At 39.4% G+C, this 109830-nt stretch overlaps 4 protein-coding genes, 1 non-coding gene and 1 pseudogene across 7 annotated transcripts; 3 read left to right on the top strand and 3 right to left on the bottom strand.

Annotated features, from left to right (window-relative positions):
- Positions 1–5309: 5309 nt before the first annotated feature.
- On the bottom strand, positions 5310–16025 carry rfx6 (regulatory factor X, 6). The gene is made up of 19 exons (XM_017721752.2): positions 15644–16025; positions 15014–15167; positions 14210–14333; positions 14043–14104; positions 13842–13919; positions 13572–13599; positions 13246–13353; positions 13081–13158; positions 12884–12997; positions 12748–12797; positions 11948–12107; positions 11708–11846; positions 11493–11602; positions 11293–11410; positions 10325–10447; positions 10037–10243; positions 8406–8891; positions 7766–7975; positions 5310–6451 (listed from the first exon to the last, which is right to left on the bottom strand). Exons 1-19 carry the CDS (start codon positions 15840–15842, stop codon positions 6267–6269), a joined length of 2733 nt encoding a protein of 910 aa, XP_017577241.2. The 5' UTR covers positions 15843–16025; the 3' UTR covers positions 5310–6266.
- Positions 16026–23860: 7835 nt separating this feature from the next.
- tdrd15 (tudor domain containing 15) lies at positions 23861–42358 on the top strand. 3 transcript variants are annotated; one of them, XR_001858995.2, is made up of 6 exons: positions 23861–23992; positions 26946–27076; positions 33933–39484; positions 40333–40361; positions 41392–41564; positions 41847–42358. XR_001858995.2 is itself a non-coding variant. In XM_017721710.2 (5 exons), the coding sequence occupies exons 2-4, from the start codon at positions 27054–27056 to the stop codon at positions 40344–40346; spliced, it is 5589 nt and encodes a 1862-aa protein (XP_017577199.1). In that variant the 5' UTR covers positions 23861–23992; positions 26946–27053; the 3' UTR covers positions 40347–40361; positions 41847–42358. The 3 variants fall into 3 exon arrangements, 2 of the variants coding, with proteins under 2 accessions (XP_017577199.1, XP_017577198.1); XM_017721710.2 differs by lacking the exon at positions 41392–41564; XM_017721709.2 differs by having other exon boundaries at positions 41392–42358.
- On the bottom strand, positions 32036–39054 carry LOC119263264 (zinc finger BED domain-containing protein 4-like). Its single transcript, XM_037538087.1, has 2 exons — positions 38989–39054; positions 32036–32336 (listed from the first exon to the last, which is right to left on the bottom strand). Exons 1-2 carry the CDS (start codon positions 38996–38998, stop codon positions 32056–32058), a joined length of 291 nt encoding a protein of 96 aa, XP_037393984.1. The 5' UTR covers positions 38999–39054; the 3' UTR covers positions 32036–32055.
- A 63-nt stretch (positions 42359–42421) lies between the features above and the next one.
- Positions 42422–42504, bottom strand: trnal-cag. The gene has a single exon. It is a non-coding gene; the product is annotated as a tRNA-Leu (tRNA).
- A 2797-nt stretch (positions 42505–45301) lies between these two features.
- On the top strand, positions 45302–94195 carry igf2r (insulin-like growth factor 2 receptor). Its single transcript, XM_017721711.2, has 48 exons — positions 45302–45521; positions 46432–46571; positions 50851–50969; positions 52736–52834; positions 53947–54079; positions 54974–55085; positions 55629–55728; positions 56092–56245; positions 56794–56980; positions 58729–58832; positions 59443–59595; positions 60801–60956; positions 61063–61350; positions 62223–62373; positions 62461–62638; positions 62914–63029; positions 63747–63906; positions 65210–65386; positions 67092–67202; positions 68755–68856; positions 68955–69129; positions 70869–71042; positions 71242–71385; positions 72148–72326; positions 72545–72632; positions 73023–73226; positions 73314–73444; positions 73565–73668; positions 74410–74543; positions 76569–76765; positions 77027–77153; positions 77984–78115; positions 78813–79075; positions 81666–81878; positions 82151–82201; positions 82360–82458; positions 82917–83075; positions 83629–83827; positions 84142–84294; positions 84461–84701; positions 85656–85792; positions 87031–87148; positions 87594–87740; positions 88657–88841; positions 89416–89602; positions 89945–90091; positions 90614–90683; positions 91540–94195. Exons 1-48 carry the CDS (start codon positions 45397–45399, stop codon positions 91921–91923), a joined length of 7407 nt encoding a protein of 2468 aa, XP_017577200.1. The 5' UTR covers positions 45302–45396; the 3' UTR covers positions 91924–94195.
- Positions 94196–98895: 4700 nt separating this feature from the next.
- On the top strand, positions 98896–104654 carry LOC108441949 (annotated as a pseudogene).
- The last annotated feature ends 5176 nt before the right edge of the window (positions 104655–109830 follow it).

The following is a 109830-nucleotide window of genomic DNA, read 5'->3' as shown; positions in this document are numbered from 1 at the left end:
TGTCATCTTCAGTCTAATGTTGATTTTGCATTTGAGACCTAAAGTTCAAGCTGGACCTTCTTTTAGAGCCTGTGCATGTCACCTTTAAACATAAAGATGTATGTTGTGGTCTGACAAACTCTGGTGATATCTGATCCGACTCCTCTGACTTTTAAATGATTATTTCAAGGCTTACAGGGGGACTCACAGCGACACACACCATATCTTAGTGTTTTTTTATCCTGACTAAGCAATGCTACTTTTTTTCTTCAACTTCTTCTTCTTCTTCTTCTTTCGGCTGCTCCTTTTAGGGGTTGCCACAGCAGATCATCTGCCTCCATCTTGCCCTATCCACTGCCTCCTCTACTTTTACACCAACCATCTCCATGTCCACCTTCACTACATCCATAAACCTTCTCTGAGGTCTACCTCTTCTCCTTCTACCCGGCAGCTCCATCTCCAACATTCTTTGACCAATATATCCACTATTCCTCCTCAACACATGTCCAAACCATCTCAACCTGGCCTCTCTGGCTTTATCTCCAAACTGCTCCACCTTCACTGTCCCTCTGATCTGCTCATTTCTAATCTTGTCCATCCTTGTCACTCCCAACGAAAATCTCAGCATCTTCATCTCCGCCACCTCCAGCTCAGCCTCCTGTCTTTTAGACAGAGCCACAGTCTCCAAACCATGCATCATAGCAGGGCCTTTCACTCTTGCTGCTATCCTTCTGTCACACATCAGTACTATATATCGTCGCTGTCCAATAAAAAACAAGTATCTTTAAAATAGTAACTTTACAGGAGAGGCCAAAAACATTCAATTTTACATTTTCAATGTAAAGTAATGTAAAGGGATTTTGTTCCAAGTGATTTTAGAGCATTTCTGTTGGTCCATGCATCATGACATTTTTACACAACATAAAGGACAACTGGTGTGTTGAAATGGTGTAGAAAACTATACATACATATATATATATATATATATATATATATATATAATATCTCATAAAAATGTATAAGTTTTACTTAATGGCTGATCTGACAAGAAATGTAATAAATGAAGAGTTTCTGATGCTGATATTAAGGTATATGTCATGAAATGTTTTTACCTATCTTGACCAAAGGTGCCAATAACTACAGGTGCTAACTGCATGTGATAGGGAAAATAATTAATCACCGGTGGCTGCCATTCACTGACCACCCATTAGCCAAGGTGCTGCTGATAGCCTGCTTTTTATATGCTGACAAACTTCTCACATACAGGTGTTGCTACAGATGAAGAACTCCTTTACCTCTCAACTCGGCCATCTCGAGTGGACGGGAAACACTTCTCCTGTTGATGCAGTGATACATTTGCTAACGTTTCCCATTCAGAAACGAATCTATGCGATTGTGTGTACCCTTTTATTGACGATTGTTCTGTCTCTGAGTCGGAGAGGGCAATGAGAGAAGATAAAACTGCCTCTGACATTGCTGACAGGAGGGGAAACTGCACACAGCAATTACATTTCAGAAAGTGCTGAATTAAGAATGGTGTTTTTCATTTTTTGCAAAAACTGCTTTTGGTCACAGTTTACAGTACTGTTATTTGTGTAAAAAAAAAGCAGAGAAGTATTCAGTCTTTAAGGACATCTGTTAATAGATATAAACACTATAGTCCAAATTAAAGGGGACTTCCTGACTCAGATTACTTGGTAACACTTTACTGTAGGGTACTGCTCAAAAGGATACATGACTCTTACATAAGCTTGTCATTACAACTCCAATAACCCTACATAAATATAAATGCTTATTCCAATAGGTGTCATCATGCCTTCTGACTTTTTATATATAATCTTGATAATAGTAAAGAAAAGTAGCAAAAAAAGCAGAAGAAAGGACTGTTTTGCACTATTAATCACTAGGTAGTATGTAATTATATCTCTATTTAAAAATCCCATGTCCTACATTATTCTTGTATTTTATGTTTTTCTTTAACACTTGTGTTGTTCAATGTACAGTCATAACTCATTTTTACATGATCATTTTCCAACCTCTTTTTATCACTTAAAATTATACAGGCTGATTTGTTACTGTGTCTTTAAGACTGATAATTGTAAATGACCTGTGTTCTGATTGGCTACCCTGCAGTCCAGGCTGAAACATTCTATATAGTTTCAGTGTGATTGGACAGGTCTAAACTGCTGTAGACTGATTTGTTGGATATTTATAAAAGTGATGGTTTACATGAACAGTGAATTCAAAATGGGCTGTTTTCACAGCTTAGCTTCCATATATGGACTGAGGAGTGAACAGTATGTTTCAAAATTTTTAGCAGTGTTTGCCTTCTATATCAAACTCTTTTACTTTTATCAAATAAATGATATGGGCTCTTTATAAGCCCTATAGAGTTTCATTGAAACGTTTATGCCCTGTTTTTTTACAAAGCTATTAACACCTTTTACTGCAGATTTTGGTTGTTATGTTTGGTTGTTTTTCTACATTATGGAATGTGACACTAAATTAAAGAGATTATCAGGATTTTACTGTTGAGGTTTCTAGCGATGTGGTGATGTGTGACAGGTCAGAACTACTGAGGAGAACCGCAGGCATTGGTACCGCGCCCAAGAGCAATGAATCTCGTACACCCCAAGCTGACCCACAAGCTCCATTCCCAGAGCGAGACAGTGTCTCATCTCACTGAAACTCATCTTGAAGAATAGTGGAGACAATTGAAAATACAGTTATTATACATTCCAACCAAGAGGGCATCTGTACAGTCTGAGGACAAAGAAACAGAGGCTGAAGTCTATGTGTGTACATGCCTGCTGCAAGAATGGATTAAAAAAAAAAACCTTCAAAACTATTATAAAACAACATCTCAGGCATCAGGAGAGCAAATTATAGCCATTTAATGTAAGAGCTTTCTGTAAGGAAGCTATCAGAGGCATTAATCTCTTCAAACGTCTGGTTCCTATTAACACCATTGTGAACAATTCTGACTCTGTAAGTTTCTAATAGAGTGATTCACACCCAGAAACTTTGAATGACTCTGTTTATGTCTCAGTAATAGTATCATGCAGATGTTTTGAAAAATCAGTAGCATTCCCTTTTAAATGCTTCAGACATCCAGTTCCACTCACCACCATTGTGAATACTTATGACATTCTGGAATGGAGTATTTCACAACAAACCACAGTGAATAACTTAATGATTTAGCCATGCAGAACAAATGAGAAAACCAGTGGAGTTCTCATTTAAAATGAAAGCATTGAAGTAAAATTGATTGATGCTGCCTGGAAAGTTAGCTTCCCCTTTAATGAGCACAGATTTGTTTTTGTACACTGTGTCTCACAAAGCATAAAAAGGAGTAATGACAGAACTCACTGATACTAATACTGTCAGCACACTATGTTGAAACTGAACCGTTTATAAGGCTGTGGATCTAAATAAGAGAATGACTCATGTTTTCCAGGCTAACTGGAGCTGGAGGTGAGTAAATGTGACAGTGACTGAGCGCAGGGCCTCAGTGCGGCACTAAAGCCCTCTCCGTCAGGGTGATGGTTAGAAGGTGCTGCGTAATTGCACCGGATCTGTTGATCTTTGGTCTGGCTGTGGTACATATGGAGGCTGCCTGCCTAATGCAAAGTTCTGGTTAAACATTGCCCCAAAGTTTGCGTTCCGCCTTCTGTTGTTTTTACACTACAGGCCTGGCAATTGTTGGGGGCATTATTGACTTTGTAATTAAACTATTTTAACGTCGGGATTTTGTAATCATTACATTTCAAGCCATCTGTTCCAGTCCGAGGGCTGAAATAGATTTTCCCTTCAAGTAGATAAAAGACAGCACAATGCAGTCTGTATTATCATTAATTCCCTGTTCTTTATACACAGTACGGACAAATGCTGAAATCATCGTCGAATCCGTAGCGAGCATGTATCAGCACCGTATATTCAAATACAGCATGCAGCTTTGAGATGATATCATTTCTGTACACAAATGCAGCGCCCAATCTAATGTTACTGATTATGGTTTTATTAGCTTCCATCTGCTGAAAGACTAACAAAGCTCAATTTGGAGAACACAGGGATGAATAAAGCACCCTTTTCCCTTCTGAGGGTCACAATGTATAAACAGCTTGTGGCCTTAAATGCCTCTATTGGTTCTGGTTTGGGTCAACACCTTTATCAGGGCGTATCTTAACCCATTGTACAATGGAGAAATCAACTAATCTCTCCCAGCGCAGATAACACCTGACTTTGATCCACGGCTTCTTCAGGTGGGTTTCCTGCCTGTAATCTCTAACTGGACCACAGAGAGTCTAGTTTCCTATTAAAGCCTCATGTATTCTCACAGTGTTGGCACACTGGTGTTAAGTGTAAAGATAAGGATGAATATGCCAAACAGCCTGTAATAGGCCCCGAACTCTGTATCCAAACTCCATATGCTAGCACATTATTTCATATCATACAGTGAGGTTCTGCTTATTCTCTAATATTGTCTTGGAGCTACGCAGTTGTAGGACACATATTTCATTTGAAAATCATTTAGCCTTAACAATTACTGGAGCTAATCTTTATATTTACACATTGCTGGGTGACAAAATTTACCCTCCAGAAACAAAGAAGACCACAGAGCAGTTGCATAAATATGACAAATATATACCCAACATCTACTTTATTAGAAACGCTGACCACACACACTACTGTGCAAAACTCAGAGTCCCTTCATTTATATAATTTCTAGTCGACACTGCCATTAAGTACAAGTCCGGCAAAAACAGAAAACATACATTTAACAGAAAACTACACTAAATATAATATCACATTCATTGCCTTTATTACAGCTGCCATGTTGTTTAGGAGACTTGCTTTCAGTTTTTTCACACCTCCAAAGTTTAGTCTTGGAAGTTAGTTGTGTGTTTACTTCTTACAATCCATGTGATTTTTTTTACACATTTAAACTCATAAGCCCAAGCCTTAACCCACATATCAAATGCCCAGTTTAGGTTTTTTAGTGTGAATTTCCTTTGTTCACTAACAGCTCCTTAAAAGCTGTGGATTTTTACTGAATTTTTAAGTACTGTTTATTTGATGGGGACAGTTTTGGTGATCTACCAGGTCTTCCACAGTTTTTAAGAGGCCCTTTTTCACTATATTTTTAATCATTTTCAGATGTTTCTGTGTTTTGGAAAGTCTTGTTTTTCAGTTATTTTTCTTTGACTTTCCTCTTCTCATCCAAGTGCATTATCTTATATCTAATTTTCTCAGAAATATGTACAACTTGTACTTAATAGCTGTTTTGACTGGAAATTAAATGCAAGGTGGTCTCTGGCCTTTTGCACAGGACAGAGTATTTTCACTCACTGGCCACTTTATGAGTTCCTTCCTTGTAGATTCACTATACAGGTTCATGGTTACAGACAGTAGGCCATCTGTTGCTGCACAATTTACAAGCCACCCCCAAGACCACTTTCATCAGTGGTCAGTTTCTGACCACAAGACTGCTTTTGACCATATATTGTTTGTGACAATGACATGGTGGTGAGTGATCCCATCAATGTCACTGCAAAGTTGAGAGTGGTCCACCACCCAAAAATATCCAGCCAAGAGTGACTCTGTCAGGAACAGACCACTGATGAAGGGCTAAAGGATGATGTACACAAACTGTGGATTATCAGATGGGCAGCGGTGTGTAATTATATACCAGCAAAGTCAAGCTACAGAGAAGGGGTTTCCAATAAAGCGGCCAGTGGGTATATATGATAAATGCTAATGATGCTGAAGCTTGTTTCGTTTTAAATATTTACATTGCCATTCAGATGATGATGCACTTATAAACAGCACTTATAAACAACCACCAGCATCGCAAATCATGCACATAAAAGCACATAAAGGTAAGCTGTGCTGACTTTGGTGTTACAGTGATTTTACTGTGGACTGATTAATCTTCACCATTGATGGCCAATCAGAAAGCTGCACTTAGAAAGAGAAAGTGATGTAATATGCTTTACTTCATTCAAATTTGTACATCATTTCCACACAAATAAAATATGTTATATAAAAATGTCTTTCAGTTTGGCAATAACTATGCTGATGTAATATTTTATTACAGTAGAAATGGCATATACTTGAATCAAGTAAATTCCACCAATCACTTTTTTCAGTGTCTGATATTTTAAGTAATGTTTTATGATGTTCTAAAAGAACTCTAAATAACTATTTATACCAAAGACTTGCTGCTTCTGCTTTAGTCACACAGGCCAGAATGAAGAATCAATAATCCAGGGTTATCTGAGCAACAGTCAGGGTGGTCCTCCAGTTGACCCCATGAAGACAGTGTTGATGGGGGGCAGGGAGGACACCATGTCCCGCACCTCCACACCGCTCTGGTGAGGCAGCAGGGATTCTTGGGAATTATGATATTGAGCAGCAGAGCCATACATACATGGAGAAATAGAGCAGGGGGTGGGAGGGGCTGCTGAAGACCCTGCAATGCACAAAAAGACAAAAAACAACCGAAGGAACAGTTTAGTTCAAAAACAGCCACATTGATCTATTCAGTCAGCCCAAGAAATGCTAAAACTGAGGTAAGGAGAGAAGAGAATTGAAGAGAATTGTTCAGAAAATAAACCAGACTGAAATTTAATCATCACCACCCCAGATCTGGACAGAGTAAAGGATGGCAGGAGCTACTAAAAGACATATAGACCCAGGGACTACAGTTGAAAATTAGCCATATTGGCTAAACTGGAACATTTACCGAAATGATTATTAGTGTGCATTGGTCCTGTAAATCTAAATCAAATAAACTAAATCAAACCTAAAAACAAAAAAAGCTAACAACATTAAACAGAAAAACAGTTTTTTTCAAGAATAGCTACTGGTGTTCATTTTCAATTCAGTTAGAACAAGAAATATAGGCAAACAGGCCAAAGACAACCCTTCAGAACAGCAGATAAACAGTAAGTTCAGGAAGTGTTAGGGGAAAAACAGAAAACAGATACAGAATATTACACAGACACCTCAACAACTAAATAGCCAATTTTGTCAATGTTTTGTGTGTCTATTCGTTGCCTTTATTACAGCTTCCATTGTTTTCAGGAGACTCACTTTCAGTTTTTTAAAGAAATCTGCAGGGATGTCTGCTTCTCATGATCCAAATAATTCCAAACACATTCACTGATGTTTAGGTCTGGACTTTGAGGTGCTCAGTCCACTGTTCTGAGACCACCAGCAGCTTCTTTGTTGGATTTTTCATCTTTTTTAAAACTATTTTTCTTTTCTCATTGAGGGCTTCTTGTCAGCTACACATCCTTTCAGACTCACCGTGTTAAGTTGTCTTCTCACAGTGGAAGGATGGACAGAAGCACCTGTGGTAAAAGTGTGGCACCTGTGGTGTCTCTCAACGATGAAAGCCTCAGGTGCTGTTAATCTGATGGGGGTTTGGTGTCTACCAGTTCTGGCAGGCAGTTGTTAGGAGTCCAATTTTCTCTGATTGTTTAATCATTTATTGAAGGCCAGATTTGGAAACTTCTCTGTTTTCCTCTCATCTACCTTTGACCTTCTCCTTATGCTAGTGGATTATTTTACATCTAATCCCCTCAGAAATATCCCCTCAAAAATAAATAACTTGGCTGTTTTTTAAATGAAATTTGAAAAATTTAAATTAAATGAAAAGTGAGCTCTCACTTATGCACAATACTGAACACAATCATTTTTCAAGAAATTAGTGAAACATTTTTTGTGACCTAGAAACAGCAAAATTAAATCAGCATTGCAAATGTTTTTTTCTTTCCCTCACCAACTGTGCGTGTAATTAAAGAAGGCTGTTCAGGGTAGTAAGGACCTGCTGCCTTCCTGCCCGCGTCATTCAGAATGTTGAGAGGATCATGAACGTCAGTGTACGCAGGAAGGGAGCGAATAGAGCTCACACTACTGATCACAGACACATGCTGGTCAATCAGGGAGCCCATCCTCTGACTGTCCACATAGCCGCTGTTTCCGTAGTAGCCTGCCAGTCACAGAGAAATAAAACAGTAAGACGTTCCAAAAAATAAATAAATAATTTAAAATGCAACACATTTTTGTCTAAAAGGAAGAGAATTTTTATTTTTTTTAATTGAAACTTTTGTTGTGGTGCATTGTGTCCAATTAAAATTGTTAGAAAACAAATATTATGATACATGTTGTGCATTGTGCGAATGTCTTCAGCTAATGAGTTGCTACAATTTCTTGCCATATTGCCCACCCTTAGACATTACAGTGACCAGAACCAATGCTTTGATTTGGACTTTTTCTTCCACATGAACCCATGACATAATAACTGAATAAAACAAATCAGTACATTTCAACTAGAAATGACCATCCACTAGCACTGTACTAATCACTTGGGCTTTGTGAACAGTAATGGAAATTTCTCACCACACATTTTTCATTCTCACCACTATGTGCTGTGCTGGTGTACACTGGGCCTGAACATCCTCCTCCAACAAAGCTGTAACCCGACGTGTCCAGTAGCTGAACTCCTTGTGCCTCCACAGTGGGGTCAGTAGTGGCTGAGTAGCTAGCTGATGATATTCTGGAGCTGTAGGGTACAGCACTGCAACTGCTGCTAAAGCAGTCCTTGGCCAGGTGCTGCCCACTGAAGGATGCGTATCGTCCGCCCTCATTGTGAGCTTGATAGGTTGAAGGAAGGCTGGCAGGCTGGTAAGTGGAGGAGCTGGGGTAGTAGCTGGAGGTGGAGTTAGACAGATTTTGGCACATGGTGTCAGGGAATGCCTGGCAGGGCACATGTGACTGGATGGGGCAGCTGCTCTGCGACCTCACAGCCATCGGGCCTTGGTTTATCACACTGCCTCGGTTGGCCATGGCGGGAGATATCGGAGGAGTAATCAGTGGGCCACTGTTCTGGGTGTAGTCTAGTTGTCCTTGATTAATGGCATGGCACGTTGAATAGATAGAGAGATAGAATGTGCATTAACACCAAAGGAACATGCTTGGTCACAGAAGTAAAAAAGGACTGTGCAAATGTACATGTAGTACTAGTGCAAAAGTCAGAGAGCACACAATGGCACAACAACCATTAAGCATGGTGACAGTTAAAAAAAAAAGTAGCAAAAAGGCCTTTCCAAAGCTGGAGCTCAAAAATGATTAAAAGATACAGAGAAAATGGGGCTCCTAACAACCAAACAACCCAAAATGTCCCCATCAGACAAACAGCACTCAATGCTTCCATCTCTGAGAGAGAGGAGAAAAACAAGCGCCACTCTTGTTTCATGAATCTGAAAACATCTACATTTCTGTCCATCCTTCCACTGTGAGAAGACAACTCAGACTTACTATGAGTCTGAAAGAATGAGTAGCTGTCAAGAAGCCCTGACTGAGAAACAAAATAGACAAAAACTGGGAAAATTTGCAAATCAAGGAAAATCTAAGAAGCTGTTGGTGTTCCCTGAACAACGATCAAAGGCAGAGTTCAGATCTTAATATCATTGACTGTTTTAAGATTACAACTTCTTAAAAGATTACGACTGAACTTTAGAGGTGGAAACATATCCCTGTAAGTTTCCTTGAAAAACTCAAAGCATGTGGAATCCTGAAAAGAATGAAAGCTGTAATAAAGGCAGTATGCATTTTCAGTAAACAATTATATTAAATTGTTAAATTATTAGATTGAAATGGTCAAATATATGTCTTATGCCTATTTTCCTGACACTGAAAAATTAATAACTTATGCTTAATGCCCATGTGGATGGCAAATGAAATAAATGATGGGTGGCCTCTGACTTTTGCTCAGTACTATTAGGAAAAAAAACAATTTGACAGAATCTAGTAAACATACAATAGACTTAAACACTGTGGGTTTAAAATGTATATTTACATTCCTTATAATTAGTTTTGAAAATTAGAACACAAAAGCACTGTTATGTCTTTTAAGATTAAATTTAACTGCACCAGTGTTTGATATGTTGTATAATTTGCACAGAATTTGTTTGCAATGTATTGATCATCAGTGAACATACAGCACATAGTGATGAGATATGATTTGACCTTTATATCATTACTTAAATACCAGATAGAGTAAAGCCGTCTGGCTCCGTCCCTTGGTACACCACCATATTGGCTCCTAGCCCGTGCTGATTGCCTGGCACAGATAAATATGCATACTCTGGGTGCGTCTCATTCTTAACGGAGGAATCACTGGCCACCATCCCTGCTTTACTACGATTGGCCAGGAAACATGAACTCGGGGAAGCAGTGAATGTTGCTTTACTGGCATCTGGAATGATCAAAATATGATGGTTAACTCAGCTCAAATAACTGGTTAGAGTTATTTATGGACATTAAATAGTCATAGTACCTGCATTTCTCATATATTTGTCCAGGAGGTTCTGGAGGTCTTGCTCTTTGTCGTTATTGAACTGTGTTTCAATGGCCAGCAAGATATATTCATCCAATAGCATCCTAATGAGGTGGAAGGAGCCTGAAGGAGACATTCATGATATGTTGTACCTTGGGATCCTTTTATGGGAGCACTATAAAAGATGCTAACAAAGTCAACACAGATGAGCCTTTTTTTGTTGGGCTTGAGAAAAGATACTGATTAAAATGGGACCAACTGTACTGATAAGGAGTGTTTGGGTGGCCTGGTGGGAAAGAAGCTTTCCCCTCTCAGCAGAAATGACCCGACCTGCCCTCTGCTTACATCCCTGATGTTTCTTTTTAAAAATAGCATTCACTTCTTGTTCATGCAAGACTAGGACTCTTAAAATCTTTGCAAGCAAAAAAGAAGAAAACTTCTCTAAATGCACAAGGCTAAATGTGAAAGAGTCACTACTGGTGGCATTTAAAAGCTGCTGAAAGCAGAGGTGAAAGGGAACACTTTTTATTAACTTTATTTGAAAGTGTCAGAGGTTAAAAACTGTATGTTCTGCAGGGCTTTTGGGGCTTTTTAAATTCGTTCGCTAAAAGCTCCCATCTCTGCCTGGTGGCTGAACAGTAAGGTCATGTGATGGCCTCTCCAAGTGAAGCTGTTTGGCTTTGTGTGTCCACAGGGCCATCAAAAGCTAAAATGACTAGAACAGGCTCTTCCTAATCAGTGCACACGTGTCCAAGAGATAAAGGGCTGTTTATTTTGGACGGGTCACTACATTTTACAGCACATTGTGGATTTGTAGCCAAACTGGAGGGAAGGTTTACGCTGTGGGAAAAGCAAAACCTGAAACTGCAACTAGAGCATTTCTCAGAAGAAGCTTTAATGTTGATCCAGAGGAGGGAGGGGTCAGTTCTCAAGAAAAGGATGACAAAAGAAACCCTTTGGTGACTTACCAAAGCTTGTGGCATTGTTTAAGGTGAGGGTGTGCATCACTCGGGCACCGAAAAAGCTCCATTTGAGTAAAAAATCCTGGGCTCGCTTCTTAACCGAACGGCCATTCTGTTTACTGGGCTGAAGAAAAAGAAAATGAAACAGTGTTTATTCTCAGCCAAGGCTACTGTGGATGTGCTGATTGTAATTAGTTTCAACCAACCTTAATAACTTTTTGTTCCACTACAGAGTCTAGCCACTCAATAAAAGACTCTACAGTGGCATTTTTCCTCAGGAGGTCCTTCAACTCCTGAAACGCTGAAAAAGAGTCATCTGCAAGATGAGAAAAAGAACCAGAATGTTTTCAGGCAAAATGTGAGAGAGTGCACTATTAACATATTTCCAGGAATGTTATAAAAGGGTGGAACTCTGACTCACATTCAGAGTAGAAGTCCAAATCATGGTCACCGGTGTTGGAAAGAAGTGCCTGGGACCCTATGCTGTTTAAATCTACTTTATCGATGTCATTCACCATGGAAGTCACAACGTTTTGGTCAAAAAGTGCTGGTCTTGCAATCTACAATAAAAAAAAACAAAAAACAAAAAAAAAAAAATGGCCATTCTGGTGCGCCACAGAAGCTCTTCAATTTGCAGTAGATAGAGCTGTGAAATGCTGACCTGCGCGAGGTGTAGGAAGGAAGTCTGTCGCTTTAAAGAGGACACAAAGCGACGAGCTATGGGCAGCTTCTTTTCTGAGAGGACTTCTGGGAGATTTTCCAAAGAAGACACCATCCAGTGTTCCCAGTGCTTTGCAAAATTTCGAATATCTGCCAAAAGGCTAGACATATTGTAAATTATTAGAATTATTACAGTTACAGAGTAGAATACTTGTTTGATATTAAACTATCCATCAGAATACTAAGCCATTTAGGGTGTCATGATTACTTGAAAACAACTTACGATAAAAAAAAAAAAAAGATTAAAATCCTTGATTGACATCCTTGATGAATTACATTAGTGATTAGCTTTGAATGAAACACAGGGTATCAACTTGTTATTACAACACTGTAAAGAGTCTCCACGAGAGGGAACTATAAGCACTTAAATCTCTTTTGTGTGCATCATTGAAAAAGCAAAAACCCACACCAGCAGGATCTCACAACAGCATTTACATTTGTAGTAGCAAATTTCACATATTGAATTAAATTGTTTCCTGTTATAAACTGAATCTATATGAAGTAAATGAAGTAAATGTGTATATAAAGTAATAGGTTTTGTTTAACTAGGTTTTTGGGAACAGCTCAACAGACAGCTGACAGGCTATGGTTCATGGATAGACTACAGATTACTTGATTATTCATCTAAAACTCCGTAGATTTACACAAATACGCCTATAATTGACATTAACAGCCATATAAGCAGAATGACTGATGATTTTCTTTTCCTTACACATTGTGTAAGACTGGAATAAAACAAACCTTTCGGGCATATCCTGCATTGTAGCAGGAATGAGAACATCAGTCAGTACCTGAGGAAAAACAAACAGTTTCTCATGAGCACTTTCTCCAAATCGTTTCATGATCATATCCCAACACACAGATACACTGCACTTACCTTGTAAAGTATAGAGTCACACACACAGAAGATGTCCACGATTACTGGATTCTCCAGCAGAGGCAATAGATGGCCAGGCATCCCTTGCCAGAAATGAAGCAAGAAGTTCTGGATCTGCAATATATTTATTATAAGACCTTTAAGCTCTTTTCATATTATATTCAGGATAGCTACGCTTCTGGATGGTAAAATAGTACCTCTTCAAAGTTGACACTGATAGCGTTGTCAAGAATGCACTGACAATGAGTTTTGTACATCATTATCAGCGTGTCAACCTAAACGAAGAATGCATCAGTGAAGAAAGTGGGACATATTTAGAGTAGGAAACACAAACCTGTTAACTTGAATTACAGTGAACAAACCTTTTCCTTGGAAATGGAATCATCAAGTACTAAATGCTGTGCACTTGGGAATTCTGGGAGCAATGTTCCTGTTTTAGAACTAAGTGAATATTTCCGTGTGAAGCCTCCCTGTGAATTACAAATGAAAGACACAAACTGAAGCATACAGTGCGATGTATTCCTTCATTTTATTTTGGTAGGAATTATAAACTGTGTATATCAGTGCAGCATAATGCTGTAGCATGCCTTAATGCTGTAGGTCATGTTCAAATGTTAATATAAAAATGATAAATAAAAATGTTAAATAAATAAATGATAAATAAAAATGCTCATATGATAATGCTAACCTCATTTTTGAGTTTGCTCCCAGAGAATCTGTAAAAGTAAAAAAAAAAAAAAAAAAAAAATTAAACTTTTCTGCAAATGTTTTCATCACATTCAACTTCCCTATTAATTCACGTCTTCAATTCTGTCACCATTTTCCCCAGATATCATCATCAGCAATCATCATTATCATTTTTAACCACTTAATCCAGATATGGTCCAGATATCATACTTTAACCAAAAATAAATGAATGAACAGATGATTCATTGTTGTTTAGAGCACTTAAGTTTACCTTGTTAGACCTTTTCCTGAGTACACTGAATGATAGTAAGCGCTGCTCTCCTTAATCCCTATACCGTAATAGTGATACCTGGAACACATGGAAAACTGGTAAAAAGCACTAAAAGGTTCAGAAATTCCAGAGAAAAGATGTTTGACTGGTGAATGAATTATTAATTGCTGTACAACGTTATGCAATCTGAATTTGTCTTACTTTGAATGGCCTCTGGTGCCAAGCCTCCGGGTTGTGAGGAGAGGAAATTTTTGCCGTATGGTCTATGATCACACAGAAAGTACAGATTTAACATATAATGACTGTTTCATATTAAAACGGTTCAATAATAATAATATACATCAAAAACAGACAGCAATGCTGATCACCTTGCCGAAAGTGGCAGCACAAGCAGGATCTAACTTCTCCTTCCGACAGAAGTCCAGGTAATGAGCATAGAGGATGCATCGAGGCAAGCAAACTCCTTCACAAACTATATAGTTTTCCTCAAGCCTAATTGATACATGTCAAAAAATTTTTAAAAATCATTTCAACAAATTTTACATCTTGCATGACTAAATGGTTAGGATGTAAACGAAGTCATTCAGAGTGGTATGATGTGAAATGCTCTGAGTCAGAACGGTTCACAGTGGTATTGATAGGAACCATATGTCTGAAGAGTTCAACACCTCTTAAAGCTCCCTCACAGAAGGTGTTTTGTGGTGAAATAAAAAGGTTATGATTACTACATTGCATGATGTCGATTGCACGATGAGGCATTTTTTAACAAAAGTTTTACAAAATATTTTGGCCTAAAGCATTTTTTACATACATTATACATTAATGGCAGAGAAGTACACACAGGGCATTGAAAAATAGTCTCCAAAGAACATTTAGATCAAAAAAACTTTTAAAAGTTAAAAAAAGACTCATGTAGTGAAAAATAAAATAAGAAAATAAGTATTTGAAATATTTACTCTGGTTCCTATCACCACCACTGTTAAGAAATCTGAGCCGGTACTTTACTTTCTTTCAGCATGAAGCCTTTCAGTTCATATTGTACATCTCAGTGACTGAATTATGTGGGTTTTTTATTTTTTATTAAGTGGTATTCTCTTTAAAAATATGACAGGTAATCTTACTGTAATATTACTCAGTTACAGCTTGACAAAATTAGATAATGAAATAAATACCACTGTAGTGTTAGCTGAGTCTGTTTCTTCTTGTCTTTGATGATTTGACTGATGCTTTTCTTTGCGACAGTTTGCTCGAGAGCAAAGTTCTTTGAATATTCAAGGTGGTGTGAGTCATCTTCAGAAGATAAGGTTCCATTGCTTTCCTCAGCCTCTGTCAGATAAAATAACACTCATTTTAAACTCTCATTTCTTTGTCTCATTCGTATATGAGTCACTGACGGATATATATATATATATATATATATATATATATATATATATATATATATATATACACACACACACACACACACACACACACACACACACACACACACACACACACACATATATATATATATATATATATATATATATATATATATATATATATAATTTTTTAATTTTTAATTTTTTTTTTACAGAATTTGGAAATGCTAGCTGCTCTTTACAGTGTGTTAAAACTGATTACTGGAACAGTAGAAATGTTCCAAATATATTGTTCCATTTACTTGCATTCAAATTTAAGAATATTTTTCCTTCTCCTGTAAAATGACCATTTTGGATACAGTATACTTGTTCTGCTGTGTGGTCCTGGTTATATGCTTAATGTCTGCAAAACAGAAATCAAAGCCAAACTCCACTCACCTGATTTAATTCCTGAATCTTCCTCTTCCTCTTCAAATGTGTCTTTGAAAAACATGTTTCTTGTCAGATCTTGCTGGTCACCGGTGTTAGTTGGGTGGAGATCATCAGCACCACTGTAAGTCCTCTTTGGCTGCAGTGGCTGAAGCTGATGAAATGTGTTGTTCCCCACAGGGCTTCCACTATTCATTTTCATGGGCATATTACAGGGATAATTAAAAGTAGTGTGCTGGAACTAAATCACAGACCAATATACACCTCGAAAATAATACCCTCTCATCCAAAATTTGGGTCCAGTTTGATGCACGGATCCAGTCCCAAAATGATGAACATTTCAGGTTCTTTATGAAAAACACTGAGGAGAAATCGAAATAACATATACACTTTCTTCTTTTTGCTAAGATTCAAACAAAAACTCTCAAAGATCCATGTCCAAACATGAATCCGTCGAAAGAGGCAAAACCTTCCCGTCTTAATTAAAGCTGTGCTGCGTCTGAAACAGTACGTCACAGGGGTGAGTGCCTTGGGGCCATTTATCTTATTTACAGAAGACTGGCAGTAGGTTCTGTGCATTAATGATTAACCTGAGGGGCCATCATTTCCTTCAAACCTGGTGCTGTGGCCTTTCAACTGGACTATAGCCCCATCCAGAGCCTTCCTTTTGCAGTACCTGCTTTTAACAGGACTGGGCCTGCTGAATTATACAAATTCTCAAGCTGTGATTTTGAACTCTGACAGCAAATAATATCATATGATCCATTTGTTAGGCTTGCCAAGATCGTACAGCTGGTAAACTGGCCTTGAGACAACCAAGGAGATGCCAGTTTATTAGATAAACCTACTTTATGAGTATATTCATTGGCAATTTTTTCAGAAAAACTGCAGTAACTGTGGTCTAGTATGTCAGTGCTGAGAATGGTCCACCATCCAAATAATGGGGTGGGGGCAGGGGGGGTCCTGACCATTGATAAACAGAAGTAAGGGGCGGATAACAAATGATGCAGAGAAACAGATGGACAAGCTGTAATTGTATAACTACAAAGTTCCCATTAGGAAACCATCAAATACATCTGAAATAAGTCCCAGAACACATGTTAGGCCACAGGTAGTCCTTTTCACTGAGAAATTAAACCATCAGGGAAAATGTAAAAGACCATCTTATTAGACTGTTGGACACCATCAAGAAGCAGCAGAAACTTTTATTGGTCTGCAAGATTTTTTTCAGCAGGATAACCATTTTACCAGATTTAAAGTTAAACATCATCATTTACTTAATCATATTTATTCGTAACTTTTATTTTTGTGTTAGTTCTTTATCTCTTTTTTATTTATTTATTTATTTCCTCTCATTTTATTTTTAAGTTTTTTTATCACTACTTTTTTAATTTGCGATACTGTGTTATTACCTTACTAATTTCTTATCTACTTTTGATCTTAATTTCTTATCATTTAAATCTCAAGTTCTTTTATCTTTTATTCACTGTTATTTTAAATTTTCTTTTCATTTAAAATGATTAAATGTAGTTATTATTTTCTTTCTCATGTCAATCCCTGTTTTTATAAATGCTCGGCTACATTGAAAATGAGGGTTGCCCTCAATGTACTTCCGAGTCAAAATAAAGGTTGATTGACTGATTGATCTTCAGTCTCTCTTTTCACGAGGCTGAATATGGCTTCTTACCCGAATGTTCTTTTACACCTTAAATGATGCAGCAGTCACTAGGCTGCAGTGGAAAATGATGGACAAGTAATTATGGTTAGTGACTGGCTTAATAAAAAGTGATTGATAACACAATTATGGTACTAGATTGGCTACAATGTCTATTTTCTCGCTGAATTAATTGTTTTTATTTTAGGGTTAATGTTGTGGACGTGTCCTCATTCAACAGCCCTGAGTTTAGCTAATGTGAGCTGCCTAGATAAATGGTTGCTGTCTCTATAGCGTTTGAGAGCAGTCAGGTTTTAGTGATCTGGTCTCCGGCTTTTCACTGTAGTTCTTCGTACAAGAGATGGAGGATCAATTCTGAAGAATCGCTACTTCTCTTTGAGAAACGATTCTTTGATGAAAATATCAACTAAAAGTCTTTTCTTTAAGCAGTAAATTGAATGTATTTCTATGAAACTGAAAGATGCTGATGTTTGTACTGTAATAAAGAGTGGTGGTTTCTGTTCTCTCTGTTCATCTGCCAAATTTACATACTAATATATAATTAACAATGACTGAGAGGCATATTTACTGGTTTCACTGTGGAAATCATAAAGTCATTTTATGAGCACAAGAAGAATAAAAATATCCGTGTCAGCACTGCTGTTGCGATATTAGCCTTTGGATTAGGGAAATCTGTGGTTTCGTGTGCAGGGTTATTTGGGAATAAACTGAAGGAAAATGGAAATAATTGTAACTATAATTTTACAACTTGAATGTTTATAATGTGATAATTACTTTCATGTTGTTAGATAAAGATTTTATGCACAGATGGCACTGGAGTCCTGCAAGTTCCTGGGCACAACAATTACCAGGGAAGGAAGTTCAACTTGCATCAGGAGCTGATGGTGCAGTTCTACACAGCCATCATAGAGTCTGTCATCACCACGTCCATCACAGTGTGGGGCAGCTCAGCTACCAAGCATGACCTCCACAGACTGCAGCGCATCATCAGGTCTGCAGAGAGGACAATTGGGGTTAAGTTGCTTCCAATGCTGGAACTGCATGCCTGTAGAACCAGGAAGCCTGCAGAAAAGATCTCCATAGAACCCTCTCACCCCGGACACCACCTGTTCCAGCTCCTTCCCTCAGGCCGGTGCTTCTGCCAGATGAGGATCAGGACATCCAGGCTACAAAGAAGCTTCTTCCCACAAGCCCTCACTCTCTTGAACAGTTAAAATATTACACAAAACAATATTCCAGCTTCAAACTGCACTTCTACATATACTGGTATATAGTATCAAGTTCAACTCCATCCTCTGGAACTGCCGTCTCAAACCAGTGGTTGTTCTAGCATCTTACTCACCTGCCATATTACCCCACCTATCTGCCTGTCATCTTGTTGATCCCTTTCTCTGCCCCAATACACCCTTTAACTGCTGCTTCACTCAGCACTTTACTTTAGACTCATACTTTGCACATTGTAAGGTTTACAGGTATGACTGTGTGTGTGTGTGTCTGAGTGAGTGATGGTAGGGATGCAGGGATGGTTTTATTTTATTTTATTTTGTTATATTTTGTATTTATTTTATCTTATTCCCTGCATGTAAATGCCTGTCTGATACTGTCCACTGTGAGCTCCTGTAACCAAAACCAAATTCCATACCTGGCCAATAAAGCTTGACTCTGATTCTGATTCTGCACAAAGCACAGTTTCTGAGCATTCATAAACTCTCATTTTCTGTTTCTCTTAAGTGCAAGAAAAAGAAAAATGCAAAATCATTATTTAAAGTGTAGAGTAAATGACTAACATTCTTTTCCCTTTATTGTTTTTGAGTTTATTGTTGTTGTTGTATATTTTGGTGTTGTCTGTTTACAAAAGTTTATATATATATATATATATATATATATATATATATATATATAAATATATTGCAAGTATAGTAAACACAGTGATTCAGATAAATAAATAAAGAAGCTTTAGACCGCATGTGTACCGATGTGGGCGGGGCCTCTGACTCGTCACGTCATAGGGAGAGCGTGTATGTGTGTGTGTGTGTGTGTGTGTGTGTGTGTGAGAGAGAGAGAGAGAGAGAGAGAGAGAGAGAGAGAGAGAGAGAGAGAGAGAGCGAGAGAGAGAGCGAGCGGGTGTTTCTATCGGAGCGTCATTCTGCGGAGTGTCCGGATCACAGAACACAGAACAGGTGAGTGACTGTGAACTTTGTGACCTTTTTCTGCTGTAACAGCAGGAGAAAAGAACCGGCAGCTGTTCGCGCTGACTCGCAAACCGAATCCCTCGAACCGCTCGAGCAGAACGAATCATTCGCTCCGGCCTGATTCCAACTCCGTTATCGCGCGTACTGTGACGTCACACACGGTCGGCGGTATCAGGACTCCGTACCCTGTGTTTTTGGGATAATGTGGCGACGCCAGGGAGGAACACGTGAACGTATGTAACAGTAAAATACAATATTCACATTTTCTGAGCAAAAGTCAGAGGTTACCTTTAGGCCATATTTATTAAAGCAATAAGCCTCGAGAGGCCGCGCGTTACCGCGAGTTTATCACAGGAGTAAGTAATGCACAGCCCCTCGTAGCTTACTGCTTCTGTGAAACAGTGGTCAACATAAATTATGATGAAATGCACAATTTTCCAGAAAATAAATTACGTTATTATCCATCATAATCGACAAACAATAACGTATTCCGCCAACAACTGTAGTTCCTTTAGAGTAGGAATGGTGTCATTGCCAAGCAGCCATGGACCACCTGAATGAGGGGGCCGTTCTGTCGCTGTGTATTACAGTCATTTCATCAACTTTTTAACTTTTGTCATATAATAATGAACATATGATAACACGGCACTGTTTAATGAAAAACGTTCACTGTCCAAGTATTTCTGGTAACCAAATTACCACCATGAGTCTTATTTAGCACCAATCCAGTGGTGCCCTCTACACGCTGGGCTGAATCTCAAATGGCTCCCTGCCCCCTACATAGTGCACTACGTCAGAATTTAAATACTGGCTCCTGCACCCCGACGGTGCAAAATATGGCTGAGATGTAGTCATTTGGGACTCAGCTACATCTATACTCATATATATGATGCACTATTTGGCTGTAAAGGCTAGAATTTCTCAAATTTTATAGCTTGTACAAAAGTTTGTGTTTCAGTCAGAAGTAGTCTGGGTTTGATGCTCCTTCTGACTGAAACACAAACATTTGAAGTGTGTAATTCAGTTTTACAGTGAATCATCCCGTAAGTGCTTCAATTCAAGGCTGTGTTATTAATGATGGAGTTGTTTATTATGTTTGCTATCTTTTAGCCTGTTAGCGAGCTGACCAGCTCAGTTCAAGGACATAACTTGCCAGCCCCTCTGTTTAAACAAAAAACAGGTTTTTACTTCATCAATATACTTAGAGGTCTACACGAGCAGCGCAAGAGTCAAAGATTATTCCATCTACAGTACAAGGTTTTTTCATGCCGTGGTGCAGTAATACACGATTCAGTTGTTGTAAAGCAGTCATGGAACGTGACTCAGCCAATCAGATTTTAGGACCGGAACTATCCGTCTTATATATCATTATTTTACCAAAGTCTAAACATCTTAAAATCCTCAGTTCTTTAATCATCTGTGAGTCTCTAGTGCTGCTATTCCACCCTTATTGTGTAACATTGCCCTGTAAATCTGTTTATTCATTCATTTCTAATGTGTTGTTAATACGGCTAATGCTGCTGTTTTCCTCTCCTCGTTCTCATTACTGTATCTCCACATTACACATTTCTATGGTCTGTGCAGAGAACAGAGCTCCTTCATGAGTTTGATACACTCTCAGAAATATTTTAGTCTCTTTCTGCCTTTTCCTCGATATTTCACTCCCCATCTTTTTCTCTCGTTCGCTCCCTTTCCGCTTCTCTCTTTCTCTCTCTCTTACCCTCATTTTTTAATGTCCCACTGCCTTTCTTTCTCTTTGTGTCTCTCTCTGTCTCTCACTGTTTCTCTTCCTTGTTCTCTCCACCTCTATCTCTCCTTTCTCTTCATTTCTCTCCCTCCCTCTCTTTCCCTCTCTCCTTTTGGCTTGTCTCTTCTTCCTACGCTTAATCTCTCTCTCCCAATCTTTCTCATCTTCCTTTTCAAATTTTTTCTCTTTTGCTCTTTCTAAACCTCTCTTGCCCTCACTTTTTTCTACCCTTTTTCTGCCCTTCTTTCTCTTTGTGTCTCTCTCTGTCTCTCCTCACCTCTCTCTCTCTCTCTCTCTCTCTCTGTGTGTTTTCTTTAGTTTTTTCAATAAAGGTACAAACTCAATTTTCCACATGAGTTCATTACTAAACATATTAATCCAGTACTTGATTTTGTGTTCTAGAGCTAAAATCACCAGAGAGGATGAAGCTGTGTCCCCTACTTAGTCCCACAGACTGTGGGTGTTGGAGCAGCTGCCTCCCTAAAATGACCTTCCACAACAACGGTCGAACTCTGGAGAGGCAGAGAGAGGAGGAGCAGCTCAGACAGCTTCAGAGAGAGAGGAGTGAGATGGAGAGAAGAATAGAGGTGATGAGGAGCAAGCTGAAGAGGATGGAAAAGGAGGAGAGGAAAAGGAAATTGGAACAGGAGAGACAGAAAGAGAAACGAGAGACGGCTGAGTTGAAGATGTGGACTGTGATGGAGTGGGAGAGAATGAGTAAGAAAGACAGGAAAGAAAGAGAGGAGCTGGAGATGCTTAGAGAGCTGGACAAATAACTGCAGCTGAATAGTATGGATAACTCATGTTAGCTGGTAAAATCTAAAGGTCACTGTAGTTCACCTCAGTGCTCAATAACAAGATAAGAGCTTAGTTTACACACTCCTGAGTGATAACAGTGAAAGGTGGAGTTGTGCTAGTCGCTGAACTTATTCAAATTCCTAAGATGCTGAAATGAGGATGCTGTGTGTGGTGTAGTAGAGTCAGGCTAATGTTCACTATTAAGAGGAAAGACACTGTACCTGTAGCCAGCTAATCTAGCATTAGCTACCACTCAGATAAAAAACTGTCTGTTTTGTTTTTGAAGCATGAATATAAAAAAATGACAGGAATACTGTACATATGAGAGCTGCTTCATCTCAGCCGTGGTAGCTCCAGTAACAGTGGGCTATCCTGTGTATGTAGCTAACCTAGCTTAGCTAACTCTGTATAGAAGATTTCTCACTTTTCCTCAATTCTTTCACATTCAAATCATTCAGGAATGCACAAAAATCAAAATATCTTCGTTGTAGCTTAGTGTTTGAGTGCTGGAGTATGTCACTTTATCAATATAACTCCTACTGTAGTTTGATGAGCCGAGGTGATTTTACCCAAACAGAAAGAAACATGGTTCTGTGTGAAAAACGAGTATAAAAAGCATTGAAAAGATCCTTTCATGTTGCCTCACTCACACATGGATGTGTCAAAGATGAAACTAATGCATATTGAAATTGTGAGATTTGCAAAGTTAATTCTGTTAATGAAGAACATTTTTTTCACATGTGCTGTTCTTGTGTGTTTTAGAAGAATCTGCTGGGACAGGAGCTGATTAGCGAAAGTGAGGATGCTGTGCAGCATCCAATAAGGCCTGAGATACACTCAACTCAAGCCCAGGCCCTGTAGAGGAGCTCACAGTGACCAGTCCCCAACCAGCTGACACCACTACACCCACCAGCACAGAGGGTGGAGTGGGGGATGAAAACAGCACTAGACCTGAGAAACCCAGCCCAGATCAACACTGTGCCACAGAGGAGAAGGTGGATGAGACCAGCTCTGACAGCAGACAACATCTGGCATGACTGTGGACGACTTATCGGTCTTTGCATTGCGGCCAGCTCCACAGGGTGTTACAGTCCTGTGTCACATCAAGCGAGACATGAAGACCACAGACAACAGCCTCCACCCCATATTTCACATTTACCTGGAGGAAGAGGATGGCAAGAAGGTCATAAGGGGACAGAGAGATCAGGGATAGACACAGCATGTACTTTATTCCATTTGTATAGATAACAGTTTGTCATTTAGTGTCAGAAACCATATAAGCAAGTTTATTTGAGATTAACAATTTGAAACAGTCTGAAAGTGTATGATTTAGACCTGCAGTTAGTACCGTGCTAATTGGTGGGGTGTAAGCTACCATTTGGTAGTTACATAAGGAGCATAAAGGAGGGGAGGTTGATTTTTCACCATACCACTCTGTTTTAGCACTTAGCAGAGTCAGTGGACTGGGGTCACACTGTCTGCAGGACAACACATTGAAGGAGGAGTTTCTGAATATCTTCACTGTGGAAGGAGTCCCGTTTTCAGCGTTCTAAAACGCAGTTTGGACAAAACGCATAGAAAAAAAAGCTACGTTTTAAAAAATACCAGTGGAAGTGTGGACAAGGCCTTAGACCAAATGGCAAACGGCTCCCTACTCCCAATGAAGTTCACTTGATGACGTGAACACGAACAGTGCATAATATGTCTATGCACTATTTTGCATAGAGGTGTAGATTTCTTAACTCACATAGTGCGCTATATAGGGAGTGAGGGGGCATTTGGGACTCAGCCATAGTGTTTGAGGGTTAAAACGTTTCTACCCTCCATGTAATCAAATATCGCGCGGCCACTCGAGCGGTATGTTTGGAGCTGAGAGCGCAGAAACAGCGCTCGGCAGAGTCAGCGGTCTGAGTTTACACAAGGCGAGAACCGTGTTCCGCTTTAAGGTAAAATGAAAGCAAAGCTTAGAGCTTTTTATCCCAATATGCTAAAACGACACGCTGGTTACCGCCAACGTGTCGCTAGCTTAGCATTACGTCCCGGAGAGGTTAGCTGACTAACTAGGCTAGCTTGGCTAACTTCGTTTCTCCGAGGTTGACCATCAGCTGAGGCCAATAACATTTTGTCGGCTTCTGCGGGGCCTTTTCAGTTAGTTTGCCACCCGCTATTAAATACACCAGAGGAAGAATTTGTCCCCTCAGGGAAGAGCTGCATGTACTCACCTTTACTGTAAATCATGGATTTAGTTCCGTTTTCTGCGTGTTGGTACCGACGTTTAATCCTGTTTACCAAACGGCACCGTAATCACGAGGACACTAAAGCAATCCTACACAAACCTGTTTCTAAAAAGCCGTGAAATATTGATAATTATATTTTACGAGACTGAAATTCGCTTCTTTTTCGAAATTCCTGTTCCACCTTAAACGCTGCAGCAATTACATGCAAGTGTCTGAGGGACCGTTTAAGGTGGAACGAGAAATTCGAATAAGAAGCCAGTTTCAATAATGAAGCGAGAAAACAATCCTGGACGAATTCTTTATGGTTTTACCACATAACAAAGACGTGAAACTCTCAGAAAGCGATGTTAATAGGTTATGTAAGCTAGTTAGCGTTAGCTAGTTTGCTAACGTTAGCGCAAGGTGAATGATCACCTAGAGCTGCTTTCTAACCACTAGCTAAGCTAACTAGCCAGCGCAGTGCAAGGGCGACGTTGCTGTTAATAAAGTTTTTGTTACTGTTAATTCCATACAGGTGAATACAAATCAGGACTTATTGGGCACAAGTACGATCAGAGTCCTAACTTTGTTACTTACAACACAAAATACAAAATCGCAACGGCCAGCAAGTTTAGCAGGCCAGCTAACCGGTAGCCTTGGTTTTACACGTGGTCTAAACATGCTGCATAGACTGTAATGATCCAGCCTCAGTGATCCAGACTTGGTATATAACTAACATTTAATATGTTTATCCATACCAACAAGGGAGTATGCAGTTAATGTGCCAGACACCCTCAGACTGACTTAATTTAGTTTGCTGTGATGCGTTAAACCAGCCAAATAACTACCTAACTAATCAGTTATGGAGTCAAATTAGGGTCTTTAATGGTGACGAGAAAAAAATATATCGCAAATATAAGATTAGCATTTTGCATTTTACATTCCTATTACGTTCCTATTTACGTTCCTATCACGCCTCTTTCCCCGCCCCCACACAGAGGGTAAAACCGGAGCAAAGAAAAGAGAGAAGCGCGAAAAAAATTATGATCGTAAATGCGAAACGCAAAGAAAAGCAGTGTGACGCGCAAACAAAATAAAGAAACGCAAAAGAGGGAAAGTATTGCAAAAAAAAAAGCACCAACATAAAATGTGAAACGCAAACAAAAGAAAGAAACGCAAAAGGGAGAAAGTATTGCAAAAAAAAGCAGCAACATAAAATGTGAAACGCAAAGAAAAGCAGTGTGAGGCGCAAACAAAAGAAAGAAACGCAAAAGAGGGAAAGTATTGCAGAAACAAAATAGGAACGTAAAATGCAAAATGCTAATCTTATATTTGCGATATATTTTTTTTCTCGTCACCATTAAAGACCTTAGTTTGACTCCATAATCAGTCATCTTCCTTTGTAAATGTGCTTAAAGAGATCGACTTTTTTTTTTCATGAGGAAACACTGCATAATTAAATAGTTGAGATGTAAACAAAGTGATTCAGAGTGGTTTGATGTGGAATGCTCCGTTCTAGAGAAATGTGCCAAGTTGTAAGTGTTCGCAGTGGTGGTGATGGGAACCAGACGTCCGGAGCGTTTAATGCTGCAGTAAGTTATTACTAGGGCTGCAAGGAATGATTATTTTGGTAGTCGACTAAACTGTTGCTTATTTTTTCAATTAGCCTATTAGTTAACTGCCATGCCCTCAATCTCAGCTTTTTATGGGTGTGGCTCCTGTTCCTGTTTTTCCTCACCTGCTTGATGGCTTAATTCACTGTATTTGTAACGTTAATACATGTAATTTCAATAAATTGAAATAATCCAATTTAATAATCCAAATTAAAATGCAACAAGGATGTCAAATAAAGATAATGTGCCACAATTTAACTCAAAATAGCAGCTTCTGCACCAGTATGGGGGCTGTTAGGTTGCAGAAGTCATAACTTTGCTTGTTAAAAACAAACTATGTAATAAGATTGCTTAAAGTGACATTCAATTACGTGATAGTAAAAAAATAGTCCATTCTATATAAAATCCTGCTAGGTCTGAAAGTCCAAAGGTTCAGATAGGCTTAAAAAAAAAACCTACCAGTACAAAACAACTAGTAGTAATAGTTTACAAAAGCTCTAAATTGCAGTGTAGGCACATGAGCATGTTGACGTGCTCTGGAGTGAGGCTGGCTCTCTTCTTTGAGGTGATGTTCCCATGCGTAAGCTTTAACTGATTAAAGAATAACGTGGTAGAAAACACTTATCCTTTTCGAGTAGCGTTAGGCCTGATTCACACATGCTGCATCTGCCTGGAATGAGTGATGAGGCAGTGGGAGCGCTATAACTTGGAACATGCTTTCATAAATACAGTGTTTGTGGTACAGAGCGGAGCAGCGTGATACAGACATTCCTGTTTCCAGAAGGGTAAATGGTCACATTAGTCATTCTGCGTCGTTCGTGTCACCCAGACGTAGTAAGTGAGAATTAGATGTCACGGTTCCAGAGTGCTTGCGTTTCAGATGCTCTTGCTTTACCGTAGTGCTGCATTGAAATGACGACTCTTTAGTGTCTGCATTTGATGTGTTTCATTGGTTTATTTTTGCTGAAATGCTCCCATACTTTTGAAAGTTTTGGTCTCACTTTTTTGCCTTGACTTTTTCACACCTTCTCAGCTGCGCCATCATTCAAATATGTTCTTTGTTTGTACAGAATGCAGTCAGGCCCGTGGAAGCGATACCGGCCCCAGCACTTCCTGTAGCACTTTGCAGTTACAAATTACAAGACAATTTATCAGAACAGTGCCTGTAGCTGATTCAGATGGACTGGAATCAAGTGGACAGGTAAGGAATTTTGTCTAACTCTTCTTCAAAGCATTACGAGTTCTACGTTGTCCTGTATTTTACCAAAGTGAATTTGAAATTCAAATAACTTTGCTGAAGCAGCAGTTAGTCACTTCACAGCAATTACCAAAGAGGCTGTGCTGACCGGTGGGGCACCACATGCACACCCTCTGTTGTCAGGCTTATCTGCATAACCTGTCTTATTGACAATTGCAGTTTTTTTTAAACTAGATAATATCATGCTCATCATTTTTAGATATCGCCCAAACCTAGTTTGGCTAGTGCTGGAAAAATAATTGATGCACCATTACACCAGGTTAGATATTTGTTATGCCTTGCAGAACATTCGAGGTGATTTCTTGTTGAGCTAAATTGTGGACAGAGCAAAGCATCTTAGATCGCAAGAGTGTTAGGACACTTTGGGACAACATGGTTAATACTATGTTTAGGTTGTGCAAATATGTTTAAAGTAAACGGTAAAGTCATGTGTACACTCTTAAAGTGCTGGATCAGATCCATCCATCCATCCATCCATTATCTTCCGCTTCTCCGGGTTCGGGTCGCGGGGGCAGCATCCTAAGCAATGAGGCCCAGACCTCCCTTTCCCCAGCCACTTCCACTAGCTCTCCAAGGGGGATTCCGAGGCGCTCCCAGGCCAGCTGGGCGATATAGTCACGCCAGCCTGTTCTGGGTCTTCCCCGGGGTCTCCTCCCAGGTGGACTTGCCTGTGACACCTCCCGAGGGATGCCTCCTAACCAGATGCCCGAACCACCTCAACTGGCTCCTCTCGACGTGAAGAAGCAGCGGCTCTACTCCGAGTCCCTCCCGGATGACCGAACTTCACATCGTATCTCTAAGGGAGAGTCCAGACACCCTGCGGAGGAAACTCATTTCAGCTGCTTGTGTTCGCGATTTTACTCTTTGGGTCATTACCCAAAGCTCATGACCATAGGTGAGGGTGGGAACGTAGATTGACCGGTAAATCGAGAGCCTTGCCTTATGGCTCAGCTCTTTCTTTGCCACAGCAGACCGGTAAAGGCCGCTTCACACTCGGCTGCAAACTGATCCAGCGAAAGCTTAAGTTCGCGGCCTGATGTCCCCAATAGGACCAAATCATCTGCAAACAGCAGCGATGTGAACTTGAGGTCACCAAACCGGACACTCTCCATCTGTCTTACTTACAGTCTGACTTACTGCTGGCTATGCGAACCAAACTCCAGCTTTGTTTGTACAGGGCCTGAATGGCTCGTAGCAAAGAGCCATGTACCCCATACTCCTGAAGCACCTCCCACAGAATACGGGGAACACAGTCGAATGCCTTCTCCAGATCCACAAAGCACATGTGGAGTGGTTGGGCAAACTCCCATGCACCCTCCAGAATCCTGGAGAGGGTGAAGAGTTGGTCCAGTGTTCCACGACCAGGGCGGAACCCGCACTGCTCCTCCTGAATCCGAGGTTCGACTATAAGCTGGACTCTCTTCTCCAGTACCCCTGCATAGACCTTACCAGGGAGTCTGAGGAGTGTGATTCCTCTGTATTTGGAACACACCCTATGGTCCCCCTTTTTAAAAAGAGGCACCACCACCCCAGTCTGCCAATCCAGTGGCACCGCCCCCGATGTCCATGCAATGTTGAAAAGGCGTGTCAGCCAAGACAGCCCCACAACATCCAGAGCCTTAAGGAACTCAGGACAGATCTTATCCACCCCTGGAGCCTTGCCACCAAGGAGCTTTTTAACTACCTTAGCGACTTCAGCCTCAGTAATGGACAAGCCTATTCCCGTGTCCCCAGACTCTGCCTCCTCACTGGAGAACGTGTCGTGGGATTGAGAAGGTCCTCAAAGTATTCCTTCCACCGCCCAATGACGTCTTCAGTCGAAGTCACCAGCACACCATCTCCACTGTATACAGTACTAGTGGCACACTGCTTCCCCCTTCTGAGTCGTCTGACGGTTTGCCAGAATCTTTTCGGAGCCAACTTAGTCACTTTCCCAGGCCTCACCAAACTCCTCCCATACCCGGGTTTTTGCCTTGGCGAGGACTGAAGCCGCAGATCCCTTGGCCTGTCGATACCTGCCAGCTGCCTCTGGTGTCCCACAGGCCAACCAAGGACTCTAAGAACGCTGGGTACTCTGAACTGCTGTTCGGGGCATAAGCACAGACAACAGTCAGGACCCGTTCCCCAACCCGAGGGCGTAGGGAAGCTACCCTCTCATCCACCGGAGAAAACCCCAACATACAGGCACCGAGTCAAGGGGCTATGAGAAAGCCCACACCTGCCCGCCGCCTCTCACCATGGGCAACTCCAGAAAAGAATAAAGTCCAGCCCCTCTCAAGGAGATTGGACGCAGAGCCCAAGCTGTGTGTTGAGGTGAGCCTGACTATATCTACCTGGTATCTCTCAACCTTGCGCACCAACTCAGGCTCCTTCCTCTCCAGTGAGGTAATATTCCAAGTTCCAAAAGCCAGTTTCAACAACCGAGGATCAGAACGCCAAGGCCCACGCCTTCGGACACTGCCTGATCCACAACGCACCAAACCCCTACTACTGCCCCTCCCATCGGTGGTGGGTCGATAGGAGGGGGGACTCATGTAATTCCTTCGGGCTGGGCACCATGAGTAAATGCCCGGTAACCCTGATCTGGGCAGGGTACACAGGGTTTGCCCTGGGAGACCCTACCAGGAGCTTTTGCTCCAGACAACATAGCTCCTAGGATCATTCAAGCACGCAAACCCCTCCACGATGATAAGGTGGTGATCCATGGAGGGGTCAACCTGATTAATATAAAATTATTAAAGATCATAATTATGCTTTTTTTCATGCTGAATTACATTTTAGTTCATACTATGGAATAGGGCTGGACGATATGACAAATTTATATCACAATATATTTCTTAATTTCGGTCAATACGATATAAATCCGATATCGATGTGAACTACATAAAACCACAGAAAACTGCCAAGAACATCCACAACGAATGTCTGTACCTACAAACTTCTGAAAAATAAATTTGCCAAGTCTATGAACCCTCCTCCCCATGTAAGCTTTTAGAAATACAAATGGTACAAATCAAACAGTGCTCACCTTTTATTTGTATTCAGCCTTAATATACGAACAAGAAACATGACATTGCCTTCAAATAAGCATAAACGTCTTGGCTTTGTCAATATTAGTATCTTCAAACTACAACATGGGCTGATTATCTTATTCTTATGTACATTGTTACGTTCCCCTCAGATGTAGCTGGGGGAGGAGAGGAGGAGTAACAAAATAATATGGCATGGCATGTAAAGTAGGAATGGAGGGAAGGGCACCAGTACACAGTAGTGATGTTTACATCAAAACTTTTACTTCGCTTCCATTGGTAGCTGTACATAACAGGAGCACAACAGGAGCATATATACATTGAGAAAAAAACAAAAAGAATAACAACACATTCAATATGAAAACTAATAAAGTCATACCAGCCACAAAGGGGACGGTGCCAAAGAAGTGAACAAAACAAGTCTAACCTACCTAACCAATACAGCTACTCCTGTCCCCAAAATACAGCGGGTGGCACTCGCCCCTTACCTAGTGTGTCTAGACGACTATAATGCATGCAAATGTATAGGCGCTCCCAACTTGCCTGTCCACACTTCATGCTGGAAAGAGGAAAAAGAAGCAAAGAGAGAGAGAGACGGAACATATGAGAGAGATGGTACTGACTACATTTACAAGGACACTACAGCAGACTTTCGTTAAGTGTCTCTGACATGCTGAATGCTCCCCTCCATAACCGGCCACAGGTGATCCTTTTATCCACCAGACCCATCCCACAGCAAGAATCAGACCCTCTGATTGGTGGAGAGGAGAGAGCACTGCACCTCATCTGGTTAAGGAAAAAAAACAAACAAAAAAAAAAACACATTCAACACTGGCACGTAACACGCCCCCCCCCTAAAAGAAAGCAACATTAATTTGCGACATACATCATCAAGAACAAACCATGGTCCTAAAAATTATACACGAGAGCATCTGCCACAACATTACATACACCCTTCTTGTGTTTAACATCCAGTGTATAACACTGGCACGTAACACACATATAATGAATCAAAAGTGCTTCATCCAAGATAAGGAATATGAAAAGTGCTCAGAGTTTCTGCAGAATACAGAAAAATGAGCAGGCAACAATAAAAACATGTTGCTGGGGAAGGGATATGTTTGAGGGTTGATGATACCCTATGATGGGCCCTAGAGGTTTCTGGCAAGAAATACAAGCTGGTCTACATTATCTGGCTTCAAAGCTGCCATTTTACATGTAATGATGTTGCCACCTGTGCTAAAAATCCTCTCAGAGTGGGAGCTTGTGGCTTGAATGCACAAGTACTGCTTTGCCAGTTTGCTTACATTGGGGAAATTCTTTTGATAGACTTTCCACCAATCCAGAGGATCTGAGTCACTGTCAGCATCTGGAGCCAGAAGGTAGTTGCCGAGTTCCCTCTCAGCTGCCTGCTGTGCACTCAGATCTGCTGTATTGCTAGTGGTGGGCTTGTTTGAAAAAAAGCTAGCCAGAGACTGCTTTGCTTTCTTGGCTGGTGGCACTGCTGCAGAAGCTTCTCCCATGGCTTCTTCACTGGAATCTTCTACCCTTACCACAACAGCTCTCTCTCCCTTCAGCATCTCCAACATGGCTCTGTCTTTGATGTATTCTCTCTTCTCCTCCTGAGTGTACTGAAGCTTGAATCTTGGGTGAAACAAAAGATGCCATGTCAAGCAGATCATCCATTGCTGGGTCATCATACTTTTCATTGAGGTATCCCATCACTGTTGTCTTTATGGTCTGGGTGAGCGCTGTGTCATCCTCTGCTTCCTTCAAGATGGAGGTGTTGAAGAGATGCATGACTGGTTTTAGGAATGACACACTGACGTAGGACTCACCGGACAAGGCATCAGTGAATTCAAGAAGTGGGCTCAGAGCTGCATCTATAGAATCTCAAATATCCACATCTTGCCAGGTGGGAACCAGCGACCTGGTCTTCTTGTCTTTTGAGAGGACCTCTGTGATGGCCCTTTTCTGCTCAAGAACCTGCTTCACCATTTGTTGACGGGAGCCCCATCTTGTTGGTGTCTCGCTCACAAGCTTGTGCTTTGGCAAGTTATACTCCTCCTTAGCAGCTGCAAGGTCTCGCTTTTTCTTCCAGGAGAAGAAGGCAGCCACCATCTTTTTACAGATCCCAACTGCTCTCTCTACTCGCTTGTCTTGGTTAACTTTTTCTGTAGGTAGAGACAGAAAAATGTTGCAGTGTATAGTTCTCATTTGTAGCTGTATTGTAACTAAAATTTTTTACTTATATAATTTTACAGCAAAAACACAATTCTCCTACTTATTCACATTTTTGTTATTTCACACTTGATTTGGCAAACATCTGTTCCAACGGTAATAAAACACCTGAATTTGAGAGAATTGCTGTATGTATCACCCATACAAATATGTATTTCTTGACTAAAGATGAAATAAATAGCCTATAAAGTCACAAATCAGGGGAATTAAATCACCTAATCAAAACTTTAGGCCTACTAAGTAATATCTAGTGTCTGGGTATGGTATGGAGCTTTATGCTGAGTAGTGAGCAGTCTGTGAAGGGTGAAGTGCAATGCTCCATTATACAGTACACTCGCCGAGTCCCCAGGAAACGAGGGCGTCGGCAAGTCCAGCAGCAATTGCTTCGCCCGTGTGATCCTCAGGAAAGTAGACCGTCTGGAGGGATAAGCTGACAAGCTTCCAGTCTTTGTCGATGAAGTGGACTGTCAGGCTCATGTACGGATAGGAGGTTCGGCTTGACCACAAGTCAGCTGTGGTCGCAAAATACGATGCTGACTACAGCTGCTCCTCCACCCTTTCTCTAACTTCACCATAAAGCTTGGGTATAGCTGTATCTGTATCTGGGGTCGATGACTGACATTTTCCTGAAGCCTACATTTTCCACTGTAAATCATGCATCGTGTCCTTAGCCAAGAAGTTTGTTACAGCTTTAGTGATATCTTTATGACGCTTGGCCTGTTTGTCATATGGCATGAACGCAGCTATCCGTGTTTGCTGCGTGGGATTCCCTTTGCTTGACACACCTGCTGGTGATGGTGGGGGTGCTGGTGATATCTCAGGGACAGGTTAGCTTAAACTTTTATGGTGCACACTGAAACCTGAAACCGGCACATTTTGCAGCACACTGAAACCTGAAGTTTATCAGATCTTTGATAGCCGAACCACTTCCACACCACTGAATTTGTCTTTCCTCTCTTATCATCTATTTCGTCTGCTTTATTATCACCCGTGGAAGCTCGGTCAGCGGTACTCATTTTACAGCTAGAACGTGCCGCGTTGGAGCCGAACCGAACCTAGCCTAGCCTGCTATTGCTGAGCAGTGGCTGCGTGCCTGTGGTGTATGTCATCAATCACTGTGCTTTGCTTTTTCAGTTCGGCTTGAATGTAATGAACTGATGGCAGCGCCCTGTAATGAACGTCAGCGCAGATGTTGTAAATAATATTTATTGAAATATTGGAAATGTGCCTAAAAATCATATCACCGTTATTGAAATATTTTCTATAGCGATATATATTGATATTGAGTTATTGTCCAGCCCTACTCTGGAAATCACCTTGCAAAACCTATTCTTAGAGACAGCTCTGACAGCTGGCCTACACCTGTAACTTGATCATTCAAGCTGTTAAAAAAATGACATATGTGATTGCTCATTTTGTTTTTCATGGTGTTATTATTTTGGTCCCAGAAACAGATTAGAATTTTAATGATGGACAGAAAATTACCCTGTTTTCCTGCTGTTTATTAAAGTATCTCAGTGTTCTCTTAGGTCAAACCAGGACTCACAGCTTCCTGCTCCATGCGCACTCTGGCCAGTGGACCTAAAGTTGACACACATTGACTGCAATCCTAGGGATACGTTGGTACACTTTCAAGGTCAATATGTTACCATCTGTGAACTGGACTACAACATTCTTCAAGTGGAAATTCAGAATGCCCTCAAAACAAAGGCATCTGTGGCTGTGGGAGAATTCTGTTTAGTGGAAGATATCATTTCTAATCGGTGGTACAGAGGAAGAGTTCAGAACAAACAGAGAGGTTTGTTCGATGTGTTCTTGCTCGATTATGGTAACGTCCTCACAGTTAATGGTGACCATTTGTCTGCTATTTCAGATGCCTTACTCTTGCTCCCACCTAAAATCGTTGGTGGGTTCTTTGCTAATGTGCTACCGGTTCGAGAATGTTGGGACTCAGTGTCAGAAAAATATTTTTTCTCCTTGATAGGCACTCATATCAAAGGATACATCCATGCTTTTCTGCCGTATAAATTCCTTATACTTGAAGCACCAGAAGTAACCAAAGATTTAATAAAACTAAGCTTAGGCAGACATGTTGATACTGACACCTTTCTGTTGCTGGTGGAAATGCTGGTAGAAGTACCGGTCCAACAAAGTGGCGAGTCAGTCCCAGATTTGCTGATTCAGAAGCAAACTGCACAAAAGTTTTCCTTTAGATCTTCAAGTTCAAAGAGTTTTGTAAACATTCTTTCATTCAGTGACTCAAAATTTGTTGGTGGGCAAAAGGAAAGAGCCAGGATAACAGCTGCGGTAAACCCTGGATTATTTTACTGTCAGCTTTCATCTGTGGCAAAGGATCTGCAGGAGTTGTCTGAAAAATTGGCAGCTGTGTGCGAGTCGAAGAGCAGTGACTGCAGAGCTAAGCCAGCTGAAAATTTGGGTTTACTCTGTGCAGTCAGAGGGAAAGACAAGAAGTGGCACAGAGGTTTTGTGCAGTGTCTACCTGTCAACTCTCAAGTTAAAGTTGTGTTTGTCGACTATGGATATTGCGAATCTGTAAAAGCTGAAAATGTCCTTCAGCTGCCATCGGATTTTCTTCTGACGCCAATCATGGCTCGTCCGTGTTCGCTTTCTTGTTTGAATACCAAAGATGAAGACACAAAGCGCCAGCAACTGGGGATTCTCAGAAATGCATTATTAGGCAGGGAGCTGGAGTTTACAGTTGATGGTTTCAATAAAGAGAGGAATGTCTTTGCAGTTACTCTCCACAGTGTTGATGGACACTCACCTATCAGAACCTTGCTGTCTGGTGAACTGACAAATGGTGTTCTTAAGAGTGAGCACAGCTTGAATTGCTATCCGGTGCAGTGCACAGATGAAAAAAAAAAGGTGAAAATCTCAGAGGATGTCTTCCCTGTTGAAGAAATACAAGATGGCTCTGTTTTTGAGGGTTATGTGGAGCACGTCCAGAATCCAAATGACTTCTGGATTAGAAAAGCAGGGCGTAACGACAGTTTTGAGGATATGATGAAGAAACTGACCGCTTACTTCAGTGGATTACAACTGCATGAGGAAATTCTTGACGATCCTGTACCTGGTGTTCTTTGCGGTGCAATGTATGAAAAAGACATGAATTACTATAGAGCTGTTGTGGTAGATGCTCTTGAAAACGGTGCTGAGGTTTTCTTTTTTGACTTTGGAAACACAGAAAAGGTGCCAAGCATGGTAATAAAGAAACTGCCCTGGGAATTTGCTGTGGAACCACAGTTTGCATTCAATTGTTCCTTAGGTCATGTGACCCCAGACGATGATTGCTGGACAGTGGCAGCAACTGATTTCTTCAGGAAAGTCACTTCAAATAAAGCCCTCCTGGTTCATGTCATACACAAGCGAAATGACACATTCATTGTGGAGTTGTATGAGAGTGGGACAGAGAAAAATGAGAGCATCGCAGCCCTTATGACAAGGGCAAATACAGCAGGATACTGGACATTTAACATGGCAGAAGCACCTGTTAAACCTGTAAAAGAAAATGAAACAAACAAGAAGAAATATCAGAATTTCAGTAGAGATGTGTGTCAAAGCCTTAATGGCAAAGAGAGACACCAAAAACATTTGGAAGAGCAAGTTAACACTCTGAAACACTCTGAAGCCAATTCTGTAGAAATGTTTAGACACCAAAAAATTCTGCCTGGATCCGAATTAAGTGTTTTGTGCTCGCATGTCACTTCACCTTCAGATTTTTGGTGTCAAAACAAGAAACAAAAAGCTGACTTGGACAGATTAATGGAGAAGTTACAGGATTTTTACCATACAACCACTCCTGGACTGCAGCCACATAGTTCATGTTGTGTTGTTAAGTTGCAACAGGATAATAAATGGTACAGGGGATACACACTTGAAGTTAAGAATGAGGAGGCTGAAGTGATCCTAGTTGACTATGGCAAGGTTGTCAAAGAAAGGTTGGACAACGTTCGAGCACTAATGCCGGAGTTCCTTGAACTTGAAGGACAAGCATTCAGATGCAGTTTGTACAACTTAATTGAACCAGATGGAGAAAGTGTGTGGTCCACAGAAGCTTGCACCTTATTCAAAGATTTTGTTTCCAGAGATTCATCTAAGCTGAGAATCAAAATTTTTTCTCAGCTCTTTATGATAAATAAGGGCTTCTGCAATGTTGTTGACCTGCAGACATCTCTTCAGTGGGCTACTGCGCATCTTGTGGAAAAGGGTGTTGCAGTAGAAATGAAGTGTCCAAAGCAACTGGTTCCATCTGCTTATCCTTGCTCTTTTGTTTATTCTTCATTCAACATTGGCATTGGAAGTAAGGAGTTGGTGTACGTTACTCATGTTGTCAGTCCTTGGGAAATCTATTTCCAGCTGGACACAAACTGTGCAATCATTGATGAGCTAATGGAGAGAACTACTAAAGAAAGTGAGGAATTGTTGAGTCGGCCACATTGTGCTGAAAGTGGCACTGTTTGCTTGACTAAATACTTTGGTGATGGCAAGTGGTACAGGTCATTGACTTGGCCTGCTCCGTCCAGTCAGCACTTGAATGTGTTTTTTGTAGACTACGGGAACAAACAGGTTGCTGAAAAACGCAATGTCTTGCCCATCTCCAGGAACGCAGTTGATTTACTATTGATTCCAATGCAAGCTCTGAGGTGCAGTCTCTCAGGTATTCCAAAAGATGAACATTTGCCTGAAGTCAATGCATGGCTTGAGAAGACCATTACCAACAAGGAACTTCAAGCGAAATTTGTAGCAAAAAATGACATTGGACATTTCATCTGTGATCTATTTGATGGAAACATGCACATCAATGAGAAGATCAAAGAGCTTTTTGAAATTCAGAGACCAAAGGATAGTGCTTCTCGTGGAAATTGTCATTGCAAAGAAGGCTTGAACGTGTCCTTAAATTTAGGTTTTAAGGCCACAAAAAATTGTCACATGGAAACTGTGGTCAAATTAAAGAGAGAATCAGACCATAGTAAAGTCACACAGGGGAATAGGCAGTCTAGCCAGAAGAAATCCTCTAAATTCAGACCCTCCCTTTTAAGCCACATTCTGAATTGTAGCTTCTCAAAAGATAACCAGAGCAAAGAGAACTACAAACGGAAACATAAAGGACAAATCAGTAGAACTGTGCAAAGGGAAAAGTACCACAGTCCACGCACCTCCAATGTACAGGCCTCCAAGATGTTGCCAAAAATGGGCGACCTACCAGATGTCAAGATGGAGCCAGGTTTTAGAGGTGTGGGGTTCATTTCACATTGTGACTCTTCTGAAAAATTCTTCATTCAGATGGACCATGATGAACAAACCATCCTTAAAATAGCAGAGGAACTAAACAGCAGCTTTTTCACAAAAAACATGGAAAACGTAACATCCAGTGTAAATGTAGGTGATCTTGTTGCAGCGAAGTTTGAATATGACCTGGCTTTATATCGAGCTCATATCACCGATGTGGCATCCAGCGGTGCCCTGACAGTTGAGTTTATTGACTATGGAAATACAGCAACTGTTGACAGGATGAACATTCACCTGCTGGCAAGCCAGTTTTTGTCTCATGCGAGGTTAAGCATCCCTTGTATGCTATCAAAATCTTACAAATTTGAGGATGCTGAGTGTTTAATCCAGGAAGCTCATTGTAAACCCCTGGCAGTTCAGTTTGTGCAGAATCATGGCTATGCATGGGAGGTGTGCATTGAGATTTTTGATCCTTTGCATGCCAGTGATGTGAAAGGTGAGAAGGTTCTAGCTATAGCCCAGTGTAAATCAAGGCAAGAGCTTCCTATAGCAAAAACGGTAACTAAAGATGAGGAACATAACCACACTTCCCTCTCAAGTGTCTGTGAAAAAAACAATGCAGAAATGTTCAGCATAACACAAGAAGCCAAAACAGTCACACAAACATGTGCACTTAATTTTAGAACACAAAAAAACAAGGTGGTCAAACAGAAAAGCTTTAGGAGAAGAAAGGAAATGAAAGTTGCAGATGATATGCAGAAACTACAAACAAAGAGAAAACCTAAGTATACCTACAAAGACCAAGATAACGAGAATCAATACAGATCATTTGTTAAGGTTCCAGAAAGTGTAGGCATGGATGAACAGGATGTTGGGGTAAAAGACGGTCTGCCAGTTTTAGATAAGCCAACATTAGTAGACACTTGCCCAGAGGACCTTATGGCTAACAAGGATCAGACAGAGCAGCTCTTCCTAGCACCTGTTAAAGTTGACTTTGAATACTCAGGATTTGCAGCAGCAGTCACCACACCTGGTGAATTTTATATTATTCTTGAGGACTTGCTTCTTACCATGAATGCTGTATCAGACATCCTTGAGAACCTGCCAGAAGTGTTGTCTTCATTGCCAGAAAGTAATTTGATTTCTGGCACAGGCTGTTTGGTGAGGTCCGGTGAGAAAAACAAATGGTGCAGAGCAGAGATAGTGCAGTGTAATGACGTTTCAGTGATCATAAATCTGGTCGATTATGGACATTATTCGCATTTTTCTCACCAAGATGTCAACAAACTTAAAAGACTTCCAGTTGAACTTGCTAGATTGCCGAAGATCACTTACCCCTGCTCATTGAGAGGAATCAAGCCAGCCGTGGAGAATCAGTGGTCTGACCATGCTGTCATCTTTTTCCAGGAATGTCTGTGTCAAAAAAATCTACACATATACTTCAGACAGTATGTTTCAGAGGCACAGTGGGAGGTTGATGTTATCACAGGAGGCAAAAATATTGCCAAAGAGCTTGTTGATGCTGGTCATGCATGTTACATAGACAGTGTGCTTGGAATCAGGTTCCAGCAAAGGCTAAGCCATAAAACAGTGTCTCACAATATCGCCAACATCATGATCAATGTTCCTGAACTTTTACTCAACGACCATGAACAAACACAATGCAAAAACGAGGAACTGCCTCAAGGAAATTTGGATGCATGGTCAGCTGATAATGTGGTCACGTTCAATGAAGAAATGTCCCAAGGCTGTAAGAGAGAGGGAAGTAAAATCTGCCACTTTGAATCTGGACAGATGACACATCATGGTTCATCATCTGGCTTAAGACAATGTAAGTATCCCATGATCTTTTTTTTTTTTTTTTACTTAAGGAAGAATAATGCAACAAAATGTGTTGTTATAAACTGCGTCACATCACAACATGCTTATATTGTCAGAAAAACTGCATTTTTCATTACAAAGAGAGTGTAATTAGTCCTGTTTAAATTTAGTGCAGCACATTGCATAAAGCACTGAATAAAATGGTTAATTGCAACTGGCTTTACTGGTGAATTGTGGTTTTCAAATGATCAAATCTCATAAAAACTAAATATGATGCATATTTTGCATCAGGATGATGTCTTGAAGTATAGTGATGCTTTATTTTCCCCTTATTGTTTGTCCAAGTGCATCAACAATGATGCTTAAAAATGAAGTGACTTATATGTTTATGAAACTCTGAACCTCGAGATCCACTAAATATAGTTATGTTGTTTGAGTATTATAACAAAGCTGTTGGTTTTTATCTTCTACACAATATTTGAAAACCTTTGTTCTATAAAACCCTGTTTGAGCTGGATTAGTTTTACATGCAGCAGCACCTTGTGATTCCAAAGTGTGACCCAAAATTAATTTCCTGTAGGAATGTGCAGTATCCATAGTCTGGCAAGTAATAATTCTAAATCATACAGATCCTGTTCAATTGCCCTCAAAGTAGTGTACAAATTATTTAAATTCTGTACTTGTTATTGAGTCAGGTGGTCTGTCTATGCTAGGAGGTGGAAAATGAGTAGTATTAATATGAAATGGCTGGTAAGATCCCAGATGACAGAGCAGCCCCTTGTAAAACTAATCCTGCTCGTTATCCCCCCCCGGTCTATTTGCTTGTCCTTAACCATTTTTCAACCCTGTTTTTCTAAGGCATGCTGATGTGAGGGACACCGTAATTTGTAAGTACAAAATGTGACTTCTGATTAAAGGAGGTGCTGAATTAACTGCATTTTATGCATGCTTTACATTTGCCTGTGATCCACCTTACGTAGTTTTCCAGTAACTATGTTTCTAATCATTTTATTTGTATATAGCTAAATTTAATTATAAAAAAATATTTACACTTGAAAAAATCTTCAATTGGAAATTACCCTGTAGCATGGCATGTACTACTCCGGGCTCGAGGAGGACGCTGGAGGCAAGATTCATGTTTGCAGCAGCCATTTTTGCTTATTTACCCAAAAAAAGTACACACAAACAAAACCAAACACTGCACTAAGCTGGCCACTTTTCAGTCTCCGTCTCGAGCTTTTCAGCGCTTCAGTCTCTGTTTTCTGCTGCTCGTCCCTCTGTCACTCTGTACCCTCTCAGCTCTTTTTAAAGGCGCTCACGCCAGATCAGAATCCGCTGGCTCTTAGTAAAGGCAGCGTGAGCACCTGAGCTGAGAGGGAACAAGAGCTTGCCGCACTTGCTCCTTCCTCTGGTGCCTCTAGTGGCCGGCACCAGCGTCACTGCTGAGTGTTCCTGCCGGCTCTCACGGCCGTCATCGTCGGGGCCTGGAGGGGCGGGCACATGCCACATATGCATTTGCACAAAATTTGTCATGTGACTGATTTTACTACACATGCCTCTTACAAGCACAACCAAACAGTGTGATAGAGACATGTAGTTGAAGAGCAGAGCATTTTAATAAGTATGCTGCAATTTTCAGCTCTTACAGAGAGAGATGATCAGAAAAAGACTACAGTCTTTCTAATAGGAAAGTGATCAGCTGTACAGCAAAGGAATGTGATATTTTGCATGGTTCAGAGGAAAAAGTAATAATTTGAATAAATAAGTCAGAATTATCTTATCAGTAGTACACATGCTGTGGCTTACATGATGTACGACTGATTTCATAATGTACAACATTTTTGTTGCTTAAAGTCTTTGATGGAAGCAAAAATCACAATGTTTTTAACACATTGTTTTTGTTTTTTTGGCTTGCAGTTGCATACAAAGTCGTTGGAAACCTACCTAATATGGAGACTTTAGAAACAACAGAAGCTCCAAAAACCTAAATAGGATTTTTTTTTGTTTAACACCTTTTATTGGGTCGTCATTGATGAAAAAGAAAATTGCTCCGCATTGTTAGTGTGTCCCTACAAAGGTGCACATTCTAGGTGAACATCTTTCTTGCAACAGATTGAAAAATACTTGGAATGCTTTTTCTATTTTACCATGCCATATATAATGGATGCCAAAAAATCTGAAAATAACCATCTGTGCGACTGCTACATTAACCTGCAGTAATTGATAGACATGGATCAGTGCAGATTGAGGTCCCAAGTGGTCATGTTTTCTGCTTTCTTGCCTTTAACAGAGCTTATAATTGCTGCAGATGTCAGCTGATCAATATGCATTCAGTTTGCATTTATTCATTAACTTAATTCTATTTATTTCAGCACATTGACAAAGTATCAGTGGAGTGGAGTCATCAGTGGAGCCTCAGCATCTGTAGAGCAAGTGTAACATCAGAAGCTGGCACTGTGATCATTTTGATTTTGTCTCAGTTTCATCAGTAGTTAAGTTCAAGTGTTTGATAAATATAATGAATGATCCCCAGATGTAACCACTGCACTGAAAAAACAGCTAGTTTTTTTGTAACAATGTTTTTTTCTTTTGTGTTTTTGCAACTATTCATCCACAAATAGGTTTTATCTTTTTTTTTTCTACCTTAAGATGAGTAATCATCATAAGTTGCATTTTAAGAATCTATGCATGTTTTAAGTTTTTGTGAGTGCATGATTAGGTCTGTTAATGTTTTGTGTTAAAGGGCACAGAAGTTCCTGGATTTATTTGTTTAGCATTGACATTCAGTTCAAAGTTGTGAATTATTAATTCAGACATGCATTTGTGGAATGTATGTGGAAGATCTGTGTGTAAAAAAATAATAATAATAAATGGAGGAATTGTACTTTTGTGTTTGTGAGTGATTCAGTATGTAGAGAAGTGTGGAAGTCGATAAAGGAAAATGTGTTGTCAGAAGTGGGATTCGAACCCACGCCTCCAGGGGAGACTGCGACCTGAACGCAGCGCCTTAGACCGCTCGGCCATCCTGACTGATGTTACACGAGCTGAGCATGAGTGCATATAAATGTGTGATAGACTACTTGTTAGAAAATACAGCCGTGTGAACTTTATTTGTTACTGCTGTGTTTTTAAGGCGGTTTTACTAGCGAGCAAAAGAAGTGGCCGATTCCTAAATGGCTCGCTAATCCTTATGTAGTACATTATACAAGTACTACTGCTGCGCCAAAAACTGCATTATACAGGTAACAGCCATTTGGGATTCAGCTACGTTAGCGCAGATCCCTGTTGGGTAAATAGTGTAGTTGGTGTTTTGCTGAAGTCTCGATTATTTAAACTCGCATGGTGCACTATTTAGGGAATAGGGAGCCGTTTGAGAGGCAGGCAGTGTGTAGTTTCTATCGGAGGGTTAGCCGATGGTGGGTTAGCCGATGTTGACCTAAATATGAAATTTACTTGAAGTATTTAAAATAACTTGTAGGCTTTCTGAATCGCTTGCACATGAAAGACCAAAGATAGCTGTTTTTTTTCTTGGAACAAGGTTTTGTGTGAAAGCAAGACATCCATTCTACATCCATAGTACATTCTACATAAATGTTTACCACAATACAACTTAAAACGTTTTTTTGCATTAATTTAAAAATTATGTTGATTTTGTAATCATGTTATTTTCATCTGTCAATATGAATTGCCCTCTATTCATTTCTTAAACATGTTAATTTAACAATTAATTTTTTTTCCATATTGTAAGTATACAGCAGAAAATGTATAAACCAAAACACAATAGCTGATAGGAATTGGATCAAATAAAAATGAGATATAGATTTGTTTTAAATAGCCTTGAAATTGTCCATATTTAGTTTTTTAAAATATTGATTTCTTAAACAAGAAGACCACCATTAAAGATGTGCCACTGACAGTAAACAGTGGTTGTGTTTGAAATATTGCTTGCATTAGGGGTGGTACCATGCTTCCGAAATAGGTGTGACCAGAAAAAAAAAGCCACACAACTGGGTGACTGACAAAATGAAGCAATCTTTCATGTTAATAATATCTCTATGAACCTGTTCATGAGGAGTCTGCGTGTTTGTTTTGACTGCCCTTCACTGGGTTCAGCCTCAGAGAGTGAACTCTGCTGACCAACATCTCTGAAGAACTTCAGGCTCTTTTCATTCCCAGTTCATTTGCTAATTTCTGTTCCACAGTTTGTTTTTTTCTGTAATATTTTCTTTTTCATTTGGTTTGGTAGGTGTTACACTGTAGTTGTTCCTGTGTAGGCCAGATATTTTATAGGTGCACGTGCTGTTATTCAAATTTACCTCCATGAAAACGGAAAGAGAAAATAGAGGTGCTGAACATTTATTACAAACAAAGCAATTCTAAGGAAATAATGAACCTTGATATCTGTTTCTCTATGATAAGTTTACCGTTGTGAGTTTAATCCGGTCGCTAATGCTTGGCCAATAATACATGAATCAGATCGAAATCAAACGCACATCTTCGCTGTTATTTTATTACTCGCCAGCCCTCTGCTGTTTCTAATAGCAGCTTGTGCTTCAGGAATAATCTGAGCGTCTTTACAAAATGAACTGTTAAAACAGGCTTATTATGCAGACAGCACAGCACTGATGAACCCTGAATAAACCATGCTGTAGTACTGAATTCTCACATTTTGTGTGACTCATTACTAAAATGCGATCCCATCAAACTGAAGCAGAGGTGACTACAAGCTGACCAAGACCCTTGATTATGGCTGAATATGGCTGGAGTGTTCACATGTCAAAGTGGACTGGACTAAAGAAGAAGTTTGATTCACATCAAACCAGGTGGGGATGAAAGTGCCCTTAAGTTTACAAATGTAGCGGTAAGAAATGTTCGAACTGACATTTAGAAATTCACAATGTAGTGGCATGAACTGTGATCAAGTGCATGAGATCATGGATTAGTGAACTGCAGCTCCTCTCACACACGAACACACACGAAGACTTGTGAAGGCCCCTGACTTGAAAAGAAGGTTCTGATTGGTGAGGGTGTTTTTGTTTCTTGCCTGTATTGTAGCGTGTTCAATAAATGTTTTTTTAGATTCTCTAGCGCTTATTGGGTGTGAGAGAGATGTGAGCTATCAGGGGGAAACGTCTGCTTATACACGGCATTGCTGTGGCCGACAACAGCTCAGAAATAAAGCACCACTACTCGGACGAAAGCCGTGTCTCTGAATAGCGGCGAACACTGCAATATATTTGTGCTCTGTGCAGGTTAGAGCTGAGATTCCCTTTATGATGGAAGTGATCGGACAGAAAGCGGTGGATTGCCTGGTTTGCTCAGAACAGTTTGATATTTCCTTACATTGGACACATGAATAAAATGAAAGGGGGTATTTTGTTCTGCTGGCCTTGATGGGAGTTTGCTTACTTTGTGCCTTTAGAGAAGTTAACTTTCTGCATTAACATGGTTAAAATAGTAACCTAAAAAATTTGGCCTGCTTAAAAACTTTGGACTCACAGAATGTTAAGAGCAGCCGGTGTTTTAAAATTATGTTTAAAATAAACAAAAGTGGCGATACAGTAATATACTGTAAAAACACACATTTAGGGGGGATATTGTGAATTGACAGTCGTAAAATGTAGTCAGGTTCCTTCTCTCTCCATACAATTAACTTTCGCTACATGGTGCACGAGATATGAATGAGGACGTCTGCACCCTACGTAGTGCACTTCGCGCCGATTTGAGACTCGCCCCCTGTTTTTCAAGCTTCGGTTTGAAACCACAGGATGACGAGGCGCAGTGAGACCACGTGGCCGCTATCATGTGTCTCCTCGTCATGTGATTGTAACAGCAGTAGTCAGTTCCTGCCTCCAGACTTGCTGTATCATGTCGGACCTTTCTCAGTGAGTCGGTCGTATTTGGAAGCAAGATAGAGGCAGTATGAGGGCTTGTAACTTGGCCCTGGTTCGCCGCGTCGCGGTTTTTGTTCTCTTCATCACCCTGCAGCGCTCCCTGTGCCTGGGGGAGGGGTCCGATGGCAGCCTGTGGTTTAGAGACCTTTGCAGGTGAGAACAGTAAGAAGCTCAGCTCAGGGGAAGCCCTTTGGCCTGCGCTTCGCTCCAGCAAATTGCAGGTGTAGGTCATCTGCTGCCTTTAGTGATGCCCATACTAACGAGTAATCTGATGTGGTGGCTGAACTGGGAGCTGAAAAGCTGGCCGAGTTTGAGATATAAATGCTTGCAGTGTTGCTGCCCTGTTAGCCGGTGTTGATGAGGACTGCGAAATCTCCCTCTTCTTAATACAGCTTATTGTGGCCTTGTGCGAGGCATCAGTGAATGTTTATTGTGCTCATGTGATACACGGTATGTCTAGAAGTCAGCGTTTTTTTCTGAAATCAAGGGTATTAATAGGGAGTGTGTCCCTCTTTGCTGTATTAGCAGTGTGCTCTTCTGTGATGGCTTTTATGCTTGGTTTTATGACATTGCTGTGAGAATTTGATTGCATTAAAGCACAAGAGCATTGATGAGGTCAGGTACTGATGTTGAATGATTAGTTCTGGATCACATAAGCCACTCCAGCTCATACCAAAGGCATTGGTGGTGATCAGTCCAGAGAATACAGGTCCTCTCCTCCACAGCCCAATGCTGGGGGACTTTATACCCCTCTAGCTAATGCTTGGCATTGGGCATGGTGACCACCTTTTGGAAATGCTTGTCTGTGGAGATTATACAAGCTGTGGGTGCTTAGTATGGAGAATTCACATATTAGAAGAACTGTATGGACACTGTCAGACACATAGTATAGGTTTAAAGTCCATACTGGGACAAATATCCATCCATCCATCCATCCATCCATCCATGCTTTGTTTTTGTTGCTTGCTTCAACAACTTTTACCCATATGTCCCCCTACCTTTACTTAAAGGTTACCTTTCTTGTCATGACTAATATTTCTGCTTTTTTCATTTCCACATGCAGCTATAAATGGGAGGCCATCGACCAGGACAACAATGTCAAATACACCATGAAAATCTGCGCTTCATCTCCGGACACTGCTTGTGGACCGGACACTGCCATCTGTGCCCACAATATTAGCAGCAAAGAGAGCCAGTCAGTGGGTAAGCAGCATACACTATTATTTTGCATAAGCATTAAAATAATATTGTGAATGATGCTTAGAATCAGGGCTGGGCAGTATGGCAAAAAATACCATCACAGCGTAATTGAACATTTTGTGATACATTTTGTGTATATGCTAATGTATTTCTTTCAGAAGTCTGTTAAAGTAGAATTCCTCTGGTTTACCAAAGGTCTGCATAATTATGTGGCTCAGATGCAAACTAAGTAATTCAGAGTGGTTTGATATGAAGTGGTTAATTGTAGTGAAACTTATCAACTCATATTTCCATACAGTGATGATGATAGGAACTAGGGGTCACAGGGTCTGCATCAAAATGTAGCTGTTTTTTTACTTTTATTATTATTTTTATATGTTTCTGTAGAATGGCACTTTTCAGGTCAGACCACTCTGAGTGACTTGGCTAAGCGTAAATGTTGAAAAAATCAGGGAAATTCCCGTTGAAGTTGAAACAGACAAAAGTTGTCTTCAACAAGACTAACAAAGACAGTTGAAAATGATTTTCTTTATCTCCCTACTTACATACTGTGCTGCTCTAAATCCATCTAAACAGGCAGTTTTGCTTGTATTCTTTTAGTGCTGATGTTATTTGTGGTATACTCAGAAAGCCATATTGTCATGTAATTTGTCAGGATATCAATGCTGTACTTAAAGACTTTCGGAGAAGCACAGGCAAAATTGAAACTGAGGCTACTGCTCTAAGTGGATGTAGGAATGAATTTAAATGTAGAGAAACTTGCTGACCTGTTGACAAATGATGGTTTCACCCGTCTGCCATTTAATGTGTGTATTTGCTATGAACTGGGTTTGACTTTTGTGGTCATTTGTTATTATCTTATGTTGTAAACAAGGTAAATGGAGAAAAGAGAGAGATAGTGTTGCATATTTTTATTTACTGAAAACAGTTATTCTTTATTCAGCCGGATTGTGATAGAACTTGCTTGTAAATACATCGACTTTATCAGCAGCTTGATTAGGACAGACCTACTTTGATAAGGAGTTAAGTGAATTTTTCATGCTGGATAGTTCCAGGGCTTCCACAACAGCATGTGAGTCTCTGTTTACGTCACAAAGCAAAATATTCCCTTCACACAAGAGAAAAAGTAAATAAAAGGAAGTTAAAAGTTTTTGATACAATAAGCCTTGCTGATGACTGATTGTCAATTCATCATGGCCTTTAAATGAGCCACAACTCAGGAGTACAAAGAAGAAATCAGATCATACAATCCTTTAAATTATATTACTGCTAACTGTAGCAGAAAGGCAATTGGTCTTTTTTTCTTTTATGATTTTCCAAACTCTGAAGATAATATGCTGTGGATGTGGTTAGAAAAGTGGCCCTTAATGCCTTGTTTCTGTCTGGAGGTCAAACACTGAATAACCCAGCATAGTGTTTTTCCTCATGCTGAGTAGGTGACCTCCATATGAACCAAATAAATCTTAACAGTGGAATGAACATGGTTAGTCTGAATCTAGGTTCATAGCAGGAACAAGACTCGTGTAGTGTTCTTTGTATAGCTGCAACCCCATTTCCAAAAAAAAGTTGGGACGCTGTGCAAAATATAAATAAAAACAGAATACAATGATATACAAATCATTTAAGCCAATACTTCATTGAAAATAAATAGTACAGAGGGTACAAAGACACCATATCACATGTTGAAACAGAGAATTATGTTGTATTTTTAAAAAATATATGCTCATTTTGTATTTGATGGAAGCAAAACATTTCAAAAGAAGTTGGGAAAGGAGCAACAAAAGACTGGTAAAGTTGTGTATTGCTGAAAAAAACACTTGGTGGAATATCTCACAGCTAATATGGTTCATAGATAATAGGTCAGTCTTGTGATTGGATATCGAAAGATCATCCCATAGAGGCTGAGTCTCTCAGAAGTAAAAATGGGGAGGGGTTTATCACTCTGTGGAAGATTGCTTGGGTAAATAGTCTGCCGAAAACCAGTATTAGCTAGACATATAATCTTCAGGGACTCGGGGTTGCATTAAAAGACATGCCCTTGTCTCAACTTTAAGATGTGTTGTTGACTTCATATTCAAATTGGGCATATATTTTTCAGAAAACAGTAACATTTTGCCGTTTCAATATTTGATATATTGTTTTTGTACTTTTCTCAAGTAAATATAGGGTTTATATGATTTGCATATCATTTGCATCGTAGTATTTATTTACATTTTGCACAGCATCTCAAGTTTTCATCAACTAGAGTTATAGCTGCAACGCTGAGCAAATTTAAATCTGGCATTTTTCTGCAAATCTTAGTCCACAAATTCTACGTTCTGAGTTTAACGTATTAGAAAATAATAAAAGAACGATTTGCACAGCTCACATTTTGATTTTTTCCAATCTGTTAAATTCAGCAAATAAACAGGGCTGAAGTGTGTTCTCTGTAAGGGATGTGTTTATGGATTTTGTCTTGGGAGATGAACAAAACATATCATTTGCACAGGTCTAAAACATTTCCTTTCTGGAAAAGTGTCTTTTCTCTGGGTGTTTGCAATATTGGGTTCTCTGGTGAAATTTTATAAGAAAACACAACAGCCCAAACAAAACAAGCTTTCAGCACTGACATACAGCACTCAGGAACTTTATTAAGGCAAATGTAAACATTGTCTGATATTCAGCCCAGCCCCAGTTCACTTTAATGTACAAGCTCCAATAACTGTTGACTTTTCTAATGACAGCTCTTATTTTTGTGAGTTACACTGTAGGAATGATTGAACATTGAAGACTTAAGCTTGTTTCCATGCATGTACCCAAGTTATTTCAATACACAAGGATTCTTTATTGTTTTTATGGTCTTGTGGTTTTATTATGGTGTTCATTTTATCACTGCGCTAGTTAGTCAGTAGGTCATAGATGTTATGGAGCAGGTGTCTCCTATAGCATACAGTGAAGTAGTGCTTGTCCAAGAGCTAACAAAACAGATGTGTTCTTAATCCCACATTGTATCGCTCAGCATGTAAGCAGGTCTGTCAGGTTCCTGAATTCCTGAATTTTCAATGTGATCAGCTTAAATGATTGAGATCAGATGATGTAATAATTGACAGGCTTACATCTGAGATGGTGAAGTACTCTAGAATTGGAAAGAATTGTTCAGTAGGTGCCTGTGAGTCAGGTAAGGAAGTTGTGTCTTTGTCATTTTTCCTAGAAGTGGTTTTGTCAGATTAGAGCTGGTTCTGGAGGGCCTGTTTACATCACGCAGCAAAACCTTGTTCAGCGAGGCACATTCTCAGGCTGTTTATTCTCTTGGGCTTTACCCTGCCAGGCCATTGGGCTGAGCGGGTAAATTATGGACATGTCTAACATCTCCTGACTCTGTTTTCGAAATGTTTGTGGGAAACTGGAAAGTTGTACATTCATCTTCTTTGACATCCACTGGGGAAACTTCAGAGGTGTTTTGAACAAGCCAAAACTGCAGTTCTGTCCTAAGAAAGCCTTCTAATTCCAAAATGATAAACTTACATTGTAAGTTAATGAACAAGAATGTGTTCCAAGTAATTTTGGACTATTTGTAATGATCAATTCATCATAAAATACCATGCTGTGCAAAAGTCCACCCTTAATTTATTTCGTTTCCAGTCAAAATCACCATCAAGTACAGGTTAGAAAAAAGCAGAACACCTTTTTAAAAGAGAGAATTGCACAAAAGCCTCAACAACTAACTGTAATACACAATGTAATATTAAAGTGTCCACCTTTTTTACAGTTTCATTCTTTTCAGGTAATTTGCTTAGTTTTTCAAATAAATCAGATATTTTTCTAGCCCTCTAAAGTTTATTATTAGAAGTTGGTTGCATTTTCTGCTTCTCAAGATCCAAGTAAGCACATTCTGTGATGCTGAGGTCTTGCCTCTGGGGTGGTCAGTCCGTTGTTCTAAAAAGACCAGCAGGTTCTTTGTCTGATTTGCACACTTTCCCCATTTATGTCTGTCATTTTCTCAGTAAGGGCTTCTTGACAGATCCACATCTTTTGAGTTGTTTTCTCACAGTGGAAGGATGGACAGAAAGACCTGTGGATTTTTTGTAGATTTGATGAAAGAATGGAGCTTGAATGGAGCACGATCTCCTGAAAAATGAAAAAGGATCGTCATTGACTTTTGCATAGTATTGAATAAAAATCAAAAAAGTGAATGAAGCAATGTGAATTTCATATGATGACAATTGTAATTGCTGCTGTGCAAAGACATGAAGTGAAAATACTATGCAGCTGATCGGTGTCTTCTATTGTTTTGTTTTCATAGGCGATCTCTCCTTGCAGATGTCCTCTGATGCCATGCTTGTTTTCAATGGCACTCGTGGCTGCCCGGGTGCAGCAAGCAAAGTTCAGAGCAGCATCAGTTTCCAGTGCGGAAAAACAATGGTAAGACCCGCAACAGCAGGCAGGCTAAAGCTGCCTCTCCTAACTGAGTGGAACTTTTTTTTTTGCGTGTTCTCTGGTAACACTGAGTAAGAAATGCCACAGATGGAAGAATATGCATTATTATGTTGAGAAAATGAAACTTGACGCAGGTGAAAGGTTTCCAGCTCCTGAGACTTGTGCTTTTTAAGTTTGTGACGCTTGATTTAATTTAATAAAAGATTGAGGAGATAAACTTAGATTGAGGAGAGGTTTAGACTAAGCAAACACATTGTATAATATATATATATATATATATATATATATATATATATATATATATATATATATATATATATATATATATATATATAAATAATATCTCAAAAGATATGTATGTCAGTGTGTTTGCTTAGTCTAAACCTCTCCTCTAAGAATTAGTATTAATTGCAGTTATCATCCAAAACCTAGTTTATCTCCTCAATCTTCCCCTCAATCATCTATAAAATACAGAAAACAAGAAGAGGCCTCTTTCAGTTTTTATGCTTCTTAACTGTGGAACCCTTATTTCACCTTTTATAAGGCAAAACCTCTTTTAAGAAGTGTTTAACACATTAATATAGTGTATAGCTCATTAATTTAGCCTTTAGTTAAATTTCTTCCTCTCTTTGTGTGTTTGTGTATAATTTGATTGATTTCATTGCTTCGTATGATTTTATCTTATTCCTCTTTCATTTATTACATTTTTTCATATTACTGTTACCGAACAGTAGCCTAATTATCAAAGAAGAAAATCAAATCCAATGTTATTTTCATCTGTTAGTGTTAGGAAAATGAAGAAATGTTGGATGTGTTCAGAAGCATAAACAGAGCTGTAGATGATTCCATGATTGAACCAGTGAAAAATGTAATGTCCAGAGTGCCGTGTCAAATTCCAAGCCAAATAAAAACTGGTCTAGGAATGTTCAATTAGACCTTAAGACCCTCAGAGTAAAGCTTTCGTATAAGAGATACTAGGTGAACATGCCCTGGTCAAATGACATGTTTTAGAACATAGTGATCTGACATATATATGCGCACACACACACACACACACACACACACACACACACACACACACACACACTATGGACTATTATATACAATGTACAAAAATATGGCATTTGCAGTTTACTGCATAATTTTGATTTGAGTTTAATATAGAGTAAAAAATAAACTATGAAAAATATCATAACTTTTGCAAGCCACTTTTTTATTTTTAGTTTTATTCGGCAAATAAACAGTAATTGTGCATTTAAAATGTGCAGACAGCTGCTGTCTGTAGAGGATGTGTTCACTTATTTTCATTTCTAAAAACAAACCAAAACAAAAAAAACACAGTTTGAATGGCAGCACCGATACTTTTGTATACGACTGTATTTGACCTTTTGCAAATAGCAACAAGGGAGAACATGGAAGTGAATCTTCGGAGTTCAAATACAAGCTGCATTAACAAATGCGGCTATATCATTTAGCAGGCTCATACTGATCGCAAGTGTTTAGATCAGGTTATAGAACCCTAACCCCAGAAACTGATTGTGAGCTACAGCATGCTGTTAAATTCAAGACCTGCTGAGCTGCCTGAAGAGAAATACAGGAAATTTGAGTGTTCACAGCAAATAAACCAAGTCCTCCTTTCAAATAACGTCACAACTTCCTTGTGCACTGTTTGATCTATGTGCAGTTTTGTAATGCTGCTGCAAAACACAGCCTAGCACTCATCAGCTCTCATGTCTGTATTTATTCTAAAGGGCACCCCAGAGTTTGTCACTTTGTCGCAGTGCGTGCATTACTTTGAGTGGAGAACTTACGCAGCCTGCAGAAAAGAGAAGTTCAAACCACATAAGGAGGTAGGTGCAGTGTGGCAGGATGGAGTGCATATGTGTGGTTAACCTTTCTGAGTAAGGTTGAGTAAGCTTCTCTCAGTGTATGTCACAAAAGCTACAACTAAATCACGAAGAAACTGAAATACTGATTGTTGGTGCAACTCAAAGAAAGCTGCTTTGTGAGAGACTTGGTTCTTTAGCTTCATTCACTTGTTCATTCATTTGTTAGAAATAGAGTTTTGAGCACCATTTAGAAAGAACTGCACTGGCTACCTGTATACTAGGTAGCCAGTGAGTCAGTTAACTTGATGCTGCTAGTTTTTAATGCTCTAAATGACCTTAAAGCACCAGCTTACATCACTGAATGTCTGTCTGTGTTCCAGCACATGATTTTAGGTCTGCAGATACTGAACTTCTGCAAATACCTATTGTAAAACACAGGAAACGTGGAGAGGCCTTGTTTAGTTATTATGCTTCTAAACTGTGGAATTCCAACTTTTATTAGACAGTCAAGCTCAGTGCTCACTATTAAGAAGCATTTAAAAGCATATCTCTTTGCCTTAGCCTTTAATTAAAACTCTGTCTGTTGGTATTTATCTTTTTAATTGATCTGGCATTTTCTTATATGAATTTAAATGCATACTAAATAGTATGATTTCTTGTGTGACTGTTAAGCTTTATTGCCTGTCTGTAAAGCACTCTGAGCTGCCACCAGCATGAAAAGTGCTATATAAATAAAAACATTAATAGTATTGTTATTATTATTAGTAGTAGTGATAGTAGTAGCCGTAGTAGTGGTATTAGTATTTTTATTATGATGTGGCTAAACTGAGAGATGACATCTCAAATGTAGGATGTCTTAAAAATGCCCAACAGAATAAACTTTATATTAACTTTTATATTAACTTACTATGCTTTCCATTTATGATTCCACTGATTTTTCAAATTGTGTGCAAAATTCAACCAGTGAGATGTGATCAAACTAATTCAGAGTGGTTTGAGGTGATTTATTTTTTATAATTTTTTTTTATATAGAACATTTTTAGAGATTTTTCATCAGACATGTTATAAAATGCTGTGTAGACCTTGAGTGTTAAATGAGCTTACACATCATTGTTTCCTTGTCTTGCTTTAAGGTGCCGTGCTACGTCTTTGATTCTGATGGGAAAAAACACGACCTCAACCCCCTCATCAAAGTCACGGATGGCTACCTGGTTGACGACTCAGATGATAATGTGGATTTTTATATTAATGTTTGCAGAAATTTGAGTGAGTTGCTGTGGCATGTTTTAGTGATATTTGCATCGTGTCTGCTGTATGTTGGCTCAGCAAATGTTTTAAAGCATTTAAATGGGTTTTTAGAGAGAATAGCTGTATTCTGCTTGATCTAGGTTCTTGGTTTAGTAGTGCAGCAATAGTTACCTTTTATGGCAGATTTTCGGTTTCAGTATCTTTACAGCCAATTTGGCAGATGGCTGCATTTTATAAATGTTTTTTTTTTCCAACTTGAATCCATTACTCTGTGGGTTAAATAAACACATGGAACACACTAGCACATTTGTAGCAATTTCTATTAGCCAAAGCCACAATATAAATAACATTATTTACTCTTTAATGGGCCAACCTGTTTTTTTTTGTTTTTGTTTTTTTTCCTTTTCATAAATGAAAATCATTTGCCTATATTATAAACATGAGCCAAACAAATAGCTGCATCAAAATTACGAGGCATCTGGCTGTTTAGCACAATGAGCCATGTATTATTATACTATTATTATAGACATTTTAGTACAGGAATAGCAGAAACTTGCAAATACAGCCTGGGTGCACTTACCTGACTCACATTGCTCGTGTGATAAAATTGCATGACACAACAAATAATAATGAGTGTTGGCCTATTGGTTCCCCACAACCCAGAAGGATAAGCTGCTTAGGGAGTGTGTGTGTGTGTGTGTGCGTGCACGCCTATTGAGTGCCTGGAACAAAAATTTTGATCTTGGCCTGATGGATCCTGTACAGCCTAATTAATCAAAATCATTTTAGCATGCTTACATGTAATATATACTAATTAAAATATAACTTGTAGCTTCTTTGTGAAGCATACTGTGTTGTATTGGCTGTTTTACCAGCTGTATTTCTCAATCACCATCCTTTATCTGTTGACAGACCGAGCACAAAGTTTATGTCCTGAAGATTCTGCTGCCTGTCTCACTAATGGAAGCAGGTCCTTTAGCATGGGCAAACCAGACAAGCCACTGGAGCTTATCTCTAAGGACAGGTATGTGCAAACCTACAGCTCAGCACAGCTAACGATCAGCTTTGACTTGCTGTAAATCAAGAGTTATGTACAGTCCAGAAGTCTAAGACCACATTGAAAATCTGTTTTTTGTTTTTGCTGTTTTTGTTCTTTTCCATTTAAACTTGGACATAAAAATGTAAAGTTTTAGAATATTGAAAATTTTAAAACAAAGAAAGGTTATTAGAGTGTATGAAAAAGAAATATTGAAAATTCTGCTCTTTTTTTTAGGTCACTAATCAGATTTAAGCAGATTTGTGACCTTCACCATTGTGACCAGTTTTAGTCATTTTCATACATTCTAATAACCTTTCTTTGTTTTAAAATATTCACTATTCTAAAACTTTAGATTTTTATGTGTTCAGATGACACACGGAAGGATTCGATCTACTGATCAGAAGCTTTTTCACAAAAAGTCAGAATTTAGCTCACGATCAAAGAATTCAGCATTTATTTTAACTTTCACTTTTTCAACATTAGTGTGACAGGAATCAAAGTGTTTAGCTACCATTTTGTGTGCGTCAGGTTGAGGCTACGGTACGAGAGTCAAGAAGAAGCTGAGATGTGTGGCGAGCACAAGCCTGCCGTCACAATCACCTTCATCTGCCCATCTCATAGACAGCAGGTAAGAGCCTCTCTCACCCTCTGCTGCCCCTCCCCTTTTGTGTTAATGTTTGTGTTTGATTAGTCGTAAAATTGGTAAATGGTAAAATCATTTGAATGCCTGTGTTACTGCGGTTGTGCTCAAATTGAAGGTGACTGTATAGGTCTTAACACCTCAGCTGCTTGTTTTATTGAAAAGAAAGCAAGCGGATGTTCTTTTTCATTTTTAGTGCTGCATAATCTGTTAAATGTTGAATAAAATTTAGTGTGTTTGTGGATGTGTCAAAATAAATCTGCTTGAGAGTTGTATCAAGTTTAGTCCATGGTTCAATTCATTCAAGGTAGTGGCTGGTACTGGTACTGAGTTGAATTTATTTCTTTGCAGGGGAGTGACCCCAAGCTGACGGCTAAAACAAACTGTCGCTATGAGATTGAGTGGGTGACAGAGTTTGCCTGCCACAGAGACTATCTGGAGAGCAACCAGTGCAAACTGAAACAGGATGACATCTCCATCGACCTCACACACCTCATGCATGGCTGTAAGGGAAAGAAATGTCCGAAGCTGAATGCAATAGATTGGCTTATGGTTATCAAATTTACACAATCTCCCCCTTACCTCAGGTGTTGTCAGTTGGCAAGATGTGTGGTATCTAATGTTTTTTATAGCAGGGGTAGGCTTTATACCCTCTCCCCAGCTTTGCTTTTGTTTATGTAAAGCAGATTCAACACCTTTGTGTATGAAATGAACTATATCAATAAACCTGCATTGCCTAGAGTGCCTAACAAGTAATTTAAATTTACACCGTAACCAGTTAGCAAATTGCCTACTTAAATCCTTGCACACTTAAATTGACTTGCTTATACGATTTGTATTACATATTAAAAATCAAAGCTTCCCAATCCCAGTCCTTTTGACTGACTGCAATTAGGGTGTGAAGTGGAAAAAGTATGGGAATTAGATTTACCACCAGACTTTTAAAAATCTTTTTAATGATTAAAGAACATTTTCGGGTGTGAGTGCAGTACATGATTTTGTTGTTCCCTCAGGTATTGGCTAATGGATTTTTTATTATTATTTTTTTTGCAGCTGGTGATGCTCCATACATGGCTGAAGCCAAAATCGGGAAGGATAGCTACAGATTTTATCTGAATGTGTGTGGAGAGACCAAAGCTGGTGAATGTAAAGATGATAAGGGTTACATTTCCTCCTGCCAGGTGAAGGACAATGGAGAAGTGAACAAGATTGCCGGAAGATACCAGAATCAAACTCTCAGGTTCGAGAAAACTACCTTTCTCGCATAAGAAGCACTTCTCAGAAACACATTCTCATTATAAGAATAAAATAAAATTAAAAGGAATCTGGGTATATCAGAAATAATGCTGGGGGAAAAAAAAACAGACATTGTAAAGTCAAAGTATTCATGTTGTAGAACTTTTGCATGCAGCTCAAAACCACATGCATGATCAAGAAAGAGAGAAATAAATATTTAAAAAAAGCAATGTAAGATTAGGCTTAAAAAGAATGAGTGGAGAAATAAAAATGGAATTGAAGTGGTACACAGCAAAGTGAAGGAAGAATGTCATAACTAACTCATGTACCACTTTTCATAAAATGTGCAAGTGATGTGCAAGACTGCAAGTAAGGTCAAGCATAGAAGGAGCCATTAAAAACTAGAAATATTGAGTTTTTCTGTGGGTATAAACATTTATGTTGAAGGTGTTCCATGAAAGGGTGTTTGAAACCGATAATAAGTTTGAAAATGATAAATATCAACACCTGATAATTCATATTTTTTTGCTTGGGTTTCATAATGACTTGCACACATTTTCCAAAAGAAAATATTAAACCGTTAATGAGAAACAAGCATGATACCTGACTGATCAGGTGTTGGTATTTATATTTTACCAGGGTTTGTATAGAGATCTGATGAAGGCTCACGCATAACACGTTAAGAGTATTTTGTCTCTAGTTATGTTGTAAAGGAGGCCTTTTAATTCAATGAAGAGTGCCATTACCAACTATGTGAATGAAATCTAAGCATGAAGTTTTTAAGTTGAGACAAGCTAAGAAATCATGTGAACAAAATAAAAGATGATTGTGTGACAACTGAAGCTTTAAATGGCATTGTTTATGGTCCCTCATGCACAGTCTGTCAGCTGTCAAATACTGTGAGGCTGTCAGCGAGCATCAGGGGCTGACTGTATATTTAGTGTTGTTTAGTATTGTGAAAACGTGAATATAGAGTTGAATTAACCTACAAAAAATGTTGTCATTTAATAAAATGGGAGGGCGGGAGACGGGAAGTGTTCAAAACCTGCCACACTCTTGACCATCCAAAAGCGAAGGTCCAGCAACCCTGGCCAAGAGTCAGTTTGCTGTGCAAGCTGATGTCCTGCATGACTAGACAACTTAAAGCTGCCATCTGAAAGAAGAGAGATGCAACAAAATTGAATGAAAATCTAAATACTCAGCTACATAAAGAGAGACGATAGTATTTGAGTACTTTTAGTTACATTACCAAAGTTTTCAGTTTATAACAGGGAGAATTTTGAGTTTGTAAATGTAGGACTGAGGGAAAAGTAGTCTGTGAATTCTGACTCTGTAAGGATTCTGCCATGCCTTTGCCTGCTCTGGCCTCACCCCAAATAGACAGGTCTTACTGTTTAACTTGATATCACAATGCATAATGGAACAAACCTTTATGAAGGTGTATGTAGGTTTAAATCAGTTATGTTGACACAGTGTCATATAGCCTTATTAATACTGCCCTACTGTGAAGTGCTGCAAAATATACTTTGTTTTGTTTGTTGCAGCTCCTACTATAGACTTTTTCCCTTTCACACAGGCACATTAAATGTATGCATGTTGGTTAGCAGCTGTGGTCTTTGAGCTCTGCTAAAGTGCAGATTTTCACAGGAAACGAGAGGCGAAGGAGAGCTGAGGGAAGCCGCTCATCAGTCAGCTTCCTGGTCAACTTGATGTTTGTGGTCTCTAAGGCCAGGTCTCTTTGTCTTTAAACAGGTACTCTGATGGAGATCTCACTCTCATCTATCCAGGAGGAAGCACATGTAGCTCAGGCTTCCAGCGCATGACCATCATCAACTTTGAGTGCAACTCCACTGCAGGTTGGTGACGGAGTGAATTACTCACATATTCAGTCTTGTGTTGCTGCATCTCAGTGGCCTCTGCTCTGAATAATCAAAGCAAAAGATGGCAGATACTTAAAGAAATTCCACAGATTTTCCAAAGTTTCTGCTCAGTTAAATCATTAATCTGTAAATACCGTCATTCATACATCTGAATAAATTTCTGTCTATATACCTGATGCACTTGAATATCTGACTATGCACTGTCTATACGTCCTGGTTTGAGTCTGTGCTTTTTCTGTTTGTTACAACGACAAGAAATGACAAATTTGCCCTATTGTGAAATGACAATACAGGGCAAAAATGTATAAGATGGCTTTTGTGAAAACAAGACTACAGTAAATTGAATCAAATTCAAATCATAATGAAATACCTCTACTTACAAACTCTGATGTGCTATAGATCGAAAAGTTAGAATATCCATTTTCAGCAGATTTTCTCTGCTTTATTTATTGTTTCAAGGAAAACATCTGGGATGTTATACTAGTCATACTATATGGGGACCTGATACAGCCTTCTATATTATGTTTTCAATCTATTCTTCCTGTACTAATTATTAATAATTCTTTGAATGAACTTTTTTCCCCAGAGAATGGCTATCCAGTATTTGCAGGAGAGACTGACTGCACATATTACTTTACCTGGCAAACTGCCTATGCTTGTGTTAAGGAAAGCAAAGATTTATGCAGAGTCACAAATGGCAAAAAGCATTATGACCTGTCTCCTCTCACTCGCTACTCAGGTGAGCAAACAGTCATTACCACATACCACACTTTCCGCAAGATAACATACCAGTTATGATATTATTAAATGATAGACTGTGATTAGCTGTGATATAATAACAATACATTGTGTTGTATTACATTACAGCTGATGATATTGTATCATAACATATCACTTAACTGGCTTTTTACCTTGTGGTAATCATGTTAGCTTGGGGCTGACATATTACATATAATTCATCATAAATCACGTTTTCAGTCATTCCTCATTTATTTTTTTATTAAAGAATGTATCTAATCAGTGATTTCATTAACTTACCTCTTCATTACTCTGTTAAACCTACAAATGTGAAAGGAAATACCCAACAATTCTCTCTGTAATATTTTCAGCCACAGAAAAAAGCAATATTTACAAGACATCAGTATCAATTCTGGCCTTTTTAGGTGATTTTTGGTATCTCTTCTGTAGCACAGGGATTTTTATCCATCAGTTTCATATTAGTGTGATTAGATGTTTTGACAGATTGTTCACATATATCATTGCTGTTACGCCACACAACAACCTATATTTATGTATGTCTATGTATATCCCTGTGGATTTTTGAATAAAATGAAAATTCCACTTACCCTTTGCATTATGTTATGAAATTACTTGGAAAAAATTTGGCCCTTTTACTTCCATAAGTTCATAAGTTAGGAACATTTGTTTACTGTCCTGTGAAGTGTGTGTGTGTGTGTGTATATAGTGTTTAAATAACATTAGTAGTATTTATGGTGTAAATGTTGTTGTTTATTTGGTTCTCTTAAAAACAGGAACATGATGTGATTGTCATTAAGTCAGTAACTGTAAAATGTGTTACACTACTTCTTTACATAAAAAAGTACATTTTTTGCTATAATGTGTTACTTTGTTCTGCGTTACCTGCAACACCTGGTGTGAAATGAAATTTCATTACAAAATATATAATGTAAAGTTATCATTTGTGTAATTTCTGTATCTTGCACCCCAAACGTGATCTGATTTTTCATTACAAAAGTAAATATGTGCATTGATCATTTCTCTGAATTTCAGTTATATGACTATGCCTCCAAGAAAATGCTGAGAATTGCAGCCAGTGTGGCACTTCCCTACCAGTGTTATTTAATCATGGAATTACATTGAATTTAACATGGATGAAAATATGTTTAATTTTGAATACTATATTTAAATTACTGTACGTTTCAGAACCTGATTCACAGACTCCAGTTCAGAACTGGGAGGCAGTGGATGCTAACGCTCCAGAGTCTGACAAGAGGCGCTTTTACATCAACGTGTGCCACAGCATCATCCAGCGGAAGGAAACAAGCTCCTGTCCTGAAGATGCAGCTATATGTGCTGTGGGTAAGTACATTACCATGAATTATTTTATTTGTAGTTCTATTGCCAACCCTGCTACAGTTTCACTTGTGTTGAGAATCTTACACTAAGTCACATTCTCATTTCTCAGGAAAAGGAAAGTCTATAAGTCTGGGTAAATTCCTGTCTTCACCCCAGAAGGACCTTCAGGGAAATGACTTGAGGCTCATCTACACAGACGGAGAAGTATGCAGAAAAAACACAAAGATTAAGACCATCATTACTCTGAAGTGTAAACCTGGGGATCTTGAGAGTGCACCCATCATGAGGAGTGTGTCCGGCGACGGCTGTGTTTATGAATTTGAGTGGCAGACTGCTGCCGCCTGCGTCCTCTCCCGAGCAAACGGAGATAACTGTAAAGTGGAGGACTCTAATGCAGGTACGGACAGCAGCGCAGCAAAATAATCCCCTGTTCATTCCAGTGTTTATTCTAGCATCTTTTCACTGCCATATTACCCCACCTATCTGACTGTCACCTCATTGACCTCTTTCTCTGCCACCATACACCCTTTAGCTGCTGCTGCACTCAGCACTTTCACTTTAGACTCATGCATTGCACAATGTAAGGTTTACAGGTGTGTGTGTGTGTGTGTGAGAGAGAGAGACTGAGTGAGTGAGTAGGAATGCGGGTTATTAATTTTATTTTATATTTATTTTATCTTATTCCCTACATGTGAATGTCTGTCTGATACTGTGCACTGTGAGCTCCTATAACCAAAACCAAATTCCTCGTAAGTGTAGCATATCTGGACAATAAAACTTGATTCTGATTCTGATAAGAACAAATAAAGCAGCACAGAATAACAGTAGATCCTGTTTACAGATGCTCTGAATCGTCCTTCATTGTCCCCTTAAGTATTGAGTGTTTTAAATGCCAAGGTAAAGCAAGAATGTATGTTATGTTTGTACAGCAGGTTTGTAATGCTTTGGCTGGGCATTGTTGTTTGCGTTCATTTGATCGTTTTGAGTATGGTTGTGGCCTAAAGGTTCATTATTGTTGCTTCTCCTGTAAGCTTTGCTACATACTTTGGCTATTTTTAGTTGCTCGGTCATAAACTTTCATTGCTTGTTAACTATATTAGCCTGGTAGCTCTAATGCAAGAAAAGAAGCTGATTTATTGGCTGATTGACTGCATATAGGATAAAAGGAAAATATATATTTTTTTGCTAAATCACCGCTTCAACTCTGCAAATAGTAATCGTGATACAGGGTATAGTTTCCTCATGAAAGACATTATTCTGTCTTTCTAGGTTTTTCGTTTGACTTGACCCCCCTGAAGAAAGCCAATGGAAGTTACTACAACATATCTGATGGCAACTATGACTACTTGATTAATGTCTGTGGGAACGTTCAGGCTGTGAATTGTCCTGGGACTGCAGGAGTATGTCAAGTTGAAAACAGGCAAGCCATTTCTTCACTTCACTGAACAGTAAAGATGCTTTTGGTGATCTGGATGTTCTTTTGAGCTTCTCTGTTCTCACTTCGCAGCAAAGTTAAATCTTGGAACCTGGGCGAGTTTAACTCTAAGCTGTTATACTACGATGGCATGATCCAGCTGGACTACCTCAACGGCTCGGTGTACAACAACAAACAGCACACACAGAGATCCACACACATCTCCTTCCTATGTGACAGAGAGGCCGGGCCAGGAATACCGGAGTTTCAGGTACTGCACCAATCAGAGAAACAAGCTTATGTTTGCTTTTTTTTGCTGGCTAAGGTTTCACTCTCCAAATGAATTAGTGCTGTGCAAGCTAACAGACTAGAATTTTGTTTTGTGCACTGTTGCTCTTTTTTCTAGCACGCTACACTAATTTTACAAATAATTATGCCAGTAGACCTTATGCTACTATGTCTTTTTCAATAAGCATCAAATATTTTTAGGTAAATGCCTATCCTGTTTGTCATTTGTTGTGTTTGGTCCTGGTTTGTCTCACTTAGGTTGAGGATGACTTTACCTACAACTTTAGGTGGTACACCTCTTATGCTTGTCCAGAAAGACCCCAGGAGTGTTTGGTAACTGATCCTGTGTCTTTACAACAGTATGACTTGTCTAGGTGAGCTCTTTTGTTTTTCTCAACCCACTCTAACTCTAATTCTAACTCTTAGAAGGTTCTAAGCAACTAGAGATCTGTACTGCATTAAATTGAAGCCTGCACTAAGACCAGACCAACCTTAGCCCAACTGGTACTCCTAAATTTGAAATCTAATCCTGACCCACACCTCCTCGAAGATACTAAAGTTAACATATTATTACCGACATGCTTTTACAGAATGTTGCTTGGATGGACTTGAGTTTCTTTTAGGGACATGTTCATCAATGCCTCAGATTCCGGTTTACCACATGCAAATGCTATTCCAGATGCAGCTATAGTCACTAGAGAGTGAGAGTGAGAATGCATGAGATTGTGTAACATTTACTTGAGCCTGTTCTATCAAATAAAAGTGAATCTACTGCATATACAAATCTCCATTAGAGCCCCTACCTGGCTCAAAACATGACATTTTGTTGGGCCCTGTCTTGCTCTAACACAAAACTGAAAAAGCAAACCAAACACTGAATACAAAAAGTATCTTGGCCAATCAACAACCTTTCGAATAGGTGTGATTAGATTTTTCCCCAGACTGTTGCTTTAACACTGTAGGGAATCAAATGCTCTGTTGATGGTATCTTATTTTACTCGGTCCTCAATCCATTGTACATTTTACTATTAAGCTGGCTTTACAGTTAGGCTATGTAGTGAATAGCTTTTATTTTCCTTCCTTTTCTACAGTTTGACTAGGTCAAATGGGCCCAGCAACTGGCAGGCCATGGATTTGTCTGACACCAGAAACCGGAGGAAGTACTACATCAATGTTTGTCGGCCACTCAGACCCGTGCCTGGTTGCGACCGGCTGGCCTCCGTCTGCGAAATGAAATATGATGTGCAGCAGGTCAGCTGAGCAGTAGCCACAGTGCTGAGCTCTGTTCTTTTTTCCTGCTATCAAGTACAGCCAGGAAACATCCCTTTAATATAAAGTCTTAGAAAAAAGGAAGTTCTGTTGCTGTAAAACTAAGGGTTTGCAATTTGATACAGTTTTATTCATTAAGTGTGATACTGTGCAAAAGTCAGTGACCAGTCTTCATTTATTGATTTTATGCCCATTGTGAGGAAAGGGGGCGGGGCGGTAAGTGGCTTGCACAAGGGCACAACCCAGATATGCCTAGTCAGTCCTGGGCTTTGAATCCACAACCTTTCAGTTATTGGTTCAATGGTCATCCCATTTCCAGTCAAAAAGCCATTAATTGAAAATTATTCAGATATTTTCAACCAGTTTATATAATCCACTTGTGTGTGGAATGGAACAGTGAAAGGAAATTAAGAAGAAATGTTTAAAAGCTTTAAAAGCTACAGAGAAAATGTCTCAACCATGCAAGACCTTGTAGACCAAAACTGTCCCTTAACTGACCCAAAACAGTACTTAAAGCTTTGATCTTTGTTCCAGATCAGAGAAAATCTACAGGTGTTTCTGTCCGTCCTTCCACTGAGAGAAGACAACTCAACACTGAGTCTGAAAGGATGTGTAGCTACCAGGAAGCCCTTATTGAGAAAAGAAAATATACAAAAAGGAGAAAATGTAGATGTTAAAATTTACAGTTGTTCTCAGGACAGTGGAGTTACCAACCCAGTCCAGACGTCAACATCACTGATAATTAGGTTAAGAGAAGCAGAAAATGCAGCCAACTTCCAAGAGTGAGGTTTTAAGATGAGGAAAGGTGTTGTTAAGGCTTCTATGTAATTTTCTGTCAGTTATTTTTTTCTGCTATGAAAAATGAATAATTTGGAGTTAATGACTTTTGAATAGAAATTAAATTAGTGGTCTCTGACTTTTGCACAGTATTTGCTTAGCAGTACTTTTCAGTTTTTTATCTTAACACAACCTGATAACTTTTATATGGCATCTTTTCATCATTTCATGATTCCAAGTATTTACTGACAGTTTCTGTCATATGTCGTGTGTGTGTGTGTGTGTGTGTGTGTGTGTGTGTGTGTGTGTGTGTGTGTGTGTACACAAGGTTTTAATATGATAGCGTCCATTAACCTCAGTAGACATTACATTTAGATCTTGCAGGGTCTCCTCAGACTATTTGCTTTATTCACAATATTGACAGGGAAATTCAAAATCACAGCAATTTTTTTTTTATATCTTAGGTTTTTGTAACCTATTGTATGTGCTATATGCTGTTTTTCTGCAGGGGGTGCAAGTGGAAAAAGTGTCTGTCAGTAACATGGGTGTGGCTGTGAAAGGCCCAGTGGTCCTAGAAGAGAACCAGCTGATGCTAGAGTATACTGACGGCTCAGCGTGTGAGGCGGAAGGAGTGATGACCAAATACACGACCCGCATTCACCTCATTTGTTCAAAAGCATCAGGGGTGAGGATTAGATCAGGATTTTTTAGTTTGTCCCTGTGAAACAGACAGCCACATCTCACACATCTGAATTTAGAAGTTTAAATGGGCTAGTAACTATATAAGTACACTAAAGCCCAATCCCATTTCTTATTGTTACCCCTACCCCTTGTTTTCGAGTGTAACCCTCCCCCTTGAAACTGAGCTACAAGGGGTAGTGATTGATTCCCCCCCCCCCCCCCCCAACCCTTCACAACTGGATACGTCATCAGTTGTCATCAGCAACTTTTACGTAAACAGACAAGACGAGGTTTTCCGGTCATTTCCAATATGCCGCCTCCAGCTGTGGTGACCTCACTTGTGTGTCACGTGACAGGACAGGTGAATCATTTAAAATAGCCTGAAAAAATAATCAGGACGTGTTTTCCTGCTTGGTCTCCAGACTATAGCAATAATGGTTTATCACACTGACGTTTATCCGAAGGAGACTGAAAAGCACCGGCGCTCGCGATTCACTCACAACTTCGGTTTTATGCATCAATCAATCAAACAAGTCACTGAATAAAAAAGAGCGCAAACAAAAAACCACATCACTTCATTAACAGCTACTAGTGCTGCTCTGTAGGCGACCCCACCAGTCTGCAGTGACCACAGAGGAGGGGAAAGTTCAGCTCCTCACTGCTTAAATACATTTAGGGCATCATCCGCCTTCAAAGAGGGGGCAATTTTTTTATTATCACCACCAAGAATTCTTTGGTGATATGAAGCTGAAGTTTTTTAATCACCAGCTTCAAATTTTCCTGTTCCACCTTAAATGGTGCAGGTACCAGAATGTAACTGCTGCACCATTTAAGGTAGAACGGGAAAATTTCACCCGGTAGCGACCGAGACATCAGAGTATTATTAGCCATTTTTATGCGTGTTATGAAGGAAATGAAATAATGAAATAAAACGCTATTACAATGGTTCTCTGTTATAAAAATCCATTGTATTGTAAGAGAAATACTTACATTTATGTGTCTCTTTGGTCACTTGTGCATCTTGCCGATGATTCGCAGGGCATTCTGTGAATTTTCTCATAACACTCCGTTTGTAGCGCCTCTGAAAAATCTCCATTTGAAGGGCCAAATAGCCCCAACACTTCACCCTGCCCCTCCATCTCAACAACAATTGGGACAACTCTACCCCTAGACGTGAACGCGCAAAACAGAGGGGTAGGGGTGAAATGGGATTGGGCCTAAGTGCTCAATGTGTCCATAATTCTTGAAGTTTTTAAATGTAACGCTGGGCAGACTTGATTAAATAAAATATTATTTTATTCTCAAACTATTTTCCCCCAAAATTCCCTGTTTTTTTTTTTTTTTTTAATTAAGTTACTGAACCAGTAATACTGGCATTCTTTGCTAAAATAATGCCCTTGTAACATGACATTGTTTGGATTAGGTGTTTCCCCCAAGGGGAACTTTATTATACACATTGTTGTATACATTAACCAGACAGACGTCCAGACAGGAAACATACTATTAATTTTTTTGTATTTTTAACCTTTTTTACAAAACAGTTTGAACGATCCAGCAAAATTACATATTGCTTTTAGCCAAGTATTCATCAGTACCACTAAAACTGTAAATCAGTGTTACATGAGAAGATAAAACGCTTCTGAAGCACACTGTCTATGTGACCCATTCAGTTTTTGCCCTGTAATCCTAATTTTGTCTCTCTGCTTTAGGGCAAGCAGTCCTCAGGGCCGCGGTTCTTCAGCAATCAGAACTGCACAGCTAATTTTGTGTGGAACACAGAGGCGGCCTGCGCGATCTCGACTGCGGTGGTCACCAATCAGGTGAGTCACAGCATTCTGTAAGCTCTGGGCTAGCATACCTCACTTGAGTTCATGGTTCTTGGTATTGTGCATGTACACATTTGAGAAAACAGCAGGGTCATTATCGACTGTGAGGCTTTAACACCCCAAGAACTTTAAAATTGGTTTATTTGCTACTAGAAATTTACTATTTCTGTATTTCACTATACTCACAAGATACTAGACAAGAAAAGCAAACTCAGACAATTGCCATTAAGCAATTATATAAACATTTCTAAACCTTTGACAATAAAATATAACCTGTAATGGATATGTCCTGAACTGTTTTAAAAGTATTTTCAGTCCATTATACTGTAAAATGTACATTTCTACAAAGATATACATACAGTACATACAGCCACATGCAAAATTTTGAACACCCCAAATCAAATTACATGTTTTATTTTTTTTATTTAAGTAAAAATAAGTCCCCACATCCTCTACAGACAACACACTTATATACTCATAGTGCACATATATATATATATATATATATAAATTCAGCAAATAATCTGCAATTGTGTGTTTAAAAAGTGCAGAAGCTTGTTCTCTGCAGAGGTTTTATTTTTTTTATTTAAGTAAAAATAAGTCCCCACATCCTCTACAGACAACACACTTATATACTCATAGTGCACATATATATATATATATATATATATATATATATATATATATATATATATATATATATATATATATATATAAATTCAGCAAATAATCTGCAATTGTGTGTTTAAAAAGTGCAGAAGCTTGTTCTCTGCAGACGATGTCTTAACTTATTTTAACATGTATTTTAACATATTTTTATGCAAAGTGCCCCCTTATGACTTTTCAGTATCTCATTATGAAATCCATGATATTTAACAATGTAATGATGACATATTAAAATGAAATATTTTCACTTCACAATGTGGTCAAATGTATAACCAGTGGAACAGCTAGACAAAATATGCTTTAACGTGTATTTGACACAGTAATTTCTATCAAAAGGAATTTTATCAGTTGGAATTTTTTGCTGTGTTTTGTTATGATACTCTAACTCATGAAGCGATTCACAAATTGTTATCAACAAAATAAAAAATGCAATAAAATAAAAATTAAAAAAGCAATAAAAATGAAATTTCCATAATTCGTCATATTTTTGTTTATTATCCTTTTATACATATATTTTTGTATTATCCTTTTTATTAGTTTAATGGGAAGCATGCTGTGTATTTTCATTTAATTTGGATTTGATTTAAATGAAAATCAGACATGTTATTATTGAAGACACAAAGTTGTATTCTTACTGATAATGTACAAGTACTGGGCTGAGAACATGCAACAGTAAACTGTGAAGATAGAAACAATCAAAGCCAAAAGTAAGTGTGATATAACAGTAAAACAATGTACAGTATTGTACACGGTCATATTGAGTGAGTAGATTTTACAGTAGGACACGAGTTCTTCATTATAGTTTTTCTTACAGTGAATGGATGTGGTGTTTTACATTGTCTTGTATTTTATTTGTGTGTGTTTCTGTTGTCTTTGCTAGACCTGTTCTTTGAAGGATCCCAACACAGGCTTTGAATTCAACCTGTCCCCATTGGCCTCCAAAACCGGATACACTACAACCGCAAATGGAAATCAGTTCATTGTAAGACTATAGACGGATTCTTTCCTATTCATAGGTGAAATAATTGAAATTAGAAATGTCCTGGGACATTTTATTAAGCAAGTGTGTAACACTGGCAGGTGAACATCTGTGCTGAGGCAGCTCAATGTGGTTCAGATAAAGACAAGTCCATAGCAGGCTGTGTGCTGGAGGACGGCAAGCCTCACAGTCCTGTAGGGATGGAGAAGTCTCTGAAGTTTTCCACTGATGGCCTTCTCACCCTGATATACAAAGGAGAGCTGGACAAAGAGCTGGGTGGGTTCATGCTTTATATTAGAGATGTACCAATATGGGAATTGTAGGCTGATATCTGATATTTTTCAGGTATATAAAGTCTTTTTTAGTTATGACACCCCAGATAAAATCTTATTTTATCTAATCTTATTTTATAGCGGGGGGTGGGGGGGGGGGGCATGGGGGGGCATGGGGCAAACAATGTGGCATGTGACATTTATATTTTTTGGTCAATTCTGTACAGAAATGGAATTTGTGCTGTAGCTAGTTCTATACACATTTTTATATATATATAAAAAATACACACACATATATGCACACTATTTCCAAAAGTATTCATCCATCCAAATCATTGAATTCAGGTGTTCCAATCACTTCCATGGCCAAGCACCTAGGCATGCAAACATTTGTGAAAGAATGGGTTGCTCTCAGGAGCTCACTGAATTCTACTAAATATTCCACAGTCAACCGTCAGTTGTATTATAACAAAGTGAAATCGATTAGGAATCACAGCAACTCAGCCACGAAGTGGTAGGCCATGTAAAATGACAGAGCGTGTTCAGAGGATGCTGTGGCGCATAGTGCGCAGAGGTCGCCACCTTTCTACAGAGTCAATTGCTACAGACCTCCAAACTTCATGTGGCCTTCAGATTATCTGAAGAACAGGACATAGAGAGATTCATGGAATGGGTTTCCGTGGCCGAGCAGCTGCATCCAAGCCTTATATCACCAAGCATAATGCAAAGCAGAATGTAGGGGTGTAATGCGCCACCACTGGACTCTAGAGCAGTGGAAACTTGTTCTCTGGAGTGTCGAATCACACTTCTCTGTTTGGAAATCCAATGGATGACTCTGGGTTTGGCAGTTGCCAGGAGGACGGTACTTGTCTGACTGCATTGTGCCAAGTGTAAAGTTTGGTGGTGGAAGGGGAATTATGTTGTGGGGTTGTTTTTCAGGAGTTGGGCTCGGCCCCTTGGTTCCAGTGAAAGGAACTCTTAATGCTTCAGCAGACCAAGAGATTTTGGATAATTTCATGCTCCCAACTTTGTGGGAACAGATTGGGGATGGCCCTTCCAACGTGACTATGCCCCTTGCTTTGTGCACTGGTGTTCAAAGACATTGGTGAGCTAGTTTGGTGTGAAAGAACTTGACTGGCCTGCACAGTCCTGACCTCAACCTGATAGAACACCTTTGGGATGAATTGGAGTGGAGAGCCAGGCCTTCATGTCTAACATTAGTGTCTGACCTCACAAATGTGCTTCTGGAAGAATTTTTAAAAATTCCCATGAACACTCTCCCAAACCTTGTGAAAAGCCTTCCCAGAAGAGTTGAAACTGTTATACCTGCAAAGGGTGGGTCGACATCATATGCAACCCTATGGATTAAGAATGGGATGTCACTCAATTTCATACGCATGTGAAGGCAGAAGAGCGAATACATTTGTACTTTTGGAAATATGTGTGTATATGTTTTGTCAGAGAAAAAAATTGTTTCTGCAACATTTTGATGTGGAAACTGGGAAAAAATGGGAATTGTAGACTCAGTACAGAGTGTGAATCAAATATAAAGATCATTTCATAAGTAATGAAATGGGTAAGTACATAACAGAATAATATAGATAAATGAAGGTAGTAATGGTCACCCTCTGAGGCTTAATGCAGAGTTGTATAACAATATTGTTGCTGTAAAATCCAGGATCACTTGCTTTTAACCAGTTTAATGGTATTAATGCCACTGTACTGTCCCCTCTCGTATTGCAGGCACCAGAGCCACCTTCAGCATTAATTTTGTGTGTGACCAGAATGCAACCACGGGCTCCCTGAAGCTCATTCGTGAGGAGATCGCCACATCTAACCATGTTCAGCATGATGTTCTCTTTGAGTTCTCCACGGCTTTGGCATGTGAACCTGCTCCTGTGGATTGCCGTGTCACTGGTAGGCTTTTTTTTTTTAAAGCCTTCATCCTAAAAGGGTGGGTTAATAATAAATTACACCACCAGCCAACTTTTGTACTCAGTAAATTCTGCACAGATTGTTTTTGTTGTTGCTTTCACTGGTCCTGCTCAAAAACATGGTTTTTAAAGGAGACTCAGATAACTTTTCTTCTTTACCCTCTTCTGCGTTGTTCTTTCAGACTCTCAGGGTAATGAATATGACCTGAGTGACCTCAGTCTGGACGATAAGGCCTATGTTCCCTTAGACACGTCAGACCAGGCCAAGGCTCAGAAGTTCTACATTAACGTATGCAAACCCCTGCCTTACATCTTAGGCTGCCCCAGTAAGTTACTCTTACTTTTTCTTTCCTTCATTCCTTCTTTCATTCCTTCTTTCTTTTTTCCATTCTTTACTTTCTTTTTCTTTCCATATTTCTTTGTTTCTTTTTCTTTCTTTTTGTTTCATTCTTTCTTTTGTTTGTTCTTTCATTCTTTTTCATTTTTCTTTTTCTTCCATTCTTCTATCTCATTGTATTTCTTCTTTTTCGATCTTTTAATATCATTTTCTTTGTGTATGTTTCTTGTCTTTCTTATTCTTTCTTCCTTTCTTTCTTTTTTCTTCTGTCTTTGTCTTTTTCTTTTGTCTGTCTTTTTATGGTTCTGTTTATTTCTCATGTCTTTTTTTCTTTTCTCTTTTTCTTCATTCTTTTCTTTCCTTCTTTTTTTATTTTTTTTCATTACTCTTTCTGTCTGCTTTTTCTCATGGTCTGCTTTTTCTTTCTATCTGTTTATTTTTCCTTCTGTCTTTCTCTTTCCATCTTCCTTTTTCTATCTCTGTCTATTATGTGTCATTGCTAGATTGCAGCACATAGTAAATAAACCTATGATGTGATACTGCAGTTGTAGTTCGCTTGTTTTAAAGCAGTGCTTCCCAGCTGGAAGCCCACTGGAGGCCCACTGCCTATACATCTTAGTGCTTTGTAATGTTGAAATGAGTGTGTTAAAATCCAGTATAAAGACTGGGTACCACTGTCTTTAAAATGTAAATGTGAATTATCAGATTAAAACATGAGGGAGGAGCACTAACAGATATTTTTCTTTGACAGTTGGAGTAATTGGAGCCTGTGGCCAGATTAATGGCAGAGGTCTCAATCTGGGCTATGTGCAGTCCAGCCTGCAGGCAGCCTCTGATGGCTCCATTAGCATTGTCTACCTCAATGGAGATAAATGTGGCTCACAAGGCCGCTACTCCACCCGCGTGATCTTCCAGTGTGATGACAGCCCTGTAAGTACTTTCAGCTCCACTACAGTCACTTGCTCATGGATAAGTGTTTGGGATTTCTGTTTATTTCCCAGCATATGTGGATGTTTTTTGGGGGGATTTTTCTTATTTCATTTTATTTCACTAAGTTTTATGATTATCTCACTTGTCTGAGAATTTCAGAAGCAATATTGCTTAGATTTTCATTTTAAAGTTAGAATTGAATGTTCCTGTGATTAAAGGGCTCAGCAGTGTTTGATCGCAAAGATGGCTGTGAATATGTCTTCATCTGGAGAACCTCAGAGGCTTGCCCTGTTAAGAGAGTGATGGGTAAGAGGGACTAACATTGTTCAGTGTTCAGTGTTTTTTCTTCATTTGAGGGATCACATATACATTTTCAACCTGTAGTTTTACAATGGTAAAGTAAGAGCCAGTGATTATGCTAGTAGAAAGCATATTTTTAATATTTGAAATAATTAATGTACTCATTAATTAGGAATGGCATCTACATACTTTTGGCCATTGTAGTGTATTAAAACAGTGGTGCTGTGGGCTTTGTTAAACATTCATTTGCAAGTATTATGCATCATATCACTTCCAGTGGCTTCATAAAATGATAAAAATGTATAGATTTGCAGTGATTGCTGTTTTCTGCATATTGTAACCATATTGTATTGTGAAGTACTTGCCAGTGCTCAGCCCTGTTTTTGTCCCCTGCAGGTAAAGACTGTAAGGTAAAGGATCCCAGGAGTGGATATGAGTATAACCTAATGCCACTGTCTGGGAAGGACTACGAAGTGAAGAGCGCACAGTATGAATATCACTTTGCAGTGTGCGGCCCAGTTAGTACATTAGTATGCCCACAGGGTGACAAAGGCACAGTGGCCTCCTGTCAAGTAGAGGGCACCAGTCATAGAATTTCTGGTGAGTAAACTATGTGAATGAGTCTTCTTATCATGTACCGTACTTCTTTTCTTGTCAGTGGCCAAATTTAATGTTTTCCTGTTACAGGGATGAGTACTCAGGACCTAATGTTGGATGATGGAGTCATCATGATCAACTACACAAAAGGGGAAACGTGCCACAAGATTTATGAGCGATCAACAGCCATCCTGTTCTCCTGTGACCACAGCAAGAATCCTGTATGTTTTTCCTTCTGTAAAAATAAAACAGTCCAGTTTCATGAGCTGTTGCCAAATACAGCAGGTTCCTGTTTTCTAAGTGTGTCTTTTTTTAACATCTGTATGAATTGTTCCCGGCAGGGGAAACCAGCTTTTATTAGAGAGACTGCAGACTGCACCTACCTATTTGAATGGCATACTGCTTTGGTCTGCCCTCCTTTCAAGACCACCAGCTGCTCCTACAAGTGAGAACAACCATATTCATATTCTTGTTTAGGGCTGCACTGCACAATTAATTGTGATCAAAAATGTTTTATTTTCTCAAATTAATTCAGTGGAATCAATTATGATATTGATTAGCCACTAAACTGTCTTTTAGCTTAGTTAGTGTTAGGTACTGCGCTTTATTGACTCAGATTCATTAAATGATGTCATGTTTACAGGCATGTATTTCTGGGAAAGACCTCTGAACCTAATGTGTTGCCTTTTCTGTGTAGGCATAAATAATTTTTATCTAGTTATGTCCTGTGGTGGCATTTTTTTTTCCCAAAATCTACTAAAAAGTTAAGAAGTTACTGTAAGGATGTAATTTCAAGCAATTTCAGATCATTTCTTTTGCTCCATTTTATTATGAAATTCTGACACCGTATAAAGAACAGCTGCTATGTTCAACTAATATAGAAAAAAATGGGAGGGGGGATCATTTTTGTTTTTTGTTTATTTATTTATTTTTTTACTATATTAAGATTTTTACACTCTATTTGAAAGATGTTCACCATGGCCTAGTCTAATTTTGATTAGAAAACATAAATAAATTGTGTTTCCTTTGATTTAAACTGTTTTGCCCTTGAATCAAAAATGATGAATAGTCATGATTTCAATATGCTATATATGTCCTCATGATTATCATTGTAGCCTTTATCGTGCAGCCCTAATCTCGGTCACCGAATCTCACCTCATTTTTTTTTGACTGTTTCTTTGCGCAGTGATGGCCATGGAAACTCGTATGACCTGTCCTCACTTGCTCTGTACAAAACTAACTGGGTGGTCCTGCCTCAGACTGGGAGCAAGGATCAGCGCTATTACATCAATGTGTGCAAATCGTTGGTGCCTCAGAGTGGTGAGTTGTGTTCTTTGACAGCAGGCTCGCACTAATCTTGCCATTCCTTAATATATTGACATACAGCTAAAACAACGATTTTAGTTGTGTTAGGGTAGGTATATGTTTGGGAATACCTTTGTCAGATGTCATTGTCCTCTCTCTCTTTCAAGCAGTCAGTAATTTTAACCAGATCAGGCTCTGCTGATGTAAGGTAGCTGTGTGGAAATCTGGATATAAAGTGGAAGACATTAATGGCTGTGTGTTGAGTTATTTTCAGAGGACAGTAAATCTGTTCTGCTATACAAGCTGTACACTGACTACTTTGTTATATCCAAGTTTCATTTCTGTAGCATTGTCCCATAAAAAGATGTAACAAAAGTATTTGCGGAAATGTACACACATACGTGTGTGTGTGTGTGTGTGTGTGTGTGTGTGTGTGTGTGTGTGTGTGTATGTTTGTTGTCATGGAAAACACTATAGAAACTTATATATAACTTGAAGTAGCCAGTTTACAGCTTGTATAGCAGAACAGATTTACTGTCCTCTGAAAATACAACACACAGCCATTAATGTCTAAATAGCTGGCAACACAAGTGAGTACACCTCACAGTGAACATGTCCAAATTGTGCTCAAAGTTTCAATATTTTGTGTCACCACCATTATTATCTAGCACTGTCTTAACCCTCTTGGGCATGGAATTTACCACACAAGTTGTTGCACAAGTTGTTACTGGCGTCCTCTTACACTCCTCCATGATGACAACACAGAGCTGGTGGATGTTAGACACCTTGTCCTCCTCCTCATTCCACTTGAGGATGCTCCACAGGTGTTCAGTTGGGTTTATGTTTGGCGAGTTCATCACTTTACTTTCAGAAAGGCAGTTTTCATCTTGGAGGTGTGTTTGGGGTTGTTATTGTGTTAGAAAGCTGCCATGCGGCACAGTTTCTGAAGGGAAGAGATCATGCTCTGCTTCAGAATGTCACAGTACATATTGGAATTCATGTTTCCCTCAGTGAACCGCAGCTCCTCAGTGCCAGCAGCACTCCTGCAGCTCCAGATCATGGTGGTAGGCAAGAGACCGTTGCCATAGGCAAGCGACAGTTGCCTTGGTACTCCCCCAGGGCGCCACCACACATGCTGGACACCATCTGAGCCAAAGAAGTTTATTTTGGTCTCATCAGACCACAGGACATGGTTCTAGTAATCCATGTTCTTGGACTGCTTGTCTTCAGCAAATTGCTTGCGGGATTTCTTGTGCTTCAGCTTCAGAAGCTTCAGAACTCTGCATGAAGACTGAGTTGATGCATTTTGTGGCATATGGTCTCATACCATGACCTCCAAGTAGCAATGCTGGCAGCACTCATGCGTCTATTTTTCAAGCTATCCTCTAAATATGATGCTGAACATGTGGACTCAGCTTCTTTGTTCGACCCTGGTAAGGCCTGTTCTGAGTGGAACCTGTCCTGGAAAGCCGCTGTATGACCTTGGCCACCATGCTATTGCTGTTAGCAATCTTCTTATAACCTAGGCCATCTTCTCACATCCTCAGAGGATCCTTGCCATGAGGTACCATGTTGAATATCCAGTGGCCAGTATGAGCGAATTGTACCCAAAACACCAAATTTAACAGCCCTGTTCCCCATTCACACCTGGAACCTTGTAACACTAACAAGTCACATGAGACCAGCGAAGGTCAACAACACAATTGGGCACAATTTGGACATGTTCACTGTGAGGTGTCTTCATTTCTGTTGCCTGCTATTTAGACATTAATGGCTGTGTGTTGAGTTATTTTCAGAGGACAGTAAATCTATACTGCTATACAAGCTGTACACTGACTACTCCAAGTTTCATTTCTGTAGCGTTGTCCCATGAAAAGATGTAACAAAAGTATTTGCAGAAATGTGAGGGGTGTACTCACTTTTGTGAGATATGCTCATTGATTCAGCTTTTTTCTTTAATTTGTTATCTGTTTGTAGTATAATTCATATGCGGCATATCAACAGGACGGTGTCCTATCAAACCTGTGTGTGTCTGTTTAGGATTGTGGGGCTGTCCAAGCAGTGCTGCAGCATGTCTAAAGAATGGTGACAAGTATGTGAGTCTGGGAGAGGCGAAGGAGGGACCGCAGTGGGAGAGCGATGTCCTGGTGCTGAAATACACAGATGGGGCATCCTGTCCTGCCAGCGATCAGAAAAGAACTACCATCATCCGCTTCAAATGTGATCATGAGAAAGTGGTGAGATCTGTTCCGCATGCTCTACACAATCATACAGTACACACACTCATGTAAAGCTGAGGTGAGAGACAAATGGTATGTGTTTTCAGTAACGTCTAGGGCTGAAACAAATACTCCTCATGAACAATAATGACAACAGTATAAAATTGTCTACAGGTATTTTCATTGTTAATTTTTGTCAAAGTGATGTCCAACATAGTGAGTCAGTGACTTAACATGTTCAAGAGGGCAGGAGTAATGTCCTTGTGTTTGTTGCTGCAGGGCTCTAAACCCACTCTGATCACTGCGCTAGAGGACTGCATCTACAACTTTGTGTGGTTCACAGCGGCAGCTTGTCCTCTCAACACCACAGAGCATGGAGACTGTCGGGTGACTAACCCAGCCACTGGTGAGAAGTGTTTTCAAGACACTGCAATTTAACTTGGACACGGTGCTTCGAAAAGTGCAGGATTTGTCTCAGTGTTAAATAAAGTATCTGGTATAGGCTGATTTGGTACTGAGGAAAATGATTATTGATGTTATTTAGAATTTTTCAGACTTGATGTGTATAAAAACAATGATTTTTTTTATTTTATTAGTACTGCTAGTGAGTCAGCAGCTCAGAAACCAGCCTCTCATAGCCACAGTGTTTATCGTGCTGGCTGCTTTCATCATACTAACAGGGTTTCCGTTAGCCAGTAAAAACTGGCATTTGACCAGTAAAGTCACAGTAAAATTAAGGTCCATTGGGACACAAATACCCTTATATGTCAAAGTTGCATAAGATCAAATTTGATATTAATGAATAAATCACAAAATATGGTCTGTGCAAAAGTTATGCCACCTGAGTTTTATCCATCATGTTAATCTCAGGTTTTGTGTTGTCTTAATGAGAATGTATGAATAGATTTTCACTTCCAAATTCAGCAGAATGTAATTTGCCCCAGTGTGTTCAAACTTTTGCATATGACTGTACAACAGTGTTTATAGAGGTGTTGGGTTTTAGGGTTTTGCACAACAGAAACACCAATATGACTGACTTTGATGGGCCAACCATTTCACTATATCTAGCACCAAAATGTCCTGGCACAACTGACACCAGTGTCTGGTTCAACGCTTTAGTCAAATGAACACACATCTTAAGCATATACCAAAGATTACAGAGCAATTTTAAAAACTCTTCCAGTAAAGGCAAAAGAGTAACTGTGTGTGTATTGACCCTGTTCTGTTCATCCACAGGGCATCTCTTTGATCTGAACGCCCTCACCCAGTCCAAAGGATACACTGTATACGACAATGTGGACTTGAGAAAGATGTACAGACTCAACGTGTGTGGGCCAGTGGAAAATGTAGTCTGTGCTTCAGGAGCAGGTGATGGCATTTGTGAACCCTAATAATGGGCCTCATTCATTAATATCTTCCTAATTTTTTTATTAAATTAGTTTTTTGAGAAAGGTCCTAAAAAAGCCTGTCAGATTCATGCCTTCATTCATCTATGTGAGATTACTTTACAACTTAACATGGTTGTAAGGGAGGCGTATGATAAAACGGGCATAAATTGTGCACCAGCGAATTGGTGAAGCATACAGTGCAGTGTAAAGGCTTTTATTTAATTTCCAGTAAAAACATCCATGAGGTTCTTCATTTTTCAGTATCTGGGGGAACAAAACAGAAAATAAATTGGACAGAAGCTTCAACAACTAATTAACAAAATATCTAAATTTATTTCAGTATATAGTTTGTCCAAAAAGGTGGACGCACTATATACTGAAATAAATTTACACAGCTTCTTTTGGTTTATTTTTTAAGAGGGGACTTCTTGGAACACCAGCAGCTTCTTTGTTTGAATTGTAAATTTCCTCCTTCTTTTCATTTTTACATTAGCTTTAGCTTTGTAACTCATCTGATGTATTAAAGAATCAGCAATCTATTGGCTGATTTTGAATGAGGGCAAATTATGTCACTTTTATTATTATTATTATTATTATTATTTATTTATTTATTTATTTTTGCTGAACTGTTCATTTAAAGTGGTATTTTAATACTGAATGTCGTATCTGTTCTGCAGGAGTGTGTATTAGGGATGCTAACACAGCTGTGAATGGGGGGATGGCCACCAGGAAGCTGGTCTATAAGGACCAGCTTGTAGAGCTCACATATGAGGGTGGAGATGCATGTGAAACCAATCCCTCACTGAAACACAAGAGCATCATCAGCTTCATCTGCAAGTCTGAGGGAGGTGGCATCAGCGAGCCTGTACTGGTAGCCTCTGACAAGAAAACGTGCACTCACTTCTTCTCCTGGCACACCCCTCTGGTCTGCGAGCATCAGGTAACTCAGGAAATTTGGTCTTTTACCGCATTAATGATTGCCTCTAGGTGATCTACCCTGTTACGTAATTGGGAGGTCTTTATGTTCACATTACTGTTCATGTGGATGATTACGATCTCTGGCTTTCAGTCTCCATCCTGGAGACCTGTGCTCTGCACAGGGTTATGCGCTGCTCTAACACACCTTTTACTCCAGATGCGATAACCATGTAGCTTGTAGCATTGAACTGTGCTTCACAGTATGTTCCTGTGTTGATCAGTGTACTTCAGGGACATCCAAAGTCCAGCCCTAGGGTCCCAGTGCTGAAGTTGTGCTTTATTGTGTTATTACTTACATGCCAGCCAGTGTGTTTACGTTTACGTCACGTCTACTTCTGTGAGTTTATTGGCTGGTTGCAAAGCAGAAATCTGATTACTGCCTGACTCATGTATACCCAGAGTTTCTCCATTATCTGACTACTCAAGAGAATGTAAATGTGTTGATCAGATTACTGACAAAATCAAATTTTATGCGGATATCAGATTAAGCGCATGTAAACACACCCATTTATAACTCCATTTTGGTGAGATGGAAATTTTAAATTGAGAGCCAAAGCAAAAGCATGTGCCTCATATTTAAAAACACTGTAATACATTTAATATGATACATATGAAACAAACCATGGACGTTAATAGATAGGGCAAAGAAAGTAAACCAACCGCAAGCTCCTCTTCTCGTTTGATAACGTTATTTCTAAATAGTGCCGCTACATTTGCTCAGTATAGAACATTATCCAACAAAACAGAAGATTTACATATTTTTGTTTAATTTGTCTCACAAATTATATTGTAGCGCTGACCACTATCAAAGAAGAAACTTCTGTACAAGTTCTTGTGCTTTATTAACAGGCTGCAGTTGGCCAGAGCCACACTGTACAAAAGAGAACTTTGCTGTAACATTTCCCTCTACCCCAATTTACCTCTGCCTCTCTCAGCAGCCCTCAGTTCTTCCTGTCTACACTTGTAAACACACAGCCAGCATTCTAGCCCCACCTTACCATAAGCGTCTTTGTATAAAAACCCAGCGCATAAATGCTGTGGAACAATTAAGCCAAAAGTAACAAGAAAGACTTTTCCAAAAACACACTGCAATATGTTTAAACAAGTAAACATGTGAATAAAGTAGAAATCTTTGATCTTGCCATTATTCAGTATTCAGGAGACCAGAGAGAGAACTCCGTATATCTGCCTTTATCTCATCCCAATTTCAGCAGCATCTCAGACACACAGCTTTTATACTAGGCCACTGACCCCCACCCCCACTCCCAACAGTCATACAGTGGGACATTTGAGTAAGTACCTTACTGTGTTCTGCCCCAGGACATCCTCCTTAGGGGGTGTTGTAAGGCCAACTCTTTAGCATTAATACTGTTTAACAATGAATAACAATTAAAACAAAGGAAAATAAACAGAAAACTATAAAATAAATCAACATAAAACAATTCCCAACAATAGGAATATGCTTAATATGTTAGACATGTTTGTTACTTAAACAAGTTATTTGCTGTAAGTGCTCTGAACAATTCAACACTCAAGGAAGGCTTGTGCATCTTTTATACAGTGATAGGAAGCAGGGTAGCACACAAAGTTTCAATTATATGTGTTGGTATTTTGAAAATGTAATATTTTGAATCATTCGTGAATAAATCTGTTGTTTATCCACTTGATGTGTGTTATATGCCGGTGGATTCTAGCTAGAAACAGTGACAAATTCAGTGTATTTGCTTTATTGTGCAATCTAGGTCTATAATCAAGTTGGAGCATTTGCATTCCACTAGTTCAAGTTTGGTTATGGAGTTTGTTGGAATGATGAGGGAAATAATTGAGAAGTCAGCTAATCAAAACGTCTTTCATACAGTTACTAGCCCACAACTGTGCTCAAGTGTTTAAGTTCAAGTTTAATTGGCAAACTGTCTTTGCTTCATCAACAAGAAGAGCGTCCGGTGTGGAATAGCAGGTATCGCAGAGCAGGTACTTTTGGTGTGAAAACAGCTCAACATTTCATTACGGGCTTGAAAGTAACTTATGACAATTGAAGCTCCCTGATCTTTTCCAACCAGACTGAACAGATTCAACACAGCTAGTGTCTGCAAGTGCGTGAGATCAACTTGTATCCATTATGCATTGTGGACTTTGGTTAATGTGCAGTCTTACATTTCTTAGAACATATTTTAAACAAAAATCCTGGGTCATTCATTTGCTGATGTCTGTATTTTATACGAAATTAAATAAATTGAGGTTATACCCGTATGAGAGATTCATAGACATTGTCGCTCATTCATTAAAATCCTGACCATATTCTTCGTGTTCTTATGAATGCACATATTGACATTTGCCCCATTTTGTGATGAATTAACATACTCTTTATGTATTATCTTCAATGTGTTACTGGTAGTGCTGATGTCTTACTTCTGCCTTAAATGCACAAACTCTCATTAAGCCTTGCAGCACACTGTCCCCCCAACAGTGGTTATGGATTATCTAAAGTTTATGAATCTGGCTTACTGTTCAACGTGTACTGTCTCCTTGACAGAAATGTTGTCTGTCTTTAGGTGAAGTGCTCAGTTTGGAATGGAACCAGCCTTTTGGACCTGAGCCCTCTGATTCACCTGAATGGGTACTACACTGCCACAGATGAGGACTTGGACAAGGACAAGTCTCCTGACTTTTACATCAACATCTGCCAGCCTCTTAACCCCATTCCAGGGGTCACGTGTCCTCCTGGAGCAGCAGTGTGCATGGACCCTGCTGATGGAGACCCAATAGTGAGTTAATTAGATCTGCAGAGCTGATTATAACTCCAAAAATATGGAGATTTTTTTTGTGTATGTGTGTATTTTGGACAGCTGACACACAACAAAATGACTGTGTGTAGCTTTTTAGTTGGTTCTGATGAAGAATTGCTTTTTTTTTTTTTTTTTCTGAGGGTGACTTGTTTGATTGCTGTGATATGATGTGCTGTAGTAAATTTCATGTTCCATTTTGGTAAGTTTTTGTTAAGGCCCTGTTTTTGTTTTTTTGTTTGTGCCTTGCGCAGGACATTGGACGTGTCACCTCCACCCCTATATACAATCCCGACACAGATGAGGTGAAGATCATTCGTTTATTTTACATTCTAGAAATATTTTTATTTATTCACTCATTTATTTAATTATTTAAGGCCTATTTTGGTTGAAAATGTCCTGTTTGTTTTTCTATATATTCCTTTCGTGTCTTGTGAACATGATTTCATTACACCTTTTCTAGGTGGAGATCTCTTTTAACAGTAATACACCTTGCACCATTGATTCCTCCACCAATTACACATCCAAAATCATCTTCACCTGCCAGAAAAGCACAGAACTGGTGAGAGTTCATTACTCCTACATAGAGGCGAGCAATGTGGCAAAATGTATCATCATAATACTTTTTTCACAATACACATTACAGTATACATCACAATTTTTTTCTGTGGTTTGAACAGACAAGAGCCACAGTGAAATTAAAACAATGGTTACAATCATTTTTATTTAGAGTTTCACACACTGCACTGCACTGCACTGAGTCCAGTTCATAACTGATGTACTCTTTGTATAAAAACATGCAGTTAGTGAGCATTCTTGAAGTATTGATGATATCCACAGTATGCCCAGAAAAGTATACTGTGATATAATGTGACATAATTTGTCCTGTATATATGTTTATCAATATGATGATGATGATGATGATGATGATACTGCTCAGCCTCAGTTTCTATATCCCTTCTGTTCTGGAAACACACAATTCCTCATTTCTCATCTGTGAGACTTTTCTTGTTAATTCAGGGTTCTCCAGTGATGATTCGTCAGCAGGATTGTATGTATGTGTTTGAATGGGCCACTCCTGTGGTGTGTTCAGAGATGGTCAGTGCACAGGGTTGCTCACTGAAGGTCTCCCAGCTGCAGTACACCTTCAATCTCTCAGCGCTGTCTGGAGTCGTTCAGGTATATTTCTGCTGGCACGAGAGTCATTTTATGAGCTGTTTATAGGACGCAGTCATATGTAAAATCCCTGGTACAGAAATCAAATTCTGCTAAATTTATTGCACAGTTTCTATGCATCTATGATTTTAACATATTGAGAAGGAAAAAAAAATCACAAACTATCAAATGTGCCAAAATCTTTACACAGTCCACATTTTTTGTTTTGCTTTTTCCTCAGTATTTTAAATTTAACAAATATACAGTAACTGTGTATTAAAATGTGCAGAAGTTTGTTCTCTAGAACCTGTGTTAACTTATTTTCACTGCAGTGATTTTCAAACTAGGCAGCCTGTAAGGAGTGTTTTGATCCCTGTTTTATAAGATGAATTGTATTTCTTACAAAACAGCCGGAAGAGATGTGTGTTACGTAATTGGCCTAATTCACTAAATTGAAAAAAAAATTATATTCTGTGATCATATGCTGTCCTAAAGTTTGTATAAAGATAACAGCAGACTGTGCAGTCATGTGTCATTTAAATCCTTAAGTTGTTAATAATTATTTTATATTTTGTAGGTTAGAGGTCCTTCCAGCTCCTATAAGATCAACGTGTGTGGGGCAGTGACCGATAAAGACTGTAAGAACAGTCCAGTGTGCCTGGTTTCCAGTGCTCCACCCTTCTCATTTGGCATCAGCAAGGCCATGAGTCTGAATTACAGTCTGGAGGAGCAGGTTGTCATTATGCAGTATGGAGGTGGAGACCCCTGCCCTTCAGGTCAGGATCAGTCATTCATTGATTCACTCACTCACTCCCTCTGCTCACTTTGCTCAGGAACATGTCTAAACAAGGGACTTCTGGTTACAACCAGGTATAAGCCTGGCTTTGCCTGTGCAGCATTCAGCAATCTGTTACAAGTTGACTAGAGATGTGCATTTGCAAAATTAGGCCATCCACCATGTATGAGGCTATTTTCCTATCTACTATGCTTACTGTTCACTGGCATTTATACCAACACTGTGAGCTACTCCTCCAGTACTTGAGGTATCTGGACCATCCAGATGGACATATATCTGCCTTCCTCTTTACAGTGACTGTTGGAGGAGATGTGTGCGTTTTCCCTTTCATGTATATGGGCAAGTCCTATTCAGAGTGCACAGCAGATGGCCGAAACCACGGCGCAAAGTGGTGCGCCACCACCGCCAGCTACGACAAAGATAGGAAATGGGGCTTCTGTTCAAATGGTAAGAGGAGATCCACTCAATTAAATCTGTTTTGCGTTTTTTCTCCTGCTTTCCTCAAAGACTGAACGCTCAGTGTATATTCATCAAACAGTATTGAGCAGTTCTTTAGTTTTTTAGTGTGATCCTTTGATGATCAGTGCAATAAGTATATGCTCGTGTTTTTCAGTGACTGCTAAGAGGCAGTCGTCCATTTTGTTCACGTGTGACCGTTCAGTGGGCCGCGGCAGCCCCAAGCTACTTGGCGAAACGCAGGGTTGTTCCAGCACCTTCCAGTGGCACACCAATGTGGTCTGCCCACCAAAGAAAATGGAGTGCAAACTGGTGAGCCACCACCAAACTTATGACCTGCGCACTCTGTCCTCCCTGACAGAGCCCTGGAAGTTCAGCAACAGTGACAAGAATGATATGTGAGTGAACACCTTTCTGTGCCGACAGATTAATTCTGCACTACTTTTTTTATTTTTATTTTTTATCCATTTTAAATTTGGCAAGATAGCAAATATAGATTGCATATGGATGCTTTTGACAGTTCAAGGCAAGACATGCAAATAAAATAAAACAATGAATCTTGGCCAGTAGTTTACTGATATTCTTACCAGCAGTGTGCACTTGGACACATTTTGATATTCAAGTATCTGCAAGAGTTTATGAACCAATGTCCAGTTATCCACAGGTAAGGAGGGGAAAAAGTACTTTGAAGGAAATTATTGTATGGCTGGAGGCTTACTCTTTTCGGTGATAGCTGTGCTGTTGAAGCTGAAAAATTAGTGGCATGATAAAGTAGCAGGAAGCTGAGGGAAATCTTGAGTAGCAAATGCTTTTGGAAAAACTTCAGGCCTCAGAACTGCATTACTCAGTGAGATCTCAGGAAGTGTGAACTGTTTATGTAAATGTTGTCATTAGTACCAAGGAAATAGTCACAGATGTATGACACAACATGGTTGTACCAAGTGTTGGCAGAGCTAAGCCTTCATTAATTAAAACTGCTAACTTTTGAGAAAAACAGGTAGATGCAAGTGTATCTGCCTGTAGTTTATTGCGTTAAACTTAATTACTGTTTTGTTCATAGTAGTTTTACTATCCATAACCTTAGCCTGCATCCCTGTACCCACCATATTTTGTTTTTTTTAACATTCATGTTGTTATTATTCATGTTAAATATTATTTTGAATTGAATTGTTTTTTTGGTTGAAGGTTCACTATGCTGTAAAAAGAACACATTTTTTGTCACATCTTGTACATGCTTAAAGTCCTCGATGCTCTGCTCATAGGAGCTCATCTCCATGAATGTATAATACACTGCTGACACAAACACTAAACTAGTGATGCTTGTTTTGGATGTGCCTGTTTCACTCTTGCAGGTACTACATGAACCTCTGCCAGGGAATCCATGGTGGCCTGACGGACTGTCCGGATGGAGCCACAGTGTGCCGCAAACGCACTAATGGGAAGACTGAAGCTCTGGGACGTGTGTACACTCAGACAATGGGATCACTTGGTTAGTTTATCATCTGCTCTGCAGTCTACATTTCCACTTATACGCTGTGGAGGTTTTGACCTGATAAGTTTAGCACTGAATATATATATATATATATATATATATATATATATAAAATAAACATAACAAAATTTTCCAGTTTTGTTAGATCACGTTCTTTACATGTCAGATAAAAACAACACAGAAATTACACCATCAGTGGAGAGCATTATTTATTTAGTTATTTATGTATTTATTTATTATTTTTTAAATATCTTTTTTATTTGTGGGTTTACACAAATGTGTTATTACAGTCATATATATTCATTCCACATTTTACATAACCAGAACTTTAATAAAAGTAAATAAATAAAATTATATACATATATCCTGCCTTCTGCACAAAGAGTGCTGGCTCCAGCACCCCCCGCGACCCTGACGGAGAAGCGGCATAGAAAATGGATGGATGTGTGTGTGTGTGTGTGTGTGTGTGTGTGTGTGTGTGTGTGTGTGTGTGTGTGTATGTGTGTGTGTGTGTGTATGTATGTATGTATGTATGTATGTATGTATGTATGTCTTCATAGTATTGACTGGGTCAGGAAAAGCTTGTACCTTTTTCAAAATTTGACTAATACTAATAATAATGCATTCAGGGTCATATGACTGTATATACAAACACCAGATACTGAGATCACAGTTATTTAAGCCAAAGAGTATTCTTTACATAGAAGAGGAGGGGGAGTATGCTAGTTAGTGGGGAGACTTTTCAGCTTCTCAAAATATGCAATCAAAGGATTCCAAGTTCTATGGAAATTTTACAGAAGCCTTCCTAGATACAAACTTAATCTTTTCTAGTTTAAGAAAAAGCATTAGATTGCAGAGCCACTGTGAGATCTTCGGTGCATATGGAGATTTCCAATTAATCAATATCCTCCTTCTTTCCAGAAGGGACACAAAGGCCAGGGCCTCCTTAATCCTACTTGGAATTTTTGAGTCTGTGTTAATCAGCCCAAATAAACATAGAGAACAGAACTTGGCACAATTTCTAGGTTGAATCCTTCTGATAAACAGTTAGTAATTGCCAACCAAAAACTTGATAAAGCAGGACAAGTCCAAAACATATGCGTTAGGTCAGCTTTATCCAGATGGCAGAGCATTATTAACAAGGAGATTAGATTATTGTTTTTGTGTCTGCCTTAAAGGGATAAAATAGAAAGCAAATAAACAAAAGACTTATCTCTTGTCCCTATCCCCCCCAGATGGAAAGATTCAAGTGAATTACACAATGGGCGATGCTGTATGTGGGAATACACTTCGGGCCAAAACCATTGTGCAGCTGACTTGTGGCAGCACTGTGGGCCACCCCAAACTCTTACGGTGAGTCCAGGAAATCAAATAAAACTTAATTGTTTATATCAGACTCTCTACATTAAGCACAGTGTTTAAATTTCCAGAAGCATTTTCAAAGCAGAATCCTCTTTGGCAGCTGCCTTTAATTTATAGGCCAGGCTTGAGGTGAGGGTAAAAATGACCTTAAGTAAGCATAGAAAAAAGTGTACCCAGTGTGTACAGCTGACTTATAAATCGAAGAGCGGTCTTGTTGTTTTAAGTTTGTGTATCTCACTGTTGATTTACGTTCACTTGAAGGATGTTTAACCAAGTGTTGGTGTGTAACATATGTCATGCAGTTGACTTTTTACCTTTTCTGTAGCACTCAGTGAGCTTTGTTGAGTGTTCTGTATTGTAGTTTGGAGATTTTAGGTGTTCTGAATTTCAGCTCAGTTTCTGGATTTGAAATCCTCCTGTATGCATCTCTGTGTAGGGAGGATATGACAGCATGCGAGTTCTGGGTGGAATGGGAGACTCGAGCAGCCTGTGCAGTGAAACAGCATGAAGTGGAGATGGTTAATGGCACCATCACAGTTCCAGAGACAGGAGCCATCGTCAGCCTGGGAGCGCTCTACTACAGGTTTTTACTGATCATGGCATAGTTCATACCAGTCCTCCAAAACATTGTGCACTAAAGCAATAAGCCATGGTTAAAGAGTGTTGGGCATGAGAAAAGTCGAGTCAAATCGCAGCAGTACACAGCATCCAGTGGCTTATTGCTTATATAAAATGAAATTCAGTATATTCACTTTTTATTAAATTAGAATTCCCTTGTTTTTTTCAAGATTTGCGTATTAAAATGTTTATTTAATGTGTAATGCTTCTTTGTAGAGAAAGTTACTGAGTCAGGATTTTTTATAGTGGTGGTGATGGGGAAAAAATCCTCATGAGTTGTTTATGAACAGAGTGCATTCCACCTAAAATGATCATTTTGAGAAGAGTTTTGCCTAAAACATATGTTTTAAATCCATTCATGATGGAGAGATACATGTAGGGTGTTCTGTGGCATCAGAGTTCTGTGTAGTCCCCAAACAATACTTCAACTTACAGTCATCAACATTGCATATAAAAACTCAGGAGACATGTGTAGGTCCCTTTGGTTTTGGGTAGTAAATATATTTGTATTGTAGACATTGCGACCCCTTCTTCCTATTACCACCACTGTAAAGAAATCAATGTTGGCAAATTTCTCTAACATGAACCATTTGGTGTCAATCTACTACAAATGCCTTTTTTTTTTAACATTTCGGTGGCTGAATTGTGCAGAAATGTAGAAAAACGGGTGGAGCCACCCTGTAACTACAACTAAACAATTTTTCCACCTGTGTAGTAATACTTTAGCAACAAAATGGTCAAAGATGTTTCTATGAACAGCACAGTGATTGAAGAACTTTGCACAGTAATGTGGTATAATTCAACTGTTGTGAGACAAAAGTAGAAAATTACTTCTAGTCTTTTTACCATCATATTAATAACTGACTTTCTTTTGCTTCTAGCCTATACAAAGCCACTGGAGACATCCGACCCAATGGTGACCGCTACATCTACCACATCCAGTTATCCGGCATCACCAACAGCTCCATGGCTCAGTGCGTTGGAGCTAATATCTGCCAGGTGAAGAGGGACCAATCCTATTGCAGGAGGATCGGCTCCTCCACCAAGGCCAAATACTATATCAAAGGTGAGAAGCAGGCCATATGGAAAATGCATCATTATACAAAACTGTCAGAGTAGCGTGACGGCGTGGCCGTGGAAAGTGAAGACTGACAGCTGCACTTTTCTCACCAACTGTTGGCCACTTTGCGTTAAAATGCAAAAGCATGTGTCCATGTCCGTAGTAAAAGTGTGTGTTCATAGATGCTGTCCAGTTCTGTGCCGTGATGACAACTCGAACAGGCCAAATGTTGTTTCTAAAAATGCAGAGATCTCCTGCTGAATGTTATGTACACAGTTTGAATACATTATTTATATATTATTTGAACTGCAGTTATCTCCTTTGGACTGTGGAGTTCTAACACTGATTTCAGCAGGTGCTTTCACTATGGGTGTGAAACATGACAAAGCACACTTATTTCATCACATTTGACCCCCACTTCACTTTAATGAGCTGGTACCGCATGTTGTGGTGGTAAGGTAACCGCAACAGTCCCAGTAGAAAAACAAGAGATCTGAATGTGTTCATTTTTCAGATTAAAACTTTTCCCAGTGCTGATTTTTTTTTTTTTGTTGTTTACAATCTGGAAATATATTTTCAGGGGACAGCCTGGATGTGCTGGTGCCGTCTGAGTCTGTGTGCGGCCGTGACAAGTCAAAAAAGGTCTCGTCGGCCATCCTTTTCCACTGCAGCCCTGCGGCCGGAGAAGGCATCCCTGAATTCTTGCTGGAGTCTGATGGCTGCCAGTACCTGTTTCTCTGGCATACCTCCACAGTCTGTGGCCTTTTGTACGTAACAGCACAACAAAACAAGACTTATAGAAAATGGTTTCACATATGTTTAGCACAGAGGTTGGCAACTTGGCCACATATGGCTCTTACTGCCCTGTTGCAGGTGAACAGCAGAATAGATTTTTTTTTTTAATGTAAAATAAAACAATCCTCCATTGCTGTAAAAATAAATAAATAAACACCTTCGCTGTTCATTGAACAATAAATGGCCTTAAATACATGAGATTTATTAATTATCGTCTATGTGGTGTCTAGCCAGTTTTTGTGTAGTATTTTGCATCACTGGTTGGGGTCCATGTGCTAAGTTTTCTTTGTTTTGCCTTTTTTATTTTGTCACAGCTCTGCAAGTCCACAGAATGGTGGTAACAGTAAAGATAGTGTTGGGCTATCAGGACGGAGCCAGGCTCTGGGGGCAGTACTTAGTCTGCTGCTGGTGGTGCTGACCGTCTGTCTGCTTATTCTACTGCTTCACAAACGTGAGAGAAGGTAAACAACCCATTGTGAAAACCACATATGATGGAGTTAATATTGTGCCAAATGTTTTAAATAAAATAATAAAACCTACAATCAAAATATTGAATGTAAAAATGTCTTAAGATTTGTTGCAAAAAACAAGTACTTAGAAGGAAAAAAGTGCTCCTCATTTTTGCTCATTCAGGTATAAATTTATTACTAATTTTGTCTCTATTTCCTTTAATGTTTTTCTTTTTCTGTTGATATATTTTTTGCTTCTGACTTGGCACTTTTTAAAAAGTAGGCAGGTTCATCTGCCTTTTCAGTCGGCCAACTGATTTAGAGTAGAAATCTTTTTGAAAAGGTTAGTTTGATTTAACTCTCATTATTTGTATTTGCAACATATTTGAGATTGAGAACATTTTGATACTTAATATTTTGTGTGTGGGTTTTATTATTTTATTTTATACTTGTGGCACAAAAATAACTGAATGCAACGACAGTGAAACCTTGTTGATAAGAGTTGCTTTATGCTGTTTGTTGCTCTGTTTTTAGAGGACTTGTTTTACAAAAAGTGACCAGCTGCTGCAAGAGGGGAAATCCAGTGTCTTATAAGTACTCCAAGGTAAACTCTCTCAGATGCGTTGCAGTCCAAAAGTAATTAAATATGTAGTTTGCGGACACATTTCTTTCTTTTGAAATTTATATTCAGTTTTTTTTAAATAGCTCTTTTTAAAATAGTGTTAAATAGCTATGTACTTATCATTTGGGTAGATTTAGCTTCAACCCACTGCTTCATGTTCCTCAGTGTCATCAGATATGAATACTCCACCTATACTCAGGTGCACTGTAAGGAATTTAGCATCAAAGTATGTTTTTTTTTTTGCTTGTTCTAGCAGAACATCAGCACTGTACTGTCTACATAATCTGCCTGTCATCTGATTCTTGACAGACACTCAAATTATTCTTGCAATGAGCTGATAAGATAATCCTTTATTAGTCCCACAGTGGGGAAATTCACAGCTAATAACTGATACTAATAACAGTAGATCAACAGTGAAAGAACTGCGAAGAAGTGCCTTAGATTTTGCTTTATGGATTGAGGAACATTTTGCATCAGTCATCTGATTGGTTACATTCAAACTGACTAACTATTTATAGAGAAGCAGATGTCGAGTAAGGTTATTTCGTTGACCATGACATATTTTTTGTTTTTTTTGGCTGAAATGGTGGCAAACACATTCAGTTTACACTTGTCAAATGTGGTCATTTCAGTTGGAATTGAAACGCAGTGAGTTCTGGCATTTACACTTTGCATCAGCCTGAATTTTTGGTGACCAGGACACCTTCAGATTTCACTTGACCATTAGGTGTAAACAGGCCCTTTGAGAAACTGTGCGGCCCTGAACTTTTGGCATGCCATGTATGTACAGTCCTATGGGGTAAATGAGGTTTATAGGTAAAAGTTCTGTCTTTGTCAGGTGAACACGGATGAGGATGGTTGTGAGGACGAGATGGAGTGGTTGATGGAGGAAGTGGAAACTCCAGCGCGGGGGCTGCAGGAGAATGGCCATGTTACCACGAAGCCAGTCAGTGCTGATGCCCTGCGCTCCTTCTCTCTGGATGAGCAGGACAGTGAGGACGAGGTGCTGACCGTGCCGGGTGTCAGAATCCACTCAGGACGAGCCTCAGGCCCCTCTTCGTCCCTGCTCCAGGCCACCCGGCGGAGGGCCGAGAGTGATGAGGATCTGGTGGGGCTTCTGGAGGACACTGGGAGCAAGAGCACGTCCAAGTCGGGGGCCAAGCACCAGAGGAAAGCACAGCCGGACCCCGAGGACAGTGATGAGGATCTGCTCAGAGTCTAAGGACAATCCTCTGCTCCCTGTGATGAACTTCAGAATGTCTCTCCAACCTTTCGCTCCTTCTGTTTGTTCTCTTTCTGGTTTTCTAAAGGGAAAAATATATTTATCTGTCGGCTGTTTACTGTACAGTGTTTGAAAGCAGATTGGTTCATGCGTCCATTCTATATCAATGCCTTTGGGATGAAAATATTCGTTTTCATCATTGAATTGTTCCTGTGTTTGTTTTTTCTTCTGTAGGTTAAACTGAATTAATTTCATATACAGATGTTATTCTGTGTGAAGTCTACATCTCCCTCAGAAATACAATGCTGTGCAAAAGTCAGAGACCATCTTCACCTTCATTTATTTTACTTTCATTTGCAACACACCACTAAGAAACTTTATTTTGCAGCATTCAGAAAAAAAGCTGAGAACTTAAATGTACCAGACAACTACACAGGAGCTTCAACAGCTGAATATAAAATCATTTTTTCAGTACTTTTTTTATGTGCACCCTTTCCTTCAGTTTCTGCAGGGATCCGAACTCTGAGGGGGTCAGTCTATTGTTCTGAGAGTGCCAGCTTTTGATTTAAATTGGCAGGTTTTCTTTTGTGTCTATATCTTGAGTTGTTTCCTCATAGTGGAAGAATTTTTAAATATCTGAATCAAGAGTGGAGCTTGATTTTCTCCTCTTTGATGGGGACGGTTTTGATCTTGCATGGCTGTTTGGGGTCTCAGTTTTTTAACCTTGTCACATTTTTCTTTCACTTTTTCTTATGCAAGTGGATCATTTAACATGTAATCTCAGAAGTATCTCCTGAAAAATGAATAGCTTGTACATAGTGGTGATTTTGACTGGAGCTCTCTGACTTTTGCACAGTATGCTGTACAAGATGGTTTGTGAATTTATGGTTTGGCTGCATTTTGTTATTTACCTGGTAGGAAAGTGTGACCAGTAATGAATATGAAAAGTCCTGCATACGCACCAGTATTTTACATGTCTTTGGTCACATAAGGCCATGAGGCAACTTCCCCAGATCAGTTTTAACTAGAAATGTAGGAATGTGCTTTGCAGTACTTTGCCTCATACACAAAGTTGGTTAAAATCCACGCTTCATATTTACAGTGGCCAAGGGCAATGTCTCTTTAAAGCATTACTATTTATTGAGTAAAGGGATGTTTCCTGCATTGCTTCTGCTTCCCTTTTGCCAAAAAACAGCATGCTCTATGTATCCCTTACAGAGAACATACACAGTATATATGTTTTAGTGCCATGAGGCTTGGCATTTGACCCGGTGCAGCTTGATGCCTCCTTTTCCTCCACCAATATTAAAGTGTCTCAGTCTTTAGTTGAGCATATTACAATCACAGTGTGATGATTTATCAGGTATATTTTGGGTTGTTTTTTTATAATTGTTATTTTTTTTGCACAGACTTGGTAGCTGAATATCCACCTACTCACCCTGATGCATACAGATGAGCTTATGGCACAGTTAGGGGTAATGCACTTTGATCTTTTTAGTGTTAAGTGGTGGTGACTCGGGTGTTTATCACCTTGAATGTGTTTGGCCTCTGCTCTTCTAGCTCTTTTTCATAGACTCAAGACTGTGATGCATGTGTTTTTCCACACTTAACCTGCTTTCCATTTTGAGCACATATTTTAACACTTTCTGACATTCTAAATTCATAAAATACTGAGGGGAAATCAGTTTGATCAGTGTTTCAAGATGCAATTTGTGAGGTTTGACACATTCAGATTCCTATCCTAACCGTTAAAAACATCCTCCAGTGTAGAATTAGCTTGAAGTGGTTTATTTTGACATGTCCATGTTGTCCATGTTGTCCATGTTTCATGCCATGTCTAGGTGTCTGTATTTTGGTGCATCTAAACCAAAAGATGGTTTCATGAAGGTAGTGCCCATGCTCTGGAATTTCCTTTGACTCTTAAAGATATTCATTTGATGGTATTCTTTGTCCATTCAGCAAAAGGTACACTGTATGACTGATGACTGTTGGTGTCACTAACTCCTCTGTGCTTCTACGAAAACGTCTGCCACTGCTGTATGTGTTTAAGTTCGGTACGATCTGTTTTTTAATCATGAGTGGATGATCCTGAGCCGCCTCCTGATGTAGTTTCTGTTTTTTAATGACTGAGGCTCCGGCTCCTCCAAGATTTTCGTTCTGAATTTTGTCAGATGCTTTACTGCTTTTTGTTTGTTTTTGTATTTAAAATGTTGATGCTGAGACATTATTGCATTATTTCAATAAAAGAGATCAGCTGTTGAAGCAAATGTTATTACCGCCAAGTAGTTTTAAAGTATTGCCATTGTCTTTTATGGTGCATTTGGCCTATTTGGTGGAAACTCTTTCAAACGTTTCAGACTCCATTACCACCAATGCTGTGAAATCTGGATTAGAGTGTTGATATTTTGATATGAGATGGCATAGAATAATGAAATTGTTGGATAAATTATAGAAATTATATGCCTAAATATTTGTAGACACCCTCTCATCCAGATTTTTTTCTGAAATCAAGTTTCTGCTCTTCTGGAAAGTTTACATTCCAAATTGGAACACAGCTGTGAGGATTTGATGGCATTCAGCCACAAGAGCATTTAATGAGGTCAAGTACTGATGTTGAATTGTCAGTTCTGGATCATGACAACTCATCCCAAAGGTATTGGATGGAGCTCCATCACTCCAGCGAATACAATTCCTCTGCTCCACTCTTCAAAGCTTGGTGGGCTTTTTACCCCTCTAGCCAACGTTTGGCATTGAGCATGGTGGTCTTAAGCTCCTGTGCGGCTACTCCAGAGTGTCCCATTTCAATGATCAATGCTTTTCTATTACAGTTATACACGCTATGTATGTGTCAGTGAAACAATATGTGCACTCTAGCTGGACTGGAGTGTATTAAAAGTAGACTTCAAAAGCTTGCCTAAAATGTCATTCCATTTTCCTCCCATACCGACATATTTCAGAGTGAAACATAGTACTGACCTCTATAGTGCGCCATTCTGTAGTTCGTCATGCCTATATTAGAAGAACTTGGTCCAAGCAGTTTCTGTTTAATGTGTTCTGTCCTGTGTACATTTTTCCCCTGAGTGTCACAGGATCCCCTGACCAGCAAACTTTGCCAGATATGGTGGTTCGGTTGGTCTACCAGTAGTAGCAGTATAGGTTTTTGGTGTTGTTGTATGTAATAATATTGCAGTTTAATAATAGTAGACTTCAGTGCAATGTCAATACGGTTTGCATGCATGAAGAATTATTCATATTTTGACTCCATACTGACCTTTGAATTCAGAGGATCCATAGAAATCAGAGGGGGAGTACATAGGACAAAGTATATCAACTTTATTCCTAACATGGGCATGAGTTCAGAGGTCTATCATCGTGGGTCTCTGTGTTAATTGAAGTCTATTAAAGAATAACATGGTGCATTCTGCACTGTGTTCTCAACGCATCATTGGTCAATCCCAGCATGACTAGTTCGAGGTCATCCTCTGGACTCTGCACTTGCATGTGTGCAAATATCCTCAGCTGCTGAAATTCAGACACAGCCTGAGGAGGTGTCATCACAGTCGCACAGAGAAGAGATGTTATCGTGTGTGAGTGGTTAGGTTGAAAATCATCCAACCACTAAAAACATCCAGCCCGCAGCAGCTCTGTGGTCAGAAACTGACCACTGATGATGTTCTTACAGTTGGCTAACAAAAAAAATGTCCTTTCCTCCAGGTTTACTAGTGCAGTGGTTTATCAGGGCCTGATCATGCGTCTAGGAATTCTGGGAGGAAATGTCTACATTGACTTCCTGATCTCAGGAATCTGGAGCTCCCCGCAGCCTTCCTCATCCTCTTCACCATTGAACGCATTGGTCGACGCCTTCCATTTGCAACTGCCAACATTGTGTCTGGAGCCGCCTGCCTAATCACAGCTTTTATTCCAGAGAGTGAGTTAGTAACATAGTAAGAGTTCAGCAGGAGCAGAGTCAGGTCTAAACAGAAGGCTTTTTATTATTTAATTGTTAATTTTAGGACTAGTAACTACTATTAATTTGAGTAACTATTACCAGTCATTTATAAAGATTATAAATGTTCAATAACTACCATTACTTATTTAGTCCTTATTAAACTTTACAGTAACTATTATTAAATGTTCAGCAACTACAATTAATTATTCGGTAACTTACTTATTATTCAGTTATTTGGTATTATAAATGTCTCAGTAACTACTATAAATTACTCAGTACTTACTATGAGTTTTTACACTAATACCTTTTCAATAACTACTGTAAATTACTCAGTAACTACTGTGAATTATTCAGTAACTACTATGAAAATAATACATATGTAGTAGAATGAGCAATTAAAATACAGGGTTCAAATAGATTGTATAAAGGGCTGTATGGTCCAAAGGTATAGGATTTGGACTAGTATGTACAATGAGATCATCAAAAATGAATTAGATGCCAGAAAAATAGAACATTATAAAGAGATTTATGGAGTATTTGGAAACTTTTTCTCCTCTTTTTTGACTTTTTTTTTATCATGTTTATATGCATTTGAGTGATCAAATAATGTGAAAACTCTGGGTCTACATGAGCCAGCCAGTAATCAGATTTGTGCTTTGACACAAATGTAATGTAAAAGTCACTTTACCAAAAATATGAACATGCATCATCTAGAAAATGAAGAATATTTAAGTCCTGTATTTTGTCAAGCATGGAGTTTAGCATCGCTCCAAAAGTGTTTTGTTGCCATCTCACAGCACTTATTTCCAGTACCACAGTCTGTTTCACACATGAGCAGACTGAAAAATCCAAAAGAAATCAGTAACAGTTCATATGCACAGAGAAATCCAATTACTGGGGTAAAATCCAGCTCTCTTCATCAGATTTCTTAATTGGATTGGTGTATGCTGTTTACATGACCAATTCAATAATCAGATAACTGAAGAAATCCAATTATGATCAGAATGTTTAATGCATGTAAACAAACTCAGTGATACTGAGGTGTTAATGTGTAGCTCAACTTATTTTAAAGCATTTTGAGAGTTTTAACTGAAGTGCTATATAATTAATAATAATAATATGGTATAATATTTGCATGAGAAAAGTAATATGTTGCTGTCATATTTTCAGAAACCAGTCACCAGCTGTAGAATCTATTGCCCTCAGATGTGACAACTAACAAAGAAAAAGTGGTTGTCTGAGCTAATTTATTTTATTCTGGGGAATTTCAGCCACACCTACGTAGCTTAATGTGCTGTACACTGTCATCAAATCAGAGAAAAGGTTTTTGTAAAATGGACCCAGTGAGGAGTTGCTGCATAGGTAGGCTGCTCTTCAGTACTATGGGTTATCCATAGAGTGGCTGCAGTGCTGTACAATGCATATTTTCAAATAAAATAACAACATTTTATTCTGATATAGGCACAAAGACTGAGTGTTGCATAATACACTGAAATGTACTTTTTTGGTAAGTGTAAAAATTCATTTTCAATGTAAGATAAGAAATAAGGAGAAATTTGTGTTGATTAATGTATGATAGCACACATCAATTCAATTGTATATTAAAGTGCCAAGTTATTAAAACACATTGTAACCCATGTTCATGGAATAATCTCTGACTGTTATGTTGCTTGCCAACCATTGCTATAATTTAAACTAACCGTTTAAAATAGTAATGATTAGTATTAATAATAAATTACTTATTGCGTATTGGTATATTTTATCAAATTGTATTTTGTTGCCATGCAATAAGTCACATGAGGCTGCATTACTGTGATGGTAATGCTTAAGAGGCTTCTTGTCATCTTTAAACTTTGCTACAATGATTAACCCACAGTGTTTTGAAGCTTAGTACTTCATTTTAACCCATTAGCAGATATTATAGATATTACTGTATTATTTGAGTTGTTTACCTGACAGCTGTCTGTTCCTTCCTCAATATTTCCTGCACACATCTCATGATCCTTCACCCGGTTGTTCAGGTATGCTGGACGGTTGCACACTTTGTTTTCAATCACTGGTGGGAAATAGGTGGAAACAATCAGGGGTGGAGCCATGAAACAAGAGGGCAGGAATGAAAACCAAAACAGAAGCACATGGACCGGACTAGGAAGTAAATAACACGAGCACCTGGACAGGACTGGGAGGGGCCAGTCATGACAGTAACCCCCCCAAAGGCGCACAACTCCGAGGACAGAACTAAACAAGGACAGAACACAGAACACGAGGAACAGAGAACAGAATAGGCACAGGAACAGACGCAGGACATGGAACAGGACCAGAAGGCACAGGCACACGAACACAAGCAGGCACAGAAGCAGGAACAGAAACAGGCACAGAAGCAGGAACGGAAGTGGAAGTCAAAGGCACAGAAGCCGCAACGGGCACAGAAGCCGAAACCTTAGCATAAACAGGCACAGAAACTGGAGACACAAGACCAGAGACAAGAATAGACGAAACAGGAACAGAACGAGGACAAAACATGGAGGGAGGACGAGGAGGCACAACACAAAACGACGCCGAACAACAGATGAACGGAGGAACAACAGGACGAGGGAAACAAGAACGTAACACAGACCATGCAAACGACAGGGGAACAGAGATCAAAACTGACACAGGCACAGAAACGGACACACAGATGGCTCCCACAGACCAGTTAGATACTCCTAATTTCAACTCGTCACCCACATTAAAGATACCTGTCTCAACTTGTCACCTGTATAAAAGACACAGAATCAATCAATCAATCAGACTCCAACCTCTTCACCATGGGCAAGACCAAAGAGCTGTCTAAGGATGTCAGGGACAAGATTGTAGACCTGCACAAGGCTGGAAAGGGCTAAAAAAACATAAGCAAGAAGCTGGGTGAGAAGGAGACAACGGTTGGTGCAATTGTTCAAAAATGGAGGAAACACAAAATGACCATCAATCGACCTCGGTCTGTGACTCCACACAAGATCTCACCTCGTGGAGTATCAATGATCATGAGTAAGGTGAGAAAGCAGCCTACAACTATACAGGAGGAGCTTGTTAATGATCTCAAGGCAGCTGGGACCACAATCACCAAGAAAACCATTGGTAACATATTACGTCGTAATGGATTAAAATCCTGTAGTGCCCGCAAGGTCCCCCTGCTCAAGAAGGCACATGTGCAGGCCCATCTGTAGTTTGCCAGTGAACACCTGAATGATTCCGAGAGTGCTTGGAGAAGGTGCTGTGGTCAGATGAGACCAAAATTGAGCTCTTTGGCATCAACTCAACTTACTGTGTTTGGAGGAAGAGAAATGCTGACTATGACCCCAAGAACACCATCCCCACCGTCAAGCATGGAGGTGGAAACATTATGCTTTGGGTGTGTTTCTCTGCTAAGGGGACAACTTCACCACATCGACAGGAGGATGGACTGGGCTATGTACCGTAAAATCTTTAGTGAAAACCTCCTTCCCTACACCACGACACTGAAAATGGGTCGGGGATGGGTCTTCCAGCACGACAGTGACCCAAAACATACAGCCAAGGCAACAAAGGAGTAGCTCAAGAAGAAGCACATTAAGGTCATGGAGTGGCCTAGCCAGTCTCTGTAACTTAATCCCATAGAAAACCTGTGGAGGGAGCTGAAGGTTCGAGTTGCTTAGCAACAGCCTCGAAACCTTAAGGATTTAGAGATGTTCTGCAAATAGTAGTGGACAAAAATCTTCCTGATATGTGCGCAAACCTGGTCATCAACTACAAGAAACGTCTGACCTCTGTGCTTGCCAACATAAGTTTTGCCAGCAAGTACTAAGTCTCGTTTTGCTAGGGGCTGAAATGCTTATTTCACTCAATAAAATGCAAATCAATTTATATATTTTCTTTAATGTGATTTTCTGGATTTTCTTTTCGATATTCTATCTCTCACTGTTAAACCTACCATTCAAAGTTATAGACTGTTCATTGCTTTGTCAGTGGGCAAATCAGCGAGGGATCAAATAATTATTTCCTTCATTGTGTGTATATATATCTGTATATACTTGGCTATACAGTGTATATCTTGTATAGCAGTACAGATTTACTGTCCTCTGAAAATAACACGCAGCCATTAATGTCTAAATAGTTGGTAATACAAGTGAGTACACCTCACAGTCAACAAATCTTAGAGGTGTGTTTGGGGTCATTATTTTGTTGGAAAACTGCCATGCAGCACAGTTTCCAAAGGGAGGGGATCATGCTCTGCTTCAGAATGTCACAGCACATATTGGAATTCATGTTTCCCTCAATGAATCGCAGCTGCCCAGTGCCAGCAGCACTCATGCAGCTCCAGACCATGATGCTACCACCACCATGCTTGACCATAGGCAAACATTCAGATTTCATGGAAAACTGACCAGGATGTTGCCCGTCACCACAGCTCGGCACGTTGCAGTACTCCCAGCGAGTCTCTGGGTCAGTTGTGTAACACCAGGGTCTTCTCTCATTGATCAGGGTTCCTGCAGAAGTTCTGGTCAAGTCCTCTGGAACAGACACACATGAACTGTCAATGCAACCAGGCTCAATACACAAAAAATGCTATTATGTAAAATAAAATAAATGTACAGTCTTTATTTTATTAAAACATCCTTTATGCTCATGCACTAATGTATGTCAGTACACTAAAAAAAATAGGGGTTGTTTGACAAACTAAAAACATGTTGACTACATAAATACCATAACCTAACAAATTCAAGCTCACTATAGTCTGTAAACATGAGATGTAATGAAATGAGGCAATGTACTACAGGCTACCATGGTTCCAAAAATTTTAATCAGTACCATTAGAGATGACTCAGAATTTCTCAATAGGGTAGCAGAATATACAGAGCATGGCTATAGCACATAAGAACCACTGCAGAAAAGTGCTGATAAACATCAAGCTCATTGCACACTCTTTTAGATATAATCGCATTAAACCTTAAACATAATTTAGTGAACTGATGGGGTTTGGTATCAGCTCACTGTTCTCTAGCTAAAAGGTGTATATATGTATATGTAAGTATTTGGGTGTAAAAGCCAAAATTTAAAAAACTTGCTTAGTAGCACTATATAAGAAGCAGTCAACTGAGATTCAACCTTATCGTTTTCAGAGGTTTGATCTTATAGACGTTTAACGTTGCCGATTAATGGACTGCTGTTGTTCAATTTTCAGCTCTTTACCTTCTTTTTTATGTTAAAGAAGGCTAAATATTGCATGTAAAAGGAACTTGTATCCATTATACAGCTTTGTTTAACTGAAATCATACATGGAGTTCTCTGCTTTTGCGAATGAACTGAATTTAAATAAAAAAAGCAAATCAATAATCAAGTTTCATTTTGTAAGTTAGTTGAATTTTCTTAAGTTATCTTTACCTAATCAAAACAACCAGTGTGACTGATATTACTTGGCCTTCACAATAAAAAATTTATTTATGAAAATGAATTAAAACTGAAATATCTGTTTTGGCAAATGAACAGCTTTGTCAAGTTTTATATTGACCTGCCCGATGACATTGGCCTCGCAGCATTTGAAAAAGATGTCATGGCATCTCAAGAAAGCATATGCTAGCCTTCACCCTCCCAGCTTCATAGCATTTCTGAAAGATCTAACTAGCAGATGAAATTGACAATGAGACCAAAAAAAGATTCTCTAAACAGCATGGATTTAATATCTAGAATGCAGTTTATTCGAGTGCTCATATGTGTGTATATTAAGTATTGCATTGGCTTCAACCCTGGCTCAGACTACCCAACAATCCTCTTATCATGCTGAGCATGAACGCACTACCAAACCTTGTGGAAAGCCTTCCCAGAAGAGTTGAAACTGTTATAGCTGCAAAAGGTGGGTCGACATGATATGAAACCCTATGGATTAAGAATGGGATGTCACTCAAGTTCATATGCATGTGAAGGCAGACGAGTGAATGCATTTGTACTTTTGGAAATATAGTGTGTATGTGTGTGTGTATATATTTTGTGAGAGAAAAAAACATTGTTTCTGCAACATTTTGATGTGGAAACTGGAAAAAATGGGAATTGTAGAATCAAATATAAAGATAATTTCATAAGCAGTGGCGGACAGTAACTGAGTAAATGTAATTCGTTACTGTACTTAAGTAGTTTTTTTGTGTATCTGTACTTACCGTAAGTATTTCCATTTTGGGTGACGTTTTACTTTCACTCCACTACGTTTCAAAGTCAAATATCTTATGTTTTACTCCACTACATTTTGAGAAATCTGTCGTTCCTTTTGGTTTCTGTGTGTATAAAAACAACGAAAGAAGCACAAAGCAAGAACACCAATCAGGGCACAGCGTTCACTTTGTTCTGAGCTTGTTTTGACCTGTTGGTCATACCAACCCAGTACAAGCACACGATTCAACGTCAGTGCAGCAGTGTAAACATTTGGGAGCACATTCGTCACCTAAATGATGAACTAACCTAACTTTGTGTAAATAGACCACAATATAGAAATATGTCCACATATGCAGTGACTGGCATATTTCTTTTTCTCTGAATTCATACAAACACTATCATTTTATAGTAAATTAGTTTGGGTTAGTTTATGTTTATGAACAGAGGCCTGCAGATCAACACAGTGAAGGAAAACTTATTTGTGATCCTGAGTTTAAAGCAAGTTTTTATTCAACTTGTAACAAATTTACAAAGTAATCTTAAACTGAAAGAACTTGTTTGTAAAAGTGATTTCAGAGCCACTCGGTTCTCCCTGATGGAAATTATTTACCTTCAGTGTTTTTTGCTTATGATAATTTTAACAGATCAGTGTTAGACTAATTCTATTAAAAGACTGGTTTACCAAGAGAGACACTGGAGGATTTTCACCTGAAATGAGTTCAAGAAGCGAGTCTTGTTATAAAATGATAGCAGGACATCAGAGCCATAATTACTCTTTTAGTACTTTTACTTTTGATACTTAAGTATATTTGAAGGCAAATACTCTTGTACTTTTACTCAAGTTGAGGTCTAAAGGACTTTAACTCTACTTCTACTTTAAGGACTTTTACTGGAGTAGTATTTTACCTTGGGTATCTCTACTTTAACTCAACTACTTTAACTTCCCTGTTTGATGATGCATCTCCGTCAGAGTGTGAGATTTTTCAGTAATATTTTTCTAGTAGTAAATTCTGCACTGGAGGCCCACCACCTGTACATATTAGTGCTTTGCAATGTTGAAATGGGTGTGTTAAAATCCAGTATAAAGACTGGGTACCACTGTCTTTAAAAGGTAAATGTGAATTATCAGATTAAAACATGAGGGAGGAGCACTAACAGATATTTGTCTTTGACAGTTGGAGTAATTGGAGCCTGTGGCCAGATTAATGGCAGAGGTCTCAATCTGGGCTATGTGCAGTCCAGTCTGCAGGCAGCCTCTGATGGCTCCATCAGCTGGAGATAAATGTGGCTCACAAGGCCGCTACTCCACCCGCGTGATCTTCCAGTGTGATGACAGCCCTGTAAGTACTTTCAGCTTCACTTCAGTCACTTGCTCATGGATAAGTGTTCTGTTTATTTCCCAGCATATGTGGATGTTTTTTTGGGGGGATTTTTCTTATTTCATTTTATTTCACTAAGTTTTATGATTATCTCATTTGTCTGAGAATTTCTGAAGCAATATTGCTTAGATTTTCATTTTAAAGTTAGAATTGAATGTTCCTGTGATTAAAGGGCTCACCAGTGTTTGATCGCAAAGATGGCTGTGAATATGTCTTCATCTGGAGAACCTCAGAGGCTTGCCCTGTTAAGAGAGTGATGGGTAAGAGGAACTAACATTGTTCAGTGTTCAGTGTATTTTCTTCATTTGAGGGATCACATACACATTTTCAACCTGTAGTTTTATGTTAGCATACTTAAGTGCGCTGAGTAAATACAATGGTAAAGTAAGAGCCAGTGATTATGCTAGTAGAAAGCATATTTTTAATGTTTGAAATAATTAATGTACTCATTAATTAGGAATGGCATCCACATACTTTTGGCCATGTAGTGTATTAAAACAGTGGTGCTGTGGGCTTTGTTAAACGTTCATTTGCAAGTATTATGCATTATATCACTTCCAGTGGCTTCATAAAATGATAAAAATGTATAGATTTGCAGTGATTGCTGTTTTCTGCATATCATGAACCATATTGTATTGTGAAGTACTTGCCAGTGCTCAGCCCTGTTTTTGTCCCCTGCAGGTAAAGACTGTAAGGTAAAGGATCCCAGGAGTGGATATGAGTATAACCTAATGCCACTGTCTGGGAAGGACTACGAAGTGAAGAGCGCACAGTATGAATATCACTTTGCAGTGTGCGGCCCAGTTAGTACATTAGTATGCCCACAGGGTGACAAAGGCACAGTGGCCTCCTGTCAAGTAGAGGGCACCAGTCATAGAATTTCTGGTGAGTAAACTATGTGAATGAGTCTTCTTATCATGTACCGTACTTCTTTTCTTGTCAGTGGCCAAATTTAATGTTTTCCTGTTACATGGATGAGTACTCAGGACCTAATGTTGGATGATGGAGTCATCATGATCAACTACACAAAAGGGGAAACGTGCCACAAGATTTATGAGCGATCAACAGCCATCCTGTTCTCCTGTGACCACAGCAAGAATCCTGTATGTTTTTCCTTCTGTAAAAATAAAACAGTCCAGTTTCATGAGCTGTTGCCAAATACAGCAGGTTCCTGTTTTCTAAGTGTGTCTTTTTTTAACATCTATATGAATTGTTCCCGGCAGGGGAAACCAGCTTTCTGACTTTCTGGGTGTTGCTGATATATGGCTTTCGCTTTGCATGGCAGAGTTTTAACATGCACTTGTAGATGGAGCGACGAACTGTGTTCACTGACAGTGGTTTTCTGAAGTGTTCCTGAGCCCATGTGGTAATATCCATTACAGAATGATGTCAGTTTTTAATGCAGTGCCGTCTGAAGGATTGAAGGTCACGGGCATTCAATGTTGGTTTTCTGTCTTGCCACTTACTTGCAGAGATTTCTCCAGATTCTCTGAATCTTTTGATGATATTATGGACTGTAGATGATGAAATCCCTAAATTCCTTGCAATTGCATGTTGAGAAACGTTCTTAAACTGTTGGACTATTAGCTCATGCAGTTATTCACAAAGTGGTGAACCTCGCCCCATCCTTGCTTGTGAACGACTGAGCCTTTCAGGGATGCTCCCTTTATACCCAATCATGACACTCACCTGTTTCTAACTAAGTTCACCTGTGGAATGTTCCAAACAGGTGTTTTTTGAGCATTCCTCAACTTTCCCAGTCTTTTGTCGCCCCTGTCCCAACTTCTTTGGAACATGTTGCAGGCATCAAATGAGTGAATATTTGCAAAAAACAATAAAGTTTATCTGTTTGAACAGTAAATATCTTGTCTTTGTAGTGTAATCAATTGAATATAGGTTAAAAAACATCATCGTATTCTGTTTTTATTTTGTGTTTTACACACCATCCCAACTTCACTGGAATTGGGGTTGTATATAATTCTGATGAATAGTCATGATTTCAATATGCTATATATGCAGAGTCCTCATGATTATCATTGTAGCCATTATCGTGCAGCCCTAATCTCCGTCACTGAATCTCACCTCAATTGTTTGAATGTTTCTTTGCACAGTGCAGTGATGGCCATGGAAACTCGTATGACCTGTCCTCACTTGCTCTGCACAACACTAACTGGGTGGTCCTGCCTCAGACTGGGAGCAAGGATCAGCGCTAATACATCAATGTGTGCAAATCGTTGGTGCCTCAGAGTGGTGAGTTGTGTTCTTCGACAGCAGGCTTGCACTAATCTTGCCATTCCTTAATATATTGACATACAGCTAAAACAACGATTTTAGTTGTGTTAGGGTAGGTATATCTTTGGGAATATCTTTATGTCAGATGTCATTGTCCTCTCTGTCTTTCAAGCAGTCAGTAATTTTAACCAGATCAGGCTCTGCTGATGTAAGGTAGCTGTGTGGAAATCTGGATATAAAGTGGGGAATATGTGATGTTTTGTGTGTGTTTCCTTTAATATATTTTCAGGACAGCAATGTCTTCTTAGAGAAACAGGACAAAACATTAATTTTGTAGATATTAATATACAGTATTTCACGAAAGTGAGTAGACCCCTCACATTTCTGCATACTTTGTTACATCATTTCATGGGACAAGCCAATGGGTAGCCAATGTCATGCAGCGGTTTTCCAGGACAGGTTCCACTCAGAACAGGCCTCGCCAGGGTTGAACAAAGAAGCTGAGTCCACCTGTTCAGCTTCATATCCAGAAGTTGGCTTTCAAAATAGATGCATGAGTGCTGCCAGCATTGCAGCAGAGGTTGAAGAAGTGGGAGGTCATGGTATGAGACCATACGTTGCAAAATGCATCAACTTGGTCTGCATGCCCATTGTCCCAGAAGGAAGCCTCTTCTGAAGCTGAAGCACAAGAAATCCTGCAACCAGTTTGCTGAAGACAAGCAGTCCAAGAACATGGATTACTAGAACCATGTCCTGTGGTCTGATGAGACCAAAATAAACTTCTTTGGCTCAGATGGTGTCCAGCATGTGTGGTGGCGCCCTGGTGAGGAGTACCAAGACATCTCCTGTGGTCAAGCATGGTGGTGGTTGTATCATGATCTGGAGCTGCATGAGTGCTGCTGGCACTGCGGAGCTGCGGTTCACTGAGGGAAACATGAATTCCAACATGTACTGTGACACTCTGAAGCAGAGCATGATCTCTTCCCTTCGGAAACTGTGCAGCATGGCAGCTTTCCAACACAATAACAACCCCAAACAAGATGAAAACTGCCTTCCAGAAGGTAAAAGTGATGGACTCGCCAAACCTAAACCCAATTGAGCACCTGTGGAGCATCCTCAATCGGAAGGAGGAGGAGCACAAGGTGTCTGACATCCATGAGTTCTGTGATGTCATCATGGATGAGTGGAAGAGGATACCAGTAACAACCTGTGTAGCTCTGGTGATTTCCATGCCCAAGAGGATTAAGGCAGTGCTAGATAATAATGGTGGTGACACAAAATATTGAAACTTTGAGCACAATTTGGACATGTTCACTGTAAGGCATACTCACTTGTGTTGCCAGCTATTTAGACATTAATGGCTGTGTGTTGAGTTATTTTCAGAGGACAGAAAATCTGTACTGCTATACAAAAAGTAGTCAGTGTACAGCAAGTTATATCGAAGTTTCATTTCTATAGCATTGTCCCATAAAAAGATGTAACAAACTATTTGCAGAAATGTGAAGGGTGTACTCAGTTTTGTGAGATATGCTCATTGATTCAGCTTTTTTCTTTAATTTGTTATCTGTTTGTAGTATAATTCATATGCGGCATATCAACAGGATGGTATGCTATCAAACCTGTGTGTGTCTGTTTAGGATTGTGGGGCTGTCCAACCAGGTGGAAAGGTGAAGATGCAAGGAGTAGAGGTCGTAAAGGTGGATGACTTCAAATATCTTGGGTCAACCATCCAGAGCAATGGGCAGTGTAGAAAAGAGGTGAAGAAGAGGGTGCAGGCAGGATGGAGTGGGTGGAGACGGGTGTCAGGGCTGATGTGTGACAGAAGGATAGCAGCAAGACTGAAAGGGAATGTTTACAAGACAGTAGTGCATCCTGCTATGATGTATGGTTTGGAGACTGTGGCTCTGTCTAAAAGACAGGAGGCTGAGCTGGAGGTGGCGGAGATGAAGATGCTGAGATGGGAGTGACAAGGATGGACAAGATTAGAAATGAGCAGATCAGAGGGACAGTGAAGGTGGAGCAGTTTGGAGATAAAACCAGAGAGGCCAGGTTAAGATGGTTTGGACATGTGTTGAGGAGGAATAGTGGATATATTGGGCAAAAAATGTTGGAGATGGAGCTGCCGGGTAGAAGGAGAAGAGGTAGACCTCAGAGAAGGTTTATGGATCTAGTGAAGGTGGACATGGTTGGTGTGAAAGTAGAGGAGGCAGTGGATAGGGCAAGATGGAGGCAGATGATCCGTTGTGGCGACCCCTAAAGGGAGCAGCCGAAAGAAGAACAAGAAGAGTTGGCCAGAGCCATCCATCCATCCATCCATCCTTAACCCCTTATCCGGGTCGCGGGGGCAGCAACCCAAGCAAAGAGGTCCAGGCCTCCCTCTCCCCCGCCACCTCCTCCAGCTCTTCCGGAGGGATACCGAGGCGTTCCCAAGACAGTGAAGAGATATGATCCCTTCAACATGTCCTGGGTCTTCCCCCGGGGTCTCCTCCCCGTCGGACATGTCTGGAACCTCCCTAGGGAGGCATCCAGAGGCCATCCTTACCAGATTCCCAAACCACCTCAACTGGCTTCTCTCAACGTGGAGGAGCAGGGGCTCCACTCCGAGCATCTCCCGAATCGTCGATCTTCTCACCTTATCTCTAAGGGAGAGCCTGGTGACCCTGCGGAGAAAGCTCATTTTGGCTGCTTGTATCTGCGATCTCGTTCTTTTGGTCACTACCCAAAGCTCGTGACCATAGGTGAGAGTCAAAACGTAGATTGACCGGTAAATTGACAGCTTCGCCTTCTGGCTCAGCTCTCTCTTCACCATGATGTACCGGTATCCTGACCTGGTCAGAGTATTCCACTTTATTCCGATGGAGGACCATGGTCTCAGATTTAGAGGTGCTGATCATCCCAGCCGCTTCACACTTGGCTGCAAACTGGTCCAGAGAGATGGACATTTGTTGGAATGATGAGGGAAATAATTTAGAAGTCAGCTAATCAAAACATCTTTCATACAGTTACTAGCCCACAACTGTGCTCAAGTGTTGTCAACACAAAGTTTGTTTAATTGGTAAACAGAGCAAAGATGCGCAGGTTACAGTAACTTACACATTACTGCATAAAAAACTAATGTAACAGAAAAATGTCTTTGCTTCAACAACAAGAAGAGCGTCCGGTGTGGAATAGCAGGTATCGCAGAGCAGGCATTTTTCATGTGAAAATAGCTCAACATAGTTCATTACGGGCTTGAAATTAGCTTATGACAATTGAAGCTCCCTGATCTTTTCCAACCAGACTGAACAGATTCAACACAGCTAGTGTCTGCAAGTGCGTGAGATCAACTTGTATCCATTATGCATTGTGGACTTTGGTCAATGTGTAGTCTTATATTTCTTAGAACATGTTTTGAACAAATTATAGGTCATTCATTTACTGAGGTCTGTATTTTGTACTTGTGGCCTAAATTAAATAAGTTGAGGTTGTACCCGTGTTTATAACAGTGGTTATGGATTATCTAAAGTTTATGAATCTGGCTTACTGTTCAACGTGTACTGTCTCCTTGACGGAAATGTTATCTGTCATCATGTGAAGTGCTCAGTTTGGAATGGAACCAGCCTTTTGAACCTGAGCCCTCTGATTCACCTGAATGGGTACTACACTGCCACAGATGAGGACTTGGACAAGGACAAGTCTCCTGACTTTTACATCAACATCTGCCAGCCTCTTCAGTCCCAGTAGAAAAACAAGAGATCTGAATGTGTTCATTTTTCAGATTAAAAATGTTCCCAGTGCTGATTTTTCTGTGGTTTACCATCTGGAATTATATTTTCAGGGGACAGCCTGCATGTGCTGGTGCCGTCTGAGTCTTTGTGCGGCCGTGACAAGTCAAAAAAAGGTTTTGACAAGTCAAAAAAAGGTCATTCTTCCTGGAGTCTCATGGCTGCCAGTACCTGTTTTCTGGCATACCTCCACAGTCTGTGGCCTTTTGTACATAACAGCACAACAAAACAAGACTTATAGAAAATGGTTTCACATATGTTTAGCACAGAGGTTGGCAACTTGGCCACATATGGCTCTTACTGCCCTGTTGCAGGTGAACAGGGGAATAGATTTTTTTTTAATGTAAAATAAAATAATCCTCCATTGCTGTAAAAATAAATAAACACCTTCGCTGTTCATTGAACAATAAATGGCCTTAAA

Source organism: Pygocentrus nattereri, chromosome 4, assembly GCF_015220715.1.
Source record: "Pygocentrus nattereri isolate fPygNat1 chromosome 4, fPygNat1.pri, whole genome shotgun sequence".
Classification (NCBI taxonomy): domain Eukaryota; kingdom Metazoa; phylum Chordata; class Actinopteri; order Characiformes; family Serrasalmidae; genus Pygocentrus; species Pygocentrus nattereri.
Note: the sequence above shows the minus strand (reverse complement) of the source record. Positions and strands in the feature narration are given on the sequence as shown.

Bases quoted from the DNA above. Each gene is read 5' to 3' on its own strand.
- rfx6 (XM_017721752.2), bottom strand. From the start codon at position 15,842: ATGCCCATGAAAATGAATAGTGGAAGCCCTGTGGGGAACAACACATTT. The intron at 13,159-13,245 runs GTTTGTTCACTG...TTCTTCGTTTAG, and splicing joins ATTCCATTTCCAAGGAAAAG to GTTGACACGCTGATAATGAT. The intron at 10,244-10,324 runs GTACTATGACTA...TGATCATTCCAG, and splicing joins CAAATATATGAGAAATGCAG to ATGCCAGTAAAGCAACATTC.
- igf2r (XM_017721711.2), top strand. From the start codon at position 45,397: ATGAGGGCTTGTAACTTGGCCCTGGTTCGCCGCGTCGCGGTTTTTGTT. The intron at 81,879-82,150 runs GTGAGTTAATTA...TGCCTTGCGCAG, and splicing joins CTGCTGATGGAGACCCAATA to GACATTGGACGTGTCACCTC. The intron at 82,202-82,359 runs GTGAAGATCATT...CACCTTTTCTAG, and splicing joins ACAATCCCGACACAGATGAG to GTGGAGATCTCTTTTAACAG.
- tdrd15 (XM_017721710.2), top strand. From the start codon at position 27,054: ATGGACTGGAATCAAGTGGACAG. The intron at 27,077-33,932 runs GTAAGGAATTTT...GTGTTCTCTTAG, and splicing joins GACTGGAATCAAGTGGACAG to GTCAAACCAGGACTCACAGC.